Below are 125091 nucleotides of genomic sequence, written 5' to 3'. Positions count from 1 at the left end.
GGATCCCGCCTCTTAAACCATTGTAGTGAGCCCAATCCTATCCTCCCGGGAGGATACATTCAGCTAGCTTGGACGCTCCTCCGAGAATATCATCCTGTGGATTCAATTCTTTCTTTTAGAGTCGGTCATTCACGGGCACAATTTTCTGCACGAGTAAAATTAGATACATTCTTGTTTTTGCATTTTATTTTGCTTACTTGTTCTAGGATTTGTTTTTACTGTAAAAGGTTTTTACCTAATGTGTGAGCTAATGTTAATCCATTAATTGCATGGTCAAAAATTGTAAATATACCTATTGCGATCCTTCCAAGAGTTTATTTGAAGAGATATTTAAAAGCATCAGCATAATTGAAATTAAGTGCTGTTCAACGTCATTTGAATGTTCAGCTCATTATTGAATTCCTTTAAAATTGATTCAGCGGTTTTACCTCGTGAAAATGTAACTGACACACAAAACTATGTCCAGTTTGAAATTCATGCTTTGAGTACGGACTAATGAGCCTGCACTCATCCGAAAACTGTCACCAACCACGATGTATTTATAAACGAAAGTTAGAGTCTAATTATGGTGCAACGTTTGAGCTTTTACACAATTTACCAAGGTGATCTAAATTTATACTGACAAACAAACACCCCACATGTAAAACTGTAATAAAGTTGCATGAAATACTCTCATTTACATACGAGTTTCAATTTATTTAATACCGTGCGCAATTAGGTATTATTATTTTAAAGCGGCTACTGTGGACTTAATTGTGTTCCTAGTGGCGTACAAACGAATTGTAACCACATCACTAACAGTTAACATTTAGTTTAAAGCGTTTGCCCAGCTAACTAACCTTGAATTTGTACAATTCGGTGTACAGCGCTGTGGATATCTCAATTAATGTCGAGTTGCGGTACACGTAAGGCACGGTCCACGGCCGACATATGGACAAATACGTCTATTTGCGAACATTTAATATTCGCTTCGGGCCCGCGTTAATTAAGCCGGGTTGGTTGGGTCCGTATGCCCGATGCCCAATGCTCGCACCCTCGAATCACCCTCTACTCGATAAAAGAAACAAAACATGCTACCAACATACTGCCGTATTGTGGCTTTCTACCACACTGCGTTTCATCTGTTATTGTCATCATTTTAAATATTTAGGTCGCATATCTAATCTGGTCTTTGAAAACGGTTCTAAATTGCAAATGTGCCTAAATTGAAATTTAATTGAAGGTAAAGAATATACCTAAGTTTACAAAGAAGCCTCAGGCCTCCAAAAAAAATTCAAGAAGAGCTAATCTTAATTGGATACACTATGTTAATTAATAATTATTTTTTATTCATAAAGGTGTCTGTTGAAACAAATCTGTGTGCGTAGGTATGTGTGGCTACAGCAGAGATGTAATAAGTAACTACCTCCATCGCTTGACCGATAAAAGGCAAAATAAATCTCAATAAAGCCGCCTCACGTGGCGCACACGAATGAATGATTAAACGGAGGCGTTTCTTCATTTGTTTTCACTTTAGTTCGGACAACAGGATGGTGTGTGTGTAGTCTAGCTTTACTAAGGGAAAATTACACCGCCCGTGGGAACTCGCGCGAGTAAATCATCATTAGAGAAGCCGCCGCGGCCGTGGGACACGCCTCGTCTTTATAAAAGATTCAGCTTGATACAAACGAGACGGACGAGTAATGGCTGAGTTACTTGTGCGTTGTTCGCACAACTTTACACGCGCTGTATTTCATTTAGGTGCCATTAAAATTAACTAAGACCTATGGGCGTATGCGCACAAGTAATCTCGGCAATTAAGCGTCCTGTATCGCTGTACTCTTTGAATGGATGGCTCATAATTAGGATGAATAGGAGGCTGGAAAACGAAGACGAAGCCTTAAACAAGTTTAAAACGACTTGCCGAGAATTCGTAACCGGTCTATAATGACTCTTTTTGCGGGACGTCCTTAAAGATAGCATCTATCTTAAAAAGTTTTGCATATTTCAGCAATTATGTAGATACTGTCTGAAATTATAGCATTTACAGATTAATACCACCTAAGAGCTCTCTGAAATCCTAAGTACGATTTCTTGGAACGTAAAACCGTTTATGGACTACGAACGACCGCGATCGCGTAACTATTTCCTAAAATGATGGTTACTAAGACTGAATTTTAAAGCCACAAATGTGAGCTTATAAAATAGTTAGAACATAATGGCTGGTTGTAATTTGTTCTAGTGAAGTATCGCTGTTAAGAGCGCGAGGTGGTCTCGGTTCGACTAGGCGCGATGCCACCGAGCTCGTAATAAAGTTGTTAGACTTGACGTGAACTTAGCGCTGTACAAACGTCACCGAGGTAAATTTTGCAACTTGACTAGTATATTATTAAGTTGAAAACTTTAAATGCAGGACATTTATGAAACTGTCGACTGGGCGGTGGCCGCAAAGTTTTGTTAATCAGAATAGCGGGAGGTGGCTGCCGGGTCAAACTAGTTAGAATTTTCACCTCGGCTATCCCTTGACATGGGCCCGACCAGGAATATTTTAAAATTATTCAATTTACATAGGTTAATTGGCCACTTATTCTGGGAAACTACGTGTAGCCTGAGTTTTGTGAACAAAATAATTAAATTGGCTTGTCATTACGTAACTTTTAGCTTATTAAGCTATCGTGAAACTTTTTATAATTCTTGTGAGTTTCCTGAACTCTAACGGTAATCAATTTATATTGCTACTGTTTTAGAGATGTTGTTTATTGTTGTTATAAAGACATTATGTATTAATTATATTCTTACCACATATACCATATACTTCAATTATATTTCTAGGCTTTGTACAGATCTTTTATAAAATAATGTCGATTGACAAAAATCTATCTGCCTTCGGATCTAACTGGATGCGCCTGAATACCATTGTATCTCCTAAGCCTAACCTAGTTATCTGGACGACACGGTACCCGTGGTGAAAATGGTGATGAGGCATTCTGTCCTCTAACTTCTTACCCGTAAAGAAACATGGAACTTGTCTTAATAAGCTGATGGACATCCACGGACAGACCGCACCAAGCATTGCTAAACCTAGGATCGATACTAAGCACTGCCACCAAAGCGGAAAAGTAAACATTAATTCAAATATCTGTTAGTACCGTGTGGGATAGATTCTGGCGCCAATAGAGTGCTTCATCACTCCCCGAGGTGTCGGTGCGGTGACAAGGGATTATATTGGAAACAAGACAACTATCCGACTCAGTTCGTGTACCTGTAAAAGTACTTAAATACCTTTTAGTACTGCAGGCAGGGACGCAAGGGATTATGCAATATGTCAACATAAGAAATGAAAATAAAGCTTGATGTTTAAATTGACATGACCTCTGATGTCTGGTTTGACGCCTGTTTTCTTTACATGGTGAAAGAATATCCTTGAAAATAACGATTACAAACTAGCGATAGATTTTTGCGCGACAGTATGGCGCATATACGCTCGGTTTTGATACGCGCGACAAAAATCCGTCAATGTGAATACGCTGTAAGTCTAATTTTAAAGGTAGTGGGTCTAAAATGCTTTTATACATAAAATGAGTATAAATAAAAGACAAGGCGGCTGCAGCTGCAATTTATGAAAAATCTCATTATTTCTTCCCAACCCTCACTTTTTTATTGCACAGCGTGAGTCATAAGGGTTACTTACTTTAACTTAGATACATGCAAAGCACCTGTTATTTGTCATACTTCTTGTTCATTCACATTCGACATTATGTGTGAGTCAGCGAACAATTTAGCAAAGATAACATTTTATGTAAATGTAAAGAATTATTGCCCACTTTAATTACCCTGTAGGGTGGTCGACTATTACACAAATTAACAGCATGTAAAGTGCTGAAACACACCTTGTTTAGCTAACGTGTTTTATTATAATAATATATCAGAATTGCACGCCATTATCTTCTTATATGAAGGTAATATTGTTTATTGCTACATGCCTTCGCGATATTAAATACTGACCGCTATGCTTACGGTGGGCTCTGATTTCCAGATAGGATGTGAAAAATTGCTTGTTCTTAATTTATGAATGTATGTTGTACTGATTATCTACTTTATTGATAAGAGACGGTAATGGGTCACTAAGCACATGTTTCAATTTGAATAGTTAGTAACAATAGATGTGTATTAGATAGCATTAACATTTGAATAGCTTGGACATTATGTGCATGTTAAACTCAACTAGTTAAAAGCACTAAAACTATCACCAAAATAATGAATAAACTAATGTATTTGCATTGCACATGCCACATACAAGTTTAGACTCCGAATATTACCGTAATGCGCAGTAACAGAACGTTTAGTCAACATCGTTCTAGTTATAAAGTAATTTGAGTGTACAATTAGGTACTTTGACACGATTTCAAGTTAGCCCTGTTGCAAAGCGGCGAGCACAAAGGTGAAGCAGTCTGTTATGAATAATAATAACTGTTCCAGTACGACCTCTTGATTTAGGTGAAGTGCTGGAGAATGTAGGACCAAAATCTTAGTTGGTGATTAGTTGGCCTAAATAGCTTTATCGTGGCTTAAGCTTTTTTGGAAAAGGTAAATAAGATATCAGTTTCTTGTCTTGTTATGAAAGCGTCAATGCCTTTTTTCAATTAGATATCCTTTAAACAATAAATAAAATATATAAGTTATTTTTCCCGCATCGTAATTAACCGAAAGTGCGTGTTTTATTAAGTTATGGGCCCAACTAGACTGTGTCTTGAGTAAACAAACAAGAAAATTCATAGTAGCGTCGTCATTTACAAGAAACACATCTTCTATTATTGTATGATTAATTTGACAATGCTTGTTTGACACATCAGTATCAATAAGACATTATTTACCTACACATCTGTACACTGTCTGATCAAAGACGTCCTCAACGCTGTATGATAATGATCGCCTGAATATTATCAACATTTGTCAACTGACATGTAATCAAATTAATGTAATACCCAATTGACAATACACATAATTGTTTATACCAATTAGCTTTACTAACTAACTCCGTTGATTAATGCAGTCTTGAGTTAATTGACTTTGTTGGACTTTTGGTCGAATTAAGTTATTATAGTGTAGTTCAGTTTACCTGTTAATTTTCAGGTTAGGGTGTATGAAGTAGTTACGTTTTGCAATATGGGTGGTCATTAGTTCCAAAACAAATGCATATTAAACTTGGAACTCTAAATCTAAAAATCGAAATAAGGGTCCAAAACTTATTAAGGCATCGTACCTCCCTAAATGTCAGTTATTAGGGCTCCTGGCAACTCCATTTTGAAGTCTCGATAAAATTATTTCCCTAATAGGAAAGTAAATACTTGTGATAAGTTTCTTTACTTTAAAACAAACTTCACTTTTGTTAACCAACTGCATTCAAAACTGTACTTCAAGTCACAAAGTGCACTGTATTTAGCAAAACTTCCAATTCTAAAGTTGGACGAGCAATATTGAAGTTTGCCAAGTAGCACGAACAAGAGTCATAGATATTCATTAATCTCGTTACAGAACCTGGTCAACTTTGCTTGTAAACTTGTGTGCTAACTTCCCGTACACTAGAAACAATCCTACAGCAAAAGTTGCCGTTTCGGCAGCTCGCCAATCGTCCGCGCTTATTAACTCTCTGTATTCAATACTCGTTTAAATTAAATAACCGCAAGTAATTTCCTCGAAAAACAATTTTAGCGTCACGGTAATAAGTCAAATTGTAAACTTGCCACTTCTCGCTGCGTTTTAATAAAAGTTTAACGCGCATTCCCAGTTCGCGCCCGGGGAGTTAGCAGCGCGAGCGCCGCCCGGCGGAACCAAGCCAACTTCTCACACTAAACTAAGAGAACAATATTTCAATGATAATTATTATAAATGCAACTTCTTTTGACTTAATGTGGCACACCGTAAAAAGTTTAATTCACAGCAAAGTATATGTGGTGCATGCTTTGTTGCGCACTTCTAGCTTGTCGCTACAATGTTTTGAAATCTTGTTATTTTAACTAAGAAAGGGGCGACATGGTTGTTAAATCCCCGATACAATCTATCGGGTGCAGGCCCGATGTTTATTCTTATCAATCAGCTGGACTGATCTCTACTGTAGGAGGGCGTTGCGAGTTTGTTTTGAATTCTCACACAAAATAAATATCAATGCTAATAGTTGGATAGATATTGGGCCCCGATATCTCCCCTTTGGGTATCGTACAACAATAGCGTGAGCCATTTCCAGGCATTTCCCATTTAAATTTGTTCCCTCGGTTTCCTTATCGACAGGAGGGTAGCGTCGACGCGAAGAGACACGCGGCGGGTGCATTACACGAGGGGATTGTTTGATGACTCACATGCCACCAACGACGACGTCTGCGCCTATAACGATACTAAATATTACCTTTTTATGCTAAATTGTATCGACTCGAGAATCCGAAGTGAAATGCTTCTGCGAAGATAGCCATCATTAAAATATTGATACGACTGATAAACGTGTAATTATAAAACTCGTTCGGAATGCCAGGGGTGCAATAAATTGTATTCCGTGTTCGTTAATGTATTGTTAACGTCTGTTATCTACAGTTGTATAAACAGCCGTGGTCTCTTTAATTTTATTGGTAGTTTTTTGTAGTGTAATCATAGCGTGGCATCACAGAAAGTATCTTAAACTAGCACTTAAGATCTGCATAATCCTAAAAACCTTTTAAATCGGTTAGGTACATAGTTGTAAAATCAGGTTTTCTTTGTATGGTAAAGCATCGTTGGCTGTAATAATTTATGTCGCAATTTTTCATCGAGAATCCGAGGTAAAATCTTCTGTTTCCACGTTTTGTGTACAAATCGTTGTTATTAGATTAACTGCGTTGACGACGTTGATGGATATTGTGATTTTGGGTAGCATTATTAATAATGACAAGATGACGTCAGAGGTACAAGGGGATAAACAAATTCTTTTAGACTTTGGATGTACAGACGATGCTGGTGTTGTGCCAATGTTTCTATGATTTATTGGCAGATAATATCGTCTCACATAGACGATATTATCGATATGATAGTAGGTGATAATTTATGTTTTTATGTAGGTACATGCTTGGGAATAGCTGCTCCCACAATTTTCTTGGCCCGACAGAGAATTATTTAACACTCGTCCTGAAACCATATCCGTACCTTTTTCCTCAATCGGTTCAGATGTTTTAACTATGAAAGCGTAATATTCAGCCACAGAGAGATAGTTGAGTAAAGATAGTATAATATTATAGGAAAAGTACATTTTTCTTTTAAAAAAATTTGATATTTGAAGGCTAACTTTTCATCAGAATTTAATCAAACTTAGTTTTTAGTTTAGGCGTAAAAAATGGTTTAACAATGCGACTTTATAGAACCAGCGACTTGGAAAATGAAGGAGACAGACTCAATATCAAAATTATCTCAATATCTAGACTATAAGGTCAAGTATTCGCTTGGGTTTTTATTTATACATTGAAGGCTTTGTGAGTAACGTTCTGTTCAAAGAAGAAATTCCTCAATAGCAATATTTCATACTTTAATCAAATTACATTTCATTTTACTGTCAATGATAAATATTGATTTATTATGTATTGCTGCTTCTTTTTGCATCAATGTATATCATCAAGTCTCTTGCTAAAGAATATCTTTTAGTACTATCTTTTCTTTCTGTTGTCTCTTTTCTGTGTTTTGAAAATAATGATACAATGAGGTCCACTTGTACTCATGCCGAGTTTCGTACGAATTGGTTGAGTAGTTTTCGTGAAAGTGTATAAAACAAATCAATAATATTTGTAAAAATATTACCACAGAACTCATAGTTAACAAAAATGTATAAAGCCGTTCATTACGTTACTCAATTTAGTTTCATTTCAATTACTATGGCATTCATTTTGGAAAACCAATTATTAATATGTACATTGTTCTGAAATAACTACGTTTTGATTATTTTTTGTGAATAAATATAGCGGTGTATTATCAACATTTGCAAAGTGAAAATCAATTGTGCTTGACTAATGGTAATATTGCACGTTCGTTTATTGGTAAAAAATGTATTGTAATATGTTTGCTGGGTCAACATATATGAAAATATTTATTATAAAGAACCAAATCTATGTATAATATAAAATATACCGGTGTCATTGTTGTGACTTCTAACTACGAGCATTTTACCAATTACGGTTAACTTAAAAATTCACTAGTTAATTGGTTTCTTACACTCTAATGATACATAGTCAATAACTACGAAATAATATAAAATAGAGTGCCAATATCTTTTAAGTTCGAGGGAAGAGTATTTTTGCAACATACTGTAATAGTTTTGTCTTGAAGTAATCTTTCATGAGGCTATAAAAACTGTATTGAAATTAATAAACAAAGGTCTAAAAAGGTAACAGTTACAGATTACTTTATTTAAGCACTGTAAATATGATACCGTATAAACAAATAAATAAATAATACAAAAAAACCAAAACAAAGTTAAAAAGATCTCCATCATCAGTTAAATAAATGATGGTGGCCCAGAAATACTCATCAAGTCTGTACAGTGCACGGTGCAATTCCGTCCAGCCTATAAATGTTGGCTTATTTCTAGATGTGCCGACGTCCCGCGGGACTCCTCCGTCACTAATATTTAGATTGGTTAGATTCGTATTGAAGTAGAAGCCACTAAGTTTGTAGGCATCTCTAGAAAGATTTTTTGACTAATACTGTGAATTTGTTTTGATTTAATAGCCGATATTTTGCCCTCTAACTGACTACCTAAGATAGTACCTAGAGCAAAGTCATCATAGACTTTCTATTGGTTAAAGTTATATTGTAATCGGTTTAGCAGCTCCAGAGATTATCCCCCATTTACAAAATGGATCACAAGATTTTCCAAGTACAAAGTTGCAAGATGCTACGCAAGTGCTACGACGTGCTACGAAAATATTGCTACGAGAATATAACATTTATTTATATCTAGGAACTTGTTTGTGTAACTCATGCTTTGATAAATATGTTGTCCCTGTCTTATTAGTAACGGAAACTACGTCATATCTCGCCTATCTATCTCTTACACGCTATTTAAGATAATGTTTTTACATGGATATGAATCTCGTGTCTTGATTGATGCTGGAGGAAATCATAGCAATGTAATGTCTTCATAAATATGACAAGTCATTTGAAAATAGCTGAATTCAAAAAGAATGCCACTCAAGAAAATGTGAATATAAAAATATATTAGTTTAATTTTTTTTTCAGTAAGCTAAACGTAAATTGTGTTCAACTTCGATTGAATTCCAATGTAAATGGGAAGATTCCATTGTTTATCAAAAACTCACAATTCCTCACAAAAAGTTGAGGAAATAAATCTCAATTTGATTATGCTCCCGTTCATAATTCACGTATATAATAAAGTGAGTGTAGTATCTGCCGGTCTGGGTGTTCCACTCACAACGGGGTTACTTGGGCGCGAACTTTCCACCCAAGGTCGGCAGCAAAGGTAAGCGGGGCCCGCTACCTACAACCTGACCTATTAATTTTCATTTGCAACTGCGAGCATTGATTACTTATTGTTCCACGTTAATAAGGCACACAACAAACGATAGATAATTAAATGTCCGATGGACCCGTCATTGTCGTGATTCATCATAAAATATTATTACACATTGTTTAATACAGTTTTGTAAACTACATGACAAACAATTAAGAATAATGAATATGTTTGCCCTATTTGCGATAATGTGATTGGCTGGCGCTGGCGTGCGTGCGGCGGCGTGCGGGACGCGCGGCGGCTCGGCGCGGCTCTGCATCCGCGCGGCGCATTATGCACTACTGCTAACGGCTACATGACACGCGATACAGGCTAATTCACATATTTTTTGCAGCCGCAGAACCCTCTTAGTGAACATAATAGCAGCAATACTCGCTCATTTCGGGACGACAAAGCAAGCGGATCAATCAAAAGAAATTATACTCCCCACAATATTCATTAGGCAATTGAATATTTATATCTTCATTTTAATTTGACTATATTTCATGATTTTAATTGTTTCTTGATAAAGGTCGGGTTTATTTCTTAAGGCATGTTCTAGATAAATAATTTAATTTATGAACAATTCGACGAAAATTCCGGTACCGTTATAAATTATAAATGAGTCGGATTTTAGACTTCACAAAGTTTGTCTTGGATGATAAGCGGCCTGGATATACAAACTACTTCAATATATTTCATCAACTCATAAATTATTTCGTTCAGGTCAGCAAGTAAACTAGTTAATTTGAACCAGTTTACGCAGATTTTGATGAATAATTCATTTATCAGTTATTCGTGCAACGAATCCGCGGCTTGTATAAAAGGAGAAAATGTTTTCATAACGAATTCAGAAGTAATTTGATAATCTTGCGTTGTGTACGAAATAAATAACGGGATTTTTATGTCAAAACTTGTGGGTTGGTAGATTTATGGATATTCTATATAATGTACACGTGCTTGCCTAGAGACAGCTTTAGGAAGTAGTAATTCACGTGTAGGTACGCCATTATGATGACAAAGGCTAGAGTACTCGAGGGGAAAAGCGAGGGTCGTGATACAAAGACCGATGCTGATGTATTGGTCCGGAAATCACAATTGTAGAACGCAAATTACCCCCGGCCTTTCTTTGAAATACATAAATTCGGTAAATTACAAGAAAAAAATTGGGTACCTACATATATCTAGCTACGTTTATACATTGCTACGAAGAAAAGCTGTTCTCACAAATACCTCTATCTTTACACACCTATTGAATAATCAGATACCTAAATATAACTAGTACTAAAAGAATACTTTAACTAAAGTTTCGTATACATAAAGTTCTATTGGATCCTTAAAGGAAAGATAAAAAATCAAAGGATTGTTTTTTGGTTCGCGAAGACCCTAGATTCGGGTCGTTCTATCTGTATCCTTAAGCCCGTTCTCGACATAAAATTGACATGCGGGATACCCAATTTATTCAAATAGGATCAAGTTTATTTTTGACTGATATATGCCATTGATAGACACAATAGATAGTTTTTGTGATATTAAAGGAAGGTTTTCTTCATTATATTTTGTAGTTATTATTTTCTAGATACCTTTACATATTGAGTAGATTCTTATATTATTTGTTATCGTCATAGATATCATCAATATAAGATTTTTAATTGGTTGGTTGGTTGGTTAATAGGTACTTCTAGAGATTATCTATTTTTGTCCAAAATAATAATAATTATTTGGGATACACCGAACAATTTCCAAATTGAAACTTCAACATTAGTTTGTGAAGTGAACAAGTTTGAACGAGCCATAGAACTTTTAATCAAGACGTTTCTGATTGGAGTGTCAGCCTGGCTAGCTAATAGCGGTTAGTCCAGCCTGATTGATTTGCTCCAGTTTAATGATCGACCACCCGATGTCACAAATTACTCTACCATTACGAATCTTCTGCATACTATCTATTTATCAATTAGGTCGTTTGATTTAGTTGATTAATCTTCGTTTAGTGAATCTCGGAAGCGTTATTGTTATCATTTTGTAGATTGATTTTGTCTTCATGACATAATGTCTATAAAAAGATAAATTGAGTCATTTTGGAGGCTTGAGTTTTTTTCGGGATCAATGACTCAAATCGGCTAATTGTTCTGAATTAAAGAAGCGTAGTACAGTGTTAGCTATATAACTAAAGCTTCTATCTCAAAGTATATGAAAATAATATACACAAGTACATACCTATCGACGGCTGAAAAGGAATTACCTATAAACAAGTATAACATGAGCGCTTATCGAATACTTAACAATTTTACGTTATTAACAAGTTTTGTGGGGGTAACGGGGAAGAGTACCTACTCAGTAGGTACATTATTTAATCCCCCGAATTATGGCCGCGGCACGTATTGCGCTTACTTACCCCTTGTTTTGTGAAGCACTTTTATTAAACTGCAGATTATTGTTTAATAGGTACAATGTGTAAATAACGGTACCCCAAGTGGATGCGTTAAATTAGCTTAATATATAATTTATGACGCGTAAGTTCACCTTCATGTTTAGGAACTGATGTTCGATTAAAATTGACAAACACTTTTAACCAGTTTCCAGAAAGATTAATTTCCCCGGATTTTCTTTACACCCACACTGATACTGATCTTTAGTAACATATTGGATATTTTAAAATTCAGCCACAGAAACTCCGTTCGGAAACTCTTCCAGCTTGACTTTAAATAAATCCGCTCAATATTTTAGAAATCACTTGAATTATACATGGTTCCTGAGGGACAATAAATCTTTACAGTTTCACGGCAGCGTAACCGCGAACAAAAACTATTAAAATAAAATGTATAAGCATTTTATTCGAGCTAAAGTATTATTTCTATAGCAAACCGTAATAAATAGTTCGTACCTAGTAATATATGTCAAGTGGGCTATTTTTACTGAGAAATTGTAAGGCTTTCATTAAGTAAGGCGTATAATAGTTAAAGTTGATATTGTAACACGCATTTTATTTTATAAATACCTGAAAATATAAAAATGTACATACAACACTCGTTTTGTAGAAACAATGTGGGGCAATAACTTTTTAATTAGCTGCTAATTTTATAATTATTTGAATACAAAACACAAATCTAATAAGCAGAAATATTCTTCACCTGTCTCACATAAAAACTTTATATAACACAAACCCTGTAATATACCTAATTGGGTACTTCAACGTATTGTCTAAAGTTTCTAATTTACTTCAGCAACGCTTCCCTCGCAATTCGTAGTAAGGAAACAAAAATAGCATTATTAGGTCACATGATTTATTTATATTCAATTCTTTGAGCTACACGGTATATCCATTATGTACAAACTCGTATTTATACGCTATAAATATTTAATAACAATTAGCAACAATAACTGCGTACTGCGTAGTTCACAAAATTATACATATACCTAATAGTAATTATATTACATGTAGATTATATAGGTAGTCACATGCTGGCTAAAACTGCTCGGACTTGTTACATGAATATCGGAAATTCCATATAATACTTGTTATTGGTACGGAACCCCAAGCCGACACACGCTAATAAATTGACAATATACATTGTACGCCACATTTAATTTCGTAATTAATGTATAATGGCCGTTTTCGATGTTAATTTTACACTTTACGATAACATGGTCTTACAGACAGTTTTATGCATCTGAAAACCCGGTAATGACGATATTAAATGTTATATTCCACATAAATTGTGTACATAGACTTGTATATTGTAGCTACATGATATAAACAGAGCATCCTTGATTCATTGCTGTAGACTAGGCCGAAATACTTTTGCGAAACCACGTTTAATGAATGAGAATGAGTTAGATGAATGAAAGCTTTCAAAATTCGGGGTTTAACAGGTAAGGACGAGTAAAATGCGGTGAAATAAGGTTTCTGGCAGAGTCGGCCATTTTCTTTGCATCTCCATTATTTACATTAATTGATATGCTTTGAATATACGTGGGGAGTTTTCTCTAGTTGAGGAAAACACGTCTATTATTTAAGGGAAATGAAGCCTACCATCTTTTACATAAGTAGAACAAAACGATTTTCTTCTGAATTGAATTTTTATTTTAACGATATTTGTATAGATATAAATCTCACCTTCTCTCTTCTTTATTATTTTCCTTTTTTCTTATACACGTAAACCTGTACATTTAATGATAAATTTAACTTGATAATACATGTTGAAATGATCATCATACTTATATTTTTATAGCAGTTATACATCAAAGCTACGGCGATTAAAGTTTCTTTACATAAAAACAACAGTCACTCCAGCAACACTTAATTTGTATACGGTGACTAGGTAAAATATAAATTGACCAAATTCTAGAAATTGATGCGACAAATCGCTCCGATATTTTTTTAATATTTATTTATTGATCTAATGTTAGAGAAATGTGGCGCATCAACTTTTAAAACAAGTCTTTACCTAAATATAAATATCATTATTTTACAAAATATATACATTCTAATCATATATCTCTTATAAATGTTCTAATAATATTGAACAATTAAAAGTAGGGCTATATACTTATTCAAAATAATATGTAGGCAAAGTATAACCACACTGAGACCGTTTCAAAAATAAATAACAGTTATCTGTGCAAAAACACAATTTTATATTTTGGGCCTATTAACTGTACACCTACCTGATTAATTTTAAATACAGTTACATGCCAAATTATTGGAATATTTGAAAATTAAAACATGAAACGTGGTAAAGTAAGCTTATTGAACACTTTACTGTGCGATGTTGTACATAATTATCTCTATAAACTGTAAGGATTATTTCGATTCAAGAGCTTTTTGACAAGTTCTGAAAATAAGAACTAAGTAGCTATTATTCGTAAGTAAAACTTTAAAGTGACGAGGGATTTAGAAAAAACGATAGCTCAAAGAGCCAGGAGTCTCGACAGAAACTATAAAAGTATACTAGAATCGCTTCTTTTCGCCACAAAAGTGTTGTGGGTGAGTTTGTCTTTCCCAGTGTTCTTGGGTAGAAGCAAGTTTTCCTCGTAGCTACTATATTGTATTGGCCGATATCGCGAGTTGGAAACTTCAGCGTCCTAGCTCGAAGGAACATTGCACCAATCACTTGGGAGACATTTCATGCGTTTATTCAGTACAGAGTCATAAAAGAATAGATTTGTGAGTAAATATATTTAAATTAATCCAAAAAAGATGTTATTTTCAAAGAAATAGACAGAAGAAATATGCATTCTATAATAAAATATAGGTCCATAATTTCATATAACTTCACAATTAAATAAAGGACACGAGCTTACTAAACTGGATTAAACTGGATATGAGTAGACACTAGACCAATGATTTACCTCCCGGTCTAGAGGTGTACACAGAATCAGATAATTGAGAGAAATCAGCACAGAATGAGATGTATTAGCACGAGGAACACATCAAACAATTTGATACGTTTGATGTTATAAATAACTTTATACAAGCAAATCGCACGGCGCAGTGTCGAAATAAAACGCTGTTTGGCGTTTAACGCAATGCGTTCCGATTCACGATGGATGTCACCTTCATGCCATAAACTAGTCGTGCGTCAGGGGCACTCGATGATTGCTGCGATTTACGCAAAAAGGTTACAACTCTGTTTTATGTACCTAACGTGAATTGTGCTGTTGACCAAAAGATTTTTTTTCGCGTAAGCGCTTATCGAAGGTTTCTGGGATAGGAATTTTATTTTAGAAGGTAGTCTCATAGTTTCAGTTTTTTTTTTCTATTATGTCTCGTGATAGGATTACGGCTGTAAGAGCAGACGGCTTATAGATTGAATCTCGTGTAGTCGCCAAGAAACAGTTTTAGGCCCCTGGTTTTTATTAATAATAAAATCATATGGCCTTATTTAGATAGTATTATTCATGGTACACATAATAAATGCATGACTACACAACGTTAATTGGCTCAATTATTGTGATATGTTAATATTATAAAACGATATACCTACCTAATTATAATTATTTACAATCAAATAAAATGGTTTATCACCTTATATTGGAATGACGACTTGTAAAACTTGCGCTTGTTTGCAGTTTTTAAATATATTAATTACATAAAATGGTAGACTGTTAATGTAAAACATTTAAACGCTCTAACTTTGGTTACCGAAATCATCTTTGGAGAAAGCATGAGGTGTCAACTAAAATACTGATTGTCATGTAGAATGATGGCACACATTTCATCACGAAACAGAATTTTTCAATCGTTCTATAAAATAAGTAAATCTATAAGTTTATTACTTACATTAGTCAGACATGCAAAATTGGATACATTCGTATAAGCCTAAGTCACGTAGTCGTATTGAATCAAGCATTTTATTTTAAAAGTTTTAGCACATTTCATCACTTTATTTAGCTACCAAACTTTTCACTAATTGTTTTGTTTCCTGTATATAGTTTTTACGAGCGCAATTTGTTTTGCGTCACTTGTATTAGTGCACTAAGCAGGAGTAGATAGGGTGCGAGGGTGATGGCGGGCGCTGAACTGCCCGGTTTGCCCGCAGCTTGCACCCTGTCCGCTCTGGAACCTTCTGTGAGCTCCCTGGACCTGGAGTAGCCCTTCACCCTCTCGCCCTGCACGCTCTCCTCGTTACTCCGCCAGTAGACCGTCGCTATGGTTGCTAGACACTGAAACAATGACATGAATGTCAGTCATTTTTGTCATTATTTTCCTTGTAAATGAATGGCTACTACTTAAAAAAGAAACTTAGAAAAGCTCAGATTTTTTCCAGTATCTTGACAAATATAAAAAATAATAATCTTATTGTTCGACATTTTAGTTCGTAATGGGTCCTTATCTGCCATATTTTTCATAAATAAAAGCCTTAAAATAACTGGAATACTGAAACGCTACTTAATTTGAACTCAAGTGACTTTTCAGCAACGTCAAGTAGACTAGATTAGCCTGAAAATTTGTAAGTGAAAATATAATTACAAAAACTGTTTTTAATAGGCATAAAACCACTTTTTTGAGAATTATTCAGTACGCGGCTTAAAATATAAATTAACTTCTGAGACTAGTTAATTCTGTTACAAACCGAAGCGAGAACAGAGATACTTAGGTAGAATTTTCGACTGGCAATAAGATGATAATGGGTCTAAAAATATAGAGAATTGGGCCGAAGATAAGGAGATGGAGAAAAGCGGCAGCTTATAAAGTAACTGTCCTTATTCTAAATTGTCGTCTCGTAGGGAAGCGATCTAAACATCGATTTGAAACCATTTATATGTACTTAATAAAAAGATGTGGTCACACTAACCTTAAGTTTTAAGTCTCCTTTCCTAAAATGCTTGGGCTTGACTTTAAAGTCGAGCGCTTGGCTGGTAGTCTCCAACCCATCTTCATGTTTCTCATGAGTTGGAGGCACCAGTGCGATAGAGGGCGCTGGCTCCCCGTTAATGTACCAGCTGAGTCTGGTCGCTGGTCGTGAACGACCTGAAGTGCAGTTCACTTGGACACGGTCCCCGATCTGGTATCGAAGACGGGAGCCCGTGATTGTGGGGCCGTGGTCGGGAAGAGCTGCATTGTAAAAGAGAGAATCGATAAATTATTCAAAGATTATCGATACATAAAGCAATATACCTCATTCGGTAAAAGAGTTAAGTTGATATTATAAATAATAGCTTTTGGCGTTAGATTTCGTATTAAGGTAATCAGAACATTAATTTACTAACAATACGTTTCTATAAATCATCTCAAACAAATGAAGATTACAAGACTATTTTATTACTAAAACCTCAAAATAAAGCGCTTGCTGAAATCTTGCGAAAATATATAATGTGCCAAAACTGAGAACAGATGATTGATTTTAGTTTGTACAAGCCTGATGGCAAAGTTTCGCCGGAATATGAAGTTCTACGCTTTACGAATAATAAACAAGTAAACACTACACCTAGAAAATACTCGTCACGCTTCGTTCTAAAATGTATCTCATGCAACAATTTATGTTCTAGATTTTGTAAAGGATAGCGCATAGAAAATGATTACGCTATTCATGAATTAGGAGACTGTTTAGTTGCTTGCAAATGTCTTTTTTTTTTTCGAATTTAGCCGTCATATTAAAACGTCTTTATTCTAGTGTCAACTCTAGTGATAAATACATTTTTAAAGTGACCACCAACTACATAAAAAGCATTAGTTCACTTTTGTAGGTCAAAGCTATCGAAAGGAATTTACAACTAATACATTACTTCTAACAGCTAACTTATTTAAACGAATGTACAAAAATGTCTAGTAGATGCGATTACTTAATTGTGTTGCAATTCCACCAAGAGGCAATAAACTAATGCCCTCCACTTCCATCTCCAAATTGAAATTCACATTCGGAGTAAACGTCATGATGTGCCACGTGAACACGAACTACAAGACTTCAACTAGACAGCCATTTTGTTTTTAACATTCCAAAATTGAATCTGGAACATCTGTATTCTTTTGTTTAAAGTGGTTTGTGTAAAACCCTTTTAGGTCATAGAGCATTGGAGCATTGAAGTGCACTGTTTGAATTCTATGTTCAATTACTTCAAAATATCAGTTAAGGATTTTTATGGCAATTGCAGATAAATTAGTTCGAGCTTACAAAGTTTCTCTTAGTATATACTTAAAGCTCAATCAAAATACATTACAAACCTCGTTATTTAAAAATTGTGCACAGTGTTAGATAATTCGTTATTTTCAGTCAGGTATGTTAACAAATCAACTATACCTACTACTATTTAGTAAGAAAGACCTTATGAAACGTAATCTCAACGAATGCAACTGATACAGTCATTTCGACTGTCACAGAAGAAGACTTGTATAAATATAGCCATAAACTTGTATAAACTGTTAAAATCTCACCAACAATGACCATATCTCCATGGTCGGACACTGTGGGGAAGAGTGGCCGTTCTCCCGACACCTCGCATCGGTACCGCCCTCCCGTCTCGAGGACTGCTGGGTACAGCGTCACATTTGCGCCGTTTGGACTTGATTTCTAAGACAAAAAGATGATGAATTAATAAATTAGTATAAGTTGTTTTTTCTTAATAAAATTCTTCAGATTAAAATTATACAGATTGGAGTAGTCTACGAAGAGCTGTAGCTATCAATACTGTATAGGTATTATGCCATAATTCTTGCATATTTTACATTCCGCAATTTGCAACTGAAATCCCAAAAAAAAAATCCGTCAGAAGTTGGAAAGACTAGATTATTTTTAATGAACTGAATTTTAGAACACAACCACGGTTTTCGATACAGACAGACCGGTTACCCAAAATAAGCCCTTTTAACGTTAACAAAAGACTGTTGTGGTTTTGCTAGACAAAAAATGGATTATAAACAAAACATAGTTAGGTATCTAGGTATGCAGATCCCACAAAGACATTTCAATCCGTATCGAGGTCGTATTGTAGACTGTATTCTGAAAATATTTTTCTAATCATTCTGTTCAAAGAGAAGATTCTAAGAACCTAGCATCTCTTAACTGGTAGACTTTATTTAATTTACAGAATAACAGAGCATTCATTGTTTCTAGAATTTTAATTAGAAATTCATAACTATTTAGACTTGCTGTGTTATGTAAATAGACAAGGTATTCTTTGTGCCACAGATAGCTTTGCGATTAGACCCGTCCAGGTGTTTCGTAGTTCGTATTGATAGCAGCCAGGTGGTAGAAAGCAAACGATGCTTTTATATGTTACGAAGCTCAGAAATGTGTTATTGTTTAAAAGCCGTTACATTTTATAGTACTCTGTATTTATTTACAAAGATTTTCAATTATTTTTATGTAAGTGATTTTAAAAGTACAGTACTGTCTGAAGCTACATTGATCTATGTACTAAAACTCCTTCCTTGTTTACGTTGTTAGATTAACAGCAGATTTGCTCTAAATGAATAAAAAATACAAGGGCAAATGCTTTCTTGACTTCATACTTAATTGAATAACTCAATTTAACTTAATTTAATTATGAAAACAAGGGAGAAAAATCTTATTACAAAAAAAATCTTAATCCAATCTGTGGAGTTTGTGGTTGACTCGTGTACGAAAGAAGAACCGTACGAAATAAGACTAAGCAACTTTTGTCAGTAGGTATCGGTAATTATGATGTTGTCAATAGACTTTCCTGCTGAGCCCCACTTCACTAACTTCTTATATTATTACATAGATTTTAATTGCTTCCAAAGTTCAAAGTAACCTTAGGCTATTTTCTCATCTAAATTATTTACCGTACGTAAAGCCCGCTATAAAATTTTCCAAGCTTCTGTTACAACACGCTGGGAATTTATTTTCTGCCTGTTTGTAAAACCGTCGGCAAACACCGCGGTCTTAGGATAATATCTGAACGATACTTCTACTGAAAGGATTTACAGGAATTCTGTGCAGTTATTAACCCTTGCAATAACTCCATTCTAACTTCTTTCTGTATTTCTCAGTGAGTTATAGAGTTCCGTAACACATAAAACAAGTGTATAATGTAGCAGCGGATACCTCGCCACATAAAAACTCACGTGAGTGTAACATTTATTTGGAGATATTGTTTTCATTACGTTTTGTTTGCTCGATAAATATAAAAAAGCAATAAAAATTTGTAAATGGCTTGTAGATCATAAGCGGCGGCAGCTAAATGAAAGAAAGTATAAATGAGTCCCACACGAGAGCGCGTGTGTTTACACCTGCGCCTCTTCACCGCGTAATATCCGGTCCAGTTTTATATTGTTTCCTCTCGGGGAGACCTAAGCAAACTCGACTCACGACCGGATTAATCCAATTATACGTATCTACTCTAAAAGTTCATCCGTATTATCTGAGTGGCCGCGGAATTTACACAACTGTTTGGAGGCAAACAAACCTATTGCGGGCTGCCTTCGAGAGATGGTTCAGTACTGAAATCTCCTGAAACTGTGTGCTTGTCGATGTCATGCGGTACATATTAAAAGTGTGACTTGAATATCGATTGCAAGTGGAACTTATTATGCCGGCGGGCGTCTCACTTACCGCTGTATCGCGAACGTCTATATTAATTTTTGTTTAAGTAAGTAATTTGTGACTCGTAAGTAATACTACTTAGTAAGATAAAGAAGATGGATCAAAATTGCCCCACGTCCTATAACAATGTGACGTATCTCAAAAAAAAGATAAAAATTTTAAAAAAAATATGGCATACTCTCTAATTTATTTTTTTCACACCTTCATACGAAAAAACTGCTTTAAAAATTGTTCAGGCGCTGTTATGAAAACGTCGTTCGTAGGACTATTAATGGACCATCTTATTAAATATGTTTTTTGTTTGATAGGGTATACCACACAGGTGGTCCCATAATCATCAGGTCAGGATCTGATGATGGAAACCCTGAGAAACCCAGGGCAACTTTTAAAAGTTGTAGGCATGCACAGGATAAAAACTTGACTATGAGGTGTATGTCTGGTAAAACTATGCAACAATGAAGGTTTGGAGCTGACCTAATGATGGAGACGAAAAAAGGTCGAGGGAACTCAACAACTGAATATGTAAACTACCTTGTGTTAGGGCTTATATTATTTGTATTGAATAGACCTTTGCAACAGTGAAGGTTTGGAGCTGACCTAATGATGGAGACCAGAGAAGGTCGAGGGAACTCGACAACTGAATATGTAAACTACTTCGTATTTGGTCTTTTATTATTCGTATTGATGAGAACTTTCTACAAATCCGGATAGTGACAACTATGCTTGTCACAGAAAAGCCAAAAAAAAAAAAACTTTTTACAATAAAATAAAACCGACTCCCAAAAACACTTAAAATCAAGATAAAACTATTCTTAGGTGCATCGGCCTAGAAGTCGCTGGGGACTTAGACACTGACTTCTAGGCCGATGCACCTAAGAATAGTATTTTTTTCGTTTTAGTAGAAGGTTCTCATCAATTCGAATAATATAAGCCCAAACACGAGGTAGTTTACCTACATATTCAGTTGTTGAGTTCCCTCGATCTTTTTTCGTCACCATCATCAGGTCAGTTCCAAACCTTCACTGTTGCATAGTGTTACCAGACATACACCTCATAGTCAAGTTTATATCCTGCGCATGCCTACAACTTTTAAAAGTTGCCCTGGGTTTCTCAGGGTTTCCATCATCAGATCCTGACCTGATGATTATGGGACCACCTGTGTGGTATACCCTATCAAACAAAAAAAATATTTAATAAGATGGTCCATTAATAGTCCTACGAACGACGTTTTCATAACAGCGCCTGAACAATTCTTAAAGCAGTTTTTTCGTATGAAGGTGTGAAAAAAATAAATTAGAGAGTATGCCATATTTTTTTTTAAATTTTTATCTTTTTTTTGAGATATGTCACATTGTTATAGGACGTGGGGCAATTTTGTATGGATTGTGATCCGTCTTCTAGAATTATATCGCCGTTTTAGTTGGTAGGTAGACCTAGTTTCTTTCAAGTTTGTGAGCATAGAGGTGCTTTCGTTTTAAAGCGATAGTCTTCTTCAGTAAATGCGATCTCTGTTCCTTTCATTTGAATCAGTTTTGAAAGCGCGACGGCATTGCATGACTACAGTTATTAGTCCCGGATTTCTATTGCGACTATTCGCCAAATTATAGTCGTAACACGTATAGGTATGCAGTGGATATTTTAGTATTTTGCCGTACTTTGAACTGAGGACAAATGCTTAACAATACTTTCGACTGCTCTAGGAATTCTAAGCTTTATGAGACCATAGTCTTTTCAAGCTACGTATTTAAACACGGATATGAACCCGTAGTGAATACAAACTGATCTCAAACGGTCTAGACCTGTGGACTGAACCAGCTTCTTCAGACAGTGTAACATAGGTTCTTAAATGTTCTGAACTGACCTCAACATCGACTCCAGGCAGTGGGAACTTCCTCCTGGGCTCGTGGTCGCGCGGCACGTGTCGGAAGAACTCCTTGCCGTCCTTGTACCACTTGACGGAGTAGAGCACGTCGGCCGGGCCCAGCGCCCAGCGGCACGACAGCGACGCGCGCGTGCCCAGCGCCACGTGCGCCGGCACGCGTAGCTCTAGCAGCTCCAAGCTTGTCACGCCGTATTCTGTAGAATAACCTAACTTTGTAAAACTGAAGGCATAAGCTCTGAATGCAACTTAAACAAATACATTCTCAATTGAAAGTGATGGCTTGATACAAAAACTGTTGTGCGCCGTGAGCGACAAATCATTGCGCCACAGGAAAATCTGTTAATCACGATCAATATCAATCGATCATTTAAAACGACATTCAATTTCAAAAGAAGGACGAGCTTTGTTGAAAACTGAAAGGCTGCAAAAATAAATGAACAACAACACATTTTTCAGGCCACACGGTCCGCAACCAAAGTGCTTACAAAACCTTTTTCAATAAAAGCTGCTCTACATATGCAAGTGTAACTATAAGTAGGTAGCTACAAGTATTTTTATTTGGCTGTAGGTAGCGTGTTATGAAGGCAAAAATCCATTAAACGCCACGTCAAATAATTTCCCATGTGACGCTCGCTCGCGGCCCGTAAAAGAGGCACTATTGCCCTCGCCCAACGGTGGATAATATTACTTTACGACCCGCGGGGCGAGCTCAAATGTAAGTAAATTGGTGAATAAAGACAACGAGCAAACAGTAACGGCACATGCCAATATTAGCACAACAATTTAGCTCGTCGACCGCGCCAGAACTGACAGCTAATAAAAATTCCGAACGATCGTTTTCCCAATGTCTTACGCTCATTTGAAATGATTTACTTTCGTCGATTCGTCACAGTCAACTGCCTAGCATGGAAATGTTGAAGGAAATATTTTTGAATTCCTTAGAATTACTTACTGAATATAAAGCCTGTTTTAGTATGGAGATGTTCGTATTTGTATACCTGCAGATTAAATACGTAGGTATAGCTGTGAAAGTTAATTGACACTGAACAAAGGCTGCAATGACCGTGCTTTGCGTTCTTAGATCAGAGCGTAGGTATTCGCAATCCATATACAATATTAGCTATGCTATTTACAGATGCTTCAATATCAAACATGTGCACAAGCTTCGTGGACGAAAACCTCAAGAATACTCTAAGGTTTTCGGCTGACTTTGAGTAACGGCGACTTTTACGTGCAGACATTTTATTAGGGTGACGTAATATTTGCGTTCACAAAAGAGCATGTTATCCGCACGTGATATTTAGTTATCTTAGGCACGCATTCAGAGGGCTAGAGCTCTCTAGTGAAGACGGAAATGGTGCTAAGTGTGGTGTCAGCAGACGGGCGGGGCAGGCGGCCGGAGATAGTGCACGAACCACTTTGTGTACTGTCGAGTACTCAGTACACCTCAGTTCAGGTAAGTTGTGGTTTGGTTTTGATCCAAAGATCAAAAGGCACTCGCAAACACACAAAGTAAACGTAGACATCATATTTTTAATGATGGTTGGCAGTTTGGCAGCGCAAGTATTTTTCGGTACCTACCGACAGAAAATTCGGAATGTTAAAATAATAACGGAGAGAGAAAAACAGTATAATGATGTTGATAGAAGAATCATTTAATTTTTTGATTGATTTTACAACGTCGCCACTGACGAAGTCATTATAAAGAGCCATCAATTCAGTTTTCCGTTTGTTATTGGTGAGTACCTACAATTTTTATATCAAGTACAGTCGAACGATGCATTGAAAAGCTTAAATTCGTCGTGTTCATGACTACAGATTTTCATTTCAGATAAGCTCTCGCCACAGTGGGGCTGAGTGTACATTATTTGAAGTAGGCATAGCAGAGCCCCTCTCTGGCCAGTCTAGCCGCTATCCAGAACAATTGAAGGCAATAGTACGCTTCAATAAATGTAACGATGTCCTCGCCTAGCTGCTGAGCAAATATCGAATTGAATAAGTATCGATGGATACTTCAGCTGGTTTTTGAATAATTGTGTTCGTTATTGTGTATTCTGGTTGGAACACAAATAAAAATGAAGCCAATTTCGTGAATAATGATCAGTTAGATGTAGTTAGACTTTAGTTTCGAATTCTATTGGCGCTGATCCTGTTGGTGAACTTCAACGGAACAGTTTTGTTAGTTGATACACCTGAAGAGACGGAGATATCGACAAACTAGAAGGTGACAAACTTATATAAATAATAATAAAGCAGACATTAAGGATTGGCCTAAATGTCTGCTTTACTATAAATGGAGCACTGTCAATAATATTGGGCTCTGCTTATTTAAATATGATATTATTCCGCCCTACAGTAAGATTCACTATTCTATAACCAGCACTTAAAACATTCGCCAATGTTGAGACTGTTTGCTAATAACACAAAAAGCTTTAGCCGCTTACAGTAATAACTTTTGTAATAGCACATGTCAAGTGTTTAATTAAATAATTAACAATTGCGTCATCGGTGAAGCACTTTAAGAGCATCGTTCAATGCTTCCCGGTCAATTACACCCGACTCGACATTTATTACTTTTTAATAACGCCTTACTTCAATACTGAAAAATAAATTGAATGAACTTCAATTAAAATGCCACTATAGAATCAAAGTTAATTAAGATATTTTGTACAAATAGTTTCACTTTCGACGTTGCGAGGCGGGTCGAATATCACTGTAGTATTTCGTCTCTTTTTCAGGCGAATATTTTATTCCCCGAAAGTTATAATGTCGTAAAAATGCTCCTTTATGCGTGTGTGAAATATAGCTCATTGAGGAGAATATCTTATGAGTTATTGTGTCGCATATTACATGCTTACTAAATGTGATGTTTGCGAAATTCACGACTATTTTTAAAATACTGTTGCTAATATTCAAAATTACACAAACATACATTAACTTAAAATAGGTGTAGACTAATGTATGTTGTCATTAATTACTTTGAAATGATTCAATTAGCCGTCCAAGTGTCATATAGTAAGCTTATGATCCTACTTTATATTATAAATGTGAAAGTTTGTGAGAATGTATGGATGTATGTTTGTTATTCAATCAAGCAAAAACGGCTGGACCGATTTGATTGAAATTTGGTATGTAGATCGCTGATACCATGGATTAACACATAGGCTACTTTTAATCAACACACCACGCGGGTGAAGCCGCTGGCGGAAGCTAGTCATTAATAAAAACTCGAGTGGGGAAACTACAATTCGCGGTAAATAAGCATTTTAATCACCTGAAACGTGCGATAGTAAAAACAAAGGACGTTATACCCTGAATACTAACAAGCAATCTTGGTATCAGGTGTAACAGTAATACTGAGCAGTCGAAGTAATGTATGGTTTCAATATGTGTTATCAAAAAAACGGCTCGCAAACGTCGACGGTTTGCATCTTTTATTATACGACGCTCGGTATCGAGGTAATACTTACGTGTTTTTTATTTTATTTTTCGTAGAACCTAAGGTAGGTTTCCTATATCTACCTAGTTCTCTTATAGAATTTTGTTTCTTTGTATAGGAGTTGATTATTTGATTACTTTAGTTTATTCAAAAATTACCTTTATTATACATCATTTAGGCACTTATGTAGCGTTCTTAAATGATTAGATAAACTTAATAAAATTACGTACTATCAACCACTAAACACATTAATACCTACCTACAAATGTTACAACATTATTTCAATGGACACGAAAATAAAAATTCAATTTCCTTTATGAAATATAATAACCTGAGGTACATTTGACTCGTGACTGCCCACCTGACATTTACGAGAGTGCCCAATAGACTTGTAGTACACCTTCAGTATTCCAACATGACGTATTTCGGAGTCACGCGATAATCCTACTCTAATGAATTGGCAGCTGTCATTAAAATTACGAACACAATCCTTACTAGAATATGTTGGATACTTCGTTTGTAAGGCTTTTATCACAATTTCATTCGTTAGGGATTATTTTCTTGTGAATTGGAACCAATTAAATGTATCTTATGTAGGTAGGTTAGGTAGACAATTTTAGTGAAATCGTTTTGATTGGTTATTCTTATTTCTTGATCGTCTGATGCAAATGAATATTAAAAAGTTGCAATTTTTACGTAGAAGAAAGCTTCTATTGTGGCACAATACTGGCCAACACTAATATTAATACTGTTTTTTTTTCCTAATGAATAATAATAATTTGTTTGTGTGACCAATTTCTGATATGGCTGAACTTGCCTGAAATAAATGACATTTTATTTATTTAATGTAGAAGTTCTATTTCTTCACCATAATAAGTGAGTCATCCTTAAAATCTTTTAGAACAAAGGCCTCATTTATTTGTTACTTAATACCCAAATTATTGGGTACACTATTCGAAAAGCGTCATGTCGTTAAGAATGTCTAAAGGTCCAATTTTAACTGAGTCAGTTCATTAAATATAATTTTACAATTCCTTTACAATCTAAGATTTAATTGTAATAGCGTGCCAGTCTTGACGAGCCATGACACTGGTGTAGTTTTAAATTTTAGAATGGCTGATTTTGACCCTTAGATAAATAACCCAAATTACATTAAAACGTAAGGGAAAATGCTCCTCTTGTAACAGCAGATCTTAATTAAGACTTATTAAACGATTGGTAATATAGTAATTACCAGATATTTTTGCATTTTTAGATTGTTAAGCTTGGATAAGAATCCATGTTTTAGCAGTATTTCAGTTTGTAGCTATGCAAATAAACTGTGTCATTGCGGTTATTTACGCTACTTTGTTTAAGAGTACTCGTGTTAATTAATAATAAATTCTTTGAAGTCAACAGAATAATCTTTGTTGCATTTTTCAACCGTCAGAACCATTATCATAATTATTTGCAAAACGAGACCCATAAAATACAAAACTGAGACATACATGCTGAACAGTTTGTAAAATACGCGTATCATTTGGTATAGGTATGCGTTCTTAAACAAAATTGTTACAAAAAGTTGCATTCAACGCTGTGGCATCTGGTTTGTGTCGAACACAAGTGGAGGTGGCATTGGAGCCGATATACTTCGCACATGTTCATGGGATTGAGTGCCTTTTAATCGCGACCCACTTCCATTGATTACCACTAGGCTAGGAGCACACAAACACGAATAACACGCACTTTTTTAGTTGGAATACATACTTTATCCCACTAAAGCTAAGCTGGTTCAAATATGTACTATGTTCATGAACGCATTCATAAAAGCTAAATTAACTAGTATGATACCTAATGACTTATATCAATTGACAAAAGTTGACAGTTGATAAGGTTGCGTATCGTAATAAAATGATTAATTACCAACAAATTACATTTGATCTAGAAGTCTAGACTCGAGACAGACTATGCTGTACGTAGCTACTTGTAAGTACCTACCAATTATAAGTAATATTTTTAGGTTCACAAAGAGTTCAAAAGCCAGGACATTTCAATTTTCGCTTTGTGCACCATTGCATGATAAGCCATGAGGCAAACGTTTATGTAACAATAAATTAAGCTTGTTTTCAAAGTTCAGTAGTTAATAGCCAAGTTGCCCGCTGTTTTCCTTCATGTACAACAAAATAAAAACGAAATAATTAGCGAAACTTTCTGTTTTTTAATCGTTTTAATACGAGTTCCTTCATAATGTTTTGTACTGTTTGGCGAACGTTTAAACATTTTAATATTAAACCACTTACCAAGTACGAAAAACATTAAGTGGGTACTATACGATCGCGGAGGGTTCTTAAGCAGCATTTTAAAATTCTAGCTTCCTATAACCTGGCCCATAACGATATACCTAGTAGTTGAAAGCGTTTGTTATTTTCCCTTGCTAATTTTATTGTAGCTCGTTCAAATTACCTGAGGCCGAAATAGATTCTATTAAACAAAAGCTCTTGTTCGTAACGATAAAATAATTAAGAGGTCTTGTAAATAATATGAAAAAGAAAGGTCTTTCTTTTCTGGAGTTTTACGTTGACTCAATTATGTTTTTGGGGAGTTTGGTGCTTTTGATTAGGTCGTATGTTGGGTTGTATGTGTAGGCACTTATCATAGTTTGGGCTATCGGGCAGGGTGAGTGCACTGTGGGGGAATTAGCTCAGTATTCGCCAGTATTCGCCGCTAAATATGGTAGGCCTTCACGGAATTGCGGTAATGACTACGCTTGTTGGAGCTGTTGTTCGCAATATGTTGCTAATCCAGCTCTTATTGAAGCACTGATTTGAGTGTTAGTTCCTATCTATGTAGTTTCTGATGAAACAGTATTTGTGCTTATTAATGAACCCAAGTGGTTGTGACTTTTTTATAGATATGAGATCATCGCTTTGGTTGGAGTCTGGAATGTAGCTCCCAGTGTTTTTATGAACGATTTGATTGTTAAAGCAATACTTGGGCACTAAGCGACATAATTAATTACAGTCAGTAATAAAATAACATGAATGTAATAATATTTTTTGTAAATACATGCAACCTGGTCCATAAAACTATGATGTAAGCAATGAATTCAGCAGTAAAGTGCAACTTTCATATTTTTCACTTCTAACTTTACGTTTTATGGATCTTTTAACAACATAAAAATTATAAACATGTCGCGAATATAAATAAAAAAAAAACATCAGAATGGTGAACATGAAACGCAAAAGTATTTTTTGCATTCGAAGTGTTCAATGAATATTCTATTTGTTTGAATTTTGATGCAAACTGAATGATAGTTCCAAAAAAATACCATACAAGAGACTATGGAGAAATACTATGGAGTTTTAAAATTGAATCAATAAATCTTTTCCTATGGAGTTGCCGATGGCCGTTTCAGAATATTTAAGAGTTGTTCGTTCGAATTGAAGCATTTGTTATTTTATTGGCAGTTGTCGAGTTTTCTTTGGCAGAGCACGACGATACTGTGACAGCTTATACGAGCCATTTGTGATAAAACTACACCACTTTTTTTTATTTCAAAAGCACTTTTTGTGGGATTTTTGACAATAGGAACGTAACTACAGAACTCATTGTGTGTGTCTATAGAATTCATATTGTATGCATTCATATTCATAATGTGATATGTTTTATGAAGTTCTGAAACCACATGAGCTAAGATATCACCCATTAATTAGAATGGAATTTCAATCACATTTATTCTAGAACAAGGATATTCTAGATACGCGGAAAAAAGCTAGATTTTTCCCCAATACAAAAGCATCAGGATTCCGTTCAGCTGAGGAACAAAGTAAATGGTCCTTGTATCAGTTACCTGATTGTTTTTGTTTACTCTCTAATTAAAAGCAGAACCTTCCAGTTTGTTTGTTTGTTTACACTTGTTTTGTGGGGTACATTTCACTCTAAACATAGCTGGTTTAAAAAATGTTGAAGAATTCCAATGAAAGTTACGCACGTGTAATCAGACATTATAACAAAGGTTAACAAAAGTTTTGCATTGGTTTATAATTGTAGTACTACTACTATGTCATCAATAACTGGCCTATCTAGAAATAACGAAAAACAAATCACCTCTCACTTCCATTAATAATTTAAAATTCATGCTTGGCTAGCCGCTAGTTTGACGCCAATATAACCGTCTTAAACAAACCTAAATACCAATGAAGGACTTCGAAAATGCATTCCATTACACACCCATTCACACCAAACAGTTAAGACAGAGTAAAGATGTGCTAGAAACTCGATTGAACCGTTGCTAGGCAACCGATGCAGAGTTCACACATAATGTAAACTGTACGTCAGTAGCAACGATCTCTGAGTAATTGCTAGTTGGTAATGTACGGACATACTTAGTATCTAACCTTCAACACAAACACTGCAGACTCGTTGTGAAATCAGCTAGCTATCAGTAGGGCTGGCCCTACTGAATTTGGTGTTTTTTGTTTTTTTACGAGTTCTCTATGTTCGACAATTCTATTTAAGATTTTGTATAATTATCTTTTCTTGCAACGATCAATGAGGCGAAGACAAAAGCGTCTCTCAAGCAGAAGGATTTGCCCATAGTCACCACATACATGCGTGATGGTGAGCACTGTGGGACATTTTCTAGTTTCAGAGATGCTGCCTATCTAACTGTGTACAACCTAGCTCCTGGTAGTAGTTAGGTAGGTAGGTAACATATGTTCCTAATAGCTTACTTGAAGTTGGGCTTTTCGAAGTGACGCGCCAACGATAGTTGCCGATAAAAGTATTTCTTATGCGAATATAAATGCGAAAGGGTATAAAGTATGTCAGCGCATAATTCATTATTTGATTGTTTATATCGTGAAGAGATTTGGAAAGGCTTTTAACATAGACGATATTACAATTTCATATAATTACCTACGGCTAATTTAAAACAACCAATATGGCAGCCAGAACATTTTATATCTTACATCAACTTATAGAGATAGGTACATGTTTTCTTTGCTATTAAAGCAACGCTAAAAAGAAAAAGTCCTGTCCTCCTTGCATGCGACATAAAAAGTTTTATTTACCATTTTATTCATGTTTAATTTTCTGGCAACCCTGCTAGTCAAGTGAATGTGTCAATAAAAGTCCCGCTCAGTGCTCGATAAATGTCGCGGAGTAGTAAACAAGCAAGTTGTACATTTTATGTGTAATTAACGAGCTTGGCCCCTGGGACCCATTGGAAATACACATTTGTGTACTTAGGCACATGCCTTTCTTTTAAAATTCTTTCTTTTAAAATTCCCTAGTTATTCGAACTCATCTCTCGACTTCGAAACTTCAGCGCATCACGTTTTCAAACGTTCAATTTAAAAATTGTTTTGACTGAGGGTGACTTGTAACGAGCTTTAATAATTAAAAATGTAGGTTGTACTTTCTTAAGTAGTTGTTAACCTACTTCAAAGTAAGAGGTTTTCTTTTAATTTTATTATTGTTCTATCAAGGTAGTCAAGTAATAAAATGTTCTTTGTCGTTTGTGATGAAACTTCAGAATCATCTCATATTGTACGTTCAATTTCAGTCTGGCAAAGGATTTCTAGGTATTAGGTTTTCCTTCTAGTTTCTCAGAAATAGTCTCAGTCAGGTGTTAACATTATTTATATTTATTTATCCGATTGATGGAAACAGCTTCCTAGAAGATTTTCTTATATACCTAATATGTGCAAAGATTTGCCTATAGATTTAAAAAAATATGGCTGTTTAAAACGGGTTTAGTTCATATAAGGTATTAATATGAATATCCCACGCCATCCAAAGATAGTCCAGTTATAAATATAAATGTCAAGATACACCGCAAAACAAGCACTTTAAGAGTTGAAAATGAGCAATAGAAAGTTAAAACAAACTGCGGGAGTGGCCGTATTGAGAACAGAACCAGTTGGGTCCCGTTTGAGTTCCAAACTTGTGGGGTCTTCACCTAGGGACCTCGGACATTTTGATATCGTAACGAGTAATAATAAGACCTTGACAAAGGTTAATACTTAAGGGAAATAATCATATAAGGGTCGACTTGGGCCATGTTGGATTTGCTAGGATTTGGACTGTTAAATTAAATTTTTGAATCTGTTACTAGGCCGTTTTGGATTTGATTTATTGAATTTCTGGACCAGTTCCAACTAAAGGAGTTATTGAATAAAAGCATTTTCGTACATACATATACGGTAGGGGCACAATATCTTCATTTTAGAGCCGAAATTGTTGGACAATATTTCTTTATCAGGAACTTATTAAAACAGTTCCTTGTACCTATAGGAAACCTTGAGAAAACTTTGACAAGAAAACGATACTTCAGATATTTTATTGCAATGTATTGTTTTTGTTATGAATATATTTTTGAAGACGGCTGGCAGGAGCTGGAGGCGAGAAGCCGAAAATCGATCTCAATGGCGTGCACTTGGAGAGGCCTATGTCCAGCAGTGGACTGCGATAGGCTGATGATGATGATGATATTTTTGAATGCTCTAGGTATTCGATACTTTTCAAATTGAGGTTCGATGGTATTCAATTACTGAATCGATATGAAAATATTTTCTCGGAACTTCCATTAACAATAAACTCTAGAATCATCGATGATTTCCTCGAACATTAAGTCGGTCTGTTCTCACTGTTGGTGTATTTCCAACTCCGAACGGACATGTACTATTGTGCAACATTTCGAGAAAACTTATTGTTCTCACGGGAAATCAGAATGGCTGCATTATCGACTTGCATTGCAACCACTGAATACTAAGACTAGGACAACGGAACGCTATGCAGAAACCAACTGCATACCTAGCTATATACCTACGTAGCTGTGTATAAAACGTCTGTTCATATTAAGTTGCTCAGAGTCTAGCTGATATAGTATTATGCTCTACGTATGTATAAGATACGAGCCAAACGCTTATCCTTTCACACACATTGATAAAGTTTTAGCGCGTTTGAATGGCAATGGCTGACATTATCGTAAAAGTCGAAACTTTGTGTTGAAATAGCTTCAGCGAAACATAAGGGGTTCACGTACAATTGCTAAAGTTTCTAATATACTAGGATATACGCCTCTATTGTTCCCATAATATGTCATAAAAATGTCGTGCGATGTAAACTGTCTCGTTCGAGTTGGAGGCGTGAGTCGCAGTAGGCACATAAATTAAGGAACAAATTCCTTAATCCTGAAGGTGAAGCCAGCCGCCAGTCGCACCGAGGGTCTTCCCGACGATAGAATTACATCGGGATCGAAATACACTTGAACAACTGGCCAGACGTACGTTCGACAAAAAACCAACCAATTTAAAAAGAACAATTTCACTTAAAGCTGCTTGCTTTGTAGTCTTAGTAGCAGATAGTAGTTGCCTTCAAAGATAAGGCAAAATTTTAATTAGGTAAACTTTACTTAGAAGGAAAATTGAGCAACAATTTTTTTTTGGTGAATACTTAATTGATTTAGCATATATATCTCACATATTATTATTAAAAAAAAAATATTTTAAGGAAAAAATATCTTCATAAAAGTCTATGGTCGTTATAATCAAAAGAGAAAAATGAACCTCTACCAAAGTTCGACGTGATGGGAAAGCACCTTCAACATGCGTCAGCGAATATAACGTAATATGAACTAGCCAACAAGCAACCCTCCGACTAGTTATCAAATTAACAGCTTACACAAAACTTACTCAGCTTAAGTAATGGCCGATTCATTCTCATGTTCGTATACAAGGAAAAGATTAGGGGTCGGGACTATTTACTGCCCGAGTTTTTCCGACTTCCTCTTACGCCGAGTCAAACATTTTACCGAGTTAAAAGCCTCCGTCTTGCCGGCTAATGTCACTGTAAGTATCAGCCGAGAATGCTGACTTTACTTGTTGTCACATACACACAAAAGATGAGATAGAACGTGATTGGTCACCCTTCTCCTAATAGCCGCAGCAATGTTGATCTAACAGCGTCATTAAAACGAATCCAGTTAAAATAAACTCGCACAATACTCCATACAATGAAACACGGTAAAAGCTCGCAGTGCTTTATAAAGAAAACAAACACTGAATAATAACGCGCATCATATAACGACGGGCGACATAATGTTATGTTTAACAAACATAATGTAATTACCGTTGATTGTTTACGCTTAATGCAACAATGTGTACAAAGCTCGTGTGAGTGGCGTTAAGCACTTCTCACGTGGTCTAATTAAGTGTTACACTTAGAGTGGTGCCGGGTGAGGGTGCCACTCAATTATTCGCAACTTGATGCGGGATCACGGCGGCGGCGCCTACGGAGCCCGCTCGCTCGCCCGCGCCCGTCGCTCCGCCCGCTCTCCCACAAATCCGACCGACGCATAGCAAAATTCCACACCGCAATTATGTGGGTTACGCGACACTCAGATGGATTATGTGAAATTAAGCGCAGAACAGTAACTAAGTGAGCATAATTCACGCCATCTCACCGACGCTGTGTAAAGGTTGCGGCATTAAGATGATGATAGCTCCTTCCTCGTCTATCTTAAGAGCCACAGCATTGATTCTATCAATGTCCCTACTTTGCCCAAGTGATTCAACTGAAATTGTCAGTTGAAAATGACTTGAAGCTAATTACATCACGCTGCGATGTTTATCAATTTTTGATTTGGAAATCAAGGAACAATACCAACGCCTGACATCTTCAATATCAATTAAGTTGATATTGTAGTAGGGTCGCTTCAATTTCCGTTAATAGGTTTCCTGAAAATTGAAAATGTAAATAATATGAATTATTGAGCATCCGGAAGATGACAACCTATTTATCTTACAACTTTGAGATCCTTATTGTTTCGTATAAGCTACACGTTTATTTTATGTATGTAGTTCCTTTATTTTTACCTGAATATGGAACCTCAATATGTCATTTGTCTCTATGATAACCTTAAGTAACATTTTTGAAGCTCTTTGCTGAGCAGAAGCAATTTTATAAAATTGGGGTTGTTCTGTTACTTAGCTAGCAAAGCTCTTATTGTGGCCAGGAATTAGTATAAAATTAAGTAGTAAGAAATCTAGAATTGGTTTTATGAAACCACGTCACAGACGTTTTATCGCTTCTAATGTAACGTTCGTAGAAAAGCAAAGCGTTCACAATCCGCTCCTGTGAAAACGCTGTAAGAAGTAGTAAGAACTGCTTCGAAGACGCAAAGTCATATAATATTTCGATGATCCCACGTACATGCTCACATATAAGATTTTTCGTTAAAACAAACGAATGAAATTATATTCATAGCAAAACACCAACACAAAATAACATTTGCAATCCCCCATGTCAATTCCAGGAGGTGTAGCTTTGAAAAAATGATTTTAAACTTTTAAATGCAGTTATTATTCAAAGGGTATTACTCATTTCAGGCTTCTGTAGTGCTCCAATTTTGAAATTGAGCTCTGACACTGTGAAGATAGGGTTTGTTTTCGTTTGACTGGTATTTTGGCGTTGCTATAACACTGTGAGATTACCAGCGTGTCGTTACGATGCTCGTTTAGATACGGCGCATGAAGAATTGCACATCTAGAAATGACACGAGGACTTTAACTTGGAGTCACGCAGACATTCTATGTCACTACCACTGTCTTAAGTCGGTAAGTCATATGAATAATCTTTCAGAATAATATGTTTAGATAGCAATATTTGCTTCTTACATAATCTACTGAAGCGCCATAATTTTGACGTCGCCTGAATCTGAACTTTGAAACTACGTCTACGAACTAATATTGCTCAGGTTATAAATTATGTATTCAATAATGTTCGAATCTTTCATTTGAACATTTCAATTACAGTCATATTAATTAATCGAATATCGTTATTTCTGTGTGATTACTAACGAGCGGGAATATTTTTGTAGCAGTAGCTTTATAGAAATTATTTGCTTTCTTAACTTTAAAAATATTTTGCTCTCTGTGTAAGACAAAATGGTGGCCATTAGGTAGAAAATCTCACAAATGTTTCGGTTCGTTAGCCTTGTCCAAGATCACTTTCAACAGATAAATATGTAGTGTGAAAAAGTTTTCGTCGTTATAATAAAACATTAAGCTTCTTGTTTCCACTGAGAGATAAGTACCTAGGTAATATAAATAGGAAAGGTAAACGGCTCATAAATACTTGATTATTAGAACAAAGAAAACGTCATGGACTGTAACTAGTGATTAAGTTCAGTTCTTACTTTGTTTCATGTAGTAAATATAACGATGAAGTGTAGTGAAGTGATGATGAAGAAAGAAAAACCATTTATTCACATAAAAACGCAAATTATTTATAAATTGATTAAGTAATATTTTTGAATAACCTATGTTTTCGATGATTTAACGAATAAATAAGGCAAAAAGAAAAACAAAATTTTAATTATGGATGTATCAATTTTGTCACTCGACAGTGTCACTGGCGTACATACAAGTTTAGTACATCGGCCGGCAAAATAAACCACCTCGCTTGCAGTCGCCTGGGAATCAAAGGATCGAATAAAAAATATATGACGTACAAATAGCAAGTGGCTTTTGCAGATTACGAGTGCTCACCAAATTGGGCTGCAGCGTGAAGGTTAAAAATATAATACAACCTCCGGGTGGGCTCGCTGCTCCCCGTGCAACGCGTTCATTCTTTGATCTTTATTATAATAATAAAGTTAGTTCATTTCGCGCCAGTAATGAATATTAATGTTCTCGCTTAAGTCATAAAATAAACTTTATCTGAACAACGCGTCGTCGTAGCTCTGGCACCTCGGCCCTAGTGATAAATTCACAAAGAATAAGCCGAACTCGGTCCGTTTTCAATTATAACCAGAATTCGTATTGTGTACTTTGTAACTTCAATAATATCATGAATTATTTAGGGCGCGCCGTTAATAACAACACGAATTTGTTGTATTGAACATTGTTCCCGGAGCTTCGCACCAGCTGTACTTTATGCTGAATCTATTTGTATTATGGCCCTGAAATTCCATGATTTGTAAAATTGTTTGATCTGTAAAATTATTCTATTCGTTGATAGTTTGCGTGATCCTACAGTTTGAATATCAAAACGCAAATGGAAACTTTGTGTTGACTTTGATTGAGGTTCCATTCTGCTGTTACACGAGCTTAGGAGCAATTTGTGCCCCGACATATTGTACTCACAGTTCCGATAGTAGCTATGTTTTAACCGCTCTTTAAACTATATACATATGTAGAACATATGTATATAGTTTACTTATCTGTATCATTTACCCGTCCTCATCACTTCTGAATATTACACATGGATTTTAGAGGGCAATAGATTTTTATGCGTGAAATCGAATGACAACCAAATTAGGATATCTACCCTCAGGGTACAGCAAATTCACGACGGTTCTGGCGTAAAATTCCCATCAAACAGGTTGCTAGATAAATTTTATACTTGAAGGAGTTTTAGTTGAAGGCTTGAGGAATAGCTTTATATTCATTGTTCTCACAGGGTACCTAATCAGAAACGTTACGATGTAGAACAAGACTTAGGGGAATCAGGGTCGTTTCCTAGCAGAACATAAACATTCTACACATCCACGGCCCAGCCCCGTTACAGCACCTACAGTAAACACCCACTGTTCAACGCAATATTATTTTTAATTTCAGTAATAAGCTATTTTTTCTCGACAAAAAAAAAACAGAACCGTTTGCAACACGAGTAAAAAATTATGAAAATATTGAACCTTATATAATATAAAGCAATCAAGGGAATTACCTGTAAACAGAACCGAGGCTGTGCTTTATTATTGTTGCAGAATTTTTAATGAATGCTACGTTCTGTTGTTTGCTGAGAGGCATGCCGCCGTGACTCACAAGGAGAGTAAGTAAGACTATAAACAAGGGCTAATCTCGTTCTGTGCTCCGTTACGTTTGTTCTCCAAACATGCAGTGTTTGTGCAGACAATAGCTAAGTACAATAATTGTGCATGAAGTGGCCGGGAGAGCCGTGCCTTGTTGGCACAGCGGGCTCTCTAAGCCTTTCCGATGTGTGACTAATGTTTGTGTATGGTAATGAGATGGTAATGACTGGCGCGCTGGTTCGCCTACCTAAACTGGATCATTGAGCGCCCGTTTTCATCACACTCGTCCGGTCAGCGGAGCGCAGCGTCGAGTGGTTTGCTAAGACACAGCTTGCACAAGCTTTCTGAATAAACAATGCTGTTTGCTGAATGTAGCGCTGGTGGCCGACTGCCGCAAACGCCGCTGCCTGAGATGTATAATTCCGTGTTCACTGAACTTCACTGCAATTGCAGCCTACTCAGGCCGCAACTCTTTCAATCTAGCTCTCGCAAACCTCATCTAAGTAAAGTTCTTTTATGTATTCTGCAATTATTGTGTATGTGTGCTTTAAAGCTTCATACAGTAGGTTTTAAATTAACGCACACAACGGAAAATACTCTAAGCAATTAAATAACAACTTATAAGCATTCTTATTTAATGAATCATGAAGGTACTCAAATACAATCGTTTTCCGATAATAAAAACAACGTAGGTATATAGAGATACTATCGAGCAGTTTACAAGCCACCAATATTATTGGGAAGTCAGGCTAATAGGATTACGAGTGCGAGTAGGTATAAGTTTCACGTCATTAACGAGCGCCTCTCAGCTCTAATTAGGCTGTATCGATATAATCGAAGCGCCACAATCGATTTTATAAATAGCTTCTATTAATTATTCGTTATCCATTTCGTGATTAATAGGTAAAAGAGATGTTATGTGTTGTCGTTTAGACTTTGGAATCTAATTAGGAGGCATCGAACCATTTTCAGTTGAAAGTTCTTGGTCATATGACCCGGATTCATTGCTTATTTAGGCACCGTATGATTAGCAAGCGGCACTTTAATTGAAAACGAACTTACAATCAGACTCATGTCTTTTGAGAGTTCTATTTGGTAAACGTCATCACGTGAGCAAGCGCGACAATGTTTTATCAGTGCAAATAAAATACTTATTAAATAATAAGTTTTATTGCTACGTTAGACTTAAGAAAAATTAATGCTACCGTAAGTTGGTGCTTTTGCAAAAACCATACGAGGAATTTGCAAAGTCGCCAGATAAATGGCAAAAAGCTTCCTCAAGAAGGTGACTACACTTAATTTCAAAGAGATTTTTGCGATAGGTATTCTCCTGAAATGTCAAGTTATTTCATTGGATTGTAGCGTTTATATGGCATTAGTTGGTTAAACTACTTGAATTTTATTTTTACCTTTGATAATACTAGGTACCGAACTACATTGAGAAGTATGATGTTACAGGCAAATGAAAATTGTATCAATTTAGTTGTTACCACGTTGATACCCAAACCAATAAATAAGAAACCATTTAACGTTTAATTAATAAACTTAATTCGTTTGCTAGAAAATTTGATACGGGAAAACAATAAAATTGTTTCTTTGGAAAATTCAAATGTTTCTGTTTCTGGTCAATTTATTTGGGATCTGTTTAAAAGTTCTTTCTTGGTAAAGATAAATAGTATTGTTGAAAAGGTTGTAAGGAGGTATTATTCAAAGAACGGATTGTTTATGCCCAGTTCGATAGCTAAGAGTGAGAAGTAATCCATCTGCTGACGTTTACCTTGTGTTTATTTTGCGTGTTTATTTATACGTTGTTATAAGAAGCTAAGTACCTATGGGGTTCGAAGGATAGAAAGAAATGAGATTCTTTGTTATTATGATTTTTACTTTTTATTCTACTCCTACAGCTGGCGCATTACCTAGGTACCTTCTACCTATTGTACCTCAGCAGGATTGCTGTATTTCAGCTTGTATACACACTAGTGTATTACGTAATTACAAGCTCGCGGGAGGTTTCATCTTGTCTCTGTGAAGCTAACGCGTCGACTTTGTTATTGCAGTTGCAGTGCTGTATTTAGCTACTAAATTAATTGAAAAAACATAAAATATTTTAAACACTTAACAATAAGTAACAAAATACTGATTCAAAATATAGTCGTTTTCTGTTTAGTAAGGCTTCCACACTTGTATTTTCGGGTCGATTTTTCCGAGTAATATCGCTCGATTCGGCGATGTTTCGCCAATACTGCAAAACAACTTTGCTGTCCGCGAAAAAAAGATCTATTATGAAAGCGCTGCAAAGCCATTGTTATAAGCTATGAATTCCATAGGTCACATAGTGCAGATCAAGTTGGTGGTGACATCAACTAGCTTACGAGCAGACCAGCCTGCTGTGCTAGAAATCCGATACCTACATACCACCCATTAAATATATATATATGTCTTTGTTGCTTTAGCGGTTACTTTTTAATGAAATTATTTTTTATGAAGATTATTCTATATTTAACTTAGTCTTGCACGTTTAGATTTGGAATGTTTTATCTAGTCGAAACAAAGCGTTGAAACCTACATGTTATCCTGAAACGATTCCGTACCTAAGTAGTTTTATTTTTATCTGAAAGTGTCAACTGACAATGTGATTTTGAGGTTGTAGGATACATTCTAAAAGCGGGTTCCTCTAAGCCGAGATAACGCCGGGTAAAAAGGGATGAACCATAAATAAACAACTTACGTTACGTGGGTATTCCATATTTTTCTTTAAATCAAATTTGCCCGGGGTGTCGAAGTGGCAAAATGCTGTTTCCATTCCGCCCAAAATATGATCTAATAGAACGGGGAATCGATGTTTCCAACACTGATTTATACTCATTGAAAATATATGAATTGAAATATGTACGGAGTGCAAGCGATTGGATCGTTTATGAATATATAAATGGTTCGCGGTAACTATATTTATTGTTTCATTGACGCCGCGGTTTTTCGATAGGAAAAATTAATAGCGGTGACGCGGCCTACCACATTTTACCGGTATCCAATCAGTTCCACTGAATTTTGCGACGTAAATTGTTTTTAACTGGTAATATCGTTGATTTTTAACGTCACAGTTTTGCCAGTTAGCCAGTTTGTCTCCGTGTTTTAGAAGTCACTTTAAATTGGTTGGTCCAGGATGTCATTTGAACATCTTCGGCAGTCAAAACGGGTACCTACCAAGTCAAAAGCCAGAAGGTCTGACAAACAGTCATATAAAGGAGTACCGGGTTGCCCTTATAATTTGGGTTCTAGAATTCGGATAGGTATGTTACGAGTACAATACTTACCAAGAAACTCGGTAACAAAATTGATGCTGTTTTGTTTTAATTTTGCATAATTGGTTAAGGAAATAATGGCTGTATATTATTATTATCAATATACCTGCTGAGAACTGGTTTTAAGAAAAAGCTCCTCTTTACGAAATGCAGAGTATTGTTTCCGTTAATAAATTCGAAGAACCTAACGAAGAGGCTTATTAACACGAATAGGTATTCTGCAGAAGATTTATACTTTCAGAAAAATAATTAAGGAAAAATATTGTACAAGCAATACAATTGATTTCGAATTATTTACAACAAAAATATAGGCAAGCATGAAAAGCACGTGTTCTATATTCACTAAATTTAACTCAAAATGTATTACCCACACAACTCGAGTGCAAGTATAATATAAATATTTATAGATAATACAATTCTGTAGCCGCTACAGTTCCAGATTCCAAGGAATAACAAACAGGTACAATCAATTGGTATTCAAATTACATATAAAGTTCTCGTACACATGTTATTCCGCTGAGTAAATTATACAGTGCAGTTATGTTTACTTTAACCATGGTTGACTTAAGAACATGCTTACAGCTTCCCTGGCTTGTTTGTTCGTTCTCATTGCTGACACGCTTTCTAAAGGTAGCAGGAAGTAACACATTACTATTGTTTCCATTTTTATTATTATTTGTTCACACTGTTTAAGCTATTAATATCAATTATTAAAGTTAGAACACTTTATTGCTTGTTAAACGGCGTTCGTGACGGCATTTACGGAAAAAGAAATTGTTTGTTTGTTATGTTTTAAGTTATGACTGAGGCGTGATTAAGTTAAGTATTCTTTTATTGTATTTCTTTAGTTTATTAATTAGCTAGCCATTTGGTTAAGACTGCGGTTGTGTGAATCGGCAAATAGGTAATTATAGAAATGCAATGTTTGTACAATGTGTACTGGTATATTCTTCATATTACAAAAATAGGACCCTCATAGCTCATTCATCTTTTATTAGCCATTTTATAAATAAGCCTGGTCTATAACCATTTCGCATACACATGCACATTTTAGCATTCATGTTTACCAAATGACCAGATGCAATATGCTCGCATAAACAATGCATTCAGCTGCTCTGATAACAATAAGTTTTCAAGAATAATAAAATTCATACCGGTTGTATTCAAAACGGGGCACGTACAGTAACGTACGGTCCAATTTTGGCGCACAATTTACCTGCAGATGCAACAAACACAAAGAGGCTATATTTTCGCGGAGGAGGGCGGGGGGGGGGGACGGAGGGCAGCGGCGTGTGCCGGCTCGGATTACGTTGGCCATCTGCCGGCGACACCGAACAATCAAGCTAACGAGGCGCGCTCGCGACACCGGATTAAAGCCTAATGCCGCTGCGAACAATACCGTCGACGCCCTTTATCAGTTACACTTAGACGCTAACAGATCGCTCGTGTCGCGACAATGGCCCTTCTTGTTTATGGCTAATCCTAAGTGGATTACTCGCGGCCCGCAGTAACGCGGCGCAGCACAATCATCACGCAGTAGTTCAGCTCCATAAAAAGAAACGAGCTCGAGACTTCGACTTTGACATTCGTGTAGCTTACTAACAAGAACTTTCGAAATTAATGGGATTAGACAATATTGTGATAATGTTAAACTGGTACAACATTATGGCAATGCTATTATTTAGTCGTGTGTTGTGTCACGCGTTTAAATTGTCTCCATTGCTTACACGCGGCACAACAGTACGCAGCCAACGATATGAAACCGCATGAAATGAATGTCGCTTCGCTATGAAAACGAGTTTGTCGATCGCAATATCGTTTGCTCACTCGTGGCTCGTTGTTCATAACGACACAATGTGTACGCACTTATTAAACTGTAGCAAGCCATAACGGATTCGCCTTCAATTTTTGGTTGATGTTGATCCAATTTTGTATCCTTGGAAATTTTGTTGGATGCCGTCCAATTGTGGTTTCATGATGCCGACATTTTATTGGTATACGACGTGATGTTTAGTAGTTTAAAAGTATTTTAGTTTAGGATATTTTTCTTTGTAGTTCAGTGACTTAACGTGTTTTACCTTCTGTGTGTTGCCTGGCGCGGGGTGCAAGGTGACGCGTCAAGAAGCGCGCACAGTGACGGATCGCCACTCGCTTGTTTATTCAATAGTTTCCGTCTCAGGCGAGGCTCAGCGATAATCGCTGATCCTTTTCAGCGCTTTGTTTTGTCTCCGATGATTACGGGCCACTCGTAATCGAGTGTTTACTGTATCGAACTGACGACGCAGTGTTTATGTTACATTTCTTGTTGATTCTGCTGTGCTTGTGCTGTTATGTTTGTGATAGCATAATTATGATGAATGAGCGTCCTTACACGTGTCGTGATTCGTGGAACAGCAGACTTAGATAAAAAAATATTAGATAACTCTTCTGCAACTTTCACTAATTACCTAATGCAAATATGCATTAAGATTTTTTTCAGAATAACTTTTTGTTGCAAATATAAAGTGTTATCTACGCTAAACATATTTTTATAATATACGCAAGCATGTCTAGCAGCAAAATTAAATTTCAAAATTGCTTCTGTTTTGAAGACGGCTGGCACAGCTGGCTGTAACCACGCCTCAGTCAGTAAAGAATGCGGCGACTTGAGGATACCAAGCTTAGTATATTTATTCCCATTGTTGTTCCGCTCCCGCCTCAGCAAAGTTTTAAATTAAGGAGATAGTTATTGCTGATAAATCTGGAAGTGTTGCTCTTACTGCGGAGCAAAGTACAGACACAGATAATGTACGCGGTATTATCCCCCTGCTTTTATCGCCATTGTTTCAAAGTCTCACCGAGCCTAGTGACTTTCACTTTTTGAAGTATCGATTATTTAAACGTACTCGCCTACTAACCTTTTGGTTTCAGTCCTTAAAAGGTATTTAATTCAAAGCGTTCCTATTAAATAGCATTCCTATAAAATTGTTAACGGATTTAATAAAGGACACAGAAGACAAGGCTTCCTTAGTGACAAATTAAAAATGTTGGCGAGATTAGTTCTGACTCGGCTGACGGGCCCCTGAATGGGGACGGAATTCAATGAATAGCTTCCCGACTCTCACTAAAGTGGCCAATCTCTGCCAAGATTACGTCACATTAAGGGCCTTTCTCACAATCCTCCCCTTCAAATGACGTACTCACTGTTGACCACTACTTAACCCTATTATTGTTGAACATTTCCCGATTCTTAATGTGCGCTGAGACCACTTGATGTCAATTCGGTCCCCAATAATATTTTATCATCAAAGAAGATATAGCTGATAAATGTATTTATCGTGATTTTCCTCAGCAGCGATCGTATATTCCGGAAGTGCATCGCGCCATATTTCCCAGTTATCGCGGGACAACGAAACAATCCACGATAGATCAGCGGAGCGCGCCGACCACTTGTCAACGCATCGCGGCGAGCGACGCTTCGTGGGGCGCTCAAACTAAGCGTTTGTGCCAAAAGTACGTGACCTTCATGTATATCAATCCCAGCGTGATTTATACAGGAGGGATCTGTAAAATATGATATAAAATAAACATTGACAACCAAAACGATGAAATACGACGCAGTGTTGTGATTTAAGGGCGCGTTTCACGAGATTTTATGGCGCTATAAAATCAGTTCGCGCTCTGCTCTCGCCTCGCCAGAGAGCGCACGTACTGCACAGATTTGACAAAACAGACGACGGACATTTATTTGTTCGCTAGTTTTTTTGCAAGTTTTATGGACTGGTGCCAAGTTTATGGTCCACGGACAACGCGGCATCGGGCGGACGCTTTGACAGTGTCAAATTGAGAGACACCGTTTGATTTGTCTCCACACTCCTTGTGCCCATCTTCGGAGCAAATATAGATTTAAGGTGATTAATCGGATTTGATAACGTGTGACATTTAGCAATCAACTACCCAGGTATTCAGGAAGATTAATGCCTCTCTAGAACAATCCCTAGCCTTGAATACCCCAGACTTGATTTACCAACAATTTTAGGCTTAAAGCCTGAGGCCTAAAATAATAGAGTATCTATCTACTAAGCTGAACGATAGCTGTTTGTTTAATGTACACCACAATTTATTTACTAGGCACATCAGCGAGCCTGGGATGGAACAATATATATTTTGTTCCACTCACCTAATAAATTATGTATAGTCCTAGAGAACCTCGGCCGCTTTTTAGGAGTCTAGCCATCTGTCTATTTTTTACGGTAGACGGGTTCCATTTGTTATTTTATCACATTGATAGTAAAACTCTCTTAAGCATAATATATTCATAATTTTGTTTGATAAGGTCATATTTTAACATCATTTTGTAGTATGTTACGAAACTTACGTAATGTGTATGAATAAATAAAGTAACTTATCAAAATAGACCTAGGCATTCATAATTTTTAAAAGATTAAAGGTTATCATATAAGTTAGCGAATTACACAAATAACTCTCATTTATGCTTTGATACATATGTGCAAATAAAGGAAGATAATGTACTAGTTATTAATTTTCAGCGTAGCAACTTTGAAAAAAGGTGATTTTAAATATCAATAGAACTTTAAAATTGAAAAAGAAAGAAGTTCTACCTCCACATGACTTGTAGGTAAGATAAGCTTGATAACAAATGCACCGTAAGGTTGAAAATCTAATGAATAAGTATGCGGAACTAAGGCAAAACTTATAATTCTCATAGGTATCGAGTATCGCGCTAGAAGTTTTAGTTATGATGCTCCTGCGATAGTTAAAGTCATTTAATTAAGCTGGGCCTCTAGTTAATGACTTGGAAAAAATCCTGGAAAAGTAATTGCAAAGTTCGTATTAAAGAGTGTTTTGTAGACTGCAGTGGAGTGTTTTTGGTACATAAGTATTTTACTGTCCCACAACCTTCATGATAGAGTTTCCTTTAAAAAAGCAAGACTACTTACATTTCTAAATATGTTCCTCTCAATACCAAACACTACTTCCATGAATTAACAAATCCCGGGAAACCCGGGAATTGAAAGGGCTTTATACGCAGAGCAGCACAGAGTTATGATTTTTAATTTTGATGACTTGTTTTTTGCTTTTATGTGTTAATTTTAGGAACTATTGAACTGTAAGCTTTGAATGCTTTCAGTGTTACGCAGAAAGGGTTTCTTTTCATCTGGTTGCGCGGAGTACCTAGTACTCACGGGAAGCGCGTGAAACCGATAGTGGAATCTCTTCATGTCATATATGAAAAAAAAATGTTAAGTTCAAAAAACTCCAGAATAAATTAGTAGAAAAATATCATTAAAACAAGAAAGAAAGGAAGGAGAATTTTCGCAATAATATCACCTTGATTCAGTCTTCCTGATCATTCTTAGTTAGCCGGTGACGTGTCGCTCATATTTCGGTGATACATCACTGTTCCATACATTTGTACGTACGGTTCCTTAATTTTATGTCGTGAGCAGGTTTTTTATCTGACTGTGCAGTGTATTTTGTGTGTTTTATTCATGTAGCAATTTAGTATCGCAATTAATGAATTTTAATTGATGTATTTTGTAAATAAGTGCTTCAATTATTATAAGCAAATCATTTTCAAATTCTATTTCAAAAGTCTACTACTATTGTAGTCATTTTTAAATTGATGTCTCAGTTCAAATCGTGGTTCAAATATTTAAAACCAAACAAATGGGAACTTCTACGCATATTGTAGCGATTGGCGAACCAACCCAGATGATAGATAGGGTACAATTTACGTGGAACAATTTTTGTAGACATTACGAAAGTATTTTCCGTAACCTTGTAAAGTCTAGTACGCTTTACCGCCGCTGCCGCTATGCGATAACAAACGTTTCATCAGGTGACACTGACGGCTCAGATGTCTATCTTCACGACTCCCTACCAGACCTAAACGTTTTATTTCAACCAACAAGGTCACGCACAAAGTAACCTCTTAATAAAACTAATTTAAAATCGTCTTCAATAAACGAGACTAATAACAAAGTTTCTTCGTCACAATCAATTTTATTTTAATTAATACATATTTTAAATTCAATAACTCGATACTATTAAGGGCTCGGGTACTACAGATTTTGTTCGATACCCGAAAATAACTTAGAAAGTTCTAAAATGATCCTATTAAAAAAAGCTGCCCACCTAAGGGAGCTTGATTCGAAAATTAAGCTTAGGTACTACCAATCGGCTGAAGTTTTTTGATGTCTACTAAAACTTAAAATTTATTTGAACTTATAAGCGCTTGCAATTTAAGAGTTCCCTAGAACAAATAACATGACACCGCAACGATTAGATTTTTCACAAAGTATTTGTATGTAGATCTAAGTATGTTTGAAAAACGCCTACGTTTTGCATTCGCAGGACGGATAGGGGTCTCTACTTATGAATAAATGGATACTTTACAGTTGTGTGGTGCGTGTGGGCTTTTTTGATTCCGTAACAAAATGGTACAATGGAACCCTTATGGTTACTGAGACCTTATTCTGCCCCCGCTCGGCTAAACGATCGCCTTTATGCCACAACTTGTATGAGATGTCAAGATACATTTTCAATTGGATAATTATCTTGGCTGTCCAAAACTTCCTTTGAATGAAATTAGCTGCACTTAAATCTTGCAATAGGTACACCATTGTCAAGTTTTAAACCACGGTTAAACATAAACCGTCTTACCACAAAAACTTTTAAACGTCAGTTTATGCCTTGTCTAAAAAAATGTCAAATTATGACGTTGACATATGGTTCATTTTGCAGCCAAAATTTTATTAGACAAGTGTAAAACAGGGTTTAAAGTTTTTGTAGTAAGGCCTTTTGGGCCTTACTACAAAAACTTTAAATATAAAGCTGACGTCATTTTATTAGCTCCTAAACCACAATCTCTTACCATAGCGGGCGAAATGAAACACGACCATGTACTTAAGAGAACAAAGAAGTAACACTGGGAGACAACTGAGTCATAAAGGCCATTGTCTCCAAATTGCCGTAGGATTATAAAAATCGTAATGGGATTATTGTTTACTGGGCGACGACGTGACGACGACGCGACGGACACGGTCTGAACATTTCAATTACTGCACGCATTGTTTGATGCGGCGGGCGCGCGCCTGTTTATCGAACTCCGCTGACTCTGATGAGAGACCCCACAAAATGGTTAATCCTGCACTACAGTGTAACAGACGCGCTTGCGATACGCTGCTGACTTATGTGAGCACTACATCGTATTAAGCTTCGTTCATGTGCAATTGTGGAGAGAGCATCCTTTATTTTATGATACACTAGCTGTCAGAACGAGCGTATTATGTGCCAGAAGGGATTAGACAACTGATTTATCATATTAAGAAATTCGTATAATAAATATTCCTTGTCTTAACAATCTTTTTATCAAGATTAATGATATTGCCACCACGCGTAATTATCTACTTGATACGAAAAATCGAAAATCTCCTTAAACGCAAATTATTGGACGCTTTAGAACTACTGTTACGGTCTTAAAGTCGAATGACGCTAAATTAGATCACTGAGAGCAAGCGAAATAGGTTAAATGGATTTTACGGCAATTTAACATCCACTATACAATAAACAGAAGACGGCGTAAATACAAAATGTCAACTCAACAGAGTAACGAAGTAAATTATAAAAATTGCTTGTATTTCTCTTATCTTAGATAGCGGACGAGGATTTTTTTAAATATTAACCCTCCTTGATTCTCGGAAACGATAAATAGTAGGAATCTTTGTTTTTGTTAAGACATTGTTTGTTTTGGCTGGGGATTTTATAAAAAAATGGGATCATTACTCTGGCGTTGGAAAAATAACAGTGTCATGGTAGGTAAATCTCGTGAATATGTTTTGGGATGGGAGATGGTTATTTAATAAGTTGTTTTTGTCAGATGTTGGTGTCGGAGAACAATTTTATAAGCGTGTTGTTTAGACAGTATGTGCGTGATATACGGCGCGCTTCTCGGAACAATGTCGAGTGGCCTGCTAGACTTTATTAGGACTCGCTAGGAGAACTGTCGCGCTCACAATAAAAGTACACGACAGGATATAATATAATTGTAAAGCTCCATTATAAATCTACGCTGTATTTTGCAAAACTTTATTTTTAGTTTTAATATTTTTAGTGCTGTAAAGTGCTAAACCTTTTAATATCCGAGTTCAATATAAGTAAGTACTGATTCCAAGTTTTACCAGTTATGTGAAATTCAATACTTAAATATAAACGAGCACTTTACTGCAGATTCTGAGAAAATCCTGATTCGAACCAAAACATTTTACGAAAACCTGAAATTGAGTTCAGAATAAAATAAATATTAAGTCTTCCTTCAATAATATCGATCAAAATATGTAAAAAAAATGATATGGCTTTAAGCACGTATGCGTTTCAAAGCGTGTACTTTAATTAAAATAACTGTAGTATCTAATAAGCGCCGTAAGATAATAATTATTATGCTTAGCACCCGAAATAGATATCCAATTTATAGGTAACTATTATAGGTAGGTTACCTTATACAGATATTTTTAGACACAAAACCGAATACCTAAATACCTCCTAAAGTAAATAAGAAAGAATTTACAGGGATGTGTACCTACCTCTGGATACTCTTGGTCAGGGATGCTCAACTCGGGGTAATGTTACGGTCTACGACCCCTGAATTGTGTTAAAACTCTTTGAATAGCAGCAATATATTTTTTCCAAATTGCTTCCGAGGGTGTTTTGATAGGATTTAGCTTTTACATTCGTATAGAAAAACATTGAATGTTTTTGTTCTGATTAATTCCCTGTATGCGTGGGATAAATAATCCTGATGATTTTATTTATAGGTAGTATTTTCTATGGGCCTTAGATGACTGATTCAAATTAAAAAAAAAATGTTCGTAGCGCGAAAACATGTTATGTCTACAGAAAAAGTAAGTAATCTCAACACAATATAACTTAAATCTGTTACCCTGACATATTATATTTATTTAAAAATATTCGCGTTCGTTTTATAAGATTTGATTTTGGTGTAGGATGAAAACAGAGGCGTTTTAATAGGCGTCAACGTCGCGACAAGAAAGAAAGAAATAAAGTAACACAAATGCAATAACATGTCATATATCAAAAATTAACACGAAACATACTGCTTTATATTTGTATTCGTAAATGCAGAGGATAATGACACCCAGCGAAGTATGGCGATGTCATTTAATATCTGTCGCCACATTTAAAAATTAAGTGTTTAAGAAAACTGTACCTCATTATTTAATTTCCACTTTCCAGGATATATTAAAACTTTAAAGTAGCAAAGTAGTATAGTGTCTATGACGTCAGTAGTTTTACCGGAATTCTTGAAATTTTCCGAAAAAAAAAAACTGTTTATAACAGTTATTCAGCCGTGTGTTGAGTGACCAGTCAACTGTTTTCTGACTAACAAACATAAATGAATGAATACACTATAAATACAACAATTAATTTTGACAATTATTCTGGGACTCACCGCACAAATTGTCAGAAATCAGACTTATAAATACAGCTACAATGAACCAATGGAACATTCTACAAAATAGCTTCCAAAATGACGTACGTCCAAATATAAAGCATAGAGAGATTCCAATCATGTAGGCTATATTGTCCACTCACTGCTCACTGTGTTGCGGTCAAATTAGCTTTGAGTTCTGCGCACGCATTAATACTTCTGCGGAGTCCGTTCTTGTTAACCAATCAAATTGGGCTTATTGGAACACAAACTCCGCTTGTATAAGCTCAATCCAAGTCATTTAATCAAACCAGTCTGAAAATCAGCTTTTTGAACGTCGAAAAAATACAAAGACAGCGGCCAATACACCGGTTTTAGCTTCCATGTTTTTATCGAAGAGCTTATCTATCTGTTTCGTTTGACTATAATCAGTTCCTAAAATGTTCATAACTGTTCTAGATATTTTAAAAGTTTTTAGTTTAAGGATATACGTTCCATAAGATATAGAGTTATAAAGTAATAAACGAAATCTTTATTTGACTGTTTTTACCTAAAAATACCTGGTGAACATAATATCAAAGAAATTAATCTTCATACCTTTGTCTCATTCTGACAATTCTAGACTATGTCTCCATAAATGTACTTTTTACTGAACTAAGTACATGATCTTCACATAAAACCACTGTTGCAAACAAAAGAACTTTTTTTTTAATACAGGAAAAAGCACTACAAGAGTCTTTCAAACATTTTATAATTACCCGTCAATTTTGCTCGAAATAAAAACAGCCTTTACTTTGGACTAGAATCCGTTCCAAAATAAACTTCAGCGGAATTCGCTCCTTCTATAGGGTTCGCCTCTATCGTGCAGATCAAAATATCTTTGACCATTACCGTAACTGCCGTACGCCGTACAAACCTAACCCTTTCAGTATTACGGTATCAGACGTAGTGCAGCGGATTCCTTTTAACGAATCCTCTTGTTTAGGCACAAAACGTCCTCGCAGATACGACCTCTATCGGGCTAGTACACGCTCAGGTTATGTCAACCGTTTTTCTAAGCGCTGTACCGTCCCCTACATTGATGAAAAGTTTTGATATCAAATCGTTTGAACGGTGCTTTAGACATTGACGATTTTATACTTTGAGATGTCGATTTATCGTTGAAGACTTAAGGACTTAGATTGCCTGAAAGAACCACCAGTGCACTGAATGCCGGCTTCAACTCGATTCTAGGAAACATTTTCATTACATATGCCTTTGGAAATTCAGACATAGATCCTCCTCTGTGACATGTAGTAAAACATCTCACAGTAATACTAAACATAAATATTTAATAAATATATTGGCTTCGGAAAAAACCCCAATAGTTATAAGTACTGAAATATCACCTATAATATTATTACAACAAATAATATATAACAGAACTATTAAACAAAACCACAATTTAATATTTAGCTTAATTAACAAACGTTTGTAGACTTCTATTCCATCAAATACGAAGTTAAACGCATTTGTTTAATAAAACAAATACCGTCTTACCACAAAAACCTTTAAACGTCAGTTTATGCCTTGTCTAAAAAAATGTCAAATTATGACTTTGACATATGGTTCATTTTGCAGCCAAAATTTTATTAGACAAGTGTAAAACAGGGTTTAAAGTTTTTGTTGTAAGGCCCATAATCTTTTGGTATTATTTGTTCAGTGTTGTTAACTTGTTGGTACATTTTCATGGATGGCTAATGACGAAAATTACCAGTAGCTTGTTGCCACAAACAGAGAAAATAGTGCTGTTCCACTTTCGTTGGGATATCCCAAAACTCGTCATAGGACTGAACTCGAGGCAAAAGGTGTCGAATTTATTAAAATTAAAATCAAAATATCAGCCATCGATCCACAAAGTATGAGACCAGCCTCCTAATATTTTCTCCTGCTGATCCGCTTATCTCCTATGTCCCGCTATTTGCAAAAAAACATATGTGGGAGTATTCGTGGGAAGTATCGGCAAATGTATCGCTGTCATATTTCAGGCGGCAGATGGAGCCGTTTCGTACGATATGGTTGCGCCTCACTACATAAATAATGACTCACTCTAATAGCCTATTAATTCGCCAAGTTCTAGATAAAGGATACTCTCTCTCATACACATCTTACGCACTGTTAATTTTCATGCTCATCTTGAAATTGGAATTTATCGCGTTATTTGTCACAGTACAGACAATATATTGTTGTTTATTGCTAACTTTTAGTCGTAAATACAACTTTTTACAGACTGCCCATAAAATATTCTAGGGTTTAGGAGAAATAACAATGCTGGTTCATTGATCTACGTGTCTTCTATTGCTCCGGTTTGGAAATGGATGGGTGACCATTTTTAACTCATTGAAACCCTTTCGTTCGACGGCGTGTTAAACAGCGGTCGGCATCCTCAAAAGGCTTGTAATTCATCAGAAAGCCGTCACTCCTTGAAATATCGATGTTCCAAACCACATTCCAAACACATCTGGTTAGGCCCAAAGCGAACTTCGAAATCATTTACAAAAGGTTATGCGGACTAAATGATAACGGTGTAAACATTTCTAAAAATAACGTTTACAAAATCAAAGCAACGTTTATTGTGCTTGTTATTGAAGAGAACAAAGATAAGTTTATATTACGCCGCAAAAAGACTAAAATAGCTTTAATAAATACTAAAGTTTGTAAGTTCATGATAGGTCTGAAACTGATGCTTGTCTTTGTAACATTCAGAGATCTATACTTAGGAGTATCTATTGACTAGAAATCTGTTGAAGTCAGGTATCAATCAAGAACAATTAAGGTTTTGAAACTGCGTGAAACAGACAAATACCTAAGTATTTAGTGACAATAAAAAACAAGCTGATTACAAGAAACCGGGACTCGAGAATTAGCACATACAATGACCAGACGAACGAGAATCAATTTAAAAAAGTAAATAGTTCGCAAAAGAAAACTTTGTTTTTAATACTTAACTATATAATAACACAATTATTTTTTTTGCTAAATCAAACTAAAATATTACCTGGAAATATCAATCAAATATGCACTAATCGTTTATTGCTGAGGGATAAAAGGTGTGGGCTCTCTCTTTCTTTATTTATTCAAATAATTAATTAATCGACACGTTTAGATAACACAATACATATTAATAATTTAAACAAGTTTAACAGTAATATGTTTGTTTGCCAAAATAAATATGCATAGGTAATTAGTACATGCTTCTCGCCTCCACAGAGTAAGCAACTCGTTCATGGGTCAATGTATACGCTTTTACAATAAACTTCCCAAAGCGGTTCGTGATTTGCCTATCAAGAAATTTAAAAATCATATAAAATCCAAACTTTTGAAAAAAGGATATTACAAAATATCTGATTATTTAAATGATAAAAAAGCTTGGGAATGAGCTGCTCGCTTAGTGAATGATATCTTTTCAAATGCCTGTGTATTGTTACTTTTGACATTTAAATATTATTATCATCAGATAACATTTATATATTATAATTGTATTTTTATTTTTTTATATTTTTTATTATTATGTATGTCTCTACCCATAGATGTAATATACTATAAACAAGATTGCGCACTCTCAAAATATATATTTACGAAAATGAACTCTATTCCAACGCAATAAGGTACTAAGTTGGTTGCATAATACACAGAGGCAAATCCGAGTCGAGCGGGATAGTTAGAACGGAGGCCGTTTGTCTCTTTCTAACACCTTGCCAGCATAAAAAAATGTTGTGATCAAGTTTTTTTTGCCCAAAAAAACAATTGAATCACTTATATTTTTATCTTATTTTAACAATTATTGTAAGTCAATAAATCAATAACAATCGCATTAATTTATTCGTATTTATTCTTAAAACATAAACAACATAAATTTTTATTTTGCTTTTTTTATTTTCTAGCGGTAACCCTGAACATTCTTGGCGCGTAATCAGCATTTAAAATTTTATTTATATTTTTTTGTATTTAATCAATTCAAACTATTAAAATGGTGAAAAAGTGTTGCTTTTATACTTGTGAAAGTGAATCCTATGGTGGTTGCAATATATCGTTCCACCGGTAAGCTAATAATAACATTTTCGTAAATCAAACAACTAGGGTGCCCATGAATTCTTGTTATGAGTCAAAATATGGGTGATGGATTTTAAAACTGTTGTACTATTGTTATAGTTTCCCAAAAAAATGTAGAAAGGCGATATAAATGGCTCAGCATCTCCCGTGCGAATCTTCCCGTTTTTATTACTGCTAATTCCTGCTAATTATTAAAAGCCTATATTAGTAGTTTAAGGTCACAAACTGCGTAAGTTAAAACTTCAATACCAATCTGTGTTTAATAATCTTAGCAAACTCGGATTGGTCTCACATAGCTTAATTTCATAGTCACCCTATTAGAAAGGGACAGACGGCCTCCGTACTAAGGGTCAATTCTCACTGAAAGAGCAGCGGCCGGCAGCGGCCGTCAGCGGCCGTAATTGCAAGGGATTGAGCGCGAGCGCGGCGGGCCGCGCGGCGCCGCGCGGCGCCGCACCGCGCCGCGCTCTTACATTTTCCGTGCTCTTACGGCCGCTGCCGGCCGCTGCTCTTTCAGTGGGAATTGACCCTAACTGTTTCACTCGGCTCGTTTTTTGGTTAAAAATGCGCAGTCCTGTTTACTAATATTATGTCTATGGTCTCTACCAGACCTCGGGACTATAGAGTCCCGGATTTTTGGGAGGCGAACTTGGGGCCGAAGCCAACACGCTGAAGACCTTTTGAGACAACTTTAATGAAATGGTGACACAAATATTATTATTGTGAATGTGAGTTTCGTGTATGCGAGCAACATTATATATTCTTATAACATAAATACTGTCTGGCGGGTTTGAGTATTTTTGAATGGCCTACGCAAATGTTCTGCAGATCTGGTATCGTCGTGTGACAGGACGTTGAGCTCCCTAAGATATGGTTTGAGCTACACGACGACTGATGCATGCGTGCCGTCTGTTGGGACTGGTCAGCTCCAGCCTGATGTGGCTCTTTCCTCAAAAGGCCATTCCAGACCGCTTACATGGTGACACTCACACATAATATTATTTGATTTATAACATGTTTGGACTTTAAAAGAGACTATGACCCTTGAGTTTGTTTCGACGTTTCTTCTCAGGGATCAGTCAGTTAGGAAATGCCGACCTCAGCGTTCTTAAAATGACGTGTAAAAGTGATGTAATGTTCAACTTGCAAAATAAACGATTTCATTTCATTTCATTTTATTTCAGTGGTCACTAAATAGGTAAACTAGTCGCCCGCTTCGGCTTTGTACTGGGTAATTTAGTTTTTCTATTCAACTTTTTTTCTCACAGAAATATGTCTTAGTAGTGTGTCCGCGACTTCGTTAAAATAGTGCGTAGTTTAAAAGATAGAAGACATAGCAGGAAGCGACTTTCTTTTATGTAATGTGTGTAGTAGGTAATTACTTACACACAAATGTTCCTTAACTTAATATATATACCTATTTGAAATTATAGTGTACATTATATATATTGAAAGCAAATAAAAGGACCCGTTTCGTTTTAATTAATATACCAACCAATAATACTCTTCTGTGAACTTGCTCAATAGCATAATTCACACTGTTAATTAGACAACATTTTCAGCTATTTATGTGAAATGTTTGCAATGTTACAGCGAGTAAATTGAAACATAAAATTCGCAGAATATACATAAAATACGCAGAATTTGTAATCAATACAGGGTGTTTTTCAAAATATGGATAAAATGGAATAGGATGCATGGACCCCTGTCAATTAAAATATCCTAGATAAGTAAGTACGTAGGATGAACTAAAAAAGGATTCTTATAATTATGTTCAGTGTGCTCAGCATTTGTGGGATGTAACAATATTTACAGGCGGCCACATGGGGTGAGTTTTCAAATAATTTTCCTTCCACTAGAAATTATCTGTAGGTTTGGGTGCTATAAATATTCCCACATCATACACAAACACCAAATGAACACTTAATTTCCCACAAATACCACAAACAGGATCTAAACAAAATAAAACAATTACAACAAAACAGAGATAAACCTGACAGAATGGTCATAAATTCGTTTCTCTGTCAACAGCGGTGTATAATCTTCCATGAAAACACGAAGGGGTTAGAGCGGAGCTGGAGTAGTTGGGTGATGCATTAGCCCCGTTTAGACAGGGCTTAGTGACCGCAACACTGTAATGTGTAATGATCCCGGGAGAGCCAGTAACAGTTTACTGGTCCGTCGCCCATGAATACGGCCGTAATGTGTCCCGCTCCGTTGATTATGACAACTTTATTTTATGTTTTATTTAACACTTCCTGTATAAGATTAATGGTGATGGTCTTTGTTGCTCTCTGTTACATCGTAGGAGCCCGAAACCGTCAAAAGGCGTCGAAAGTACAAGTTAGACTGTTGAGGCTGTGGAATTGTTCGTAAGAGCTACCGCAGCCCTGGTACACAAAGGGCTCCAGAAGGAACATAGCTGATTTTAGTCAGTAAGAGTTTGACATTCTTCAGCTGCACCCACAGCAGGATTATGTGATGATTTCTCACCCACTAAAAACGGAACACAGATAAGGTCAGTTGGATTGACCTTATCTGTGGGTGACCTTATTATATTTCCCGCCCACAGTTTAAGGAATCATTGGATTATTCCCAATGACAAAAACAAAACTGAAAAGAGTTCTGAAACTGAGTCTATGATCAAGATAGCATCTGTACTTGAGAACTATCAGTTAGTTATAAGGACGCCAGTAGAAACTTTCTGAAAAAGGTAAGCCATTGATTTTCTCCATTTCCCTGCCACAAACCTCAGCATTGATAGAGTACTTAAAGTTTTACAAAAAAGATGAGCTCTTCCACTGAATATTGTATTGTCTGTAAATTATAGCATTTGTTCGAGGGGGTTCAATTTGCCGTGATTATTAGTTGAACTGAAAGTTAAATTCTTTCCTTGCATCTGCCTTTTCCCAGAAGGTAGGGTCAGCTTTTTACAAAAGCTTTTCGTATTTTTCAGCCACCTTTTGATGGTAGTTTAACGTTAAATCGGTATAATTAAAAAAAAGTCCCGGACAAAAAGATAACTGGTTCAAGCCCCAAAGAGTTATAACAGTCCATAAACAAAATGAGCAAACGAAGTGTTTTATTAATGTGTTGATCAATCAAAGTCGTATTGTCGTCGACGGTCTGTCGGTCCGTCGGACGGCGTGACGTCACGCAAACCGGCTCAAGTGTTACCCATAACACGGTAATAATGCCATAATGTTACGCTTACGACTAATGTGAATGTTTCATCGCCTATAACATTCACATAAAGTTATTTCGAATTAATTAATGTAGTTAGCTCCATATTGGAAATAGTTCGCTTTGTGACTTTACATAAATCAGGCTTTAGCTCAATACTCATTATGTTCGTATGAAATTTGTATTGATGCGTTGCTGTTTTAGCCTTAGCTGACGTAATCCTAACGCTATCATTTGGGATTGGATGCATGAAATACAGTACGAAATACTGGTAATCCATTTGTTTATTATGTTTCTTTGATGAGACTAACTGAAACCACGGGTAATTCGGGAATGGCTCATGGCTAAGCTTATCCTCTATCATATCTGCTTTAATATCAAAATTATGAGCATTTACCAAAAGGCTCGCGTCAAATAATTTGCATTTCTAAAGTTAGGCTTTGACCTTATTGCGCATTTATGTTGTATGTATGTACAGATAATGTCGAGAAGATTTCCTTGTCTGAAGTAGTCTACTATTGACTGGAAAATCTGAACCTATGAACAGAACACTGCTGCACATTATGCGACAGGCATCAAATGGCTAGCTTCTGAAATGCTGAGATATTCTGCGCGATCTGCAGATAGATTTACAGAAACACCGTTATCGCGAGATTCCACAGGTGTGCAGGACTGTGACTCACAAATGTTTCTTCTGGTCTACTCGCTCTAGCAAACACATCCCAATATCCATATATATCCGTTAGCAAATTTGCAACCTTTGGGGCGAGCTAATCCTAGCTGGACTCGCTTTTACGCACACACAAAATTATTTGCGGAATCTTGCTATAATACCTTCCTACATAAAATCAAAAGAAGAAGATTTAACTTGCACTACTGCGCCACATGCATTTGACAAGCTCTTCCACACAACGGACGGTTGCGACCACAAACGGCAGCGAGTGACGTGGACGAACCTCACTAGCGGAGACTGGCATCAATCATAGCCAGTGATCAGGATATCAGTGCTATTTGCTTTAATTGATTAAATTACATAATATAACTACCTATACTAATACTATAAAGTTGAAGATTTTGTTTGTTTTGTATACTGGTCCGATTTGAAGTCTCCAGTTATTTATCAAGAATAGGTAAAGGATGGTTTATTGTTGCTAAGAATCTATCCGAGCCAGCGAAGCAGGTGATTTTCATGAAATGTTTTATCTATGTCACCCCTTATAATAATCAGAGTTACTTGTATAAGCCAAACATGACAGAGAGATGAGCCATTTTTAAGTTATCCTGAACAATTATAATTATGCGAACGAGCCACTCTAACAAAACAATACTAAAAACACAAATCCCATAATTTTCCTTGTTAAATAAGCTTAAAGGTTAAAATAGGAACTGGACGGGAACAATCCTTTGAATGAAATGAAACTCGAGTATTAAGGACGTATGAAAGATAATATATTTAAACGGTAATATTAGGTTCGTTCATAATGATAAGGTCAACGCTCTAGCCACGTGTCCTACCCTCCAAGGAATCAAACCGTAAAGATAACGTTAATATTCGTAGATAAGTATGTAATAATTAATCATATCTATATCGCGATCAATATCTACTGTATGTATGTTAATGCTTAGTTTTTGTTTACACTAAACGTGTGATGGATGGGGGTAAATTACCCCTCATTTGAGACTTATTGTACTCCGAAGTAATGTGCATTTTTTACACAATTTCAGAGTTTTTGATCTCCGCGGTTCCTACGCAAGGAACTACCTCTAGCACGCGGATAAAATGTAGTCTATGTCCTTTTTCAATACACTGTGTTACCGTTCATTTAAATCGCTTCAGTAGTTATAGTGTAAAAGCTGGACAAACAGATACACATACTTTTACATGGCTTTATAATGGAGTAAAGATAAATATTTCTTCAGTTGCTGAATATTGTCTTTCTTTTCGTTGTAAGTTTAAAATAACAAACTGACCTTTAGCATACAATTCCAAAAAATTAAGAAAAATATGAAATAAAGAACAAGTAATAACATTGAATGATACAATTCAAATTACTTAGGTTACAAGTTAATTTTGTTAAATTATACAGTGAAAGCAAAATATTCAATGTAGGGTCGAGTTGGCACAGCCGCGGCGTAGTGGCCCAAATTAACATATTATGGCCCATGTCAGTTTGCCGCGTATCTTTGCGTTTGCAAACAAGATTATACTTTGAGAGTCCGCAAGGTACGAAAGCTGGGGCTTATAAAGTAACACTAGTATGTATTGGTAATATAAGCTGCGGACTAGGTAATATAATTTGTGTCATCAAATTATGTGGGCGTTTTTGAAAAGATTGACAACTCAGCACGAGTGCTGCGAAGCAACAAATCTATTCTACGCACTTATATTTTATCTTCAATCTTTCTACCAGTAGAGGTTTTTATGGTTAAAAATATACATACCTACATACATACTTAATTTGATAACAAATAACACAAGCAACAATCACTAATTAGGTCTTAGTGAGTACATTTTGAAGTCAAAAACAGTTTCAGTTTTTTATTTTACCCGTACTCATATGCAGACTATGCTCAACCAGGCAAGTTCTGAAAAAACTCCAATTTCAATTGCAGCCGAAGGATCGTTGGGTTTTTAATTAGAGAATTTTCGATAGGGACATAACTTAGGGTTACCCATGAGATTTCGTCATTTGCAAAGTAAGTCAAGTTTGAAATTCAGCCTAATCAACTTTTTTTTGAGTTTTTTGCTAAGTTATGATAGATGTTATGATAAATTACTTATTAGGTTTGGTCATTGAGTGGACGTTTTCTCAACATGTCCTGTAGGTACCCATTTCCTACGTTGAATAAATCTCTTCCAGGTCATGGACAGACGCCAACCAACCATGAGATTAAGTGAATAGTACGCCTGATCGCCTTATTAGTCACTGCATTTCAATAATGTTTGTCTTGTATTCATAACATCTGGAAGACATCGAGATTCCACTAAAGCTGTTGGTGCACATTTATTTTGTTCGCGAATAAAAATTAAATACGCTGCTAATATACTGCTAGTATATCTATTCGTGCACAAAGTTTGCAAATTCAGATATGTTTGGACATTTTAGATATGTTCGCACGCAATTTGTTACTGTTTGCTAGAGCGTGTAGACCAGAAGAAACACGATGTCGCGTATGGTTTGAATCTTAGCTTTTTGATGTAAAGATTTTATCATTACTGTATAATAGTTATAGTTTAAATTCCTCCTGCATTTTAAATACAAACATAACAAATGCACTAACTCCTGTCCCGGAACAATTTATTTGTCCCGCTCCAGAATCGAATTTAAAGCACGTTGCTCAGTAGCCAATTTCTCAGCCACTGCGCCAATGAAAACGTTTTTTAAAAGAACAGGGAAATAATGTCCTTAACGTGTTAGGAGGTCATAAATCTAAAGTTAGTGCAAACAGTACCGAGCTATCGATAACAATCACTGTAGTAGTTCGTTTGTCGTTTCCTCTTATTTCATTAATTATTTATGTTTGTCACAATAGAAAGAAGACTTTATTAAGTCGAATGAAAGCTCTCCACAATTGATTATGATAGGATTGATTCTGTTAAAGAAGATCAAATATAGGTCCCTATTTCCTTATTTCATTATTAGGGTGTAGTTTTAAACTTGTGACATTTTAATGTAGCGTTTACGTACTGAGAAAACAAGATAAGTAAGTAAATTAATTTTAATGAATTATACATATATAAGATATAAGGAAAAAAAATATTTTTCTTTTATTTAAAACTATTCTCAGACATCAATGATCCATAGATAAATAACTTAAAACCTTTCATATATTTGTTACTAGCTTCTGCCAGCGGTTTCACCCGCATCCCGTGGAAACCTCTGCACGAACCCGATAAAAAGTAGCCTACCTATAGCCTTCCTCGATAAATGCTATCTAACACTGAAAGAATTTTTCAAATCGGACCAGTAGTTCCTGACATTATCGCGTTCAAACAAACAAACTCTTCAGCTTTATAATATTAGTAAGTATAGATATACAGTCATAATTAACTAAATACATTATGGTAAGGTGCGCCCTTACCATAATGTCGAATCGATTTTATGTTAATTATATATACTTAAACCATATTATTAAATCAATTCGTATAAAAACCCATATCTAATTACGCGAACACGCCGTGAAATATACTGCAGTAAAACAACACTGTCGGTTCGCGCTTCATAATTCTGAACATAATATATACTGATTGCACTGTGAACGCCTAACAATCAAATCAATTACCGTTGAAAACAATTGTTTTGATTATACCATCGTTCATAATAAATAGTTACTAAGTAAGTAGGTAGCGTAGCAGAGCTAAATATTCATTTTGTGATATCGAAATTGAATCTGACTGAAATAATTATTAGCTGAACATTTCATCGTGAGTGACGGACGTAAAATCTGTCCGATTGCAATTATAATATTAGACAATATATGTAAAATATTACCTGAAATACAAAAGATGGGCTTCGAAACTTCATTATCCATAAGTATTAACTCAATAAATCCATTTGGAACTAACTAAATATTGTAAAGTGTTACAAAAAATGAGACAGAATTTTATTATCATTCACATTGAATATGTATTCGAAATACTAAAAATATAATGTAAATAAAACTTTGTAAAAATAGCGGTGAATACTTCTAAATATTGATTTAAGTGAGGCGAGTACTTTACAAAGAAAACGAAATAATTTCAATAGACCAAAACATAACACAACAAATGGGAAATTATTTTTCTTGTTATCATTTTTTCTCTTACAACGGCGATGGGAAGTTTTAATTAAATTAATTAAAAGTTATCTTTATAGTTACATTGTTGCGTTAATATGTATGGCAGACGAGACGTACAGCTATTACCATTTTATGTAAAAACAAACCATTCGTTTTGTTTGTACTAATAATAAATCTTTAAGTGGCATATGGGAGCGTCTAATTACTCCGCAGATACGGGCAAAAAAAAATCAGAAAAGGTACGCCGTAAAACAAGCCCCAGACTACATGTCCCAGATTCTGTTCAAAAACAAGAAGATAGATAGAATTTCTACAAAAACTTAAACATCTGTTCAACACTTGTCTAAAAAAGTGTGGCTGTAAAATGGACCTTATTTCAACGTCATAATCTGAATTTTTTTAGACAAGTGTTCAACAGACGTCTACATTTTTTTTGTAGTAGGTAAGGCCAAAAGTTTTTATTGAATTTCAGTATCTCCATGTGATAGTCGTTAGTAAAATTTGTCTAGGTTTTAGCAGGGCGGAATTTGGTAAAAAGAAATCGGCATGTGAATTCCGAAACGAATCTGGGTTTCGAGGATAATTTTCAGAAATTTCAGATACATCCCTTCAGTTCAAAGAATAAAATATTTGAAAAAAAGACTATAAAAAACGAAAATAAAACCGATTTTTTTTGCTTTTCAGTGTTTTTGGGAGTCGGTTTTATTTTTTTGTAATTTTTTTTTTATTTTTATTTGTGGAAAGTTCTCATCAATACGAATAATATAAGCCCAAACACGGGGTAGTTTACATATTCAGTTATCGAGTTCCCTCGACCTTCACCAGTCTCTATCATCAGGTCAGCTCAGTCATCAAACCTTCACTTTCGCATAGTGTTATCAGACATACACCTCATTGTCAAGTTTTTAACCTATGCACGCCTACAATTTTCGAAAGATCCCGACGAATTGAGAACCTCCTCCTTTTTGGGAAGTTGGTTAAAAAGAGGTATGATGTAATCCTTTATTAATAAGACATAACACGTTATAGCTTGGAAGTGTGAAGGTGGTTTTGCCTATCTGTCGTATTAATCTATGAATTGAGGGAAGGGTACGTCATATTTCGCTATAATCGTTAGCACATACAAGATAGGACATAACATAGTTTGTTCTCAGAGTAACAGTTTTGCTAAACCAACTTACATTTTTGTTTCTTTCTAAAGGCTCCGACATTTATGAACCGATTTTAAAATTATTTCACTGTTTGAAAGCTACAAGAGCCCGCATGACGTATAGTCTGTTTATTATAGTTCGGCCATTCAGAGAATGCGTTCCTGACACGTCGCGATTGAACTGACGACGTAACTACATTCATTGATTATTGATATAATAATGTTGTTTTAATGCTCCTCAATTGTTAAAACGGTAAACAACCAGCAAAAATATTTTTATCGTAACTGCAACGCCATTGCAAAGTTACGTCGTCAGTTCAATCGCGACGTGTCAGGAACGCATTCTCTGAATGGCCGAACTATAATCTCGTAGACTAAATTGACACTTGCAAAATGTCAAACTTACAAATAATGTTGCTAGCTCTTTGGTGCAGTGCTGTACCTACGATACCGGTTCGTTGAATCGTAACTTTTTATCTATAATAGACGAATTTAATATTGATTTAAAGTTTAATATTTTTTTTGCCGTGTGTGTGTGAATTAAAATTCACGTACGTACACACGGCTGTACGACGTGCTACAAACTGCCAGGGATATCTGACCACGCAAAGCCATGCGTAATCATCAAGGATAAGCCCATTATTTCAGGATGACTTATTGTAAAAAAACGATACTTGATTTTATTAACGCTAAGTTTCGGTCATGCCACATCACTATTTAAGAATTTGCAATAAACTGACAACACTCGTAATGTCAGTTTAGTCTACGAGATTAAAAAACAGACTATAGGCTATATTTTATCCTGTTTCGGGAAGTAGGTACCACGGGATTAGTAGTATTACAAACTTGCCGATTTCCCGCTGCTTCACCCGCGTCTCTTGGGAACTTCTTCCCTTACCCGAACAAAATATAGCGTATGTTACTCGGGGATAGTCCTTTAGTTTCTCAAACCAATTCAGTAGTTTCAAAGCCTCATGTTACAAACAAACAAATGTCCGCTTTATTATATAAGTATATAGATTAAACAGTTGTGTAGGATTATCATGTAGCTATAGTTCGGCCATTCAGAGAATGCGTTCCTGACACGTCGCGATTGAACTGACGACGTAACTACATTCATTGATTATTGATATAATAATGTTGTTTTAATGCTCCTCAATTGTTAAAACGGTAAACAACCAGCAAAAATATTTTTATCGTAACTGCAACGCCATTGCAAAGTTACGTCGTCAGTTCAATCGCGACGTGTCAGGAACGCATTCTCTGAATGGCCGAACTATAGTCATCAGTCATCGGGTTGGAATGAATGAAACGCAAATACGTGCGGTAATACAGTTCGGACATACTGTTTGTCATTAGCCGTTCATTATCAATCAAATTAAAAATGTAAGTATTGATCTATGGTACTTTTTAGTACGGTTACATAATTATCTATTGGTACGATCCCTAACTTTATTGTGAGTTTTTTGGTTATTGGCTTTCAGGTTTTTTATTTAAATCAATAGTAGTTAACATTTTAACATTATAATGTGAACTGCAAAAAAAAAACGATCTATAAACATAGGCCTTGAAAAGTCGAGTCTCCATACAGATTCTTTCCGAAATATACAGTGCAAGTATATTACTGATTATTCACAATACCTACTACACAAGTTAATTCGTAAGCTTTCGGTTTTTTAATAGATTTAAGTATAGTGGTTGGACGTCACGTTCCCGTATCCACAATGGCAACCAGCTCCATACTGTTAAATCTTACATTATTTAACAAAATTCAAGTCACCGTTCAATTGTATTTTCCTCTATCTATCTAAGCAAAAATATTAACATAACCCGAAGAAAAAGACTTTATTAAAAAATCTCGTCGCTCCAAAGACATGTATTTGTGTAATGAACCCGTATCATCGGATGCAAATTACTATGCTATATAATAAGAACAGACACTCGATAGACATCGAACCCACATCAAGAGTTCTTATTAGATGCGATTGTATTAGAGATAAAGCTTGGTTCCTCCATAAGTACCCACAGCATGTTTTTCTCATAAGTATACGTGATTGTTGAACATGTGGAAAGTTCCACTAAAAGGTTTGTTATAGTTATGAATATTGAACGACTTTATAAAGAGGGAGCGATAGTAAGTGCCCTGATTTCTCATTTGATAAAGAAAACTATTTATTTTTTTCGCTGGAAACCCATCCATCGAAAACTTGTTATCCAATGTAATCAATACAAATTGTTCCAAAAATATGTTGTAGTTAATAAGTAATATGAAATGTACATACATAATTTATCAAAAGGGTTTACATACACAGAATCATTTGAATACATGAACCGGTGATATTTAAACAAAAACACGCATGATCCGAACGCGGACCGATTTCCGCACGAAAAGTCTACAAATAAAGTTTCCTCGTAGACCGTTCATATGGTTACAAAGGGCAATCGCAATTTGCAATTCACACAATACCCCCACAAAGTTGGCAAAGCAATTATAAAGATATCAAAAGGTTGATGTAACGGCGGCCTACTTGCACTCGCTGGCTGAATATTGATGACACTGCTTCACTCCAGCCAATCTGTGTTCTATGCATAAGTAATGAAGAAAATATGGAACCTAGAGTCAAGTGAACTATAAATATTGACACCGCCGTCACAGGACCCACTGCCGAACGAATCCTCCATTGTTAAGTACACAAACTAACGAATGTCAATATAATATAAGTATACTTCTAAGAACGAATGTGAATGTATTCTAAAAACGTAAATTGAAGTTTGAAATATTAATAAGCGCAGGAATATTTCGCTGTGATACGCTAGTTAAATAGATGGCTGCTGTATGTGGGTTTTCTTGGAAAACTGTTCGTTACTCACACGCGGTCTTATATTTATTTGCTTTCTATAAGTATGTTGTTGTTGTGGGTTCGATTCCAGGTCAGGCAAGTACCAATGCAACTTTTCTAAGTTTGTATGTACTTTCTAAGTAATCTTAGACACCAATGGCTGATAAAAAAGGTGAAGAAAACATCTTGAGGAAACCTGGACTATAAAGTCTGAAATCACCAACCCGCATTGAGCAAGCGTGATGATTAACGCTCAATCCTTCTCCGTGTGAGAGGAGGCCTGTGCCCAGCAGTGGGACGATAAAAAGGCTGTAACAGTAACAGTAAGTATGTTTATATATAAGACCACTGCGAGTTTATATGTAGTGGAAAATGCGGGTCCTTTAGAATTGCATCGATATCTTTGAACGAAGCTTTAATAAAATATATTTTGATCAGCACAAATAGTTTTCCGGATACAAATTATAAATATTTGTACAGCATCTATAATTAAATTCTGAAAAATGAAAAGTATCGCAAAACAAGCCATTCAAAGAATCTATACAAAAAATTCTGATGCACGTTTGTCAAAGAGCTAAACAAAAGAGGTTTTATGAATAATCCTACCATTGAAACCTATTTAGGCTGAATAACATAGAAATGAATCTAAAACAGGAATTCAGGTATCACTATGTCCAAAGCTTTACTAAAAAAAATATTGCAACGAGAGAAGCCATGTATTGGCCATAAAAACTGTATTTTTTTGCCGAAATATACCTAATATCTACTAGTATAGAGTTACCTATAGGTAAAATGTTTTGTTCGTCATGTTATAGTTCGGCCATTCAGAGAATGCGTTCCTGACACGTCGCGATTGAACTGACGACGTAACTTTGCAATGGCGTTGCAGTTACGATAAAAATATTTTTGCTGGTTGTTTACCGTTTTAACAATTGAGGAGCATTAAAACAACATTATTATATCAATAATCAATGAATGTAGTTACGTCGTCAGTTCAATCGCGACGTGTCAGGAACGCATTCTCTGAATGGCCGAACTATAACAATGGTTACGTTCTAAGTAACAATGACAAAGACAATTTGTTTCCTCAAAATATTTCTCTATTGTTCCATCATTTATTTAATCTGTCACGATTATTTACTTTATTTCGATCGATCGATTATTATCTTTCCTAAAACATTTTAATAAACGTAAAAGAATAGTTTCCATTCCAATTTACGGTAATTTGTTAGAAAACGTGGCGAATATCTTTGCGGAGTCCATTATTCAAAACATTTCAACTTTACCAAAGGAATATACAGAAACATACTGGTGCTGACAAGGCAATTTAACATTCCTACATAGAATACAGAATATTGAGTGGCAACTTGTACTAACAAAATATTTATTTTAGTAATACGTACTCGATATTTCAGTAGTATTTTTCAATTGTGCGATATTTATATGTGGATTGTTCTAGAAAACTTTTTGCAAAAACTAAGTTTACAACATTGAACACAATGGATGTAGAAGGAATTCTTATGAATTCTTCTTTCAAGGAGTTTGGTATCTTTGAATCATGGCAACACAGCAGCTTAAATAAATATAACAATATCTTTTAAATTCTAATATTCCATCCGTTGTTTTTCATTTGGCTACGTGTGTGTGTTAAAACAATGAAAGTATATGAAAAATAAAAACCTGAAAAACGCGTAGTTAGTCGTTGCCCGTCATTCGCCTACAGTATTCACCTAACTGGGTTGGGGTCAGCTTCCACCGTAACTATGCAGTTGCTGAATATCAATATTTTACACCGTGCAACTGACACAATCTGGAATTCACAATTCCAATACTGGTTAAATCCTTAAATTAAAACTATCTGCAATTCCACTAACGCTGCCATCATTTGATTAAGAACTAAAAGTAAATAAACACTAAAAGAGATTCTTTGAATACATACAATTGTAAGAAGCACCATAATACATCTACAAATAATAATGAGTAGGACCACTTACTACGTGTTCTAATTTCAGTAATTCTATTATTACAAAAAGAAAGCCTTCTAGTCTGGCAATAATCAAACTAATCACCACACTATAATTTTACTGACAGGCCGATACTTTTAACACATGACCTATACTTATTCAATTTTAATACGACACGAAATATAAAGAAAAAAAGAATAGGCAAGTAAATAAGAAAACGTTAATTAAGATCAACTAATACGTACCTATAACAGTCTCGTTAGTGTATCGAATCTGGATCAAAATGATCATCGTTAAGCGAAAATATTTTGACTGTTTTTATAGTTCGGCCATTCAGAGAATGCGTTCCTGACACGTCGCGATTGAACTGACGACGTAACTTTGCAATGGCGTTGCAGTTACGATAAAAATATTTTTGCTGGTTGTTTACCGTTTTAACAATTGAGGAGCATTAAAACAACATTATTATATCAATAATCAATGAATGTTATTACGTCGTCAGTTCAATCGCGACGTGTCAGGAACGCATTCTCTGAATGGCCGAACTATAATCGGGAATGTTTATATTTGTTTTGTCGGCATTGAGTTAATGCCGTGACAGTATCAATTAGTGCTGACTGGCTCTGTTTTCCGAATGAATGAGGAGTACGAGAGCCCGGGAATAACGATAATAGGATACTTTTGTCGCCAATCGAACAAAATAAACAGATGCGACAAAATTCCGATCAATATTAATGTTATGAATGAAACGAGCTGAATTTATTCTCGTAAAATCTCTGCCTTTAACTCTGGTTTATTTTTATGATGGAAATTATGAAACTTTAATTAATGAACTAGTTGTTAAATCGATATTTTAAAGATCCTTTTTGAGTGCCAAAGAGATTCAAACCCCTTTTCATTAAACACACATCACCTAACAAAGGAAGAGGCGGTATGTATAAATAGTAGCTTCTACAAACAAATAAAGAATTCGTGTACTCCCGGAGTTTTTCTTCAGTACAATTAAACTAACTTTGATGTGGTTTCCACAAACTTTATGATAGCTCAGAACAGATAGACATTTATAGCTTCTGTAACGAAAATGCTGTACCAGTTCTCAGTTTTTGTTATTAGGATTTTTTCTTTATTTATTTGCGGAGATTTGTTACTTTTTGTTCCAAGAATTAACATCAAATAAGTTTCCCGAATCATCTAAAAAATATATTCCATATAAACACCCACTATGAGTGTATGGGTTACCGTCGCTCACCCACGTTTTACAAGGTAAATAAATGACATACATCAATTGCCATTAACCTACGCACACAAAAAAGTGATCCCACCAAAAACATTAAATGTAAAAAAAAGCCAATCCTCTACGCAATTCCTCCACCGTAAAAAGTTTTGAGATCGCATAGAAGCCAAGTCCTGTTCTACTTTATTTGTAATAATAAATCAATATTTTGTTACTATATTAATAGTTTCGTTCACTTTACAATAATATTGACTTGGCCATGAGCACAATAAACTACAAATATAATACAGCATATCTTGGAGAGGTGAAAGTCAAACATGGAGTTTAATATTACAGAATTAAATACTTTTAGTTTATTCAATTATTACTAAATGAACGACAGTCAGTATCATCCAACATCAATGAACTGCACATGTACTATGGCGCATGTTTAGTCCATGGTGATCTCAAATTCCAATCAGTCCATAATCAGTCCAATCGTAAAATCATGTCCATATAGAATTTATCAATTCAATGGTATTTACACATTATTACAAGGAGCGACTTTTAACTTGTGCTCATGGCCAAGACAGTATTATTGTAATGTGAACAAAACTATTGATATAGTCACAAAATATTGATTTATTATTACAAATAAAGTAGAACAGGACTTGGCTTCTATGCGATCTCAAAACTTTTTACGGTGGAGGAATTGCGTAGAGGATTGGCTTTTTTTTACATTTAATGTTTTTGGTGGGATCTAATTTATTTTTTGTAGGTCTCTTTCTTCTCTAAGTATATAACAAATTAAATTAACGTACATGCAACTAACTAAATATATAACAAACTAAATATGTACACCTAAAGTAGCACGTAAACAATATTTTTTTTAACCTAAAAAATTTCGAAATTGTCGAATTTTTTAATCGAATATCTTTTAGAATAAAAGAGATTTATTTCAGAGGTAGATGACGCTATCACATGAAATTATTTGATTTTTTTAAAGTACTACTTATACTAAGCTATGTAACGAAACCATAGCGCGATTTAGACCAGGACAACGACATCTATCGAGCGAGCATGCAGTGTTTATCGCACTTCATTAATATGAAAGATTTTATCATTATTCATTTCATTTAAACATAGCTTTTTTATTCATATGTTGTATACTTAATACATAATAACAATATACCACTACGTAACAATAAAACAAATAGTAACATTTTGTACATAAATAAATAACAAAGTTATCAATGCAGTCAGAATTCATACACAATGTTCTTGAAAAACCGCAAATATAAATTTGTTTCCTATTTTTTTATTAAGTTTTAAGGTTTTTATAATTTTCCCTTTATATGTAGCTAATAACCTATCTTGGTGCCAAAGATAGGTTATTAGCTACTTTTGAAGGTTCTAAGTTTGCTAGAAGTACAGTCAGCACCAAAAGTCGATGAACAGAATCAATATGACAAAACACCTGTTCACAATAAAGTGCCATAAGTTATAGTCGCAACTAGGAAACAAAATAGACTGTACATCAGAAACTTACAAAAGTCGTTAAACACGAGTATTTCAAAAGTATCTGTGCACTAGTATTCCTAAAGTCACTGTACACCATCAATCCAAATGTCGCTGAACATCATTGTATCAAAAGTCACTAAACAGCAGTAAATACAAAATTGGGTTAACAAAGTATATTTTTAATGTTGCCGTGTGTTAATGTACTTTTGACGCTTATGTTGTTCAGCTTCTTTTGGGACAGTACTTGCTTGACCTTAATAATAATGTATGTTAACACGTTAGTATCTATTTCAATAATTTTAATAATTATTTTGGAAATACACTCTTTTGCAAAAAAAGCGGGCACCTATGCGAAATCTTAGTTTTAAGGACTTTACGTGTATTTCAAAGGGTTTTAATGATTGTAGTATGTTTCTAGCATCAAAAGGGTTAGCCAAGCATGCGTGAGAGTGTATTCTAAATTTGAATTTTGTACAATTGCTAAGAAATTGGTTAAACCTTGTTTTGGACTAATTGCTGGCAGAAAGTTCGTCGGTGTTTTGAAAAGTTTTTGAAGTGATTTTCAGAAAACTGATAATGCATTCTTAATTAATGTACCCTTTTTTAGATCAAAACATTTTTGAAAAACTATGCGTATTTGATAAAATTTTCACCTGCTCTAAATGGGCTATACTGATGATTGATGGCAATGTTAAGAGTTTCGGTATTTTAGTGTAAAGCGTTCTTCTGTTTAGATATTATACCCACGTGTTTTAAAATATCGCTTTTTCATAATTAAACACTGTTTAGAGGAGTATCAGTACATTGGGCTGCGACAAAACCAATTTAAAGTAAGCAGTGCCGATCGCAACTTGTCTCCTATCGTACTTTGTCATTAAAAAATACCAATTTTTGTGATAAATGTTAAAATTAACCACATGAAAAATGATGAGGAGGGTTTATGCTATCTAAAAAGTCTAATTATTGCCGCGTTGAAGCTCTCTATAACTCCATAGGTATCGGGTTACTAAACGATGATTTCGCAGAAAGGGAGTCAAGAATTCAAAGGTATTGACCAAACGTAAGTTTCTTAAGAAATGAGCAGATAGCCAATTATTGTTATGATTTAAGCAGGAAAGTGCTGTAGATGCTAGGAAATCTCGGTGCAGGCAAGTTTATTTAATAAAATGTCAGTGGGATGAAAACACGGTATTTGAACGCTCAGACTCATAGATCTTCGGAGGTCTACGGAGTTTCCCAAGAGACGAGGTTGTTTGAAAATCAGTGATTACGAGACCTTAAGACCTTGTGCTCACAGTCTATGCGCTATTTTCTGTATTTTGTAGAATTTCAAGATTTTTAAAAATGTTAAAGTCCGAAAGGAGACGAGTTGTGATCGGCACTGCTTACTTTAAATTGGTTTTGTCGCAGCCCAATGTACTGATACTCCTCTAAACAGTGTTTAATTATGAAAAAGCGATATTTTAAAACACGTGGGTATAATATCTAAACAGAAGAACGCTTTACACTAAAATACCGAAACTCTTAACATTGCCATCAATCATCAGTATAGCCCATTTAGGGCAGGTGAAAATTTTATCAAATACGCATAGTTTTTCAAAAATGTTTTGATCTAAAAAAAAGGTACATTAATTAAGACTGCATTATCAGTTTTCTGAAAATCACTTCAAAAACTTTTCAAAACACCGACGAACTTTCTGCCAGCAATTAGTCCAAAACAAGGTTTAACCAATTTCTTAGCAATTGTACAAAATTCAAATTTAGAATACACTGTCACGCATGCTTGGCTAACCCTTTTGATGCTAGAAACATACTACAATCATTAAAACCCTTTGAAATACACGTAAAGTCCTTAAAACTAAGATTTCGCATAGGTGCCCGCTTTTTTTGCAAAAGAGTGTATTTCCAAAATAATTATTAAAATTATTGAAATAGATACTAACGTGTTAACATACATTATTATTAAGGTCAAGCAAGTACTGTCCCAAAAGTAACTGAACAACATAAGAGTCAAAAGTACATTAACACATGGCAACATTAAAAATATACTTTGTTAACCCAATTTTGTATTTACTGCTGTTTAGTGACTTTTGATACAATGATGTTCAGCGACATTTGGATTGATGGTGTACAGTGACTTTAGGAATACTAGTGCACAGATACTTTTGAAATACTCGTGTTTAACGACTTTTGTAAGTTTCTGGTGTACAGTCTATTTTGTTTCCTAGTTGCGACTATAACTTATGGCACTTTATTGTGAACAGGTGTTTTGTCATATTGATTCTGTTCATCGACTTTTGGTGCTGACTGTACCTTAGACTTTTGATGATCGGTCAGTGAGTGAGTCAGTGACAAAATGGTGTAACTTTGATCGCTCATAACTCGTAAACTATTTATTCAAATGTCTTGTTTTTTTGAGACTGAGCTTGTTCTAATACTTACTCTTGGTCATCGAAAACCTAAACTCCTAGCTTTGTTCACATGGAAGATACAGGGGGCTGAAATAGCCGCGAAACGCTTCGAGAAAAGATGGTACGGCCGTGCCCGCTTTGCTCGAGTCTTGGCTGGGGCACTGCCGTGCCCTCAGATTAACGTTGACATTGACTATTTGGACTTATGCCCGTAATAACACTAATTACAAAACACTGAATATTTTATTCACATAATGGTAATTGAACAGTGGAGTGTATTAATAAACGTTAAGGGCTTGTGCGCACTTATCTCTATTAGGTGGTTAACCCATTTAAAAGTTTAATTAATATAGTCCTAAGATAATATTGTAGGAACATTTTGACGAAGTAATTGCGAGGCCTGGAAGGTTTTTGACCGGAGTCTAAAAAAAGAGGAGTAATGTTGTGTGTTTTATACGCTACACAGTTTGCTTTGCAAGTTTGCGCTCCGGCGGCGCGCTGCAAAACCGGACCCCGAAACCAAATATTTCATAGGAAGTTTAAATAAAGATTTTTTTTTAACTTTTCTCCTTTTATAAATCAATGCCTGTGCATATCGTGAAATGATTTAAAAACCCACTAGGTGTTTGCAAGATGAATATACCATAGGTATCGATAAATGGGAAAATATTTAAAACTAGTCTGACTAAAATTAAGTTTTTTACTTGCACTGCAAAAGCAAGCACGGTACTAGATGTAATATTATACATATACTATGGAAACGAAGGTATTTGTAATACATGTTCTAATGTAATATTTCATAACTACGCTATATGAGGCAAACTTCTTTCCTCAAGGATGAATCAGTCTAATAAGTGACAATTCCGAGAAAACCACCCACAAGCCTATATCATAAACTAAGGCGACTCACACACGACACCGCGCTCCGCCGCGGTTGGCGGTGATGCGGAGCTTATGTTATTCTCATAGTCATCAGCCTTTATCGACCTACTGCTGGGTACAAGCCTCCTCTCACACAGAGAAGGCTTGAGCGTTAATCACCACGCTTGCTCACTGCGGGTTGGTGATTTCAGAGTTTCCAGGTTTCCACGAGATTCACCTTTGATCAGTCATTGGTCCCCAAGATATACTTAGAGAGTACGTATACACTTAGAAAAGTTGCATTCTGGAGAAATCCGCTAAGTACCGCCCTAGAAGACCGCGGCGGCCCGCGGTTTCGTTTGTCAATGGTCTATGTATCTTATTGCTATCAACTTATATTGCGGTAAATAAAACATATTACCTCATTGCGTACCTACAAAGTAATATTTGACATAATAAGCCACCAAATTATTATTATTGCGAAAAAAGTTGAGACTTATTTTATAGAGGGCGACCCTATTATCATTCACCGGACATAAGACATAAAATCAGTCTTCAGACATTCTTTGCCCGCCCTATTAGGTTATAGATTCACCGGATTTCACGGCTTGAAATAGCTCAAATATGATCATAAATATCAAATTTTAAAAATCCTCGCTTTCATTAAAGCTAGACATTATTAACGTGCCAGGACTACATAAACATTAGAGAACGACAGTGTTAAGAAGTCGAAGCCGGCAACAAGACTTACAGTGACTGTATTAAACGCCGCTTTTACGTAGTCTATATGAAAAGAAAATAACATCCCATATGACACCATTACAGAAGACAGCCCTCCGTAATGGAAATTTACATACGCACCTTAAAATTTTATTCATAAGGAGAAAATTGTTTCACATATTCGAGTGCGCGGGAACGTAGCGGCATCGTCGAGCACTCGAGCAAAAATATCGAATTATTGTCGAGCATTAGGAATTTGGGGCGCATTACCGACTAGGTAACGAGCGAATGATTATCTCGGAGCACCACGCTTGCACACTCGCCTACATAAAGTCAGACTCCGGTCTGAGCCGATTGAATTGCTTCAAGAAACCGATCGCCTACGACTCGATTTAGTTTGTAGATTCCCGTATTTAGATTAGTGATTACAGATTTGATACGTGATATTATTATTGAATACGCATCTTGCTCTGTATTAGACAGATAGGCAGACCCCGACCTCTTTGAATCATTAATTTATCGTCTCTCTATATTAATTGCTGTAAGTACTCTATACAAACAAACATTTACGTTATACGTTGAATAAGCTTTTAGCATAACAACTACTATAGTAAAAATATTCAATCAATATATATTATATCAATAATCAATACTTTCTATTGTACGCAAATAGAAGGCAGATGTAGGACTCTAAATACCTGATCACAATAATAAGTAGGGTCGTCTTGTTTACCTGGATCTATCCCTGGACCCAGGTTATAAGAAACAATAATAGCAAAGACAAAATTCCTTACATGTTCTCTACAAACCCGATACTAGTGTTTAACGAATTCTTCCTTATTGTATTTAAGATAACCATCGATAACAATATAAACGTCAAGTGTTTTATCCGCATGGCGGCACCGCTCTAACCTTTATTACAAAGGCTATTATGTCATATTTCATAAATTATTTGAGGCTGCGACTACCCGCCAATAAGGGCGAGATAACAAGGGACACGCACTTGTGAGTGCGACTGTACAACCTATGGGCCAATATTCCCTCTGCGCTCTATTTATAACTCGCGTTATTACTTTCGCTATAGTTATCGACTGTACATCGTTGGAAATTTAAAATTGATTGGATAACCCAACTATCCTATTGTTTTTTGGGGGTTGGCTGTGTGGGTGGGTGTGTATTGTCAATTTATTGGGGAAGTTTTGCTGGTTTACACAAAGCCACACTTTTAAGTTTAATTTTACCTGAATCACATAAAATATTCGAATAAACCTTGTGTCAAAATTAAAGAAAAATATTAGCTTATTTATTTTTACCTTACACGAGGTTTACAGCAAAGGTACAACGTAAAACCAAAACTGTGGCCACAATTTTACCCAAAAAATTACCACTAATTTGAGCCAAAGTTTCAAAGGCATATTAATAAAAGGTTTTCAGCAATATACCTCAGTCTATTTTAAAACTAAATACTTTTATAAATTAAGCTTTATTGAATAAATAAAAAACGTTTCAGAATAAAATTATTCATCTGACTTTCAGCGACATTTAATACAGTTTTGGAGCTCATAAACTATGCAGGACTCATTCGCTTGTTCGAAAGGAATCATAATATTATTTAGATAATGTCACAGTAATTTGGTTTGGGGATCACGAAATAATAAATCGTTTTTCGCGACTAAGAAAAGAGGATTGGTGACAACGACGTGACGTGACACGTCCTCCGTGCACTGAAACTCGCATCGTCAGATAAACTTGACTGACATATAAAATTCTTTTGGTAATACCGGTAATAAGGACAATGCAAAAAATATAAGGCTTTGACAATATGTCGTAAAATATTTATTCATTAACTGACATTATTAGTCCAGAATATATAGGTAGTAATAATGGGTAAGTACATGAAAAAACTTGGATAAATTGAATTTTATAAACACCCAAAATTGAGTTATAATGTACTGTACGTAGAACATTATAACTCAATGACCGTATACTAAATATTTTCTGTAATTTAATCCATTTATATTTTTCCTAAAACGGTCAGTAAAATGTTCTTTTAATAAAGCATCTGCAATTTTATTTGTATTTATAAAATAAATTAACCAACAATAGATAAAAAATACCTAATTCTAGTTTACATAGAATAAATCCACAAACAATTTGAATGCTTTCAATTCTAGAACATCAACCGTAATTAAATTCGCGTTCGATATTCAAATTGCTAAGTCAACCAATAATTTCACTTTCCAAGGTTTCATACAGCCAATTGTGAGGCGTTATTCAAAAAGGTTTTGTGTGCAGCAAACAATCGAATCAATCGGCGATTGCATTAGAACTAGGTTAGCTCAGGATATGAGCTATGTATTTTTGTTATTCTTTGTTTGTAGACAATCAGGGCTGAAGACAGGTTGCGGTTAAGCCGTCCGGGGTTGGCTTTGAATACCGATGACGGCGCAACTACGCGACTCGTTTCAATCTGTACTCTATGCATAAGTAATGTGAAAAGTATGGAGATACAGCTCCGATGCGGAATACACGCCCCTCTAAAATATCGTTGTATATTTTTATGGTAACGACTTCAGTTATTTGTTCTTAGGACCGAGCATGCCACCGTAATCTGCGTAGTGTATGAGCAACGCTAACATATCTGTTGTGCTTATTTAAGTGCGCTTTCGTACGTTTGTGATTCTGCTTTATTTATTTGTAAAGCGGATCGTTACCACGTGTAATTGTTGCGGGAGAAAGGAAATGTTTTACGTACGAAACTGTTGAGTGTTAAGCAGACTGGGCAATGTTTGCAAGTCCTTTCAAGTCTTTATTTAAAGCAAAGACAAGATACATACCTAATGCAGTAATGAAAACAGCATTTAAAGTAGATTAAAAAAAATAATTTCCTATAACGCGTTTCATAATACCAAAGATAAACAAAAATCCTAGAAATAAATCAAACAAAGCAGCAATCGCGGCGACTCATCGACAAGTTATTTCCGATACACTGAAACAATGGAACCAATAAATAATTTGTATTTAAAATCTATAAAACTCATCAATACTTAATGATCGGGAAATTAAAGTTTTGATTACAGCAATAACTTTTACCATCGCTTAAAACAAAGGCACTTATCGTTTGACCTCTCAATAAGAATTCTTCGAAAGATATTTTCAATCTGAAAATATTGTAGCGATTTCAAAAAAAGTTTGTAAATGCGGTATTCTATTCAGGCATGGGTCATGCATTTATATTGATTCATTTGCTGAGCAATCTCGAACATCTAGTTAGATCTAGACATGGCTGGAAATTTGCCTAGTAGTGGCTTGTTACACGCGCTATAACTGACTTACTTCACTTGCTAACTAACTATATCCTTGCCGGTCTAGCCGTTTGATTAACTTGTACTTTATAATAGGAGCGCCTGGGAGATGGTGCTACGTATATTATTTTAATAATAAACTAATACAGAAATCAGAGTTTTTGCTACCTACTCATCATTATGCTTTATTCTAGAACATGAGTAACATTTTGTGTCATGATAAAAAAAATGCATAATTTACAATTTCTGAGCTTAGCTTCTATGGCATAGTTTATTTTGATGATTTTATCCCTTGCAGCCTATTTTACCTGGCGACATCATAATAGTAAGCATTTGATAAACAAGTAGGGTAAAGTGTGCCTTTATGATTATCCTCCTTCTTCATACTGTAATAATCAGCAGGGTTCGAGCGCACACGGCAAACGCTTCTCTTATGAATATCGTCGGCATTGCGTGTGCATGTTATGGGTACTTGGCCTCGCGACTCAACAACTGAGCCATAGTCGCCGTGAAATATTAGAACTTCACGCCATCTGGCGCATCCCTGATGAAATGTCGCCCTTCACAAGAAAAATATAAAATGCAAATAACGCTATAAAAAAGCCAATGGCCCTAATTCTCTTCTTGTAATGTGTCAAAAATATATTTAAATATAAAAATACTTTCCGACAGGTATTTTCATATTTAACATTGTTATTTTATGACAGCTAAAATATTGGGACTAATAGAGCGGAACGAATACGAATATTTTTCTTCAAGAGAATAATTGGCGTCCGTATCTCGTATACTGAGGAACAAAAACTTTTTTCATATTCTGTCTACGGCACCATTCCTAATTAATTACACGCTCGCGATGATTGCACCAATTATCATATATCTGTGCTAATGGCCGAGAATAAGGAAAGCGCCATTACGAAATATCACGACGAAAATTGTGAGATGAAACAGCATTGATATTACAGATCTCCGCTCTTGCACAAACTTGGGATGTTGTGTTTAACAAGTGCTTGGCTAACATTGAAATAATACACGCCTCCGAATTCGGTTCAGTTACTTAATTTTAATATCATCAAAACTACGAAGTATCCTTAATAAATACAAAGTCATCAAAAGGAGTTAGTAATCTAATCATTTATTCAAATTAGGATGAAAATCACCACACGACAGCCTGCAAAACCCTCCCTTACCCAATTTTACACCTTAATTCATTCTTTTGGCACAGTCCATAATTTCGATAACATTAACGTCAGTAAGGAAAATCTTATCGTAGAATTCATAACATAATAACAAATGTCGATAGCAGGAGTTAGTGTACAATCGCGCACAGATACAGCTGAAGGTGAATAATGTGTTTGGCATTCGTTATGAAAGGCAATCATTGAATATAGCCGCGAGCATCGATCACGAGCCGTCGCCGCCACAGTAAGACATTTCCACATAACAGAATTATGGCATGGATTATAGCATGTAAATAAACGAGCGGTTGGCGTGGCTAGTGTCTATTCCGACATGGGCAATAACAACACGATTATCCTATTTGGGTGTGCAACAACGAACAGGCGTGACTTCGTTCGCATTTTTCATATTAACCTGCTCGGGACACATTAGCTCGCACTAAAGCTGAACTATAAGGATTCTTAGTAGGTTTGCTAGCAGTTTACGAGTATTGGAGCAAACAGTTTTTTACAACTTGAAGCGAGCGGAGCGACGTCTAGTTGTTGACGTCGTTACACGTCAGGCGATGGTGTCGGCGGTATTTATCACTTTATATACCAGTTTCGGGAATATTTCACACGAACTAGAACGTTCGAATTCACGTTACGCTTGGTTTTGCATTTATAGAGGAATTCGGTCTGCGGTGCAGAAACATTGTATACTATAAAGTTTTACATAAAACATTGCACCTGTGTCATACGGACCTAGATAGAAGTACTTATAGCTAATGAGGTACTTACTTACACATCATCATATGGATGACAAATAAGCCTATTAAAGTCACAAAAAGCTCAAGCGGAATTTAGAACCGCTACTGAGAATTCCATAATGCCATTTAATAGCATTTTGTCCAATCAGTATAATACCATCCTGTGTCATATCATACTTAATAATGTCCACTGCTGGGATTTTACTGAGAACCGCTGTACGTAGTTATAGGTACACTAAGCATAATGTTTGTAAAATTTTCATAACTCCATGTATCTACACTAGATACTGTTGAGTTTCATAACCAGAAGTTTGACAATAATCTTCAAATTTTCATAATTCTGTTCGTATCTCAGAAACCATTAAACATTGTTCGGCTCTTCCTTAATTGTAATACAGTTAATGCTGACATAAACAATATTCAAATAAACTTTGAAAGTATATTTTTCTTGAAATACAAAGCCGAGTTTTTCTCAACTCGGTAAACTTCTATTTGAAGTGACGGGAATGCAAAATTAGGAACGAAAACATAAATATTCAGCAAGACTATATAAATAAACGAAGTTTGGGCCATTTATTCCGATACACCGGGAGTCTGTGCACAGACTGGAAAAGTTAGGCGGAAACGGGATTTCCTAATGCGATTTTAATTCGTTCTTCCCGCGACGAAGAGGGTAATTTCAATAAAAGCAAAGTCAGTAGATATTTTGTCTGTGGGAAAGGAAAAATGAGAAAAAATATACATGGCGGCTTGACTTCTTATTGTAGAGTGGCGGCGCAAAGTGCACTTCTGTGTCCTCCTTGCTATCGCGATAATTATATTATGAGCGATCAACGTAAGGGAACAAACGCTAATTACTTGTATGTAACAAACTACACTACCGCTTCCCACGTAGCACAACTAAACACACTGTTTCATTTAATCTGCAAACACTTTTAAGTCGGCAATTAGTTACCGACGTACCTCCCTGAATAATTACATGTGTACAGTAATATTCCATTTTCCATTCTATATGTACCCGTCACACTGAGCATGTAATCTCAGCAGTGTACTCATAGTCTACAACAATTTGTACATATGTGTGTGTTTGTCTATATCGAGCATAATAAGGCTTCGCTTATACCAAGAAACTTATGAAAACTCTCCTCTTTGTATTACTTCAATAAAATTATATTTTCATTATAATCCATGTTGTTAACCCCCGACGCAAAAACGACGGGGTGTTATAAGTTTGACGTGTCTGTGTGTGTGTGTGTGTGTGTGTGTGTGTGTGTGTGTGTGTATGTGGCATCGTAGCTCCCAAACGGATGATCCGATTGTAATGCGGTTTTTTTTGTTTGAAAGGAATGTCATTCGGGAGTGTTCTTAGCTATGTTTGGTGGAAATCGGTTCAGGTCTTCAAGGTCATCAGCTCGTTTGATAGGTGTGATAGGAATGTTACACGCTCAGTTACTTGCAAGCATATGTGGGATCTGAAATTTGAAACACTAATGTCTTCTGGAACCACTGAGCTGGTCTGCTGTTAGGGCACGAAGATAGGAGACGTAACCCTGAACTGCCTTTTAGTAAACGCATCGAGTTTGGGCTCGTTGAATTTGTCTTGACGAGTCCTCTTCATGTTTCTAATTGACGAGAACCTGATGCTGGAAATGGGATGTGACGGATGAAACCCTGGAATGCCGGAATGAAACGGATAAACCGATTTATATTTTTGCTGAAAATCTAGTATGACCAAAGGTTAGTCTTTATTGTTTCTCAATCTGTGCAATTCTCCCAGAGCCAGTTTGTCATGAGGATTGTTAAACAGCTTCCTTTGGCCGAGATCAAATTAAATGAAAGAAGGAAAAATTAAGGAGCTCCTTCAAAAAGCGTGAAATAAAATTAAATTATAAATTTAAAAAAACCCCCGACCCAAAAAACTACGCAATTAAACCCTATAAAAAGCAAAAAATAACTTTAAACACTACGTAAGTACCAACTAAAGCATGTCAGACTAAACTAAATTTTGACGTGTCGGGGGACCGCTTTTTACCTTTAAAAATACTTACATAAACCAAATGATACCTACCTAATTACAACATTCGTATAAAAAAACACGTATGTAAACACAATTACATACAAAGTTATAAGTAGTATATATAATGTAGTAGTATATAATTACTTCTAACGTTAGGCTAATAAATTAGAGCGGTCCCCCGACACGACAACATTTAGTTTAGTCTGACATGCTTTAGTTGGTACTTACGTAGTGTTTAAAGTTATTTTTTGCTTTTTATAGGGTTTAATTGCGTAGTTTTTTGGGTCGGGGGTTTTTTTAAATTTATAATTTAATTTTATTTTCTTCTTGTTTTGGTATTTCACGAAAACGATTTCATAAAAGATTTTAAGTCATATCCTTGTGTGTACTTACGTTCTCGTATTACGGTATTACATCATAGTTTGTACATATATTAAACAAGGAAAACAATTTATTAAAGAGAAGAAAAGGCCTTACGCCCTTGTCCCTTCAAATTAATACAAAACAACTACTTACCTGCTACCTTCATTTGTGTGTTGAATGAATCGAAAGCCTTAAGGAACTTGCTTAGAAAATTAGCTGCAGCGGAATCAACGTAGAAAGCGATCAGTGCGCGCTATTAGGTAAACTAATTTGTGTATATTTACATACTGTTACTCGGTAGCGTGACTATCTAGCTACGTGCCCTCTAGTAAGTAGGAGGCTATTTAATTAAGTAGGTACACTACTCCTCCCACTAAAATTTAACTTGCTGTTTGAATATTCAATGAGCTGCAAATGTCAGGCTGTCTGTCATCAGCCATTAGTTCCCGGTTAGACATCCAACAATTGAAAACTTGTCAGTTATATAAATCATAAAATTAATTGGAAAACATCACGTACATTTCCCAAAAGATTTCTGAATAGATATTTAGCTGTGCATAATGTGGTTGTCAATTGTTTTGACCTGCAAAACCAATCACTGGATAACCATAATGCCTAGTATTGTAAACTTGGAGCAGCCGAACTTTCGAGCTTGCTCCCAACTATTGTTATAGAAGGGTGACAACAGGAGCTGACTGTTTAATCTGCTCTACGAGACAAAGGGGGTTATAAAGCTTAGCGCAGCTATGATTGATAGGATAGCTGTTTGTAAATATGTTTGTATTTGAATTATTTGTGGCTACAGGATGTAATAAAAATTGCAAAAAAAAAACAATATGAATATGACGAATGGAGTACGTAAAATATAACCAAAAAATAAAGTATTAGACACATCAGAAATTGCAAAGAATGCTGTATAATTTTTATATCTACTTTAAATTAAATTATTTCTATTATAAAACACTTTATGTCAAAATAGGACATGCTGCTTGAAAACTACAGTTACAGAAAGCTTTAGCTTCTTTTAATATTCAATAATAATATTTCAATACTTAGTAAAATAAAATTTTAGATTTTTTCATAACCTTTAGTCACGCAGCTATAAAACATCAAAGTACACCTCATAACCCAACAAACAGCTTAAACAAACTGACCTCTAGCCAGCAGCATCGCCACATACAGCAGCAAGCTAAGGTGCGCGCGCGCCGATGTCATGGTGCGGCCGTCTACGTCACTGCAGCGAACAGTCGCGAGCGCAGCCGGCGCCACCCACCGCCATCATTGTATGCATCCTGGAAATAGAAGTGGGGGTTAATTGATGTAGGACTTTTTTTTCGGCGGTATAATACCACCTGTAATGAATATGATTTTTTTTACTAAGATGTGTACCTATATACTTTCAAAAAAATAAAAAATTATAAGCAGTTAATCCATAGATTCAAAAGTAATTTAGCTTTTTTTTATTCTATTGCAATTTTGTTTCTTCTTGAAACTATTGAAAAGTTCCTGATTCAATTACATTGCCGTCAGGATTGGTGACCTAGTAGATCACCATCTAATATTGGACATGGATAATACTAATTATAGGCTCTGTTATTTCTATTCTTCGGTTTAGTTTTTTCATCGAATTAAAACACTTATCCCAATATACCCAGGGATTATACTCTATTTCAAATCTATGATGAACCCTTTCATACTTATTTCTATTTTGAAACTCATCAACCCTTCGGCACTCGCACTATTTCTAAAAGGCCAAAAACGTTGTTTATTTTTTGTCTGTTTAAACGTAACCCAGTTCCTACCTTCATTGGCTATGCGGTTTGATTCCTGTGCACGGTAATATAGCTTTCATGGCTATCCAATGACTACGCTACAAAAAGTGTTATAATTTTGAAAAAAGAAGTGTGTACCCGATTTTTTTAAAGTGTGTACCCGTGTTTTTTTTAACAAAACAAAAAATATATATTGAAAATCTATTTAAAACAACAGTGTGTCAACAAAAAGGTAGTTTTTTTTTGCTAATGCTCTGTGCTTATTTTAGAGCTAAATCAGTGTGAAAGTTTGAACAAAAATAAAACGCGCTAAAACGTTACTTCTGGCGTAGCACTGCTGGTCCGGTTTTAAATAACTTTAAATAGTTACTTCCTTCTATAATTAGATCGCAACAAAAATGTAGGATATGTTTTGTAGCAATTATACGTATTTATTCATATTAAAGCAAAAACAAATTAGCTATATGCTTAGCTTCCCATATAGGGCATGTTAAATGATTACTGTCCAGTGCCCATGTAGGGCATTATATTTTGTGCTCATAAGATACACGGTGTACAAAACACCAATCAATTCCAGACTGTAGTAGTATAAACTTAGCATTTACCTATTCAGATTATTATACAGATTCGCCTTAATAACTTGATACCCCGTCAAATAGATAACATCCGTACCACTTCATTCATTTTATTTCCTGCGTTTAGTAACATTTCTATGGCGGATATGCCTTTTCCACTAACCATAGCTACAGGTCACGATCAGAGGGTATGTTATGACCTTCAGCGGAGTTATTAAGGGGTAACAAGTTCACCCATGAAATATCGCCAAAAATATTAGGGGGCGTACCCCCTATTAGACATATTACACATGCAACAACAATCCCTTGAATTCTCAGGAAAGGGGAGATAGATAAACTTAATACGTAAATAAAACTCGTGCTACGTAAAATAGTCATTGATAGTTTAAACAGCACTAATTAGAATGCTATTTTTACCTCTAACTAATAGGAACTAAGCGTAACAAAAGGTTACAAATAAACTAATTATTTGAGGTTTACACCACCCCCACGATTATTAGGACAAAGCTCGGAAAAACCCCAACCTGTTTATTTACCATTTACTGCGATTAGCCGAGCATCCATTTTAGACGGCTATAAGGCCTACAAACAACCTCATTTGGACGTCAGCCACGTCAACGTCCTCACAATTTTACGAATTTGTGGGAAATATTTAATGAAAAACACAATATTAGGGAGCCAAAACGTATTTCAGTACTAATTTAACGATTCCCGGAGTTTCCTTGAAATCACATTATTACGTCAAATCTCAGACTTAGGCGATTATCACACTGCCCCGCATGATGCAGCGTAGTGCGTGGATGCGTTTTTTTCCGTTGTATGGAAATATCTCCGTTTGTATGGAAAACACGCATAGTCCAACACACTGAAAATGCATCCACGCGCGTTCATGCGGATCACGCACATACATGCGGAGAAACACGCACCCCCGCGCGTAGGTGCGGGGCGAGACGCAAGGTATGGCACACTGAATCCCGCAATGCCGCGCGTGATTTTGAATGGGCGTGACGTGTATATTTGAAAATGGAACTCGCTGTGCGTGAATTTACAAAACGCACCTACGCGCGTGAGTGCGTGAAAAACCCGCACGATGATGCAGATCTGCACTCCCGCAGGAACGCGCGTAGGTGCGTCGACACGCAAGATGCAGCGTGATGCGGGGCAGTGTGAAGATCACCTTAGTGGTGTAACAAAGGCTTGGTTCTCATGATAAATACTTTAATATGTCTTTGAATACTTCATTTGGTGAGAATTTGCAACGTTATAAATAGTATTAATTAATGTTAATGTTTATCAAAAAAAGTTTACCTTTTTTACCTAATGCTTTGTCAACAAAACAATATACCTACGTACAATCTTTACATATAATAAATCTGTAGAAAAGTAATTTTTGTACATTGAAGACAAAAAAAATAGCCAGCATTTTTAAGGATAACTAACAGAACCCATTTCCATCATTTTTGCCATTTTTGTCTGTTTGTCTGTTTGTTCGTTCGCGATTCACGTAAAATCTACGAATTCAATGCAGACAATGCTTATATACAAAAATTCTACGTAACTTGGGGTATTACTTAGTTTTTGTTTCATCGAAATCGATTCACTCTATCAAAAGATATGATTAATTTTGTGAATTCAAGATGTAAAATATTACGACACGCAATCTGTTTGTCAAAACTGAGCATTTGAATGTTGTACTTATATTAGTTGATCGGCCTATTATTAATCTTTACACAGAAAATCACACCTTTATAAGTAACTTCGGAAGAAAAAAAAATATGAAAATTTTGTTTAGCCAAGGTTAAAGTAGCTCCATCTGTGGTACCTAAATAAAATACATAAAATTTGTCAAAGGAGCGAGGTGGTAAATGACAATTAATTACCATACATTCTTTATAAAGGATTATTATTTCAACAGATGGAGTTGTGTATTTTCCGTAATTCACCATATTTTAACACGTAGTGTAATTTTTCGATAGACATTTCAATAGTGTTTGTCAGTTTGCCGTGCCACATCAAAATTCAACTATAATTATTACCTTGATGAAAAGAAAATTAATAGTTCTCAGCCAAATTTAAAACGGTGCCATCTAAATTATTTTTTGAACATTATGTCAAAAATGATGACTTTAGTGTAACAATTAATTATCATTTAAACTTACAGATGGAGTTCATATCAGAATTTTTTCATAAACATAGTTTAGCTTATCTTCCACTAATGTGGTGGCCTTAAAACAAATTACTTTGAGTGAGTAGTATTAAGTAGACCTTAATTATTTTTTCTGATGCAAAATGTGTAAACTTAATCCTAGAAGAAATGAGGATCTATCTCTCGCAAGCGCTGCTAAGCGTGAGGTAGGTAATGTGGGATTCTGTAGCTTTAAAAACAAGCCCAGATACAAAGTGCAGATAAGAAATGGGAGCTTTCTCTATTTAATACCATACACACGTAAAATGCTTTATGCGTCTGAAAACGTACAAATTACGCGCCGCATACCAGAGACATGCTTACTTTCAACTTCTGATCGCAAATACACTGTTCACGATTACGAACAGTCTCAGTAAGACCCGAGCCAAGTCTAAAAAAACACCTTTTATATAAAACTACGTTTGATGTCATTCAATCACAAAGACAGAATTGTTCTCTGTTGCAAATCCTATCCACCTGTATCCTATCCTAATTCAGCATGCATTGCAGGTGTACATTTCACAAAAACCAATGGTATCCTATTCGAGAAGTCAAAAGAGTCGGCCTGCCAACGTCAGCTTCTGCGCTAAGCAAGTGTCCTTAATAGTACCATCAGAATTACATTCATCGTTGAATGAGGTGAACAAATTTTCAGAAACCACAATAACAGTAGGAGCCAAAGCGTATTATCGCTTCATAGAGCTCTGATTGGCCCCAGGTGACCAAGTCAGGTCTGATTTGTTCGTTCATCAGATCTTTGAAAGTGTTTCGGTGGATACTTACTGTCGTCCTATTTACGTGTGACACAAAATATGGTATATAAACGTCCTCCGCAAGAGCGAAATTTTCCCGGTGTGCGGTAGTGACGCACATTATACAACACTTATGTTTCTTTTGATTTGCTGGCTCCACCAAGAAATGACAAATTGCGAGCGTACATTTTGAAAATCTTGGCAAAACTGCAGGTTTCAAGTACGAACACATGAAGTGGACTCTCACAGATACGTACATTTTGCGTATTCGTGCGTAACTAATGCAAACATTTCGGTGGAGTCCCGGCTTAGGCCACCACATTAGGCGTGCGCGATCCTCGGGCGTGTGAGTAGTGCGGGTGCCGCGCGTGCGTCGCGAGCGCGCTGCGTGAGCGTCGCGTTTTGCTGCCCTGCGGTATTTGCAGCGCGCTCGCGGCGCGCACGCGCCGCTCTCCTTGACGTTTAACTGCTAAAGGCGTTTAGCAGGCGGCGGGGATAGCGGGCGAAGGGGTAAGAACGCAACTCGAGCGCCGCGTGCTCGCCGCGAGCGCGTCGCTTGCACTCTTCACACATGCCGCAGGGCAGCAAAACGCGACGTTCACGCAGCGCGCTCGCGACGCCCGCGCTACTCACACGCCCGAGGATCGCGCACGCCTAATGTGAGGTCAGCCTTACCATAGTGAGTAAGTGCACAGAAAATCCCCGTCATACAAGTGTTTCTCCACAGTAGTGAAACTATCCTACCCTATGCGCCTGCTGATGATGATGACTCATTTTATCATCCATCCAGCTATTCCCCAACTATGTTGGTGTTGGCTTCCAGTCACCGAATCTGTTTGAGTACCAATATTTTGCTTGGAGCGACTACCTATCTACCTATCTTCAATCCAGTCAACTACACAAGACGATATCCATGGTAAGACTGACAGACTTTCTGGCTTCTGATTAGTCGCAGCAGCTGCAGAAAATGTACAAATGACAGCTTTGTCAGACTCAAAGCATATAGACATAGATTATAGCTGTTTCCTGTGAAAATTACTTACGCACCATACGTAATAATTTTCCAAATTGGCTGACTAGATCCAGAGATATTCACAACGTCACAAACTTTACTTCGTTTAGATAAATGGTCACATCCACAACACAATCTTGATCAATGAATCTATGCGACTGCTAAGTGCTAATCCTAATTATACTGTCACGTGAAAGAATGCATCTAGGGGATAAGTAGTATTTTGACTATTCTATATTGCCCACGCAGACGAAGTTGCGGGCAGCAGCTAGTATAAAGTAAAATATTACATACATCGGCGTATACATAGGTAACAATGGTGACATTACAAAAATAGCGATTTGAGTGGGTTACAGATTTTACAGCACAAGTAAACCTATCTATTTCTGATTCCTTTCACAATTTACGTTAAGTTTTTTTTTTTTCAAATTGTAATTTATTATATTTTGTTTCAGTGTCCATTAAAGATATTATAGATAGCAATAATTGATTCTTCCGTAACAACAGATGCAAATATCCTAAAATATTCCATAAAATTTCAAATAAGCATTAAACTCAGTTACGACAAAGCTCAACCCTAAAATTAAGACTTAACCTGTAATAATGAGGTAAAAATCGGAAGATCCCCCTAACCAGCTGTTTTACGGGCGAAGTTAAATGAAATGTTCGGGTGCAGGCCAATTAAGGGTTTTTTTGAAACATTAATCAAGTGTTGGTAGGGGGAGCATTTTTACGTCGGCCGGGACGGGCGATAGCCGCGTGACGGATGATCGGCGTCCGCGGGGTCGCGGGGCGGGATGCATTCATCACCCAAGGATTTGGCCACTTACAAACTTGGCTACTTAACTATACTTCTCAACGTTTACTCAGTCATTTTAAGATAGCAATAGCAATTTTTGAAAATTTTTAGCTTAATTTTCAATTCACTCAAAAATATTTTCGTAATGTTGAGTTGTTATTGATGTCAGTTGTTTGTTCGTTATTAAACTTGTTATAATTCTCAGCGATATCAATAAAAATCGCTTCCGTTAGCATTGGAGTAAACTCGCTTAATAAACTTAATTGATTGTGAGTCAGTGGGTTTGCGCTAATGATGAACGGATTATAATCCGATACTGTTATTCTGTAACTCCCAATAAATAACCGTAACATTAATAAATCCCCGATAATATCTCCCTCATCGAAGTTATTGAAGATCGTTCAAGAAAGTCCACTCTGAGTCGGCAAAAAGTTTGCAGTGCTCCATCGTGAACTTTTAGCAACTCAATGCGAACGAACAATCTTTGAGGGTGACAAATTTTTCCTCAATTTTTCAATGTACAGTCGGAGTTCGCTCTCAGCTATTTAATTACTCTCGAGTCAATGTGCCGGAAAGTTTTACAGTTTGGAACGATTCCTTTTTTGGTTTACGTCGGAAGAGATGCATAGCAAATGTAAAAATGTTAATGCGAGCTCCCGTTTGTAATCTACGAGCGACTCGGTACGATTAACGAGGGGTTTCAATTAACTCGCTATTTATGAACATACAAAGACATTTTTTGCTAGAACTAATGTTTGGATGGTAAATATTTTGGAGGCAACCTTAACGAACACTGTATTTTAACGAGATTAGGGAAATAATTGGAATTGAAGTGTTAATCTATTCGAAGAGGGTCATGTTTTGAAGTAATTTAAAACCGACTGTATTCTGTTTACAGTCAAAACATGTGAATGAGAGAGTGGAGCATGTTAAACGCTATGTATATTAAGTACATATGTAATAATGAACTTGGTGTCTATATAGCGGCATTAATAGAGTGAGCCTATTGCCATTACACAGAAGTAATTTAAACTCGGTGAGTTCTCAGAATTTCCTGAACGTACTTATGGATTTAGGTACATGCTGGAATCAAAGCGACACACGGGGTAGAAATTGAACTGATGTCACCGACTAAAATGGACCTAAGTCTATTACGGCTGTGTGTAGGTTGATTTAAACGTAAAATGTAGTCATAGCCGGCCATTTCCAAGCGGGTCATTTACAAATTCGTCAGAAAGCATTTTTAATTACAAAAACACTGCCTGACGTATTTTCGCAATCAAATACTCGCATTTTAAGCTTATAAATCAATATTGTTATGCTTCCATTTATATAAAAAATGTCTCGTCTCTTTTGAAACAATTTGTACCTATTATTTCAAAAATGCTTCAAATTGTTGAAAAGAGATTTTTTTTATATTTAAATGTGAGGTAAAATATATTTTTTGTTTTAAATCTTTATTTATAAAAAAATGATTTTATAAATTAGCAGCTGTTCGCACATTCTCTTGACTATGACGCATCATAGTTTTCTAATAGAACAGTCATAGGATTTTGATCACTTCCCTGCCCAGTGAGTCACGAATTAACATTTGTACAGCAATAGTTAACCTATATTAAAAGACTTAATATTTTGTCTTCCATCATTGAATTTTGAAATTAGCTTCATATACATTTCAATCTCTAACCGATAACCACAGGTGGATCTTTTATTGCAATCCGCAACAACAAGATAATAAACCAAAGAAGATAGGTGCACTTATTTACAAAACATTGCCAACTATTTATTAGTGATAGAGCCATTTTAATTAATCATAAGTAAAATATACCGTAAGTTGGGTGTTTGTTTCCGCAGTATATCGGTTTCGCCAAGTTTATTTGGCAAGGAAACTGTTGCTATGAAACTTCAATGGCGGAAACTGTATATTAAGGCAGCTGCAAATATAATAGTTTACTGCTATCGGGTGCAAGTTCAACAGAGGGGCCCGTGGCTTATACCGTGATGATTGTATAGGTCAATCTATGGTTATTGAAGTCAGTATATAATATATGGATAAGAGAATTGTGACTGTGAAATAGGTAAGGTATATGGCATTGTGGGTCTCTCTCTCAATTTTATAGTTTAACCCGTTGTATTCCGGAGTGCAGATATGCGCGAGACACAATTGATTTTCTATTGTTTTATAATTAGCGTAATATTGGTGTCATAAAATTGATATGAATGTAAATAATATGAGTACAGCATTCGTTACAAGTCTTTGAATGTATACATATCTATTTACTAATGCTATCATTAATGTCTAATTCTACCAATTGTGAAAATAATAGGAGTATTTAGAACTGGCCATACCTACATAGACAAGGCCATTTTGTATTGCACACTTGAGTAGACTTAAACTTTAATACATAACTATTTAGAGACTCTAGACAACACAATTAAAATTTTGAATTGTTAAAACAATAGCTCAGTTATTAAATTCTTAGAAACCATTTTAATATTTTACAAGATTTTTTTAATAGCATGACATTGAATGAAATCGTATTACTTTGTACTTAACCTTAGCTTTTATTTTGAGATATTAATTTTGTGGTTAACATTTAAAAAATAAACTAATTGAGTATTTCAATCGTGTTTCGAATATTTGAAATCGCTGTAACTGAATTCAACAAGTCCGTTCCAGGAACCGTACCTATTAATTTTGCTGCGTATTGTTTTAATAGATTCCTGATATTTCTCTCAACTGTATTTATTTACTGCTGGTGGATAGCTGGGGTTGTGGAAACTCCTTTCCGCAGATGGATAAAAAATGTGATAATATTATGTTTGCTTCCTCCTAAAGGTTAGGCAGTAGTGGGTGTTATGATCACTAACACACAAATTATACAACAGTGCTATTTAGTAGCTAAACATTAAACTTAGTAGGCGTATAATTAGTCTACTATTTATGTTTACTTACACGGTATATTTGGTAGTATATGAGACTAATGGTTATAAAATAAAGTAAAAACCATGAAACACTCATGAACATTAGTATGCTGGAAGCCTGAAAATCAGAATTAGAATAATATTATTCATAAGCGTAAGGTGCTCTTCTTTTTTGAGCCAGTGCAGTATGTCTTCTTTCATACTCTTCTACCTGACGTCATCTCACATGCAGGTAACATTATTTCCAGCCATTTTAATCTTTCACACAATCCATCCATCGTATTTCAACAAACATTTAAATCTAAGCATGAGTTTAAACAAAAACGAATAATGAGAACACTTTCGGGTGGTCTTCAAAAGAAATCTGCGCACGAACATACATACGCGTTAAAAATAAATAATAATAGCATAGGCGTGCGCGCGCGCAGTTAACGTGTCGTTGCGGTCACTGAAGTAAACATGGCATCCGTATGACTTCCGACGATATCAGATACAACGGGTAAATAACCTGGATTATTAGGACAAGTGTCCTGAAAAAATTTTACGTACATATTCTTCATACTATAATACACGTTTAAGCGTCTATAAGTTCGCGATAAACTTAGTTTCACTATTAGATAGTGGTTCATGAGAAAGGTTTTGATATATTTATGTAATGTATATAATTTTCGAGAACATCCGGGTGGGATGGCTAACTAAATATAAGTATAGAGCCTAAAGAAGTCAAAAAGCTTTATTTATAATGTTAGGTAGTTTATACACTAAAAATATACTGTAATTCCTATGCCTATGAGAAAGCATATGACGATTTACTACTAATACTCAGGTGATATTAGAATTTATTATTTCAAATAAATTCTAATATCACCTGAGGTTCCTTAAATGTCAGATGAATTACTTTCAAACTTAAATTATAAGTACCTATTAATCTCTACAGGCCAACTTTAGTGATTAATTACTGCAAAAATTGTTAGCGTTCCAAAAATTATATTCATTTTCATGTATAAATAAACGCATTCGCTTAGGATAAAAGTATTTCAATTTATAATCGTTAAAGTATGAATGAGCTTTTAATTAAAATGTCGGTTTTAATGAAAAAAAAAAAATATTTTCATGTAATTTTTAAAGCTGTGGTAAAAATTGAGTAAGTCACTTATTTTGCTGTTAGCAAATAAATTGTATTGAATAGGTTGTCTCATAATCACATACTTATTTGTTTCAAGAGCCTTACAATAATTAGAATTTACTCAACCGGGAAACTCAGCGTATGATTAAAGCTTCTGTAATTCAATTCAACATATCGGCATATTATCAATCTGGCATATTATATAGTTACACGTAGGCACCAATTATAAATGCCTTACCTCATTATGCATGGTTAATCCCTAACAGGGTAACAGGGTAAAAATGTGATACCAAATAATTTATGACCATCATAAGAAAATTCAAAAATGGCGACGGTGCCTTTTTAAATATACTTAATTTATTTTCTACATATTATTTAAATCATTTAAAGCTACGGGGCCAAAGAAAGAAGAGAGTAAGTCGTAAGTCGTGGTGGCCTAGTGGGCAAAGAACCAACCTCTCGAGTATGAGGGCGCGGGTTCGATTCCAGGTCAGGCAAGTACCAATGCAACTTTTCTAAGTTTGTATGTACTTTCTAAGTATATCTTAGACACCAATGACTGTGTTTCGGATGGCACGTTAAACTGTAGGTCCCGGCTGTCATTGAACATCCTTGGCAGTCGTTACGGGTAGTCAGAAGCCAGTAAGTCTGACACCAGTCTAACCTAGGGGTATTGGGTTGCCCGGGTAACTGGGTTGAGGAGGTCAGATAGGCAGTCGCTTCTTGTAAAGCACTGGTACTCAGCTGAATCCGGTTAGACTGGAAGCCGACCCCAACATAGTTTGGGAAAAAGGCTCGGAGGATGATGGGGCCAAAGAAAGAAGAGACACACAAACAACCCACAGCGGTCACGCGTTTTTTGAGCCAATAAACTACCAAATCAGTTTTATCTAGTAGCCACATCAACTTTTACATAATAATCCGTCCATTAAAATCATGACCTGCCTATAAAATTCACGCAAAAACTAATTGCCATCATACCACTATTTTTTAGCTAAAAAAATTTTTGAATCCTCAAATCAGTTATAGGTGCTAATGCTTGTTAATTCTAAATCTGGCCGTTCATTCATAAACTCTATGCAATGAACTAGCAACAGCAATGTTTATAGCTATTGCCAATTTACTAAATGGGGGATTTTGTTGTCAAAATGTTAGCGCGATCAAATAAGTAACGACAACACGAATTTATGTTCAGCAGGGCTCATTACTCATCGGCCAGTCAAGCTTTTAATTTATTATCTATCTTTACACGCACGACAGAATGTACCATGATTGTTTTGACGTGGACGAATATTGTAATTTCTAATTTTGTTATTAAAATTATGTATCAACTTCAGTTTTATTCAACCTGTATTTTGATTTACAGAAACATTGTTTAACAGTATTCCGTTTACCTACCTAATTTAAAAGCACTGTTAATAAAACATGTCGCAACTAACTTGAAGCTTTTCTTTAGAAAGTATGTAGGTCAACTTGGGTCATTGTATGCAATTTTTCCTACTTATGATTTGTGGTGACCATTCAACACTGAATGTTCTTCATTCTACGTGATCCCATGACATTTGGGGTCAGCGGAATATGTTTTTTCTCCCATTCCTCTCTGTCAACCGTCATTCTATCATTCACTCCCCCTTTGCGCAATCCCCTGTCAGTTTCTGATTGCTTTTTAAACTTCGAACATTCATATTTGAATAGACAATGTTGTTTTAAAAAAAGAATCTATAACATAATCTATCAAAAAATCTCATGTAGAGGTATATAAAACCCAAGGAAGTTACTAACTTATAGGACAAACTATGGGCCAGGCCACAACAGTGCGTTGCGGCGTCGCATCGCAAAAACAACATTGCACAGCTATGCGATTAATATGATATGCGTCGTTGATTTTTGCGATGCGACGCCGCAACGCACTGTTGTGGCCTGGCCCTAAGTAGTAACACCACGCTTTGTTCATACGCGTTGGCTGTGAAAGGTACGCAAATGGCAACAAAGCAACTGCAGCGTAATCCATTCTCCTGTTTGACTCTTATAAATCGCTCACGACTTAAAGAAAGATGCCATTTTTATTTCACACTCATGCGAAATCAATATTGTTTTCGAATTTTCTTTGGTTATTGATTCCCAGATGTTACATAATACATTAGTTTCGTACAGGAGTTCGTCTGGTTTCACACGAGTAATAGGATAAAAATTAGAAGCCAAGTTAAATAAGACAAGACTAACTTACTGATGTTCATTATATGAATACTGTTTTATAAATAAGTTACTTATAGAGATTTGCTGAATAATTTTCGGTATCCTTGATATTTCTTTAGATAAAAAGGCAATCAATTAGTTGATCATTTGGATGAAATTAATTTGTTTTCGGATGATAAAACCTACGTAAATATGATATTAATAACCGAGTAGTAGAATTTGGCAACCTAACAAAATCATGATTTGTCTAAGGATTTGTTCCTTCCTTATCAAACTAATAAATTCAGAGACATGCCCAGACTTGAAAAGCCTAATGATGTTGAAATATTGAGTATTGAAGCAAAATGTATTAAGTATAGATGAATCCAAAAATAACTAATCTATTTGAGGTACGTAGAGGAATTGTGACACTGGGTATTTCCATCAACCTGTGATTTTCTTTATTATTGTAACTAAACCTTTTTTTATAAAAAATATTATAGTTATTTTTTATTCACTACTTAAATACAGTTATTAATCACATTTTCTTGAATTAAGTACTCGCTGTTTTCAGTGGTTTTCACCCGGGTTCGCGGATAAAACATAGCCTATAACAGTAGAGAATTTTTAAAACAGCTTCAGTAGATCCATAGATTACCTAACTACACCCAAAAACCTTATAAACTGTACCTTTTTACTATATCCGTATATAGGAGTGTAATTAAAAGTAAAAGGGTATTCTTTTGTGTGGAATTTAAAGCTAAACACAAGACAATGTTCAGTTCAATATAAAATGATGCGTTAAAATTTATATCATAGATATATTCTATGATATAAATTTGAGGTATTTATATCATAGAATTTGAGGTATTGAATTCAAACGATGTGAATTGATGTAAACAACAAAACATCTGTTACCTATGCAACAGGATAATTAATTACCTATGTTCGACACACGTTATTATTAATAGATTAATTATTATAATTTAATATCAATTGTTACCTTGCCAAACCGCGGACGTAATTAGGAAAATTTAATAATATTAATTCATAGGTAATCAAGCTTCTTCTGGCGGTTACAGAAACTGTACTTAAGATCAATACCTAATACAAAATCACATAATATGCTTTTAAATGTTTAGTCACTTTTCTTAATGAAATTTTTTAGACTAGATTTTACCACTCTATGTAGACAGTTCCGTTTACCGATGAAAGCTATATAACTTTTTGGACACCATATTTCTATACGACATCAATACTTATAATTATAGAGCTTTATGTTGATCATATTGATAGTAACAAGCAGCCTAAAAAACTAAATCTATTACACCTATACAATTCAGTTACTCTTTTCTATTACCTATACGTGCTCCCAAAACCTATAGGCAGGTAAATGCATTTTCCAATTTACATGTACACAGCACAAGTTATATGCCCAATAAACTAAAAGTTGGCAAAAATAAAGCTGTGAGCGGTAACCGCAAAATGTAACGGCTAGATTATCCGCGCATTTTATATTTATAGTGAGTAAAGAACGTGTCACTTTGTTAAATAGTGGAAGCCATTTTGTGACAGAATTGCTGACGTTGCTTTTTTTGTTATCATCGCGCTTGTATCTGAAGGGATGATAGGCAGTTGTACTTTTATTATGTACGAGAAAAGGTACTTGGATTAAAATTGGTATTTCAAATCTAGTCAATGTGAAACATTGTATTTGTATGTTGAAAGATCTTAGGCCTCGGCCTCGAATTTTGCGGGCAGCGGGGCGGTCACCGCTTGACTGGAGTGCACCGCTCGTTGCCCGCTCCCGCGCCGCTGTATTCGAGGGCCGGTCCATTTGATTATACGCGTAAGATCCTGCCGCTCCCGCGCCGCCGCCGCTGCCACCCCGCTGCCCGAAAAATTCGAGACCGAGGCCTTATGAATTCCCTCAAATGTCATCGTAGAAATATTTTCATGAGGCAGTCATTTCTCTACATTCGTATGGTCGTAGGCAATAACGTGTTGCGTGACTTAATTTTCTCTGTTATATTAAAACACATGCCCACGCGTCACCTCGAGGCACAATCCACACAAATCGGGACACAAAACATCAAGCAAATTAACGAAGAAAAATCCGCGCATCAAAAGATTTGCTTACACACAATATTAACGTGTTAAACACGAGGAAAGTCTCGCTCGCATATCTAATGAAAAATAATTTGGGTGCAGACAGCCGGCATTAATATTAATAAATAATAAGGTGACGGTTCGCACGGTAGTATATAAATCCGGCACGCTGTGAGCCGTCACAATAGTAATATATTAGGACAAATGTTATTACAAGCTCGACTCGTTATGTTATTTTTGTTCGTTCCCCCGAGTTAGGAATTCAAGGCAAACAGGCGGCTTGTGCGACCGCAGCGCGCGCGCCTCACAGCGACAGTTGGCTCCTGCCGCTACCACCAACCGGAATAACCCACGCCGACTGCACCCCACCCAACTAGTTTCATATTCTATTCAATGACTTTTCAGCGCATACTGAATTTAATATTTCTCTCTACAGCTTTAACATAAATACTGCACTTCAATTAAGCCAGAGATTTCAGTTTTCAGTTTCGACAAACGAGGATTTACTTTAGATTTCGATGACATAACAAATAGGGCATGCAATTTCGGTAAAACAAAAATTACCGGTAAAAATTCGGTAATAAAAATATTTTTACCGGTAAACCGGTAAAACGGTAATTTTTGTAATTTTTTTAATGTGATATTATAACAATAAGATTGGGTAGTCTTAAAGCAAAAACTAAATAAATATGCAAAGTATAAGGTGGTAAACGTTTTTTGTGACGTGGGCCGTAACAAAAAACATGTCATTACCATCCGTACGCGATGTCGCCGACAAAATGCAAGAGAAACGGCTGCGATGGTACGGACATGTAAAAAGGAGTGACACCTGAGGACATCGGCAGTGTGAATGTGATACTCAATCTCAATAGACCCGGTCAAAGGCGCAAAGGCAGGCCAAAACCGTGGTGGTTGAGTGTCGTAATGAATGACATGAAAATCTGCGAACTCGAAGATGTCGATGTCTATTCACGAGGATAGAGCGAAGAGGAAGAAGGAAGATACAGAAAGCCGACTCCGTCACAAGACGGGATAAACGCTAAGAATTACCGTAAAAAAATATATTTTTCATTGAAGTGAAAGCCCTTTTTTATGGTAAATCATCAAATGACAGACTCTTTGTGTCTAAAACCCATGTTTTTTAGTAGGCGTTTTATGGACCAGGGTAGCGGTAACTCTTTCGAACAATCCCGCGGCCCCGGCAGGCCTTGGTCCTGCTGGGCCCCACTGGGTTTGCTGACATCTCCCTGAGGAGCCCGTGGAACAACGCGCGCCGCTGACACGGGTCTGTTGTCTATGCAGACGGTGGAACGATGAGCCACCCGAACTCACCGCCCTCAGACCGACGCCTACGGTGGCCGGGAGTCGTCTCTCGACCCTTGGCGCCCGTGGTGTCTTCCTGGTCCACTACAGCGGCTGGGATGAGAGGTGCTACTCGCAGTCGCTCCGCCGTCTCCTTCTCGAGCATGGCTGCTTCGCAGAAGGAGGCGACGGCTTCCCATTCCCTCTAGCTCCGGACCATGGCTTGAACAAGGGAAGGACGCGAAAGGTCGCTGCTGCCTATTGCCTCGACGACAACACGGCGGTACCCTTCCCAGGCAGTGCACACCTGGACTGTGTGCTCCACCGTGTCCTCAGAGCTGTCCGCATGGTGGTGAAGTAAAAGCCCTTGCTCAGTAAGGTCATAGAGTAGGTAAAATAAGCATTAGCTACATTTGTACCTAATATGAGCTGACAGTTTTGAGGAAAAACAGAATAACCGAATGAATACAATTTGTTTAGATTTTATAAATTAAGATGAGAAAGAAGATTTGTATCTAACCTAGAGATAGTTAGGGTCAATTCCCACTGAAAGAGCAGCGGCCGGCAGCGGCCGTAAGAGCACGGACAATGTAAGAGCGCGGCGCGGCGCGGCCCAGCGCGGCGCCGGATTGACCCAAGGTCAATCGCTGCCGGCCGCTGCTCTTTCAGTGGGGATTGACCCTTAAGGACACACAAGTTTACTTTACTAAAAAACAGCATCTGTAACACTTACAATACGTAATGTATGCAACATTACATTATATTCAGGTTACATAACAAAGATTTGACGTTAAATGAACAATTGCTATATTTTATCAGAAAAACGTAAAAACCGGTAAATTACCGGTTTCATATTATTTTTACCGGTAATTTAAAACTCGCAAAAATGGGCGATTTACCGGTAAAAACGAAACCGGTTAACCGGTATTGCATGCCCTAATAACAAACTCACAATTCAGTGGATCAAACACTAATTGGTGCTTTTTTGTAACGATACACAATCTTCCGATATTTCACTGCAAAGAATATTCATCGACTATATTTATTGAATAGGGTGTCATCATTAAAATAAGGCGGTGTATAGGCGAGAGGGAGCGGCGGTATTCCACAACTACCCTCGCCGCAACCGCCTCAAGACTTCCGAGAGCCGGCGACCAGATGTTATAATTAATAATCTCCTTTGAAGTCACTATTCTCCAGTAGTGGAGTATCCACTGAATTGTAGCATCTATACATTTTAATTAAAATAATATTATGATTTTTGGATTTATAATTTTAAAATTTTGGACACAATATAATTATGAACAGGCTTTATTTTCACGAATTTATTTTTGCTCTCTTTAAAATTGTATATTTGCACGACAGTCCAACCGCTATCAACAATTATGACCATCAGCGCCCTTTTGGTAATTATGTACATAAAAATAAACTAGTGATTTTATTTTAAGGTTTTCAGCAAACACTTGACCGCCGTTAAACCGCAAAAATACGTTCAATATTATTACTTTAAATTAAAGTAATTATGATAAAAACTGTGCCCGCAACCATTTCACGGTTGGTTGGCGAAAATATTTTGCCCAAACACGAAACGCGGGTGCTTCCTTTTCACAAAATATCTATAGGTAATGGAAATTTCGCTCTGTAAACTAACATAAGGTATATAAAGAGGACTTGTGCAAAGGACATGAACTCAATGCTGACTCTATTAAACTTTCATAACGTTTCCCAAGAGGGATGTGGGTATAATCGACAATAGTGTACAATCTTATCTACGTATAGTTCAGTTTTCACTCAATACGCTAATGTCGCCACGAATAATTAAATACCTTGGACTTGTTTGCTGTTGTTTTATTGTCCTTAGTTTAATTGTGTTAATAGTATTTAGATTGCTTAATTAGTATTGAACATGCCTAAGTAGTCACTTGTTACTTTGAAGGATATAAAAGTCTAATGAGTAAGGCGGATGTGTTTAGTAGGCAGTATGACACCTGGTACTTGTGTTAAGGACCTAGGAGTACTTGTAACGACGTAGTTTATACTTGCACATGTGGAACGACCAATTACTAGATGCAGCCAGTTAACATGTGATACCGGCCTCCTTACATGCCGAGAGGTCGTTAAAGCTTTTCTGGCGAGGCTCCCCGAGCTGTCGAGAACGGATTCCGAGCTAATCTTAGACATAACAAGGAAATCTGAAGACAATTTTCAACACTTCAGTTTAATATGCTCTCATAATTCTAAGAAAGATGTTGTGTAAAGTATGGAATGTTGCAGAATACAGAAATGTGATAGTTTGATCTCCCCGGGTGCTCAGTAAGTTTGTATAGAGCATAAATTTGAGAGCGCTCCCCGTGCATGCTAAGTGGCCTAAAATTCTGCACTTCTCTACGAATGCTAGGAACAAAAGCTTGGAGAATTCAAATATAAAAACAAAGTACCTATATCTTGTGGTATAAATATTTTAGTAAAAATCATTGTTCCGTTAATTTATTTTTTATCAACAAGATGATAAATACTAAATTGTATTATAAATGGGTTGAGAGAAAGAATTTAATTGTAATGCTAAACATAAACCTACATTATTAAATTTTCTGAACAACAGTTATCTATACTAATATTATAAAGAGGAAAACTTTGTTTGTTTGTTTGTTTGGTTGTAATGGATAAACTCAAAAACTACTGGGCCGATTTTAAATATTCTTTCACCATTAGAAAGCTATATTATCTGCGAGTTACATACTTAGGCTATATTTTATCCCGGTGCGGGCAGTAGATCCCACGGGACGCGGGTGAAACCGCGGCAAAACGGCTAGTATTATAATAAACTTATGTACAACATAAGTATAAAGGTTGAAATATTTCGTACAAACTATACTCAATGCTTTTTATATGCCGACCCTTTCTCATGAAATAATTCATTATCAACAATTTGTTTTACTTAAACTAATCGTCTAATAACATGAGCACAGTAATTGCCCCTCTCTCGCGCATGATTACACAACACTCGTGGTTATCTCCGATCGAGTCACATAGAAAGCACAGACATAAAAACATCCCATAGGGGTTGTTTAGTTCGTTAATTTGTGACTTTTTAATTTCATTACGTCATACCCTTTAAGGAGATTAAACACAAATTGAACGAGTTGTGACCGTGGCTGTATGGTGAAGTAATTATTTTTTGTTAGGGTGTCGCGTTTAATGGGCCGGTGACATGTGGCCGCCGGCGGAGGCCGATTAACTGTTATAACATCGGCCCCAACATATGGAAAACTTGTCCCGACGTAACGTGACCTCCGCACGCTGTAACTCCACTGTACAGACATGCTCGTCACTGACAACCCCGTTAATTTATGGTTATTGTAATGAACTAACAAAAACTTTTCCGAATAAAATCCCGTAAGGACTTTCAGCCTAATTTGAATTTTTAAATATTTATAAGGAATTAATTTCATGAATTCAGCCCTAAATATAAAAGTGGAACGCTTATTTTGTTTTGTAATATACCACTTTCTGTCAACGTAATTTTTTAGGCATGATACGAGCACTTGTGTCAGCAACATTTAAGTAAGGTATGCATGCTTACCTTTAGATTTTTTTCTGTTTTATTCATCGATAACGTTACAAAAACTGAATGTAAAATTATGCAAGCAACAACTACATGCTCTTAGCACGGCCTTTGTGAATAAGTAGCGAAAGGATGCTAACAAGCCACGCCACAATTTATGCATAATAGCCATCTTTAACCCCAACACAGCTTGTTTGCATTAACTACTACAATATTTACAACAAGTTTAACATTTTTGAATTTATATTACGATCGTCAACTTTGTTGGTCCAATTTACGTAGAACAGCACGCGATGGCGGGGATTGCACCTAAATTTGGCATTACCATTCATATGGCAGGGTGCTCGGACTCAATTATCCGACATGGCGCGCGCGCGGAGGGCCGACAATCGCGCGCTCGCGTCCCGCGCGCAATAAAACGCCGACTCGACGCTCGTTCTCGATCACTTTGATCGGCCCGGATGTCACAGTCGTTTCAAACTGTTTCGCCAAACTGTCCTCCAATAAATACTGTTTAATTTTAGAATAATTCGCTACAGCTACCCAGAGAGCCACGATTCATAGCTCTATGAAGCGCGACTTGTTTATTGCAATACAAATGTTACGTGTCACAAGCCCGGAAAGGGGCTGAATAAAATGAACCATTTTTACATAGAGGAACTATGTCATATCGTGATCGCGGACTATAATATAACTTCTTTATTTTGATAGTTCCTTTGCTGAGGAGTTAACAAATATTGCCTATTTTATAAACACCGAATTAGGCAGGCAAGTTATGTTTGTAAAACATCAGTGGGGTTTGTTCGTGTTTTACTTGAGTATGATAAGAAAACATTACCATGTTGTTCTATTTTATAGAATAAACTGTGTAATATAAACATCAAAAAACAAACAAGAGTCTGAATTCAAACAAGAAATACTCTTCGCAACAAATTAATTTTCGTATAGACACATGCTGTGGAATTAATTAAATAGCTAGGTACGTTGCCAATACCGTGAGTCAACAAACTAGTAAGTTAGGATGCGACATTAATTGGCGTTTTTTATGAGTTTGGGTACAAATTGTAAGACGTACGCGAGGATACAAATAGAATGTTTATGGCGTGATACGAACAAACGTCGTGTAGCACGCAGATGTCGAACCCGCACTCATTTGCGACAATCGCCGCTGCCATTGAGGGCTGATTGTTTAATTGCTTCGTTTAATCAATTGACCGCTTGAGAAACCGTCCCGCCCCTGCGGACGCTACTCGCTTATTTATTAGTAAACTGCTCCGGGTCAATAAATCCTCCAGTCAAACAACATGTTTGAACGAATCCGTTGACATGTCTCCGCTGCTGCTATTAAATTCTAATAGTACTGCTGGTTCCGAATTGTGGAGAGCGCTAACGAAGCCATCAGTCGAGTTCAGTTTGTGTTGGCTGTACAAAGTACACTGCGGTATTACTACTGATCAGCAGAGGGACATTAACCCAATACCGGCTTAAGAGGAATAAGCTTAATTTATATTTCCGAACAACGGAGCACTAAAATAAAAGACGGCCCGTATTTAAAACGTGCTATTCAAAATATTTGCACTGCTTCTGATTGCATTGCTGTTGTTCCGAGCTTTCACTGGCCAAACGCTTGGCTGAACTTGGTGAAACTTTCATTAATTATCCAAGTCAAGACTAGTAATCCATATACTGGGGAAACTAGTTCGTGCTGCAGCCAATATTTTACCCATTTCAACTTAGTATTGTCCAATTGATTTACCAAATTCAATGAAACTGGAGTAACATTTGAATTGGTCTATCTTTCATGAGTACCTTTTGCAAATATCATAAATAGCTAACAGCTGCGGCCTCGTTAGGATCAGGTACATGTAGGTCGTGAAAAGCCTATTGATTTCATTTTCCCGTTCCCGCGTTCCACAACGAATAGACTTATCCTTTTATTCCGTTTAGGCTAAGAATAGATGCCGAAGCCCTACCAATATGCCTATACAAACACTGTGTTACCAAAATTATACGAAACGTTTATGCCATCATCATCACATTAAACGCAATGGATATAGTGGTCGTATGAAGGCGATAAACTTTAATAACTTGACCTCACTACGGAACACGCTTTAAAACATTGTTGCTGTAAAACTATGAAAACAAAACACGAGTTTACTGCAACATCGGGCGGACCATCGACACAGTTTAACGGAGCAGATAAAACTCGCTTGTAATATCAACAGCCCGCGCCTAAATTACTGAATAATCTTGAAAGACTGATCAAGTAGAAGTCACGTCTTATTTCATGTCAGAAGTGAATCTAAGATCACATCTAAATTCAAGACATCTTCTCCTCCACTGTAGATAAATGGTCCAGAGAGACAAGTCCAGAAAATCTCTGGCTGAAGTTTTTGACATTAAGAAAACAGAGAATAGAGCAAAACTATTGAATACAATAAAGCACTAGTAAAGGCACATAGACAAATAACATTTCTTATATAAAACTTATTGTCGCATGCGTTTAGAGTACTTATCCTCCGTTAGCTGATCAATATCACTCCCAGACACATTCTCCCGTCAATTGGTTCAACTATTTCTGGAGTCATTGTTAATCCAAGCTTCGTTCCGGCGCGCTAACTAGTATCGAACCAGAGCCACTTCAGTACCACGCTCGTAAGGGTGCCATTAATTAACATTTACTAAGACATTATGTACCTCACAGCTACATGAAACCACCATGAAACCTACTTACAACGCAAAGACGCTTAATCTTCAGTAAGCTCATAGTTTTATAATATAATGTGCCTCCAATTAAGACGTGTAAATTGATGTTCGGATTATTCTAATTAGGGCGGATTCGACCAAACCTGTCTTTATACAGGAATAACTATACTAGGAACAATTTATTCCACGATTTTATTCTCGAATAAATCAACAGTCGTTTTTCCATGCAATCTAACGTATAGCAATACTTGGATTTGTTACGCGCGAATAGTGGAGTGAATGTAAACATGATGTGAACGAATGTAACACCCGGCAAAAGAACGTTGTCCAAAAAACGGGAGAGCGCAGAAGCATAGTCATGTCGACTCTAATTTGTCGTATTACAGCATGAAAAAGTAACTGTCAATGTCAATAGTGTTAATGTCAAAGCAGTTTGAAAACAAACAAAATAGTTCTGTTTTGCTTGTCGGTTCGCTTTGGTTTATGTATTATAGTATTTTCGAGGTTTGCAAGTGTATTTGAGTCTATAACATATAAAATGAGTGAAGTTATGCGTAAACGTAGTCCCAATTGGCTGCCGTCTGAAAAAGAACTTTTATTAAGCCTAGTAGAATTACACATAAAAATAATCGAAAATAAAAAAACGGATGGTGTTACTGTGAAATCCAAACTGGCTCAATGGCAAATCATTTCTGACCAGTACAACAGCCGTACAACCCACTGTTCTCGGTCAGGCGAAAATTTGAAAGCTCAATGGGAGAGCATGAAAAAGGTGGCAAGAAAGGATGCAGCCATAAACAGGAAGCATTTGATTCAAACAGGTTAGTATTGTAATGTTACGTCGGCGGCATATACATAGCTTAAATGCCAACTTTTATCTTCAATATAAAATAATGCCTAACATTTTTGTATCAGGTGGTGGATCATCAATGCCGCCTAAAAAGGAGGATCATTTTCAGCAGCGGATCATATCCTTAATATCTACCAGTGCCATTGGGTTATTTAACCCTTATGATAATGACTCCAGTGTTCCGGCGGTGCAAGAACAAGGGGGTATGGTTGAGATGACAATGGAACATTCCCCGGAAGCAACAGCAGAGATAGAATTTATAGGTCAGTTTTGCCTTTTACTGAGATAAAGTTTGGACTGTGCGTTGATATCTCAGTTTCAATCAATAGTTTGTTATTTCATCAATTTGTATCAAATATGTTTTCCATATGCCATAATTTTAAACTTTATGCTTTTGTAGATACTGTGATGCCTCCAGCATTTGATATAAAAGGCCACACAAGTGACACAGACGTTGTATTAGAAAATGACAAATTAGTTTCAAAGGTAATAAAAATCTTTTTAAATAAAAAGAAACTATATGCCCAACCAATCTGACTATCACATAAAATACAGCCCCAATCCGTGGACCACTTGTGACTTGGCAATGCTCTCTAAAAATGAGTATTGTGAAAAATTAAACTTAAATAGAACTATGTATGTCGAGTTGTATCATTACACTATTTCTGTGTCTGATTTTAAGTTTGTGGTATGTGTCTTTGGTTGCGCAATAAAATTTATTTTCTTTCTTTCTTACTAACTGAATTATTTTACAATTATAGGACTGGGGAGATTACACACCTCAGATGTTGAGGACTCCTGTATCGCAGCCCCTGAAGAATTCAGTCCCTACAGAGAAACCAACACCTCATCGGACATGGGTTTCTAGGAGAAGACCAACCCACACAAGCACATCACTACAATCTTCATTACAACAACTACATATGAAAAAAATTGAAGCTTTAGATATCCAGACAAAGCTTGCCATGGAAGAGATGGAAAGATCAAAGGTTCGCCATGAAATAGATATGCAAATAAAAAAGGAAATATTAAAACAAGAAAAAATTAAAACTAACATTTTATTGATGAAGCGAAGAAAAATAGTGGCTATTAAAAATATAAAATAAGTTTTAATTAATTTAATAATGGTGCTAATTTTTAATATTTCCTTTTTTACTTGAATACCTATGTCATCAACCCTTTTCATTTCTTCTACATGAATATGTCACCACAATGTACCTGAGTACCATAATTGTAAAGTATTAATAAATTCTAAAAACCATATTGTTTTAAGTACTTTTATTTTATACCAAACTAGAAAAATAATTAGCTATAATGGCATCCCGGGCTTCATGCTGTTGCACAGGCCCACCTGAAACAGCTTGAGACATTTGGCCATCATTGATAATTTGCTCCCAAGGGGCTGGTATCTCAAGTTCTGGGTCATCTGGTGGTAAAATTTCTCCTCTACGCCGTAAAATATTATGTAGAACTGCGGTGGCCACTATAATTGTGAGTGCTTTTTCAAGTTTCACACGCATTCCAAGTGCCAACACTGGAAACCTTCGTTTCCATACACCATAACTTCTTTCAATCGGATTTCGTGTCCTTATTTGGGATTCATTGTAGAGTTGCTCTACTTGCGTTCTTGGACTCCCTAATGGAGGCATCATGTATGATGTTGAGGCATATCCACCGTCAACAACCAAAATTGAGTTATCGTAGCATCCATCTTCAAATTTTGCTTTAATAACACTATTATTAAATATTGTGCTGTCGTGACATGATCCTGGCCACCTTGCTACTATATCGGTGATTTCTAAATTGGTATTGCATATTGTCTGCACGTTTATAGAAAAGAAACCTTTTCTGTTCCTATATAATTCAGCTTGTTCACCTCCCACCTGGCACCGGAGAGGAACAAATGATAATTTTATATGTGTGCAATCCATAGCACCAATGACACGTGGAAATCGAGCTATTTGGTAAAAATTATCTTGCTCCTTCCTCATCTCCTGCTGAGTAGTAGGAAATTTTATATACTCTTTGTGCAGGGCAGCAATAGTGGCACTCACTCGGTGAATTATTTTATTAGCAGTAGGTGTACTCCAACCACAGATGTCACCAATAAGCATTTGAGTGGAGTTAGTTGCATAAAATCTCAGGGTTCCCAGCAACTGGTTCATTGGTGAAATAGAAAAATTGCTGAAAAATAACAAAATAATTAGATAGATATTCCAAAAACAGTAGGTTACATAAGTAAATGATTATCACCATTAGAATATTGCTGTGCCTAGACAGGCAGGTACCTAACTATATTATAACCACATACAATAATATAAACAAGTAGATTAATTAGGTAAGAAGATATAGTAGGAGGAGACACTTACCGGTCTGAAATATATTCCAATTTATGTTCAATTTTTGTCAGCAAAAACAAAGTTGCTTCTTTGCTCAAACGAAACCTTATCGTAAAATCACGGTCATCATAATATTCAAATAAATCTATTCTCTCTTTTAGCCACCTTGGACGTCTAGGTATAACTTCCTCATCACTATCACTATCTTGAATCAAACAATTTAAACGTTGCATTATAAGTTTTTGAAATAATTCCTTGATGAGTTGCGTTAGTTTCAAATGACAGCTTTAAAACAATAGGACGCCATTTTGCTATTCTTGGATTATGCTCCCTACTCCACGCTGAACGGCGGTATAGGGACTATTCCCGAATAAACTCGTTATTCCTCGAATTGTAGTTGGTAAAACGTGAAATTGATTTATACTGGAGTAAGTAGCGATTTACACCGAGAATAAAATTTACTCTTGTTTGGTCGAATCCGCCCTTAGAGGTAATTTTAATTAAAATATGTTTACAATCAGAACGGTTGCGTCGGTTGTGGAGTAATAATTCTAAAGTAGGTAATTACTGTCTCGGAGTGGGAGAAATGCAGGTGCCGCAAACAACGAAAGTTTGTCAGGACAGACGGGAGGACTTATTATAATAGTGCAGCGAGCTCTAGCCTCTGTAACTTATAGAGAATCACTTGGCTATTTTCGAAATTAAAGAAATTACATTTTCAGGGTGAACTTTCCTTTTAGATATTTGAATTTCATGGATGGAAATAATAAATGGCCGGAATATTTTGCGAGTAGGTACCTATTTTCAGTAATAATGTTTTTCAGTATTTTGATTTTGAACTGGCTTAAAATGCTGACGCTAATAGGTACTCCAGATCAGTAGAGTACTATATTTAAAATGTTACTCATTCGTGAACAGTAACTGTACTACAACAGAGCTTTATGCAGAGTTTAAACGTCAAACTACTGCTTAGCAACGGGCTGTATACTGTTTGTGTGTCAACCAATTCCTTTACCATCGCCCGCCACTTTAACCCAGACGCTGAATAAGTTTATTTTTTTCACGAAGCGACTGCTATCTGGTTTCCGCATCATTACCTATCCATCTACTGTTTTTGTACCACTTTATTCTGAAATTATATACTTACATATTTAACTTATATCTTGTTTTTCATTCAGGCTTTCGAATAATAACATAACATTGCCATATTTTGTATTATTTTGAATTGACTCAATGTACGGCTTATGAAGAGAAGAATAAATCTTCCCTTCATAAGTCTTAGGTTTTGTTTAATTACTTGTTCTTTGGTCTTGTTCTCATTAAGAGGCACTGTTTTCAGTCTATAGCGTTAGCACTAACTGAATAATTAGCTTCATTATGAAATTAAAGTATTTTACTTGATGTTATTTTTATAAATTACTCGGAATTTTTATGAAGGAAGCATTCTAGAAAATGCTTATTTTATAAGCTACTGAATGACCTCTTAAAATATTTTTGTTCGGGTATTTACATAAGTTCCCGCCGCAATTTCACTTAACATTATAGTTGCGTGATTTCAATTATGTGGCTCTGTACCTGCATACTCACTCGTACCCGCTTAAATCAAATAAACCGCATTTACAGAATGAAAAGTTTACTCGCTTCTAACCACGTAAAATAATACCACAGAACTCTGAAAAGTCTACATAACTTACTACGGTTTTTGAATTTAAATTCAGATAGGGTTAATTCAAAAGCTTATGCTGTGATGTTTAACTTTGTAGATTATGCTACTATGTTAATTAAACAAAATAGTGGGCTTGCTGTTGTTCCCTCACAATGATAGAAATCATTATACAATGTTTGTATGACCGCATAACATCGTTGCTCGGTAGCTACAGCATAAAGTATATGAGAGCTAGAGGCTTCTCGACTGGCGTTTGCACAGGGTAAAAAACGTGTTTTTATATTTAAAAAAAAATGATAAACTATTGAATGACATCCACCGAATTGAACTGTACTCCAAAATTGCACGTGTATTTCTAAAAGGTACGCATTTTTAAACTTTGAAATTTCTTTTTAGTGGCACTAAAAAGCAATTACTCTTCAGATTGAACTGGGAATCGGACTCAACATTTGTTTATTTACTTTTACTTTAACTTTACATGCCGATAATTCAAAATCTAGATTACTCAGTACTTTATAACTACGCCTATACAGGGTTACTGGTAAGTAGACCGCATCCTTTCAGGTGGTGATAGTATAGGTCAATACGGACAAATTTGACCATGGCATACACTGAAGTGATTCATCTTCTATCCAAAAACACACAAAAATCCGCAAAAACGAGACTTTTAACTATTAATAAAAATTTATACGTGTACCTAGACGACCTGTGAAGAAAAGATCTTGAAATTCGATTATCTTCAAACGGGTTAACTTTTGCCCAGTGTATCCCATGGTCAAATTTGTCCGTATTGACCTATACTATCAACTCATGAAAGGATGCGGTCTACTTACCAGTGACCCTGTATACTTTCTGGGAACAAATTTCGCTTAGTAGGTATCTCGGTGGCGGTTGTAAAGTGACAAAATCGCATGTAGAAATCTCATTTGTGACGTGAAGGCTTTACGTCATCTTCAATGTGATGGATTTTATTCAGAAAGTACATAGACTAGCAGTCTAAATTCCTTTAAATGTTTCCTAAGAAAAACACCTACTTAGTTAAAACTTTCGAATTTTAATATCAACTTAGCAGCTTATTAACAACTATTAAATACGTAACATATTATTATTATTTAAATCGCTCTACTGATTCCATCAAATTAATAAACTGATTCAGACTATAAATCTTGAAGGTGTGTGAATCTAAAAAGTTTCAACTGAAAGATAACTCGCTCGATAAATCTACCTAATATATTATTAATTTGATGTAAATCAAATTAGTCCCGTGACCTATCGAAGATAAATCACTTTATAACGATTTTGGGATCATTAATAAAACATTGTATGAATAATAATTTATGCTCAATATTTAAAACCTCACTAGTTTCAGTCCTGACTGGTTTAACGCTATATTTGGCAAACTAAAAGCACCTAGCTACGTCTTTTTGTATTATCAGCATAAACGTGAATTGGATGTAACAAGTTGCAAACCCATTCAACATTTAAATTGCAGTTTATAAAGCGATGAAGTCTATTCGGTCATTACGCTGCAATGAAAGCAGATCTCGAATAGCAGGCCATTAAAAGTTCGTATTTTTTATGAGCAAAGGCAAGGTCCAAGGGATTCCCTTGCCTTGCCCATTGTGTGCTATAAATATCTATTGTGAATTCTCTGGACGCTTTATAGCTTGAGTCCCGGAGCCGCCACAAAACTAAACAATTGATTGGTAAGAAGCTCATCAGATGTGATAAATCTTCTTTTAGTAGATACAATTTACACAAATTGGAAGAGCTTAGGGAATTATTAAATTTCACGTTCAATGAATACCAGCATAGTTCAAAATACTATGGTCATATTTTAAGCCATCGCTGTATATTTTTATTCGTAGTTTTTTTCTGGTATATTTTAACCAAAAAAAAATATCAATTCCATAGAATTTCAGGCTTCATTCTTCATTCATTTTACCATGCGACTAGCTAAATATAACGCGAAAAAATCATGTACTCGGCTCGGCTTGGATTTCGGTGATATTTTTTTATTAAAAGTACCAAATTCTACTTTTAGCAGGATATAATGAATAATCCAATTCATTGAATAAAGCTTTTAGAAGTTAAGCACTTTACAGGTACTCAGTCTGTCTATTATAATATAAAGTAAGGTATAAATAGAATGATAAAGTTTTACACTTAGAACCAACAAAGGGATTTTTATCAAGCTAATTTGGTAGAGTCAATCTTATCTAGTGTGGAGCCAAGTTTAAAGGGTAGGCATTTGTTTTTGGGTACTCTTTCCTTTCTTTGCATATTTCTGCAATTTTAAAAGACAGATACGTAACTAAGTTAACTGTTATTTAACTCCTGAACCTTTAGTTTCAGAAAAGCTATAGTCAGTCTTTATAAACTCTGTAACTTAATTACCTTAATTTTAAAAAAAATAACGTTCCTCGTCAATAAATGTTTAACTAATATTTTGACAAGTAAGTAATAAGATCGTTTTCAAATCGAAATTCAACCTCAGAAAAGTAACTAAACGTTCTCTTATTAAAAGGTCACTACGGCACTCATAAAACACTGACTTCCTGACCTTTCACCACATAATTTTGGTCTCATTAATAAAACAAATTATCTTTTACATTTATAATTAGAAATGGATACCTACAAATTAGGGAGTGCCCTTAGGTAGTTGCTTTCGAAGTGGGTGAACAAAGAAAAGGGCATACCTTATAGGGACAATGTAGTTTCATTACGTTCTTAACTTTAGGTTTGTTTACTCTGGCCTCTTACTTGCATTACTATTTAGGAAAGTGGAACGTTACGCAGATGGCAAATACCTTATTGTTAACTTAAGAGATGGAGATATTGTCTTATCGGATCCCAAGCTACGATATGTTCTAACAAAGAACAGTAAAAATAAAACTAAAAGCTTCCAGACACCGACTCAATTTTGATTTTAACATCAATTTGTTTGGAAATAGATATTGGCAGACTCTAAAAACAACTGCTCGATTTTATCATTCTTTTTAATAAAATTCAGTGCTGAAATTGATTACTTAATAGTTAGGAAAATAGGTTTGTATTTTTTTATATTTTTATTCGCCAGACTCCTGTTTTCGAAATAGATTAATTTATCTGCTGTACGTTGGTTGTTTTTGTACACTTGAACGTTTTCCGTTTTCCACGAAAACTACTTTAAGGCGATAAAGGAACTTCAAGAAAAGTAAGACTGCCAATAAGGAAAATACCTGATTAGCTCAGTTAAGAATGTCACGTATTCTTAGTAGAGGTTAAAGTCTCCCTAAGATTTAAGGAAAAAGATTCCTGAAGATGAGGAAGACACTGTGACCAGAGTCAGATCTTGTAAGCTAAAGTTGGTGAAATGAAAGTTTAGAGATTGAATAAGTTAAGGACTTCTAGACAATCAGGATCTACATCTTCCATTTCTATCTAGTAAGATAGTGGCAAATGGCATGCCTACCATAAATAAAAAAGCATCAACATCCTATCTTCCTTGTTGTTCTACTACCATATCACTAACAACTACAAACAAGCCTGCATCTAACGACAAACTTAAGACGACAATTGTAAGATCCCATCAAAGTTTGTAGCCAGTAATTTGTCAATAGACATTTAAGTGCCTCTAAAATGCCCTCTTGTGTACAGAGGCCATTTTTAATAGCTCACTGTGACCCAAACTGCTCAGCGACGGAACCCGGGACGTCCGGTCTGGGACCCGCAAAAGGATAAACCATATTCGAAATATTTCCAACATTGCTAAGAATTTAAAGGGTAAGGGGAGCAATCCTATGGGTATTAAGCAATTTGAATGAAGTCGACTGATATGCGGTTACAGAAGATGTTACGTATCATCATACGTGAATAGGGTTTCCGGAGCAAAAACCTATTTAAAATACTGTGGGCTTATGTATGAATAAAATGAGACTAAAACCTAAATGTGATCCAATTTCGTTAAAACAAATATCCCCTAGGCAGGTACATATATGAATTACCTACCAAAAATTATCCAACTCTTTCAACTTTAATAAAACCACATCCCGAAGGACCAGTTCTATTTTTCATTCGTACGAAAAGACCAAAATCCGCAGGTAACTGACCTAATAGTTGCAACCGCCATTGCACTAACCACATGTTTGAGTGCGCGCTATGCTAAAATATTTCAACTATCAAATATTTGTTCCAAATCTAGGTGTTTGCACACGTGACTTGATTCTTTAAGTGCATATAACGCTGCAGCGAAGCGTTCAGTGCAGCTTAAGGTATAAGGGGGATCTTCACGTTCCACTGTAAAAGGAAATCTTAAAGCACTAACAGTATGGATTATACGGAGCTTAGCACGTGTAGATTTACTATTAGTCTTAATGTACTGGGGTTTTAAGGTGGCTTTGAGGAACTCCGAAACCTTGGTTTTAATCATCTAGTAGAGTTACATAGATAATGGTCGAGACACTGTCAATTCCTCGAGGGGTTGGTCCCATGTGGGTGGCAATTAATTTTGCATGGCATTATATTTTTTGCGTAACACCTACGGAAAAAATGGCTACTCTAAGTGCGATAACCTTTTACAGTAAATAAACCTGTAGGTACGTGTAACTGAAAGTATGTTCTAAAATTTTCAGAAAAAATCGTAAATTTTCTATTATTATAAAAATATGCTTAGCTATTGATTTAGTAGTTAAATAACTTTCTATACTTAAGGTGTTTTAATATTAAGCTTTCCCTTTCAAAGTGCCAATTTTAGTCTTTAATAATTATCAGTGCTAAAGCTGCAATTCATAAATTTACACAGAAATGGTCATTAAAATAAAATAATATGGTAGAAATAGTTGTAAAGTTAATTCTACTGCGGAACCTTATTATGTATTCTATGTAATGTAATCCATTATTCATAAAATATGATGCATGCACGGCATCTGCATACATTTCTATTTTGCATCGCGCCTCACCCTTTACTAACATTAATTAATTAACTTACGTACTGTAAAGGTATCTGTTTTAATTATTTTATTATTTTTTGTCTTAAGTAATCAATTTATTCAATACCAATGGTATGATAACGTCTAAAATAACTTTAAACAATAAGGCTTTCAATTAGTTATTAAACTAGTTAAATATTGTTTTGTAATAAAAATGCCTAATCCTAAATTGATTACTTAAGCATTAACTCATTTGTATTTTCTTTATCAATACAACTTTTCCATCTATCAACTTACCCATAAAATACTCAAAAATCATCCATTACCAAGTAAAGTTACGCATAAATCCAACTATTCAGCATAAAACAGTTTCCTCAAACTTTGTGAATTCACAGAATTTATTCTACGTCACAGCACACTATGAAATAAATTGCACAAAATTGCATCCAATCAGGTCCGGAGGCACTGCGCACTTTTCCTCAGTTGGGAAGTTCGGCAAAGTTTACGTGTTCGTACGTAGCAGTGACGTGCAGCGTGCAACGTGCGGGGCCGACGGCCGACAGCGCGCGAGTGAGCGCCCGAGCGCCTGCTGCCGGCACAAGCGCCAGCTTTAGCTATCACTCGGTCATCCGTTACCGCCCATACGCCTCAGTTCCACCCTCCTGTTGCCTCGCCACCAGCTCGTTCATATTTCACTCGCAAACCCACTACTCAATTCAATGATCTGTTAATAAAAATGTGCTACAACCTGTCCCTACGAACTTTCATGAAAATTTCTGTAATTAAAAAGTCCAACCACATTTTTATATATTCGCGGTAAATAAAAGTGAAGCAGCCGCATATCTCCGACTCGCAGACAGGTTAATTTTCATATTGTTGCACTCGTATCATCTACATAAAGTCCAGCTAACAGCGAAGCTGTAGTAAATTATTGTTGTTCACAAAATAAGATTTTATGCATGGTTATGCAGATGAGATTGTATTCAGTCAGAATGATTGTAGAGGTTCTTCAATGTTCTCCGAATGTAAGGGGTAATTTAAAAATGTTGCGTTTTTGTTCGTAAATAACGTGAATGCACCGTGGAGTCTGAAATATTAGCTAGACATAATTGGCTTCGTGCCGAATCAACAGGGGCCAACTGTCGCGGGGCGCAAACGTATGGCGCCGCGCCGTGAGCGAGCACGCCACCCGTCACCGCCGGAACATTTCAAGCATTTTAACGCCATCGACCATCGATCACACTCACTTACTTTCCTATTCAAAGAAATAGAATTGTAAGGATTCACATTTATTCCAGAAAAATACTTGCATTCAATAATAGCTAAAATGGAGACATCGCAAACCACTCAGGTATAATAATGTGGTCAATCTTTGGTGATATTAAACTCTTAATGATTGGAAGTAGTTTACCCGTTTCCGTCGATCCAGATTTTATGAATTCATCATTACTTTAGTTATTACACTTTTTTAGCTTTATCGAAAAAGTTCGGTATTTTAAGGAGCTTTCGAAAATCTTCAAAGTATTGTGTGGGTTAATTACTAATTAAAGTTACTTGTAACCGCCCTTACCTTGGCTTACGATTTCTGCAGAAGCTAAAATAAATGCCGAAATTCTGTTTCGGTTTCGGCTCCAAATCTACGTCACTCACTAAGTTACTTTTAATTACATTCAAGTTTTTGTAAGTATTTTCACCACTAAAATATAAAGACGTTTGTTTTCTTTTTCATGATAACAGAATTCTAAAAGGGGAAACTAGAATTCGCAACAGATTTGTAACTCCCCCCTAGACGTAGGTAAATTACCCACTCTAATTAGTAATTACTCCTGAAGACTGTTTTGCGGTTTTCTTAAAAGACGCGCAACATGTGGCCCTTATAATTTTATTCTTACAAGTAACTTATGATGGTAAACCACGTCTTTAAATAATCTTAATGGCAGACCTAATTCTTCTGTATGAGTTTATCTGTAGCTCATAAATGGCGGTTTTTGTACACTCTCGTGAGTTATATAAATGGTCTTGATTAATCCTTGAAGAATCCTATAGGAGACCCAAGTCCATGATTAGTACCTACTTATATTCGTTTTAAAGAAAATAACCTTTTAAGAAGTTTATTTCACTACTTTAAATTCGACCATAGAAGTCTCTAGATATATTCAAAGAGACTTTACTTATTTACTTACTAAGTCGATTCTAAGCAAGCATCTGTTATCTGCAGTAGCTCTCAAATTCCGATGCCATTGCATTTTGTAGTTCGGAGTCGACTGCACGCATGAATGTTTCAATTCAGCTAGTCTGATTTGAAACATTGATGGATGTTACCATTTTCATTTAAATTGGTGGTAAAAATATTTTTTACTGGACAATAGGAATTAATTTGTATGGTTTTCTCTTTCAGTAAAGCTTTTATTTTTTTTAATAGACTTTATCGATATCGATATATGTATGTAGTTACATAACTGCGCCAATCACTGGTTTACTAAAAATCATAATCGTAGATTTCGAAAACTGTTCTAGTATTAAGTATGTTATGTCTCTTCAGTCAGACTTTAATAACAACCTTTCAAAATCCGACACAATGAAACCGAATCCAACATGATATGCCTTAATTAGAACATTAACAAATTAATGAGCTCGTACGCAAAGACGAGACAAGACTAGTGATGTACCCGCGAGTATACGAGTCACGTGAATCAACGTAACATAACTATTAATTGTTGGAGTGACGGCTTCAGGTCAATTTACTTCGCTGACAGTGAATCGAGAACTTTATCGAATTGTGTTAATCGATTTACAGTCATTACGCATTCGGCATTTCCCCTCTAGTGTTAATGTTTAAGGAAGTTTTGAGCCCTTTCGATTAGGTGCGTTCAGTATCAAGGAAAGTATCAACATCGGTTAACAAAAGGTTGTTATTGATGTCTATGTGAATGGTAAGTTTGCCTTCATTTTGTTAAGTGGTCACTACAAAAACCTTTCTGTTCTGTCTTGCAAAGTGAACTACTTTCATTATTTTATAGAAAAAATGTAGAGCGTTTATCTCTTTTAGTCCTTATTTCACTGAAAGTCGTGGTACCTTTTTGTTATATAAGTAGCAATAGCAAGTTTATTATCTAAGAGTTTCACATTTCTTTCGTTAGCCTATAAATTATTAATTTTTGAGTCGATATAAATTTTATTTTGTTTTTAAATTCAATTTGAAATCCACTACTAATATGGAATTTATGTATTAAGTATGTTTTACATGCGCCTCGCGGGAGCAGCATTCATACATTACCATTGCCTACAAATGAGAGCATTTTTAAATATTTATTATTCTTAAAAATATTAGCATTTTAGGTTTTTTGGAATATCTTACCACCTCAGGGAAAAGTATTGCAGACCAGAATAATATTTTCTGTTTATTACGATAGAATGCCCTCGTTTTATGAAAGTAAACTTCATTTATATTAAAATATTTTTAAAAGCTTGCGTTGCTATTAATATTTTAATAATATTAAGTTTAAGCGTATATAAAATAAAAATATAAAATCTCGAATACAGTCCATTATAATCGTACTTTTTGTAATATCGTGGGTAGTAACTAGAATACCTACCTACCTACATTCATATGTGTGCGATCGCTAATGGGCAATTTTAAAAAGCAGCTGCAGACCGCTAATGTAAAAGCTATTCCGAACCATAAAAGTTGCAAATCACACTGGACATGTGGTGAATTTCTCTCGAATATAGGGCTAATAATGTATTCTTTGCAACTGACTCGTGGACTGACTGCGGTGTACAGTGAGTGCTCCGGGTTCGATTTCTGTGTCAAGCCATTACAGGTACCTGTGCTGTAATTCCATGTTAGGGCCCGTCAGGTGGATATGAGATATATCTGTAATATGGTCGGTATCTAAAAACCTTTGTCAGCAGTTCATCCAAAATTTAAAATTGAATTTAGCGATTGAACCTAAAGCTCTCATTGTTGGATGAAAAAATATTATATTGTGTTTATTAGGGCAAACCGATAACTATATAATGAATGTTATACTATAACTAGTAAGTATGCTATCTGGTGAAGGATATGTAACGATGCCCTTATACTTTAGTAGGACCTACGGCGAGTCGTAACGTGCGATACCGCCCTCTACATTATCTGAGCCTAGCCAAGCGAAAAATTGATATTTGTTATGGCATTTACATAACCAAATCGCTCTTAAATTCACATTATTTATACATTCTATTATAGCCACCGTACAAACAACTAAGCAAGTATTATTCATCCAATGTATTTAGTAAAAGCGTGGGTTTTGAAATATTATAGCAATTAGTTACTTCTTTTGTTTAATGTGTAGTAGTAATAATTAATTGTATTTACATATTTGTGTTTATTTAGTTCAATGTATGCTTGGAATAATGTACATTATTTTAAATGTACATGTGTAACTAAAATTGAATGAAGGTAATCAATAAAGGTTCATAAAAAATGCATGTGCACACATTGTTGGATGTCAAATGCGTCTGTTCATAGATTGATGCGGACAACATGGCTACATTTTTTAGCAATCAATAATCCAGGGCGTGTTATGGGGTATATTATATCACAATCATTACAAAATATCGGTTTCACATTTATTTTTAGATTGGCAAACGTATAGGAATATAAATAAGTAAGCACGCCCCAATACCAGTTAATCCCAACTTTACATTCATGTTGCAAACGATTTCATAATTACTCATGCTTGTAAAATAAATACGTATTGGAGAGTACCAATGCATTTACATTTTCTCATTTACTTGTACCAACTATATTGAGCAATAAAATTAAATCAAACAAAATCGATTGTGAAATAAAATGTATGAACTCATTTCCGAACAGAGCGGCGGCCCTCTCGTCCGGCCGAGCACAATTTTTATCATCACAAAGGCAATTTCCATCAAAATGCACGAATTTGGGGCTTGAAGCGTGAAGCTGTATGCACTACCCACTCCACAAACAAGCGCTATATGGCTGCCGAACAGTTTAAAACTGCGTGATGTCAGCGCAATATACGACACGAAACAACGCTCACATGATGCACACTCAACCGTGCTACCAATCATTAAAAGACAATTTCCTGTAAACAAGCTTTTGTCCTTAAAGCTTTTGGTCCTCGTATTCTGCTCAAAATTTAATTTCTTTATAGGTTATCTTTCATAATAATTATTATTATGTTTTAATTTTAAAATTTAATATGTTTAAAAATATCATTGGTGGTTGTTTCATACACAAAAACTTTAATCTTTTCGGATGCTTAAATTTTTTTTTTTTTTTTTAGTACTGTAGTTTTCTAAATGCTGAGCGAACTAACTCCATATTTTAATGGCTTCCATCACTGAAATAATTACAACCATTACAAGCAATAATAGTATTTCACTGTATTAAACTGTGCTCAATTTATGATTCAATTTAATAATTAATTATTTTTGCCACCTCGCAGTAAAAGTCACAACTCATTTGTTGATTGCTTGATGAATTGGAAAATCAGTTATAGTTATGATTTGTATAAAACTGTAAAGCATTACCGGGAACGAGTTAATCACATATAAATCTGATAAAGGACAATGCTCATGAAGTATGAGAAAAAAACCCAGGCCCGGCGCAAAAGAAATGTAACTCAAAATATAGGTAAAAATAAGTAATTAAATATTAAATAGGGGGCATTATCGAAATCAGTGGCTAGATGTGTGAAATTGCTATTCGAATTTTAACATCTGCAGTACATTGCTACTCAAGATTTTAGAGGTAACATAATGTATTAGTAAGGGTCAATTCCCACTGAAAGAGCAGCGGCCGGCAGCGGCCGTAAGAGCACGGAAAATGTAAGAGCGCGGCGCGGTGCGGCGCCGCGCTCGCGCTCAATCCCTTGCAATTACGGCCGCTGCCAGCCGCTGCCGGCCGCTGCTCTTTCAGTGGGAATTGACCCTAAAAGGAACAGCAAACAGATACAGTTGTGGTTTAAGAGTGTTCATAATGACATGTTTATAGCAACTTCTCCACTATTCTACCTACTTTTACAAGATAATAGGATGATAGAACTAAAACAGGATATGAATGTACTTTTCATTTTAATAATAACGCTTAAAAGTCATCGATTCTTTATTTCTAACACGACGAGATCCAAAAATGTTGCGGGTTGCGCGAACTGTTCCTCATGTCTAGCCCACCCTAAGTAATGTAAAACGCTCATGACGCGATGACGTGGGCGCTGCAGCCTGTACTTCGGTATTGATTTATCTTTTTGGAGAAGCTTATTACTTGCCATATTACTTGTTTGTTGTTTCAGATAGCACTTTAATTAAACTATAAGGCCCAGCTGCTCATGTTACCCCTTTAAAAAATCAAATAGCAATTTCATACATTTAGCCATTGATTTCGATGATGCCTCCTATGCAGTATTTCATTACTTATTATTACCTATAATTTGAGTTACTTTTCGTTTGCGCCGGGCTTGGGTTTTTTTTGAGCATTGTCCTTTGCTTACACATATTTATAGGTAGGTACTTAGATCATTTTATTAATTTGCAGAATAAGGAATTTTTGTATACTTAAATTAGCTACATGAAATGCGAGACATATAAAACTAAAAAAGTCTTAGGTATAAGCACCTACATATTTTTTCTATATCTATCTATCTATTCTATATCTATATGTCGTAGCCATATCGTAGAATTGACCACTTCATGAAAAGCTTGAGCATTTCATGAAATGGTTGCGTTTCATGAAATGTTCATGTTAATTTGACCAGATCGTTAAATCGTCAACATTTCTCGATTTTGTCATCCACGTCTGGCCGTATGGTATAATAGGGTATCCATAAAATATTTAATATAAATCCAAAATATTTTGGGTCGACCCATTGGAGTTTAATTTCATAAAATCTTATATATAATTTCAAGTAACTGGCATTAAGCTTAGGTCTTATCGCTTGTTACAACGATTCTTAAAGTTATGAATCAAATATTCTGTTTTCAAATCTAGGTCTAAGGCGGCAGCTGTGTTTGCTTAGAGCGATTTGCGAATAAAACTAAAAATTGGGACGCCCACAAATTCATATTCAAATACGCAAAATAAAATCTTGAATTAGGTTTCCATACTTCTTTAAAAAATATTTACTTAACATTAAGATTGAACCTACCTATACCTTGTTTAAAAAAAAAACTCGTGGGAATGGCAAGACCAAGTGCGCACACAAGGGGCGAAAAAGTGACGTGTTCCAAATTGGAAATTTACCAAACAAAATCACATAAATAAGAATAAAGTTGCGTGTCAATGTAGCGTGTAATGATAAGACATAAATTAAATTCGGCTTAGCGAGGGTGAGTGATCGATACAGTGATATTAATAATACTCGTAGGTGCGCGGGCGTCGCGTGCGGGCGCATGCGCGGCGGGCAGGCGCGCGCGCCGCCAGGTGAGAACGAGAACATCTGCCGACCACGACAGACGTACATTGATTAGTGTTGCTGGAACTACCCGTTTTATGACTTAGATAGTATTGGTATTGAAGCAAGGTTGAGTATGTTTTGTTAGCGGTAAAAGGTGCAATTGTTGTGATTTATTGTAATTGACTTTTAAATTGTACTTTTTTTTAATACATAAAAATATAAAAGTTACATGAACTTCATTCTAAGTATTATAATGATTGATATTTGCAAACAATCCTTAATTATAGTAATCCCGGATTAAATATAAATGACATGATTTTTGCAATTGCGACTATTGTTCTTTCTTTTAAACTCTATTATAGTCTGATTTTTAATTCGAGTCAGTAAAATGACATTTCCAGTGTTGCAAAGTTTTAAAAAAATAGGGTCCCAAATAAATAGTCATTTGGCAAATCGAGATTTTTAAATCGAGATTTAAAAGTTAGTCTAGATTACATTCATTTCTTTATTTGTACATACATTAAATTTTTTTATTAATATCAAATTGGCTTTATATTAACATAAATATGTAATTTACGGAAATTAAACTGAAAACATGTAATTAAATATTACATAAAATACTGTTGTTATATTTTTTTTTGTTATTGGCAGGACTAAAATCATGACTAAACTTCTAAGTCGATCGATTGTGGAACATCACTATTGTAGTGGGTCACCCTTTTTTGTGAAAGTGACAGTTGCCCCTGTCATTTTACTGACTCGAATTAAAAATCAGACTATAGACGTAGCTCTAATTTAATGCAGTAACTTTAAACTGTTCCCTATAAAATTACACCTTACAATAAAAAGTTAATTGTTCTTCGATCCCTTCACGTCACACTCACACAAAATCGCGTGTCAACGAGCTTTGAAGCACGGTAGTCTGTACTCGGACTAGGTGTCAACAATAAACACGCATCCTGTAGATAGCGGCACCACGCTTCATAATCTACATCTGTGTCAACCAACGATGACCGAAAGGGGTGACTTATCATCACAATTTTTTTTTTTTTTTAATCTTTTATTTTTAGAGGCTTAAACGCTGCTGCGTTATGCCAGCCTCGTAAGGTTTTACACAAATTAAATTAAAAAAACACATAATAAACTCGATATACAAATTAATCAATAAAAAATTTAGTGAATTGAATTAAATATTGTGCATTCAAAGACTCGATGCCAGAGCCATTCGATATAATCGATGGCGACATGCACAATGGTAAATCCCACGCCTTACTTGAGAGACAACCCGAAACAGAATATAAAAAATTAACTAAGGATTGAATGAAAAAATAAATTAAAATAAACTGATAATAAAATACACGAACTAAAAAGAATCTCTCCTCAAAAACACATCTTTTACAAATTTATAGATAGCAACACTCTGTTCCGAGAGAGGTCTCCCAAGCAAAACATTAACTCCACCACTATACATATCGCTACCGATCGCCGTACACAGCTGTAGCCTCAAGTCGTCGAATGCACAACATTCTAACAGAATGTGGTATAAGTCGTCCACTACTTGATGAGTGCAGGTATTGCATAACGGGGATGGTTTCACACCCATCAAGTGCAGAAACCTATTAGCAGGCACATGGCCTGACCTTATTCTAAATGCTAACACTAAAAGTTCTCTCGGCATGTTACCCACGTCAAACCAAGGAGCTCGAGGCAGATCATGCTGAATAGTTCTGTACCACAGACCTTTTCTTGCTGTAACAAAACTAAAATGTTCCTCCCACAAATTATGACAAAACTTTTTCATGTGAGGAATAAGCTCAGTAAAATAAGGGTCACCGGGAATAACTATGCCATCAGCAATAGCCTCGGAAGCTAGCTTGTCAGCCATTTCATTTCCCGGGACACCTATGTGAGAAGTTATCCATTGAATTTTAATATTTACAAGTTGTTTCTGAAGAAATTGTATACTCTTTAATGCCTCGTATGCAATCGGCATGCCTCGAACTCCGGATACACAACGAATCAAATGCTGTAAAGCGCTCTTGGAGTCGGTCATAATCACAACATTCTTATACGGCAAACTGTGAACATAGGACAAAGCTTCTACTATAGCCGTTAATTCAGCTCTCATGATACAGGCGTCATTGCACAATTTAAATTTCATACTAGTGTTTGTTTGGACATCAAAAAATGCT

The 125091-nt window shown here is 35.8% G+C and overlaps 3 protein-coding genes across 4 annotated transcripts; 1 reads left to right on the top strand and 2 right to left on the bottom strand.

Moving 5' to 3' along the window:
- Positions 1-12769: 12769 nt before the first annotated feature.
- On the bottom strand, positions 12770-116083 carry LOC124629910. 2 transcript variants are annotated; one of them, XM_047163572.1, is made up of 6 exons: positions 115788-116083; positions 83877-84014; positions 22370-22584; positions 18378-18513; positions 16801-17060; positions 12770-16168 (listed from the first exon to the last, which is right to left on the bottom strand). In XM_047163572.1, exons 2-6 carry the CDS (start codon positions 83935-83937, stop codon positions 15941-15943), a joined length of 900 nt encoding a protein of 299 aa, XP_047019528.1. In that variant the 5' UTR covers positions 83938-84014; positions 115788-116083; the 3' UTR covers positions 12770-15940. The 2 variants fall into 2 exon arrangements, with proteins under 2 accessions (XP_047019528.1, XP_047019529.1); XM_047163573.1 differs by having other exon boundaries at positions 115817-116083.
- LOC124629909 lies at positions 105847-107838 on the top strand. The gene is made up of 4 exons (XM_047163571.1): positions 105847-106546; positions 106641-106838; positions 106976-107061; positions 107337-107838. The coding sequence occupies exons 1-4, from the start codon at positions 106264-106266 to the stop codon at positions 107679-107681; spliced, it is 912 nt and encodes a 303-aa protein (XP_047019527.1). The 5' UTR covers positions 105847-106263; the 3' UTR covers positions 107682-107838.
- Positions 107839-109397, bottom strand: LOC124629908 (putative nuclease HARBI1). The gene is made up of 2 exons (XM_047163570.1): positions 108945-109397; positions 107839-108759 (listed from the first exon to the last, which is right to left on the bottom strand). Exons 1-2 carry the CDS (start codon positions 109145-109147, stop codon positions 107859-107861), a joined length of 1104 nt encoding a protein of 367 aa, XP_047019526.1. The 5' UTR covers positions 109148-109397; the 3' UTR covers positions 107839-107858.
- Positions 116084-125091: the final 9008 nt, after the last annotated feature.

The sequence above is a fragment of the Helicoverpa zea genome, chromosome 4 (genome assembly GCF_022581195.2).
Source record: "Helicoverpa zea isolate HzStark_Cry1AcR chromosome 4, ilHelZeax1.1, whole genome shotgun sequence".
Taxonomy (NCBI): domain Eukaryota; kingdom Metazoa; phylum Arthropoda; class Insecta; order Lepidoptera; family Noctuidae; genus Helicoverpa; species Helicoverpa zea.
The sequence above is the reverse complement of the archived record's forward strand: the minus strand, read 5'-3'. Positions and strand labels throughout refer to the sequence as shown.

Excerpts from the sequence above, each read along its gene's own strand:
- LOC124629910 (XM_047163572.1), bottom strand. The coding sequence starts at position 83,937 with ATGACATCGGCGCGCGCGCACCTTAGCTTGCTGCTGTATGTGGCGATG. Across the intron at positions 22,585-83,876 it reads GGCGATGCTGCTGGCTAGAG|AATACGGCGTGACAAGCTTG; the intron begins GTCAGTTTGTTT and ends GTTATTCTACAG. Across the intron at positions 17,061-18,377 it reads TGGAGATATGGTCATTGTTG|CTCTTCCCGACCACGGCCCC; the intron begins GTGAGATTTTAA and ends TTTACAATGCAG.
- LOC124629909 (XM_047163571.1), top strand. The coding sequence starts at position 106,264 with ATGAGTGAAGTTATGCGTAAACGTAGTCCCAATTGGCTGCCGTCTGAA. Across the intron at positions 106,547-106,640 it reads GAAGCATTTGATTCAAACAG|GTGGTGGATCATCAATGCCG; the intron begins GTTAGTATTGTA and ends TTTTTGTATCAG. Across the intron at positions 106,839-106,975 it reads AGCAGAGATAGAATTTATAG|ATACTGTGATGCCTCCAGCA; the intron begins GTCAGTTTTGCC and ends ATGCTTTTGTAG.
- LOC124629908 (XM_047163570.1), bottom strand. The coding sequence starts at position 109,147 with ATGCAACGTTTAAATTGTTTGATTCAAGATAGTGATAGTGATGAGGAA. Across the intron at positions 108,760-108,944 it reads TTGGAATATATTTCAGACCG|CAATTTTTCTATTTCACCAA; the intron begins GTAAGTGTCTCC and ends GTTATTTTTCAG.